General features: G+C 35.7%; 8 protein-coding genes and 3 long non-coding RNA genes across 22 annotated transcripts; 7 read left to right on the top strand and 4 right to left on the bottom strand.

Moving 5' to 3' along the window:
- Positions 1-5,732: 5,732 nt before the first annotated feature.
- LOC131024799 (AT-hook motif nuclear-localized protein 13-like) lies at positions 5,733-15,198 on the bottom strand. The gene is made up of 5 exons (XM_057954336.1): positions 14,508-15,198; positions 14,376-14,428; positions 12,906-13,037; positions 6,474-6,635; positions 5,733-6,402 (listed from the first exon to the last, which is right to left on the bottom strand). Exons 1-5 carry the CDS (start codon positions 14,977-14,979, stop codon positions 6,130-6,132), a joined length of 1,092 nt encoding a protein of 363 aa, XP_057810319.1. The 5' UTR covers positions 14,980-15,198; the 3' UTR covers positions 5,733-6,129.
- A 23,852-nt stretch (positions 15,199-39,050) lies between these two features.
- LOC131024790 (uncharacterized) lies at positions 39,051-40,051 on the top strand. The gene is made up of 3 exons (XM_057954329.1): positions 39,051-39,419; positions 39,526-39,795; positions 39,896-40,051. The coding sequence occupies exons 1-3, from the start codon at positions 39,273-39,275 to the stop codon at positions 39,914-39,916; spliced, it is 438 nt and encodes a 145-aa protein (XP_057810312.1). The 5' UTR covers positions 39,051-39,272; the 3' UTR covers positions 39,917-40,051.
- A 629-nt stretch (positions 40,052-40,680) lies between these two features.
- LOC131024783 (uncharacterized) lies at positions 40,681-44,343 on the top strand. Its single transcript, XM_057954322.1, has 8 exons — positions 40,681-40,809; positions 40,905-40,989; positions 41,645-41,780; positions 41,861-42,027; positions 42,196-42,319; positions 42,422-42,589; positions 42,727-42,792; positions 43,978-44,343. The coding sequence occupies exons 1-8, from the start codon at positions 40,734-40,736 to the stop codon at positions 44,134-44,136; spliced, it is 981 nt and encodes a 326-aa protein (XP_057810305.1). The 5' UTR covers positions 40,681-40,733; the 3' UTR covers positions 44,137-44,343.
- A 1,885-nt stretch (positions 44,344-46,228) lies between these two features.
- LOC131024777 (uncharacterized) lies at positions 46,229-48,106 on the top strand. Its single transcript, XR_009101987.1, has 3 exons — positions 46,229-46,574; positions 46,672-46,775; positions 47,435-48,106. It is a non-coding gene; the product is annotated as an uncharacterized LOC131024777 (long non-coding RNA).
- Positions 48,107-51,077: 2,971 nt separating this feature from the next.
- LOC131024763 (uncharacterized) lies at positions 51,078-57,129 on the top strand. Of its 2 annotated transcripts, XR_009101986.1 has the most exons (8): positions 51,078-51,642; positions 52,477-52,609; positions 53,731-53,813; positions 53,895-53,973; positions 54,046-54,155; positions 55,162-55,226; positions 56,490-56,701; positions 56,819-57,129. XR_009101986.1 is itself a non-coding variant. In XM_057954309.1 (7 exons), exons 1-7 carry the CDS (start codon positions 51,541-51,543, stop codon positions 56,581-56,583), a joined length of 666 nt encoding a protein of 221 aa, XP_057810292.1. In that variant the 5' UTR covers positions 51,362-51,540; the 3' UTR covers positions 56,584-57,129. The 2 variants fall into 2 exon arrangements, 1 of the variants encoding a protein (XP_057810292.1); XM_057954309.1 differs by having other exon boundaries at positions 51,362-51,642; positions 56,490-57,129.
- Positions 57,130-57,944: 815 nt separating this feature from the next.
- Positions 57,945-60,296, bottom strand: LOC131024747 (transcription factor MAMYB). 2 transcript variants are annotated; one of them, XM_057954295.1, is made up of 2 exons: positions 59,295-60,296; positions 57,945-58,193 (listed from the first exon to the last, which is right to left on the bottom strand). In XM_057954295.1, exon 1 carries the CDS (start codon positions 60,207-60,209, stop codon positions 59,295-59,297), a length of 915 nt encoding a protein of 304 aa, XP_057810278.1. In that variant the 5' UTR covers positions 60,210-60,296; the 3' UTR covers positions 57,945-58,193. The 2 variants fall into 2 exon arrangements, with proteins under 2 accessions (XP_057810278.1, XP_057810271.1); XM_057954288.1 differs by having other exon boundaries at positions 57,945-58,198; positions 59,295-60,295.
- A 3,009-nt stretch (positions 60,297-63,305) lies between these two features.
- On the bottom strand, positions 63,306-64,244 carry LOC131024740 (uncharacterized). The gene is made up of 2 exons (XR_009101985.1): positions 63,647-64,244; positions 63,306-63,566 (listed from the first exon to the last, which is right to left on the bottom strand). It is a non-coding gene; the product is annotated as an uncharacterized LOC131024740 (long non-coding RNA).
- A 2,105-nt stretch (positions 64,245-66,349) lies between these two features.
- On the top strand, positions 66,350-77,755 carry LOC131024720 (uncharacterized). Of its 4 annotated transcripts, XR_009101984.1 has the most exons (11): positions 66,350-66,691; positions 68,091-68,218; positions 68,325-68,396; positions 68,509-68,648; positions 68,737-68,851; positions 68,926-69,006; positions 71,415-71,552; positions 73,608-73,695; positions 75,605-75,706; positions 77,158-77,457; positions 77,660-77,755. XR_009101984.1 is itself a non-coding variant. In XM_057954272.1 (10 exons), the coding sequence occupies exons 1-10, from the start codon at positions 66,469-66,471 to the stop codon at positions 77,160-77,162; spliced, it is 1,092 nt and encodes a 363-aa protein (XP_057810255.1). In that variant the 5' UTR covers positions 66,354-66,468; the 3' UTR covers positions 77,163-77,755. The 4 variants fall into 4 exon arrangements, 3 of the variants coding, with proteins under 3 accessions (XP_057810255.1, XP_057810249.1, XP_057810244.1); XM_057954272.1 differs by having other exon boundaries at positions 66,354-66,691; positions 77,158-77,755; XM_057954261.1 differs by lacking the exons at positions 77,158-77,457; positions 77,660-77,755 and adding an exon at positions 76,403-76,509 and having other exon boundaries at positions 66,375-66,691; positions 75,605-75,740.
- Positions 77,756-78,270: 515 nt separating this feature from the next.
- Positions 78,271-80,733, top strand: LOC131024699 (transmembrane ascorbate ferrireductase 2-like). Of its 2 annotated transcripts, none has more exons than XM_057954244.1 (4): positions 78,271-78,607; positions 79,167-79,215; positions 80,099-80,298; positions 80,376-80,733. In XM_057954244.1, exons 1-4 carry the CDS (start codon positions 78,425-78,427, stop codon positions 80,637-80,639), a joined length of 696 nt encoding a protein of 231 aa, XP_057810227.1. In that variant the 5' UTR covers positions 78,271-78,424; the 3' UTR covers positions 80,640-80,733. The 2 variants fall into 2 exon arrangements, with proteins under 2 accessions (XP_057810227.1, XP_057810220.1); XM_057954237.1 differs by having other exon boundaries at positions 78,299-78,607; positions 80,081-80,298.
- LOC131024713 (uncharacterized) lies at positions 80,539-82,609 on the bottom strand. The gene is made up of 3 exons (XR_009101983.1): positions 82,504-82,609; positions 80,741-80,804; positions 80,539-80,676 (listed from the first exon to the last, which is right to left on the bottom strand). It is a non-coding gene; the product is annotated as an uncharacterized LOC131024713 (long non-coding RNA).
- A 12,303-nt stretch (positions 82,610-94,912) lies between these two features.
- LOC131024673 (trihelix transcription factor GTL1-like) lies at positions 94,913-100,565 on the top strand. Of its 6 annotated transcripts, none has more exons than XM_057954224.1 (4): positions 94,913-95,858; positions 98,019-98,797; positions 98,900-99,318; positions 99,883-100,565. In XM_057954224.1, the coding sequence occupies exons 1-4, from the start codon at positions 95,506-95,508 to the stop codon at positions 99,892-99,894; spliced, it is 1,563 nt and encodes a 520-aa protein (XP_057810207.1). In that variant the 5' UTR covers positions 94,913-95,505; the 3' UTR covers positions 99,895-100,565. The 6 variants fall into 6 exon arrangements, with proteins under 6 accessions (XP_057810207.1, XP_057810186.1, XP_057810204.1 ...); XM_057954203.1 differs by having other exon boundaries at positions 99,879-100,565; XM_057954221.1 differs by having other exon boundaries at positions 98,891-99,318.
- Positions 100,566-111,416: the final 10,851 nt, after the last annotated feature.

Raw genomic sequence — 111,416 nt, 5'->3', positions numbered from 1 at the left:
TCATAAAATATATTCAATTTGTTATTTTCGTCTGTTCTCATAAAATGTATTCAATTTATTTTTGATAATTTTTTCACTCACAATAAATTGGGACCCTTACTCCACTCACAACACATTCAACTACTTTATTAAAACTCGTGCCATTTACAAATGGTTACTTTTTATAAGGACGGAGAGAGTAGTATTTTTGGGATATAATTCTTCTTTTAGTATATTTGAGTAGTATTTTTGGGATATAATTCTTCTTTTAGTATATTTGATGATTAACCTAAACAGATTAAACTACTATTGGTTAAAGTCACAATGAAATCAAAATTTGAGCTATAACTTAATAATAATGATATCTCTAAGTTCAAATGTGGCTTGGATATTCTACATCCGAAAATGCATGGAGAAAAATAATGGAGATGGAGGTGTCAAGATAGAGCGTAATGTCAAATAAGTAGCAGGGAGTTGCAAGAGTTAATTAATAGTACAAACAAGAAACGGAGTTAAATAAGTTTAAGTCAAAAAATTATGTGCACATGCATGTGTATCTGTCCAAGTTAAATCTAATTAGAATTGATTGATTTTTAATTATAGTAGTATTAATTTTAAATTAGAGTTTTATTTAAAATTTAAATATGACGAATGGATCGTGCATTCGATGTGGATATCTCATTGAAAAATTGTGGCATATCGTAAAATTCTTTTACCACAGTTTACGTTGGCTGAAATATCTTTCCATGGAAGGCAATCTTCTTGTATTAAATTTTTCTAATTAATTCAAGTATCATATTTACCAAAGAAATATTAATGTTAACTACTTTTACACTGACACTGTTGCTATTAAAATGCTTCTAAAGTAAAATAATTGCTGCAAAACTAGATAGACTTTTTCCCTTTTTATATTTTCCCATTTGACTCATTTATCTGACTTGTAACTTTAAAAAATAAGAAACAGTATACTCGCATGGCAATTTTGAAAAAGGAAACACAATATTTGACCACTAATTGAGAAAATATAAATTCTGATTTTTCTTATGTTTTAGTACTATTTTGCTCTTAATTAGGGCAGATCAGATTCGGGTCGGATTCGGGTTTACGCGCGGGTTAAACACAAATGACACTATTATGTCGTTAGTGTCATTAGTATCATATACTCAGTGTTACACGAATGATACTTATGACCATATTATGTCATTAGTGTCATACGAATGAACTTATGACCATATTAGTGCAATTAGTGTCATATACTCGTGTGTTGATATTATTTACATAGGTACAGTTATATAACCATTTTGAACACTTCCCCGTAGGGTTTAGATTATCCATTTAGGGTTTAGATTGTTCATTTAGGGTTTCGATTCTCCATTTAGTGTGCTTCACGAATGATACTTATGACTATGTTAGTGTCATTAGTGTCATATAGTCTCTTATGTAGTGTTGCACGAATGGTACTTATGGCTATATTGGTGCTATTAGTGTCATATACTTAGTTTTTTTTTTTTCGGTTGACACATATGACACTAATAGTGTCATATGTGCCTAACCCGCGCGCAAACCCGAATTCGATTCCCCCTAATTAAGGGCAAAACAGTCTTTACACGTAATAAATGATCAAATTTTATGTTTTTTCAATTAATAACCAAATATTATATTTTCTTTTTTAAAATAGTTATTTCAAAAACGTTCTAAAAAATAAGTTCTGTGTAGATTCGTAACAACAAAATACTCATTTGAGGCTCTAAAAAAAGTACTCATTTACGTAACATTTAATTTCAAGGAGAGGTGACACAAATAATCTGATTGCATCGGCATGTTTCAACAAATGAATCGACATGTCAATATTTGAGACTTTGAGTCAACAAAGAAACTCCACATTATTTAGCGTTGAAATATTGAGACGTCAAACCTTTTTGCTGCAAACCTTTTGCCTCAACATGTTGACCCAAAAAGTCCAAAGATTTTATGCTGTCCCGTAATGGCAAACACTTTTATTGCTGGTCTATATGTCGATACGAAAAAGTATTTATGCCAAATCTTAAACTTTAGGATCCATACTAAAGAGGTTATTATTATTATTATTATAGATGTTTCAAAATGCACTATAAAAATAGGACTGATAATTTTGGACACAATACGAAAGCATGATACAAAATTAATAGGTTAGTGTCAAGTTTTATCAGGTTCGTGTCGACCTGATAAAGATGCAATAATTTTATGTCGGATTCGTGTCGGGTTCGTGTAACCCGTTAAAATAAATATTATTATTTTTATTAAATAATTATTTTAATACTTATTTTAAAGTTAGGAGTTTTGATCATTTGAATTTTTTTTTTCTACTCTCATCCTTTGTTCTGCCGCTAAGCAAGACAAATTTCATACCCTTCCTTTATTTATTTTAATTCTTATTGTTATCGTATTTTTATTGGGCCATTTTTAATCAAGGTTTTACTGAATTGTGTCGTTTTCGTGTCGTGTCAACACGATTCATATAGTGTTGCTATCGTTTTCGTGTCGTGCTCGTATTTGTGTAGATCGTGTTGTGTTTGTATAAGACAATTTCTTAACAGGTCGTGTTCGTATTTAACCTTATCGTATTGTGTTGTTATCGTGACTACCTGATCGACACACACTATTTGTCAGCCCTATTTTAAAACATCATACTATATGTTTCTTGAAATTAAGCAATCAAATAATCATAAATTAATTATTCTAAAATTCTCATTTTCAAAATACAAGTATGTTGAGGGCTAAGGTCTAGCCCAAAGACCAAATTGCCAAGATCCAAGTCCAAATTCATAGTCGGTTGTTGAGGTCGGGCGGGCAGTGGCGGCAGCGCGTGTGGGCTTTGCAACCCATCACTTATGCACACAATTTTATTACATGTACGGATGTAATAATTTATATATTGGATTAATTAGTCTACATTAATCAATGTGAGATAAGCATTAATATATCTCTTTAATGTTTATCATTTTTCCACAACTCCATATTTCAAACACTGAACTTTAATTAACTATTTATCACTCACCGGATATCGGTTTTGAGTAAATAAATATACTACGATCATCTACTTGAAACGCAGATCGATTTTGTACCATTTAATTTTGCTAAATTAAATATTTTTGGTACTCGAAAATTGATCAAACATTGGTCAACTCATAACTAATTTCCTACCCACATTAATATAATAAAGGGTTAAGTACCAATTTGCCCCCTATCGATGGCGTCCCTATCGCATTTAGCACCCTATAGTCAGGGTAAGTGCTGCTTACTACCCCAACGTGACAAAATCGAAGCAATTTCCCCCCTATCGATAGGGGTCCCCCTCGCGTTTAGCCCCCTAAAGTCAGGGGGGAGAGCTGCCTCCATCGAAATTGCTTCGATTTTGCCACGTTGGGTTAGTAAGCAGCACTTACCCTGACTATAGGGTGCTAAACGCGATAGGGACGCCATCGATAGGGGGCAATCTGATACTTAACCCTATAATAAATCTTATTAAAAACTTCAAAATTTGAATAATCAAAATAAATACATCATCCACCCTCGTACGTGACCATGAAAAGGATAATTTTAGAATAACTAGTTATGTTTCGGTAGGAGCTTAAAACATTTTATGATTGAAAATGTATCCCAAAACGTAGCTAAAATTAGTGATCTATCTGATAGCGAATTTCATGAAATTATAAATGAGGACAAATCATTTATAAATGCACATTTTACATACATCTCTATATGAATTATTAAAACAAGCATCCACAATAACATATTTGAAAGAATTCAATGCCCTCAATTACTATATACAATCATTGTTTATTTATTACGAATGTCACAAATCCATAATTAAAATTTACTTAAAAGCTATGTAATACACTTAAAATCAAAATTTGAAATTAGGAATTCAATAAATATATAATATTTGAATGCAAGAGCTTCATTGTAGGAGGATAAAGGCTACATTTAAGGGCATGTAGACAATTGGCCATCGCCACATTACTCTCTTCCGAGAAGCACTCTCAATCACAAATATAGTTCCCTCATATAATCCAACACATGGTGAAAAAATGTCTCGTTGCCATTGTCAACCAACCTTTAACTAAATAAACCATATACACAGATTGGTTTTACTTTCTCTCTTGTTAATAACTACTTTATCATATTTGCATTGGGAAATTGCTATCATTATAGTTAACTATGAGCTTGATCAATTGCTTGAGGAAGACAAACTCAGAAGAAGAAGAAGGAGATGCCAACATGAGGTCCAATTTTAGGATTCATTTTAGGAGAGGGGAGAGGAGTTGGTCCGGCAATTTGGCGCCCAAACCAAATTTTCAAAGATTAAGAAGTCGATCTAATCGTGATTTTTCAAAGAAAATACCACCACTGATGCACCGGATCCACAATGTAGAGTCCTCTTATGACTCGGTGCCTCAAGCCCCGAGACTTTTGAGGAGCGGCGGCATGAGAAGAGATTGGAGCTTCGAGGATCTTCGACGAGCAATTGAAGGATAATCTACACAACACAATGGTTTGATTCATGTAACTACCCCAAAATTGAGGGACTCACTACAAAATCTCATTCATACTTCTTCATATTCCAACTCTTAAGGATTTCAATCCAAGCATTTATTGAAATATATATATAAGCAATTTTCTCATGTTTATTTTCCATTGTGTGTGTAAAATATACGCACATGTGTATTGTTGGATGAGATTCATCTCATTTCCTTTTCTTTTCGTTAATAGGTGGATTTGAATAGGTCTACATAGATGATTATTTATTCATGAAAAATAGGTATTTCAGCTTGATAGATAATATCATGTTGATGAGCAACTTTGTGTTGTCAAATTTAATGATTGTAATGCATGCTTTAGTATAGCACGTTCTATTGCTCGTGCATCCCCAAAGTACGAAAGCTAACGCAATAATTTTTTCAAGGGTTAATTGCAAATCAAGTTTATATTCAATTTTAATTACAACATAGCCACTTTAAATAAGGGTAAGAGATTTCATGCAAAATTCATAAAAGTAAGAGTTTTTTTAGCCAATTGTTGAAATAAAAAATACCCTTTCAACAAATCAAAATTAACATGGAGAACCATGCAGAGTATGTGGTGGATCGGCCCATCGCGTTGCATTTAGGGTTTGTTCGCTAGCATAGTAATGGTTCTCCATTTAAGTTGTGCGTCATCCACGATGCATATTCAATTAATATGATGAAATTTTTGCCTCTTTTAAAATTCGAAACCATATTTGAACGGCTACTCATGCACAAGCGACTTATTCATAAATTTATATTGACTTATTTGTAAATTTATACTAACTTATTCGCAATTTTCATTTACGTTAAATTTGAATAAATTAATATTAATCATAAGATTTAACATTCCAAATATATATATATATATAGAGAGAGAGAGAGAGAGAAAGAGGGAGGTTCAAATGAGAACCTAGATTTAAAATGAAAACGAAGAATCATCCTCAATTCTTAGATTATGAATATCAACGGTGGATGCATTATTTTGATGGATAGATACACCATCTGAGTTCGAATCCTGGAGAGAGCGATTTTCTTTTTTTTTTTTCATTTTTTTCCGAATGCAGTTAATTATACAACGAATGCAGTAATTTTACACGGTAGTGCAGTGTTCTCAGATCTCATTTTAAATTGCGATTTTTACTATAACCATCCCCTATATATATAGGGGATGTCGTGCGTGTGTGTTCAAATCCAAAAAATGAACACTGATGCAACATTCAATAAATGCATTCACAATAGTACCACAGTACATCTGAATACATGTGCAACTAGACCCACAGCTACACCAACTAGACCCACACACCATATGCTATTCTAGGACATTTAGACACGAGTGCGCAAGAATGCCTTCTTGGAACTTCATTTCCGTATATGTTTTCACACATCATACTTAAATGAAGCTAATACAAGTGGTCAGATGTGACAACCAGCAATTTTAATAATAAAATGGAAACATGAGGATCAAACTCAACTAAGAAAACTAATATATGAACCTAATATCTACTACGATATATTAATAGCAACATACCGTCCTAATACTGCTGTTAGCATTGGCAACCAACCTCTAATGAGACCACATGCAAATATTGTGGGAGAGGTGAAGCTAATTGGGAAGCACTTTCATGGAGTTTGGCCAACCGACGGAATTATACATAGGCATCGTCTGACCTGGTTGACCGGCATTGCCGTAAGGCCCGGAGCCATGATTTAGAGGACTATCATCATTCTCCTCGCCCGTCTCACTCGAGCCACCTGGGGAAGGACTGGCCCCGGCCCCTGTCTCTGGAGCATCAAAATTAAACATATACGAAGGTGGCGTAGAAGATGCCCTGATCTTCGACTTTTTCCCCTCTGGAATGAAGCTGCCTACGACAACCTGGTACACACAACGTGTTAGTCCTTAACAAGCAGAGATATAATAATTTACAGGGAGGGAGAGAGATGGACCTGTACTGGCGATGCTGCTTTGAGCATTCCGGAAACTCCTCCACCCAATACCCTACCATCTGATCCAGCCAAGGATATGCTCAGACCACCAGTTCGACTGCAGTTACCAATGCTCTCTGATAGAAGGAATGAACCTGACAATGAGATTATTTCAAATCGGCCCTGTAAATCAGTCGAGGCACCATTAGAATATAGCGTAATAGACCATTTTAAACATATTATTGAAAAGATTCGGGTGACTGGTTAATGTTAAAGGTATTGTGAGGTTTCTCCTCACAACAATCAACGTATTAACTTAAGATAAGCTTCTCTAAATTTAGATGTTCGGCAAAACCAATAGAGCAAGAACATTGAGAACTCCACAAGTCTCCTGCAATGTTCGAAGGGTGTAAAGGATATTCGTGGATATGTCTCAAGCAGACAAATACTCATTTCTCATAAACTATAATGTCTAAAAACAAGGGAAGAAGGCATTTATATAAGCCTATAAAACTCCATTCCATTATCTTAGCAGTTGAGGAAAAATGTTACGATAACTGAAAACAAGGATTTTTTCCATCAAGGTAAATCATTGAAATACTTCGATTATAATTTTCGGAAAGATTCCATGATTTGAAATCTACAACTGTCTCACTGTTCATATATTCGCAAATTTGAGAATGTTTTTTGGTTAAGAAACAAAATTTTATTATTAAGTGAAGAATATATCTAGGGCTAGGGGACAGAACGTCCTCCCTTTTATTTCATCTTATTTGAGCTACCAAATATGCAACCAGATTCAAATAAATATACTGAGATTTCAAGTTAAATGAAGGTTCAATTGCATATAATAACACCATATTTTCTCACTTTCTTGTTTACAACACAACTTTTAAACATAGGCACAAAAAACATGACCTCTACAATTTGTGGCTTACAACATCGATTGAAATTAGCAAAATTAAAGTTGACGTAGCTGTCAAAAAAGTAGACATGGACTAGCCGGCCAACCACCTTAAACGATGTCAATTTCAATTTCTGCAACTTTTCCACGTGTACGGCTAGTCCACATGTACTTTTATGGCAGTCACATCAGCTTTAATTTAATGTCATGGTTTTGGTGGCAAGAATTGGATATTGTCATTTTAGAACAATCTTACTGCAATCTGTACAACTCACAGAAAGTTGCAGAGATATGAGGAGAAGCGTAATATGGCTAAAGAACTAGGAAGTATCAGATCATAAGTTCATGAAATCTGCAATTTTTAAACCATAACAAAATCTAATTGATAGGGAGTAGCAGAAGCAGAAGAGAGACCTGCCCTCAGAATCTTAGTTGAGTGTATATATAGAGCATAATAAATGCCAGTGATCAACTCTCAAGATAAAAATACAGAAAATGACTTTTGTTGGTGAAATTGACCGCAAAATTTGAAAGATCAAAGGGTTTTAATTATTTGTTTAATTATCGTTATTAGAAAATTGTTTCAGGATATGATTTTTTGGGACAGGTTCCCCTGCTCGTATTTTTCTTTTTCCTTAGTTTCATACCTTTCAATATTTTTCAATAAACCGTTTGGTTTTGTTTATCGTTAGTCTCAAAATCCCTTCTCTTTACCATACTATCTTTGAACAATTACAAGTTGTACATAAGCTGAGCCAAATATGAACAGGCTCGAGCTCAAAATTTCAACTTTAAATTGAGCTCAAGCTCAACAGTTGGAAATTAAACTCGAGCTCGGTTAGAGCTCGATTCAATAATTGTTAGTGTAGCTCGAGACCGAGCCCGAGCTCAACTCGTCTTTGGCTTTCCAATTTTTTGGCTAATGTTATTCGAGCTCATGTTCCGCTCGACATCTAATTAGTGAACCTGTTATTTCAGCATGAGCTCGTGCTCATTCAAAAACCTAATTTACATACAACCCACAAAATAAGAACACAAGTTAAACAACAATGAATAAACTTAACATGAAGAGCATCCACAAAAAAAAGCCATAAGTTACACAACAAACATAAAATGAAGAATATCCACAAAACAAAACACACAAGTTTGGAGTTACAGAACAAACATAAAATGAAGAGCATGAAGCATTGGCAACTGATCTCGAAAAAATACCAAAAAATATTCAAATTAGGGGAAAAAACACAAACAAATATATAATATATTACAGAATAGACAAATTCGGGATACCAATCCTCTTTATGAAACTCTTAAGGCAAGTTAAATTCTTCAATGTCCTTAGTGTGATTCTTTAAGAAAAACACATACACAATATTAGATATAACAATAGATTAACGATTACAAAAATATATACTAAGATCAATAATAATAATCTTTATCTTTTCCTTGATCACATAACCAGCTTGCAACACAATGCTCTACACAAAATAGCATTTGCAGTGTGTCCACTGGTAGAGAGGCTCGATATGGTTCAATAAATCTACCAACAACACAAAAAGTCAACTGTGAAGCTACAGTGGTTTTTGTAAGTGAAAGCACGTCACAAGTCCTCCTTGACGATATCTTAAACTTTTGTCTATTCAACTTTCACCACATTTGAGTCATTGGGTTTTCATTTTGACTTTTTCTTCAGGATACACATCAAGTTTCAACTTATCAACAGTTTGGAGGTAACCATCACAATTACTTGGATTAATTAATTATGTCAAACCAATATCATTTTCAGCACTGCTAACCTTTACAACAATATGTATCCAGATCAAATTTCAACTCATCAACAATTTGGAGGTAACCATCATTATTACTTGGATTCAATAATTATGTCGAACCAATATCATTTTCAGCTCTGCTAACCTTTACAACAGTATGAGTATTTCAATATTCCTCATCATAAAGATTATTTAAGGTCTTCAGGTATGAAAAAATGCTAGCACAAAGTATTTCATCTTATTTTTACAATGTAAAGTAGTTGATATTGAAATCAACAAGTTACAACAACTCCAATAGTTATCAAACTTGTTTTTCAATTTTTTGATCGTTTCTCTCATGAAAATGTCACAAGCACCTTCAACATTTTACCTCCAATTTCAACAAATTGAGGTAAGAAAAGGTTTGATGTCATATATTCCACCATTAAAGTTTGAGAATATCAATAAAAAATGAAACACATATGTGTGTGTGTGTATATATATATATATTATTGCAATTGAAAATAAAATATTTAAATTGATATTTTCGAAATCTTTGAGAATTACAAAAAATGCAAATTTTCTCTCATTCCTCTTCAAGTAGGCAAAGATGTATATGAAGTACCCCTTTGATTATGTGAAAAATAGTTTTAAACTCCAAAACAGCTGACAACATAAAATATGTTGCATTCTACTTTGTGCACCCATCCAAAACAAGCTTCTTTGAAGATAATTGCAATTGTTTTGCAATTTCAACGAATGTTTTGACACGTCTTTAAAGTTGTTACATACATCACACTTTCACGCATCTTAACAGTATTATCTTGAATACCATATTACTTGTTTTGCACAAAAAGGTCAAGAATATGCACACAGACAATATCTCAAATGAAAGATATTTTCACCAAAAAGATAATAATCCACTGAATAATAGATTCTCTTTTAATACGCAAACAACCACATCATTATTTGAAGCATAATAAACAGTGATTGTCCAAATCTTCTTATCAATAGCCCACTCAACCAAACACTTTTGCAACATGTCTAGAATCGCAAGCCACTAGTGATAATGCTTCAAATAATGATGTGATTGTTTGAGTATTAAAAAATAGTCTTTTTATTCTAAGGATCATTACCTCTCGGTGGAAACATCTTTCATGTAAGATGTTGTGCGCTTATCCTCAACCTTTTAGTGTAAGACATGTTATCTGATATTCAAAATAATATTGTTAAGGTGTGGATGAAAATGTGAAGTATGTAACAACTTCAAATGCGCGTGTCAAAACAATCACTGAAATTGCAAAGCAATTGCAATTATCTTCAAATAAGCTTGTTTTGGATTGTTGCACAAGATGAAATGCAACATATTTTACATTATCAGATGTTTTGGAGTTTAAAGTCATCTTTCCACAATATCAACAAAAGAATACTTTATATACTTTTTTGCGTACCGAACAGAAACGGGGGAAAGTCCGCATTGTTTGCAACTTTCTCACAGATTTCAAGAAATTATAGGTATTTAAATATTGGATTTTCAATTGTAATTCACACACACACACACACATATATATATATATATATATATATATTATTTCATTACTTTCCATTTCAATTAATATTCTTAAACTTTAATGCCTAACTGAATATCTGACATCCAACCTTTTCTTGCCTCATCTTGTTGAAATTAAGTAGAAATTGGAAGCTAATATTTGAAATTTAGGTGACACTTGCATTAAAGAAGTGATAAAAATGATGAGGAAAAAAAAGTTTGACAAATATTGGGATTCTTGCAATTTGTTGATTTCAATTGCAGCAACTTTAGATCATAGAAATAACATGAAATACATTGCACATTGTGCTAGCAATATTTTTTTTTCTAGCGCTGAAGGAGTTGCATTCAAATTCAAAATTCACAAGACCTTAGATAATCTTTACGTTAAGTACATTGAGGAATATAGCGCTACTCATATTGTTGGAAATGTTAGTAGAGATAAAAATGATGTTAGTGTTGGTGCTAGTGATATGACAAAATTAATGATGGTTACCTCCAAACTATTGATGAGTGGATACATATTTTGGAAGAAAAAGTCAAAGAAATAGAAAGAGCCCGGTCACTGTGATGTCATTATATGGAGGAAATTGAATAATATTGTCAAGGATGTTTTGTGACGTGCTTTCAATTCCAATAACCACCGTAGCTTTAGAGTCAGCTTTTAGTGATGGTGGTAGAGTTATTGAACCACATCCAGAGTCTCTACCAGTGGACACAATGTAAATGCTAGTTTGTGCTGGGAATTGGTTGTGAGCTAGTTTATGATGAAGGAAAAAAGTAAGTATTATTATTGATGTTAATATATTCTTTTATGTCCATTCATATATTGTTATATATAATATTTTGTTCTGTGTTTCTTAGGATGAGACTAAGGACATAAAGTAAATTGGTTAAGTTATTTATACTGATTTACCTAATCTATTACTCCCTCCGTCCCACTAGACTTGGCACTTTTGAGTTGGGCACGGAGATTAAGAATAAAGGGAGGAGAGTGTAAAGTTGGTAGGGTCCACTTATTTTATGTGAGTAGAGAAAGTAGTGACCACATGCTATTTTAGGAAAGTGCCAATTCTAGTGGGACAAACAAAAAAGGCAAGTGTGCCAAGTCTAGTGGGACGGAGGGAGTATATATTTGTTTATGTTTTTTCCTCAAATTTTAATATTTTTTGGTATTTTGTTGGATGAGTGTTGTAAGAGCTTCAAGATCAAGTGTTGATGCTTCATGCCTTTTATTTTAAGTTTGTTGTGTAACTTCAAACTTGTATGTTTTATTTTTTGTGGGTGCTCTTCATTTTAAGTTTGTTGACTGTTGTGTACTTGTGTTAATTCAAACTTGTGACTTTTTGTTGGTTGTAAGTTAAATGCAGTTTTCTAACGACCATGAGCTCGTGCTAAATAATAGGTTTCACTTAATTAACTGTCGAGCCACACACGAGCCGAGCTCAAATAACAGGTTCCACATTTTTACCACAAGTAAAGCTCAAGCTCGAATATCAGTTGCCAAATAATTGCCTAGCCAAACACGAGTCGAGCTCGGGCTCAAGCTAAACCAATAATTACCGAATCTAGCTCAAGCACAATTTAAAGCTCGAATTCGAGCTGGAGCCCACTAATATTTTCATGAGCCGAACTTGAGCTAGCTGGTATTTGGCTCGGCTCAGCTAGGTGCACAGCCATAATCCTAATGATACTTTATAAAACAAAAAACAGGTAATAAAGCGAACCACATGGACTGCAGAGACATTTCACACATGCTTTCTAGCTCACCAAACTACAGGCACAGACGTATATATACAACACATACAAGCATACATTTCAAAACATGGAGATACCTGATTCCACCAGTTCTAATGTAAAAACAAGGAGATCGTGAAACGTGTCTTCGTGTAAGGAAATTGATATTTGATGCTCTCCTTGAGCATATGTTTTCTGTATTCTTCTTTAAGCAATAATAGTAGTTCATATGACTGCAGATGCTCTATTGAAAATTGATTGAAGAATGATTAATCTTTAAAACTTCACCAAACCAGTAATGGGAATAATAGGGATCATTAACCCATTTGGGCAACCCGGTTAGATTAGGAAGAGCATACAAAAAAGATTATCCCTTACCTAATTTTAGACATTTAAACCAAATTCAAAATGATTATAGAATTTTACGTATCTAACACATAGTTGGATGTTTCATCATCAGATAGAGGCATATCCATGCATCATTAAAAAATTCAGCCATGCATAATATATAACCACACCTCATACGTCACACCTCCACCAGACATGGCTGGCTGTCGAAGTGTGACATTGCAGATGGCACCATTAGCTGATAGAATGCAAACAGTTCGAGGCCCTTGCTGAGAGAATGCCAAGATTTTTGAAGCAATATCCTGCGAAAGATGAAAAACACTTATCAAAATTATTAATGTGATATTTTAAACAAAAGTAGTTAATCCTAGATCTGAGAGTTAAAATGTAAATAAAAGGTCATCTATCCTGGCAATTCATATATATATATATATATATATATATATATATATATATCAAAAACCCTTGAAATTTTCTAGCACAGAGGCTGATAGCAGTGCACCAAGCGTGCCTTTGAAGGTATACACTCAGCGCAAGAAGATGGCATCGGGTGCACCCTAGTGCAGCATAGAACTGCTTAAATTTGGGGACTAGGAAGTGAGCATTGCAACAGCATAGAACTTGATAAATAGGTGCAGCACCATTGCTGCAAACATACTGACTTAAATCAAGGACTGCATCATTAAAAAGGATAAGGCCCGAGGCGCCGACCGCCGAAGTCATATATTGATGATCAGGATTTACTAACTCTCCATAATTAATCATCTACTTCACTTAAATAAACAAGTAGAAAAACACATTTTCATTAAAAAGAAGTTAACTGGCTTCGTACAGTTTCGTTACAGGCAAGCACTAGCTTGCAATTAACATTTATATCACGATATAAAAAAATTATGTTACAAGTTCAAGAAATAATATACCAACAACTCTTTCACAACTCAGAACAAATCCAAGTTTACAAGGTAGCAAACTCCTCTAACTAAAAGATCCTTATTTTGCTTTTTATACTTAACTCCAGTGATAGACAGAATAATCGGATATCCTCAAACACAAATTAAGGAGATGGGGAGTATTACCAGCTTCTCACTCCACTCGGCATTTACTTTGTGTGATAGATTAGATTGATAAAACATAAGACTGAGTATTTGAAGGATTAGATGATCAAACAATTTCCAAATTAATGAATCCATCAATCAAAATGATGTATTAGCATATAGTATTATTTTTGTCTATCTTTCATGTCACCCAAAGTAAACACCAACTCAGAGTCAGTCATACACGAAGGGATTATAATTGCTCAACCTCATTCAATCCTAATCTAGCTCTCATTACTAAATGACATTACAAAACTTCCACAATCACAAATTTCAAGCATAGTTTTGATTCAGTAATTCCTTTAGGGGCGTTTACTTTTCATGATTGATAAGAACATGCATTTTTATACTCTTTACTATGATTTCTATTAATTAAGCAAAATTAGCCCAAATGATAGAAATTACCAAGAGCCTTGGCATATCTCAAAGTTCCAATCCATTCTAGTAAACAACGGATTAACCTATACTATTTATATCTATCTAGTCAAGTCCTCAATAGTAAACGCCCTCTTAATATAACACACAAAGATGCATAATCAAGTTTACCTCTCCTGCATTCACCGTAATTACATGAGGCGTAAAACCAACTCCAGGAACTCCTGCTTACAAAACGAGGAACTTGACAATGACTGCACACATAAATAAGCATAGAAGTGATAAATAAGATGAAAACAAAACCTAGAGCATCCAACTGTCTCTTCACCGTGCCCGGAGGTCTGCCGCGGTTTCGCTTGGCCGACATTTCAGAGGGCGGTGTTCCGCCACCGCCGGAATCATTGTGGGCCATGAGAGTGGGGATCTGGGAGACGGGGGCCGGCGACAGGCCCAGCCCAATGCTGTTATCGGGGGAGTACTTTCGTGGGCGGCCCCTTTTCTTCCTGGCCCCTGAAGGAGACCCATCGGGCTGAAGATGATCCAGCGGCTTCGGGGCGCCGCCGGCCATGGAATTGAACGGGAAGCCAGGGTTTTGCTGGTGCGTGTGAGTGGTGGTGGTGGGGTTGACGGCATTGTTGCTGTTGGGGAGTAGGTAGGAGTTGCTGGGCAGGTGGCGTTGCGGCTGAGTGTGTAGGGCGGCGGGATGCGACGGTTGAGGGTGGTGGTGGAGGTGGCTCAGGTGGGGTGGTGGCGCAGAGGAATCTTGTGAATCCATTGGATGCTGCAGTGAATCTTTAACTAAGTGTGTCCGAGGATCGGTCACAAACTGGGGGAATCAGTGAAAAAAGCCAAAATAGGGTTTAAAATTAGGGTTTAATGTTTTGTAACAATAGCCAAACATCCCCTTAGAGTTCTTACTTTACTTCTTACCATATGACTCATTTGGCAGGAATCAGGATTGATTAGGCCATCTCCAACTAACAAACTCAAACTCAACTTCATATTTAGTATCTGTCATATTAATTATTAGTAGTAATTTTACTCCAATCCACAAAAGTATATTTTTTATATATTCCTTCACAAATTAACTTTTACTATATTTTTACAATTACACCTATGTATTTTTCAAAGTTGCACATTAGACAATAATAACTTTATAATAATTACTATTGTTATACAAAATAAAATATTTTTAGATTATAATACGAGTATTAATAAATAAACAAAATTTACTAAATTAATCGTTTATTAAATAAAAGAAAAGTATAGGATTTGAAAAAAAATTACATAATAATATATTACAAAAACTTATCCTTAGATAAAAATCTATACTATATTAAAAAAGGAGTTCTCAATTTCAAATTGATTTGAGTGACAATTTTGTAAATTAAAGAGAATTCAAGGTTACAAATTAGATAAAAAAAATATGGAGAAAAACGTGTTACCAAAAAAAAAACTGCTTCTAACTTCACGTTCAATTTTTGAAATAGTATTTATTAGCAAATTCGATATGTATATATGCAATATCTTATTTGTTAATGAACGAAATTGTCCAATATAGTTAATAAATGCAAATTTATCAAATGATGAATTGGTTGAGCTAGAATTATGGACCTATTACAAATAAGATGTTGAATAAATGCTTAATAATTTGAAATCGAAATTATTCCTATATTTTTTTTTAAAACTTATTTTGTTAATTTGTAGTTTTTAATGGAATGTTAGTAATTATTGATTTATTTTCCCAATAAAATAAAATTTTGATTATTCATACGAAATGACTAAGGCATAAATTTTGGATGGTAATGGGTTTACCATATTTTATTCCCTAGGTTTTCTATTTTTCTATTACCTTAGTAAAAGTATTACGTAATTAATATAATTTAAATAATTTTATATGTCAATTATACGTGTAAATCTATACTATATTAAAAAGTCAAAATTTCAATTTGAAATCAATTTCAAATTGATTTCAAAATTAAGTGACAAGTTTGTAGTTATAATAAAATTGAAGGTTTATTTGTAAACTATATTTTTTCTTTATATTTTCTTTTTTTGATCTTCTTATTTCTTTTATCTCTTTCTAAAATTGTGAAACTCGGCTAATTATAAAATATTTAATATGCATATCAAAATAAAATTCACGATAAGAGCTTTAATTTGATAAATTTTATATAAATATTTGATTTAAAATGTAAAAGTTATATTCATTTAAATATTAAAATAAACAAAATTCTCTGTAATTTTTTTGAATGAATCTATTTTTTAATTTATTTTTATTTTTATGTCTTTTCGTAATATCAATTTTTATTATTATGAATTCTTATTTATTTTATTTTTTTCAATATTAAAATCAAATATATTCAGTTAAAATTATTTTATATTTATATTTATAAATATAATACTTAAGTTGGTATTAATTAATATAAATTATAAAAATATAAAATCATTTCCCGTGCATTGCACGGGGTGCAAATGCTAGTTTAAATTAAGTGAAAGTAGATTGCCATCAAGATTTGAAATTTGTATATTCCTCCCACAAATGATCAATTAATACATTCTGAAGTTCCAAATGAGCATTTTTATTCCTTATTCTGTCATATCAAGACATGAACTCTTGAAATTGAGCAATTTCATCCATCACCATTTCGACCTCCATCTGTGATGTTTCTACCATAACTTCAATTGGAGCACTAAGATCGCGTTCATCATCAACTATTATGTTATGTAGACAGTAGAATTATGCATGTAGTCATTATACCATGTAGCACTTCTTTTTTTAAATAACTTATCGGTTCTGCTACAATTGCAAAACGTGACTGAAGAACTCCAAATGCACGTTCGACATGCTTCTAGTCATATAAATGATAAGGGGGAATAGTGGAGTTGTAAGAGATATTGGTGTTGTGTGGTCATTTCACCGCAGAGATAAGAGGGAATAGTGGAATAGTAAGACTGGAATTATCAGCGACCTCTATACCCTTTGGTCGACCTGCCACGTCGGTAACTAAAAAAAAATGGGATTGAATCTACCCATATCGACCGACCACGGTCTCATGGCCACCAAATTGAGATCTGCGGTCTCCTTGGTTTTTTAGATTAGATTTTGATGATGTGTCACTATTTTATTGGTTGGATAATTTTAATTTAGATATTAACATAAATTTTAATATCTAATATATATATTAAATTTTATAATTTTAATTTCTTTATAAATAGATGTAATGACCCGACTTTTAATTGAGGATTAAATTCTTCTAATGACTGGTTTAAGGATTTATTATGGTAATTAGGGTTCAGCATCCATTAATGAAATATAGACTTATATGAATTTGATGATTTATATATGTGATGATTTAGTTTTATTTTCAATGGATGATGCACTCAAAATATATTTTGAGTCCATTAATTTATTATCGGGGATATAACACTGAAGTGTTAAATATGAATCTTTTATCGATTGTTTACTTGAGCCCATGAGTTATTTAATTTATGTTAGTGGCAAGCCCAAATGGATTTTATACTTCAAATAAGAATTAGTCTTGTATGTGTCAATGTATTTAAATGAGTTTGAAACCATATGATTAATGTATTAATCTCTTAGATATTTTGATGATTAAGATGGAACCATACTAAGCATACGTACTGAAGAAATTCCACAGTCATACTAAGCATGCTGAAGAATTTCCACAATCATGCTAAGCATGCTGAAGAAATTCCACAGTCATGCTAAGCATGCTGAAGAAAGTCCATGTTCATACTTATCAAGCTGAAGAAGTCCACGATCCTCATCCATCCAAGCCACCCCATTTTTCTTTTATAACCTACACCATTTTTCAGCCAATTCCCACCTCTCACATTCATCTACCATCTCTCTGGCAGCCATTTTCGAACAGGAGATTGTAAGGTAATAACCACAAGGATCGAATTTTCTGTATCTTTCAATTCTCTTCACAATTGGCTTCTAATCTATGCCATATATAAAATCTGCAGAGACTAATACCATACACCTATTCAAGGTATTCCCCTTTTTATTCAATATCAGAGAACCACCAAGTGAATGATCCAAAAGAAAAGTTTACACGTATTAACATATGAACTGTAATTTCATAGAGTTTAATTTGCAAGAAAAGATATTTAGATGTTAAGCAATCGTGTATATGATATTTACAGTTTTTGATATGTACTAAGAAAAACCCTATGCTATGTGTGAAGTGATTTGAGGCTTGAACCCCTGCTGTGTGTGTGAGTCGAGGTCAGGGGACGGCAGCCGCGGTGGCTGTCGGCGGTCGACGGGAGGCGGCGGAGCCACGTGGTGGTTTCCGTTCTGCCATAGAGAGGAAAAGATGAGAGGGGTTTTCAGATTTTTAATTTAGAAAAGGGAAAGGATGAGGGAAGAAAAAAAAAAGAAAAGGAGAGAAAGGAAATTAGGGTTACCTGTTTTCAGACGGCGGACAGCGGCGGAGCCATGGTGGCTCGTCGTCGGCGGCGGCGGCGGTAACGTGACAGCCGTGACGTCGCCGTTGCTCCGATTCAGCCAAATCGAAAGAGAGAGAGAGGAGTTTTCAGTTTTAATTTAAAAGGGGAAGAAAATGAGGAAAGTAGAGAGGGAGTTAGGTTTTACCTGCTTCACGGCGGCGGCACCGCGGTGGTTGCTTCGCCGGAGGCCGAGAGAGGGCGACGGAGGCAGCAGCGGCGGCGCACCGCTTTGACGGCGGCGTGCGTCCTGTTTCCAGCAGATAGAGAGTAGAGGAGAGAGGACGAGAGTTTAGGGAGAAGAGAGTGCCGAGAGAGAGAGGGAGAGCCGCGCCGCTCGCCGGCGGCGACGGCGCCGATGAACGGCAGCGGCGGCGGACAATTCGTCCGAGAGAGAGAGAGTGTTGGGGAAAGAGGCTATGTGTGTGTGCTGAATGTGTTTTAGTGTGTGTTTTATTTAGGTTAAGAGAGGATGGGCTTTGGGCCCTTATTTAATTTAACTGTTGGGCCGAGACTTGGGCCGATTTTAATAAGTGTGTGGGCCCTTATTTAATTAACAGATGGGCTTCGATTTAAATGTTTGGGCTCGGCCCTTTACAAATAAAATCTGATGGGCTTCTTTTAATTAAAGGATTTGGGCCTATTTTAATTTAATTGTTTGGGCCTTATTCAAAGAAAAACATGATAGACTTAATTTATCTAATTAATTTGGGCTTATATCTATTTAAATTATTTGAGCTCTTAATTATTAATTTAAATTGAGCTTGATTAATTTAATTATATATTGACCTTTAAATTAATTATTTAAATGGAGTTCTTTATTTCAAGTATTTATAAATGGATTATAAAATAAAATATTTTGAGTTAAACTCTCATTTAAATTAATTCTTTTCAAATGACTTATTAATATGGATTATTTGAAAATGATTAAATGATTTTAAAAATAAGAAAGCATGATCTATGATGATATAATTTATCTATGTGATATTATAGGATTTGTTTTTAAATGACGGAATATTTGACTTGATGACATAAATAGAACGAGTTATGATTAATGCGCATGTTGATGTTCGAATAAATAGTTTCGAACCTAAATGATAGTTATGTGATAATGTTTTGAGTTTAAGGTTTTGACGAGATAAGATTAATATGGATGTTAGAACCCTAAAATCATTAAAGGAGATAGTTTAGTTTAGAGACCTATCTTCCTTTCTTACACGACTTTCTTCTCGAACTTATCGACTCTTCGTCAATAAAGGTCCAGACGGGAAGTGAAAGCTAAAGAAGGAGGTAACTCTACGCCCCTAGTGGGAACGGAATGAGGTGGGCTTTCTTAAAACACGTATATAGAGATCCCCTGGATACAGGCCTCTTATACGAAATGAAATGAATGACATGATATAACTGTGATATTTCAAATGATGAATGATTCTTATGAAATGAAATGTTTATGGAAATGATTAATTGATGAATGGTTCTTATGAAAGGAAAGGTAAATGTTTATGAAATGATTGTCTGCCAAAAATGTTTATGTTTTATGTATGTATCCTATCTGTGTTGGTTCGCCAACTATAAAGGAAATCGAATTCGGACCCTACGCTAGACGAAGGTTTGCTAGTAAGGGTTAACGTGTACACTCATGGAGACTGTGTGTCGCTTGCGACCGGTCTTGGCGTCCGTGGAAGGAGGCCTCCTTCCCTGCGTGTAAAAGGAACAGATATGGAACATATAGACTGAAAATGGGATGCGCATCCAACTTTATGAAATGAAAGAAAATGTTTAGTAAGCACAGGTCCTTCAAGTAAAACCCTGTGTGTTACTGTTGGCAGTACAATAAATGATATAAAATGTTATATTTCCGGCATATGTTCACTGAGTATTTTTACTCAGCCCTGCATGTTGTTTTCCCTAATGTGCAGGTTGAGCGGGTGATGGAATGGAGTGGAGTTGAGCGGATGTACCTTTTGACATAGAACAATAATGTAACCTTGAGTATACATCTTCATATGTATAACTCACACGTATTTCCGCTGCAAGATACTCTGATTATGCTAATGTTTTATTTTAAGTATGATACTCTTTTGTTGGGTAATCCACTTCGACGGGCCTTCCCGAACAAACGTCTTGTATTTGCCCAAGTGATCAGTTATGATCCTAGTGTTATATAATAAATGCCTCTTTTCATAAAATGTTTGATTGTTGAGGAAATGCCCCTTTCTTTCCCCGCTTCTTAATCCCCTTCCCGAGTCATAACCCCGGTTAAACCATCCTTAGGGATTGCGGGCTGTGACAGAGTGGTATCAGAGCAGTTCGTTTGCTCTGGCCCAAAAATTTTCCTTCAAAAGCCAAGTCTAGATCGAGTCATTTGACTTAAATGAATCTTATGACACCGCTCAACGCTCCATTGCATCACGCTCAATCAGGAAAAAGGTAACTGTGGTTTCAATCTTTTAATAAATGTTATGATTTTAAACTGTTACAAGAACATGATTGTGAAAGATATGCTATGAATGAATGTTGAATGATTTACGTTGGTATGACAGATTTGATGCGTACTATGATACGATTCGAGGAATGAATGATAATGAACACGTTTTCAAGGAATGTAGATTGTTATAAGTTTTATGATCACATTTGCAAAAGAACATAGATTGATGGATTTATAGGGTATCCCTATAACCTAGATGCTTGAGAATGACGAAACAGAAAATGAATGAACATCACGAATGTTTTGGTTTCCTTCGGGAGACTGTAGTTTCTTTGAAACTCAAAGATAGACTGAAAGGATACGTACCACGTTGAAAGTAAGTCAACGAAAGGTGACATGAGACAACTTCAAGATGGACGTTACACCACGAAGGTTTTAAGCATAGTCTCTACGTTCGAAAGTTCACACATGACAGAATATCAAATTGACTTCGTTTCATGATGAGTTGTAGAAAGAATATGGTTTGATTGTTACATTACTATGTTGTAATATGTCTATTTATGTAAGAATGTTGAATGTTCAGAATATGAGTCTAGAATAAATGATCCTAAGTTTGAGCTATTAGCTTACTGTTACGAACTTAAGTTTTGTTATGTAAGTATGATGAGAATTTAGAAGACCATAATTACCAAGTCCGGGATGTTGTTTCCCGTGTAACTGGGAAGTGATTATGTTGGACCTGGCCAGTCCACATGATCCAAATCTCAGTAGACGTCTTTTGGGTTTATAAACCCCTGTATTTCAACTTCAGTTTAAAAATCAGATGGGTTCTCACTCTAGGTCATTTTGTTCGACCTGGTAGTTACTCCTTTCTACCCTCTGGTTATTTATTTGAGTCTCTTGAACAAATTTTCTGCAACACTTTATTCTGATATCATTTGAGATTTGAGTTTTTACAACTTTTGAGTTGCCCTAGTAGATTCTTTTGAGGTATACGACTAAGAAGTGTTAGTATATTGACTTAGTAAGTCACCCAAACTATAGCTTGGTTAACTGTCCATCAGTTTGTGTCTAAAATTAGTTGACATTAGTTCTTCTCCTATGATTATTATCAACCATACATTTTGTTAGCAATTTATAGTACAAACCGTAAGGTTTGAGAATAAGGACTTGAGTTATTTTGTCTATGCTGATTTCACGATGGAATCATGGAAAAGTGTTACGCATGTGATATGAGAAAAGGAATGTATTGATGATCGTTTTTCTTTGAAAAATAGAATGTCTGGTAGATGAGAAGCTAGAAACGAGATGGGGACAAAAATGAACCATTACGAAAGATGGATGAACTTTTTCTCGAGTAAAGCTTGTTATAGCTATGAAACCAAGAATCCAGTTGAGGATAAACTCTAGATTAAGACGATGAAGAGAACCTTTGATTTTTTTTGTACCGCACAAAAAAAAAACGACTTCAGGTGTTGCGTTCCAGTTGACTAGATCTACAGATTTTGGTGGGAGGCCAAAAGAAAAGCAATGACTCAAGAATGTTAGCAAACTTGTCTTAGTAAGACTATAAGACGGACACATATTACATATATATATATTTTTTTTTATCTGCGATAGGAGGAGAGAAACGAAAAATGTTCAATCTAAAGCAAAACAGGATATCTATGACCTAGTATGACCACATTTGTTGTGGCATGTCCGTTATACCCCACAATAGGTGGACATCAATGAAAAGATCCCGAAGAAGTTTCGCCCTGGCCTAAAGTATGAGATAAGAATGGCACTCGCCAACCACGATGAGTTTACGTACTTTGAATTGCTCAGCAAAACTCTAGACGCTAAGGTAGTTATGCCCGGGGATCACCCGTCACAAATACAAACTGAACAAAGCGATCAAGACATGAAAAACTTTTCACCCATAGAAGGAACGACGATAGTGGCACGTAGTTATATGAACCTGTAATTGAATGTAGGATCACTTAAGGTGGTAGCGAATAACTTGATGTTATACCAATATGGAACGTAGATGTAACCCTAAGAATGGACTGGTTAGCTGAGAACTATATGCTATGATTTATGCAATGAATGGGAAATTTCCTTCAAACCTCCAGGAATAGACGCTTTAAGTTTTCACGAGATTAGTATAAGGAGCGGATACCAGTTATTTCATACATACAAGCCATAAAGGTGATAAATAAGAAACATTACCAAGCTTTCCTTGTATACCTAAACGGAGGAGCTAGAACCGAAAGGACAGTTGAGGACATAGAAGTTATACGTGAGTTCCATTATGATTATCCAGAAAACTTACCAAGACTGCCACCCAACAGACAAGTAGAATTTACCATCGACCTAGTACCAAGATCGACATGTGTATCAAAAGCATCGAACAAGATGACTCCAAAGGAATCGGAGAACCTAAAGATCCAGTTGCAGAAACTACTAGACCTAAGTTAGATCATGTCTAGTGCATTCCCACCGGGAGCGCATATTTTGTATGTTATGAAGAAATATGGCACTTTGAAAAGGCGTACAGACAATAGAGCGATGAACAAACTAATACTCATGAATGAATATCCTTTACCGAGGGTAGATGAATTGTTCGACCAACTCAAGGATGCAAGTGTGTTTTTCCAAGATCGATTTTAGGATCGAGTATCATTAGCTAAAAGTCATACAAGAAAGTATACTCAAGACAAATTTTAGAATGGGTTATGACCACTACAAGTTTGTAGGTGTGCCATTCAGGCTAACAAATGCCCAGATATATTTATGGGCATCATTGATAGAGTATTCTACCTTCACCTGGATAAGTTCGTCTTAGTGACTCCAAGAATGAAGATGAACATAAGGAACATTTAGGGACCATGTACACAAGTACTATTGGGTGAACGAATTTATGCCAAATCAGTAGGTGTGAGTTTTGCTCAAGGAAGTGGCATTTTCTGGAACATATTGAATGATTTGAGTTTATATTTATTAAATATTGCACGTATAATTTACTTAGATTAATTTGAACACCAAGGTTCAAATTTGATGAAGGCCGTGAGTCATAAGGCCAAAGACGAGCGATGCTCGATTTTAATTGAGATATTTTGAGCATGCCAATGTGTTTAGAATAATTAAAAATATTTGTATTTAAATTTTTGGAATTTATTTCCATTAAATACAAATTTTCTAACTATTCGATGATTTATTAAGTTGAGATATGTGGAGTATGTGAAGTCATGTAAGTGAACTAGCAGTGCATATGAGTTAATGCTATGTTAGTAAGACTATATGAATTATTTGAGTATTTATAAGATGAGCATGATTAGTAAGTTATTGAGCTTTTTGAATTGCATGAGAAATGCATATAAAATGGCTAAGTATGAGAAATTAGCATGGATTAGATTTATTAGTTTAAATGAGGTAAATAAATTAGAGAAGCATGATAATTAATTATAGTTGGAATTTAGTATTTAATTACAAAGTCCGAGATTTAATCGAGAACTATGAGCATGATAAATGGTTAAGATATAATTTATTATTTTGAGTTTGATATCGATTATGTGTCTAAATGGAGTGAGTGTGAGAGTTATGATTAACGCACATAAATGTTGGTATCTGACACTCGAACAATTGGTGTCGAGTATAAATGATAGTTTACTGATAAAGAGTTTTGATGATTTTGAATTGTAGTGCTAGAGATTCTAAAACCTGATAAGGAATTTGTAGTAGCTGATGAGACAAAGAGGATGGGTTGAACCCGTAAAGGATTATGATTTTGGTATTAACCATCGCATGGATAAGACCAATGTAGTAGATGATGCAGTGAGCCTGAAGGTCTCGTCTAAGATAAGATAAGATGATGATAGAAGTGATTAAACCACCCAGCTTGAGAAAAATTGTGGTAGAAGCACGAAGGAAGGATGAGAAGTTACGAGTAAGAATAAGGATAAGAAGTTTCAAGAATTACCACGAGGAATCAAATAATGCTATCTTCTTTGAAGGGAAGATATGCATATCCATAACAATGAACTTAAGAATAAGATAAAGCCACGGCACCCTTATACTATCACCAGGAAGTACTAAGATGTATTAAGATCTAGAAAAAAAAAAAAAAAAAAAATTCTAGTTAGGAGGAATAAAACGAGATGTAACCTCATTTGTTGAAATATGTCTTGCGTGCTAGCAAGTGAAGGTTTTACAACATATCATATTGTTACTTTGAGTCTTCGAGCTCATAAAGTCAAGCTTAATGTCGTGTTTGGGACAAACCGAGCCCTTAACGAACCAATGAATTTCGTTGTCGAGATGGATTTTTCGAATCCATCAGACTTAAGCAAAGGTTGTCACGAAAGGGGGCAGTGAATGCCCACATGACTCGAGATTCCATCGATGAATGAATAAAAGTTTATAACGGCGTTTTAGGCTGACTGCCTACATGCTCGAAATGGTTGGTCTCCTTACAAACTGTTTAAGTTGCCTTAAGAATGCTTTAGAGATATTAGTCATTATAGTTCCGCTTAAACGACATAGAAATTACTAATAAGGTATGTTGAAGACGACCGAGCTAAACCGGGGTGAAAGCTGAGAACATGTTTTTGCCACTCTTTGTGAGGCATATAATACCAGTTATCAATCGACTATCGATAGGTTGGCAAATGAGGCGTTATACCTTAGGAAATATAGATCACCACTTTGTTGGGATGAAATGGCTAGACGATTGAAATCATCCGTCAAAATTTGATAGTGAATAAAAGAGGGCCATGATTGACAGAGTCATATGTTGACAAATGACGAATTGACCTATGATGTGAAAGTGGAGAGATAATTTCCATAAAAGTTTCTCCATCAAGAGAAATCATTGGATTCAATGTGAAGGGTAAACTTAAACCCCGTTTTATAGGCTCATACGAGATTGTAGAAAGGATAGGCCCAATAACTTACTGGTTGGTGTTAGTGCTAAGCTTTGAGAATATGCGTAATGTATCCCATGTGCCGCGAATAAGGAAGTATGTTTACGATTCAAAGCATATGATCCATGAGAACAACATTGTTATTAGTCAATATTTGAGTTACGAAGGAAGATCCGAATCTATCTTAGATCGGGAAGTTCAGGTACTAAGGACTAAGTCGATACCGATAGTAAGGGACCTATGAATATATCATGGTCAAAAAAATAGACTACGGTCTAACAGGAAAGTGAAGTACTCAGAGTTATTTTCTGAGGTACAAATTTCGGGACGAAATTTCTTTTAAGGGGGATAGTATGTAATGACCCGACTTTTAATTGAGGATTAAATTCTTCTAATGACTGGTTTAAGGATTTATTATGGTAATTAGGGTTCAGCATCCATTAATGAAATATAGACTTATATGAATTTGATGATTTATATATGTGATGATTTAGTTTTATTTTCAATGGATGATGCACTCAAAATATATTTTGAGTCCATTAATTTATTATCGGGGATATAACACTGAAGTGTTAAATATGAATCTTTTATCGATTGTTTACTTGAGCCCATGAGTTATTTAATTTATGTTAGTGGCAAGCCCAAATGGATTTTATACTTCAAATAAGAATTAGTCTTGTATGTGTCAATGTATTTAAATGAGTTTGAAACCATATGATTAATGTATTAATCTCTTAGATATTTTGATGATTAAGATGGAACCATACTAAGCATACGTACTGAAGAAATTCCACAGTCATACTAAGCATGCTGAAGAATTTCCACAATCATGCTAAGCATGCTGAAGAAATTCCACAGTCATGCTAAGCATGCTGAAGAAAGTCCATGTTCATACTTATCAAGCTGAAGAAGTCCACGATCCTCATCCATCCAAGCCACCCCATTTTTCTTTTATAACCTACACCATTTTTCAGCCAATTCCCACCTCTCACATTCATCTACCATCTCTCTGGCAGCCATTTTCGAACAGGAGATTGTAAGGTAATAACCACAAGGATCGAATTTTCTGTATCTTTCAATTCTCTTCACAATTGGCTTCTAATCTATGCCATATATAAAATCTGCAGAGACTAATACCATACACCTATTCAAGGTATTCCCCTTTTTATTCAATATCAGAGAACCACCAAGTGAATGATCCAAAAGAAAAGTTTACACGTATTAACATATGAACTGTAATTTCATAGAGTTTAATTTGCAAGAAAAGATATTTAGATGTTAAGCAATCGTGTATATGATATTTACAGTTTTTGATATGTACTAAGAAAAACCCTATGCTATGTGTGAAGTGATTTGAGGCTTGAACCCCTGCTGTGTGTGTGAGTCGAGGTCAGGGGACGGCAGCCGCGGTGGCTGTCGGCGGTCGACGGGAGGCGGCGGAGCCACGTGGTGGTTTCCGTTCTGCCATAGAGAGGAAAAGATGAGAGGGGTTTTCAGATTTTTAATTTAGAAAAGGGAAAGGATGAGGGAAGAAAAAAAAAAGAAAAGGAGAGAAAGGAAATTAGGGTTACCTGTTTTCAGACGGCGGACAGCGGCGGAGCCATGGTGGCTCGTCGTCGGCGGCGGCGGCGGTAACGTGACAGCCGTGACGTCGCCGTTGCTCCGATTCAGCCAAATCGAAAGAGAGAGAGAGGAGTTTTCAGTTTTAATTTAAAAGGGGAAGAAAATAAGGAAAGTAGAGAGGGAGTTAGGTTTTACCTGCTTCACGGCGGCGGCACCGCGGTGGTTGCTTCGCCGGAGGCCGAGAGAGGGCGACGGAGGCAGCAGCGGCGGCGCACCGCTTTGACGGCGGCGTGCGTCCTGTTTCCAGCAGATAGAGAGTAGAGGAGAGAGGACGAGAGTTTAGGGAGAAGAGAGTGCCGAGAGAGAGAGGGAGAGCCGCGCCGCTCGCCGGCGGCGACGGCGCCGATGAACGGCAGCGGCGGCGGACAATTCGTCCGAGAGAGAGAGAGTGTTGGGGAAGGAGGCTATGTGTGTGTGCTGAATGTGTTTTAGTGTGTGTTTTATTTAGGTTAAGAGAGGATGGGCTTTGGGCCCTTATTTAATTTAACTGTTGGGCCGAGACTTGGGCCGATTTTAATAAGTGTGTGGGCCCTTATTTAATTAACAGATGGGCTTCGATTTAAATGTTTGGGCTCGGCCCTTTACAAATAAAATCTGATGGGCTTCTTTTAATTAAAGGATTTGGGCCTATTTTAATTTAATTGTTTGGGCCTTATTCAAAGAAAAACATGATAGACTTAATTTATCTAATTAATTTGGGCTTATATCTATTTAAATTATTTGAGCTCTTAATTATTAATTTAAATTGAGCTTGATTAATTTAATTATATATTGACCTTTAAATTAATTATTTAAATGGAGTTCTTTATTTCAAGTATTTATAAATGGATTATAAAATAAAATATTTTGAGTTAAACTCTCATTTAAATTAATTCTTTTCAAATGACTTATTAATATGGATTATTTGAAAATGATTAAATGATTTTAAAAATAAGAAAGCATGATCTATGATGATATAATTTATCTATGTGATATTATAGGATTTGTTTTTAAATGACGGAATATTTGACTTGATGACATAAATAGAACGAGTTATGATTAATGCGCATGTTGATGTTCGAATAAATAGTTTCGAACCTAAATGATAGTTATGTGATAATGTTTTGAGTTTAAGGTTTTGACGAGATAAGATTAATATGGATGTTAGAACCCTAAAATCATTAAAGGAGATAGTTTAGTTTAGAGACCTATCTTCCTTTCTTACACGACTTTCTTCTCGAACTTATCGACTCTTCGTCAATAAAGGTCCAGACGGGAAGTGAAAGCTAAAGAAGGAGGTAACTCTACGCCCCTAGTGGGAACGGAATGAGGTGGGCTTTCTTAAAACACGTATATAGAGATCCCCTGGATACAGGCCTCTTATACGAAATGAAATGAATGACATGATATAACTGTGATATTTCAAATGATGAATGATTCTTATGAAATGAAATGTTTATGGAAATGATTAATTGATGAATGGTTCTTATGAAAGGAAAGGTAAATGTTTATGAAATGATTGTCTGCCAAAAATGTTTATGTTTTATGTATGTATCCTATCTGTGTTGGTTCGCCAACTATAAAGGAAATCGAATTCGGACCCTACGCTAGACGAAGGTTTGCTAGTAAGGGTTAACGTGTACACTCATGGAGACTGTGTGTCGCTTGCGACCGGTCTTGGCGTCCGTGGAAGGAGGCCTCCTTCCCGGCGTGTAAAAGGAACAGATATGGAACATATAGACTGAAAATGGGATGCGCATCCAACTTTATGAAATGAAAGAAAATGTTTAGTAAGCACAGGTCCTTCAAGTAAAACCCTGTGTGTTACTGTTGGCAGTACAATAAATGATATAAAATGTTATTATTCCGGCATATGTTCACTGAGTATTTTTACTCAGCCCTGCATGTTGTTTTCCCTAATGTGCAGGTTGAGCGGGTGATGGAATGGAGTGGAGTTGAGCGGATGTACCTTTTGACATAGAACAATAATGTAACATTGAGTATACATCTTCATATGTATAACTCACACGTATTTCCGCTGCAAGATACTCTGATTATGCTAATGTTTTATTTTAAGTATGATACTCTTTTGTTGGGTAATCCACTTCGACGGGCCTTCCCGAACAAACGTCTTGTATTTGCCCAAGTGATCAGTTATGATCCTAGTGTTATATAATAAATGCCTCTTTTCGTAAAATGTTTGATTGTTGAGGAAATGCCCCTTTCTTTCCCCGCTTCTTAATCCCCTTCCCGAGTCATAACCCCGGTTAAACCATCCTTAGGGATTGCGGGCTGTGACAATAGACCTCATTTGTTATATTCATACACACTAAAAAATTTTCACTTTTCGCAATGGATCCTAGAATTTTTTTTGAGGATTCTCAAAATTTCTCAAATTCCCAAGATTATTATCCTAATCTTGATAATATTGATAGCCAAGTTTTTGGATCTGGTTCAAACCCTCAATTTCCATATGATCTCACTCATGAAAATTCCACTCAAGAAAATGTCCACCCCACAAACACCTCCAGCAGTCTGAAAGGTTGGAATGATCAAGAAGATTTGGCGCTCATGTATGCTTGGTGTACTTGTAGCTCAAATTCAATTGTTGGCACTAATCAAAATAAGGTCAATTTGTGGAAACGCATTCGGACAATGTATGAAGAATCTCGAGTTGACAACTCGCGATTAATGGGAGAGAAAAGAACCATATAGTCATTGAGAAATCGTTACAAGAGGTTGAATGCGAATGTAACCAAGTGGGTGGGTGCATATGTAGAAGCATATGCTAGAAAAAGTAGCGGCATGTCTGATGCAGATGTTGAGAAGGAAGCGCAAATTTTTTATGGAACAACTAAATTTACGCACCATGAGGTTTTTGAAAAAGTCATGCGTCATCATTCGAATTGGGAGCTGAAGTTGGGCACTGAGCGTACGCGTGCCCGTGCAGTTGATGATGAAGATGATGTTGAAGAAGATCGTGGCACTTCAAAAAAATCAAGAACCACCGAGGAAGATGAGAATCCGAACAACTCAACCTCTGAAACTCCTGTAAGTGAAACTTCAACAATCTGTCGTCCTGCTGGTAGAGATAAAGCAAAAGCAAAAAGAAAAGGAAAAGCCAAAATGTCACAACAGTCGATTATTTATGAGGATTTTACTGCATAACTTCAAGCGCTGAGGATCGTGCGTGAGAAGGAAACCGATGCAATTAACAGAATGGGAGATATTAAGATGCAATCCACTTTGATGATGTCAAAATGGAATATGCTTAACACATTGCTGGGTAAAAGCAACTTATCTCCTCAAGAAGAGTCTATGAAAAATCGACTTATGGCAGAATTATTTCCATAATTCTGTTTACATTTATGTTTATTTTAGTTTTCGTGAATCTGTTGTGTGATGTCATTCCATGTAATTTCATCTTCAGTACGTTAAATTTATATATTTTCAGTTTCAGTTTATGTATTTTGAATCTAAGTGATGTGATTTTAAATAGTTGTCACTACAAATGCTTTATTGTCATTGGATGCCACTAGCTTATTTCCACTAGATATTCAACATTATTGACTGGCAATAGTTTCAATTATTTATGACCGACAAAAGTTTCAATTATTTCTGTTGCACATTAGTTATGTCACGTGAATGCCATTGGATTCCACTGAATTATTAATTGGTATAGGACAAATGATAATGGGATATGACATAAAGAAGGAATTATTGTGGTTGGACACCAGCTACTCCACGTGAATGACCTTGGATTCCAATAACTACTCCACTAGCAATTTCTATATATCTGTGGTAACAAGTAATTGAACACATCACAACCAAAGCTTTCCCACATATCCAGTTGCTTGATCTATTCGTTAGTATTTAGCCACCAAAATCTAACATGGCATCTAATGAAAACTTTGATGATTCCAGTCCTAGCTTTGATCCTTTCAATTTCACCGAATTTGATGAAATGCATGAAAACCATGTATTACAAAATTGACGCATGGACTCCATAATCGATGACGTGGTTTTTCAGATTCCAGCTCTATCTTTACAACCTACAAACAACACTGATAGAGCACCACGACGATTTATTGAACGTCGCCGTGAGCAAGGCCATGAAGGTGTGTTCGAGCAATACTTTTCAGACGATCCAATCTACACTCCTGAAGTTTTCTGAACAAGGTTTCGCATGCGAAAGCGATTATTCGAAAGAATAATGAACAAACTCGTTGCCACAGACAGATTTTTCCAACAAAAACGTGATGCGACTGGTCATTTAGGTATGTCTTCGATTCAAAAATGTACTGCAGCGATGAGAGTATTGGCATTTGGAATAGGAGCAGACTTGCACGATGAATACATTAGAATGAGCGCACAAACTATAAGAAAATCAGTTGAAAAATTCGTGCAAGGTGTAGTTCACAACTTTGGTGGTGAGTACCTCAGAAGGCCAACCGAAGAAGATCTTGCTTATCTATTGTATGTTGGTGCTCAACGCGGTTTTCCTGATATGCTTGATAGTATTGATTGCATGCATTGGGAATGGAAAATTTTCCCTACTGCATGGGCTGGCCAATATACAGGAAGAAGAGGTAAGACAACAATCATCTTAGAAGCAGTCGCATCTCAAGACTTATGGATCTGGCGTGCATTTTTTGGAACTCCAGGTTCAAGAAATGATATCAACGTGCTTCACCAATCGCTTGTTTTCTTAGATATATTAAAAGGTCGAGCACCAAATGGCCATGAAAAATATATGGGATATTATCTCACTGATGGTATATATCCTTCATGGGCAGCATTTGTCAAATCTGTTAATGGTCCACAAACTCGAAAACATCAACTGTTTGCTCAACATCAAGAGGCTGCTCGAAAAGATGTTGAGCGAGCATTTGGAGTTTTACAAGCTCATTTCAATTTTATCAAACGACCATGTCTCATGTGGAATCGTGATATGATGAGAAAAGTAATGCTTGCTTGCATTATTATGCACAATATGATAGTGGAAGACGAGCGGCATACTTACTTAAATTACTATGATCCAACAGAATTTATGGAAGTTAGAAGGTTTAATAGCCAAAGTGGAGATGTTGAAGCTAATGATGTAGTGACCCGCTCTTTTATATATTTTAAATCCAGTAAAACGTGTTTATTTTTTTTTTTCATCAGTGGATGAAAACGGTTATTATCCTGATATGAATTCAGCTTATGATCCTGAATTTATATTGTTAAAGCAGTCAATGATATTATTTCAGAGTTATAACTGACCTAGCAAAGTCACGTTATTTATTTAAGCGAGATGGAATTAGATTTTTATTTTTTTTACTCAGGTCGTGAATTATTTCAGACTCAAGAAGTTAATTAAATCTGCGGATTTAATTTAGATATCAGAACAACGAACGAATTAAATCTACGGATTTAATTTAGATTCATTTTATAACTTATCGATTTTAGCGAGATATCACATGTCGAAATCGAGATTTATTTAAATAAACAGTACCAAGCAGATACGAGCACGCGATCCATTTTACAATTACAGAATCACCGAGACATAGAAAATACATCATTAATCCTACACTACATTATTATTATTTTTTTTATCTTCCACTACTTTGCTCCCCACTACTTTGCCCACCACTATATTTTGCCCACCACTATACTTTGCCAATCCTCTATTAATCATCATCTCCACCATCCTGCAATTATCGAAGAAAGACTTCATTTACTACTGCCAACTTCAAAGGAGGTAAGCTTTGGCTTAAACTTCTCCATCTTCTTCCATGATTTAACCTGCAATTACTGAAACAACAATACCAATTTTCAGTTCCAATTCATTCAACTCAGCAACAACAGTCAACCAACAATTATACTTCAAGGTATTAATTCTATACCAAATATTCATCCAGTTCGCATATCATCCAATAAGCTTGATTAATTAGAAAGAGCAGACTGTATAGATGTATATTTGCATAATGGACTTAGCAAAGTCACACACTTATGTAATCTAGAATGAGCTTGAGTTAGTACAGAAAGAACAGCATAATCGGTAGTCACCTAGAACAACCAACAACCTATAAGCTTCCACACAATTCAATTGCATTGAGAATTTGCATAATCAGTAGCAAAACCACAGCATTTCATAACAAGAGTATTGAATAACCAAGATTTCATGAGCTATGAGAATAGCAGCAAATCGAAGAGCATAATATATGATCGAAAATAGAATATCATAGGATTGTAGAACTTAGCTTCGAATGGGAAGGGGGCGACTGCCCTGTTTAGTCGAGCTCAAGGAAGACGACGGCGAGCTGCCTTGTCGGAATCTGAGTTACAGCAGCAGCCGACCTGAACCATGGCCGAGAAGGGGCTCGAGCGCAGCAGCAGCGGACGCTCGGCAACGGCGTTCTGCCCTTTCTGAAACTTAGGGCTCGACGACGGAGAGAGATTTTGAGGGCAAGGGAAATGAACGGCGCCGCTCCCAGGCGTCGATATCTCGCCGGAATTTCAGAGCCGCGGAGGCGCAACTGATTTTATGGGAGCAAGAGGCGGCGAGATTTCTGGACGGAAGTGGCCGAGTGGTCTTTGCCGGGGAAGAAGAAGCCGAGTGACGACCAGCGACCGTTCGCCGTTCTTCCATGGGCGGCGGCGATTTTGATTTTGGGCGAAGAAGGGTTAGGGCTTGACCAAGTTGGCTGATATGGTGAAGTGAAGAGGAAGCGAGGCGAGGGGAGAAGGTACGTCTCGCCGTCGACCTCGCCGGGCTCCGGAGCCGCGGCGGCGGACTCCTTGGCTGAGAACGAGAGAGAGAAGAGAGGGAGGGAGCCGATTTTGAGAAGTATAGAGAGAGAGATCAATTTTGAGAGTATAGAGAGAGAGATCGAGTTTGAGGGGGATGAGAGTTGGGCTCCTCCCTTGGGCTTTAATTAATTCATTGGTCCTTTATTATTTATTTAAATTGGGCTTTTCCTTATTTTATTTTAACTGGGCCTTGTTGTATTTATTTTCATGTGGGCCTTTTTGTTATACTTCTTCTTGGGCCGATTTTAAGGTAATTGAATGGGCCGACTGTTGGGGAAGTTTGGGCCTTTGTTATATTATTTCAGTTGGGCCTTATTTATTTTACTCAGATGGACCTCTATTACATAATTTCATTGGGCCGAATTTATTTAAATTGAAGCCCATCTATTTTATTTAATTGGGCTGTTATATTCTTCGTTGGGCCTCGTTTGATTTATTTAATTGAGCTCAGCTAATCAAATTATTTATTTATTGGGCCAAGATTTATTTAATTACTTGAGCCGATGAATTATTTCAATTAGGCCTCTCATGTTAATTATTCAAGCCCACTTTTACTTAATTAATTATTAGGCTGCCTTATGTTGAGCCTTTTAATTATTTAATCTTATAACATTACTTATTCCTATTTATTAAGCCGATTAATTATGAGGTTATAAAGCGAATAAGCTGAAGTATTTATTTATTTTCTATTGACTACGAGAAGCGGGGTTTATTTAATTGACGGATTAGAACACCCCGAAGAGAACGGATTAATTTTTGTTAATTATCCGGCTTCATGAGACGAGACTTAGCTTTTGTTTAAATCCGATAGCCTGGATTAACAATAGAAATTCCCTGATTATTATCTCAGAATAATAGTTCATGCATACGAGATTCATGCATAGTTAAATTACGCATTCTCATTTAATTGAGAATTTTCCCTCGATTTAAAGTCTTACGTTATTTTCTCGGATTAAAGGTCGAGCGCAAGAATAAGAACTCGTCAAGGAGTCACTAATCTGTAGCAAAGCTTTGCTATCAGGTGGGTTACTTTCATATATATCAAATGAGTTTAATGTTATGTTTGAACAGTTATTTCATTGCAAAATCTTTGAACTGAAAATTATTTCAAATGTTGTCTTGCCATAAATGTTTCAATGTTTGGTATGATATCTATCTGATGTGGCTTTGCCAGTTATTATGCAATCGAATTCGGGTCCTGAGCAGTTGATAGCTATCCTGCCAGGGCTAGTGTACACCAGTGACCGTGAGTCATCTAGCGGGTTGGCCGGTCAAGTGTCCGTGAGAGGTGGCCACCTCTCCGGCACACAGTTCCAGATATGATAGATTACAAGAGAACTTAGTCTGCAGACGAACTTTAAGAATCACAAATGAATTTAGTAAGCTTGGGCCTTTTTAGCGAAAAACTCCCTTGCTGTACTGTTTATGATGGCATGACAATTTACAACTTTACGAAGCATGTTATATTTCATAGTAGGCATATGTGCCCACTGAGTACTTTTGTACTCAGCCCTGCATATATTTCTAAATGTGCAGGTTGAGCAGCTGCCGATGGTGATGAAGTGACGAACGGGACTCTTTTGTCTTATTATGTATTAATGAACTCTAGGGTTACATGTCTTCATACATGTAATCAGAACCTTATTCCGCTGCGTACTCAGAATTTTTATGTTATTTTGGATAAGTCGGAGTTATCCGAACTTACTAGTTATTTAAGCCTATACGACTAAAACTCCGTTATATTATAAATATCCCTGTTGTTAACAATGATACTGCGATCCTTTCTTGTTTGAATATTCCCCTTTCTACCCCGCTTCTAATCTCCCTCCATTAGTCACGGTTTCCCCGGCTTAATTATCCTTAATTAGGTCCGGTCGTGACAAATGATGATCCTAATTTTGAATTTTCCACGGAACGGATTGCAAGTCTAGCAAGCTATATGAGGAACAGGATACAACTTCGTAACAGGGAAGCTCACAATGCTCTTAAAAATGACTTGATCGAACATATTTGGCAAAAGTTTGGCGATGATAATTAAATGCTTAGTATGTACTCCCTCCGTCCCTGAAATAAGTTCATCTTTTTCCTTTTTGGGACGTCCCCCAAATAAGTTCTTCTTTCTTTCTTTCCATTTTTGGACAACTACCCCACCACTAATAATACTTTATTTATTCTTACTTTTCACTTTTTCACCACTCTCAATACTAATTATAACACCTTTTCACCTTTTCACAACTCTCAATACTAATTATAACATATTTTTCTCCACTATCAATACACTTTACCATTTTTTCTTAAAACTCGTGCCGTCCCCAAAGAGGAACCTATTTTGGGGACGGAGGGAGTATTATTTTTTTCTATTTCGAGTTTGCATTGTTGTAATTTATATTTTTAGTTTGTCGTAATTTAAATTTTTATTAGTTTGTTTTTTTTTCCTTTTAATTTTTTTGTAATATTTTAATTTATATTTAATATTATTAAAATTATTACGATTAAAAATAATAATAAAATAATTATATATAATGTTGTGGTTGGGTGATTGGGTGGTTGGGGTGGTCATTGATAAATCAACAAAAATAGAGGTGGTTGGATTAGGATAAATATAGTGATGTGGAAGAGAGAGAAATTAATTAAAGAGTAAAATTTTGAAGTAGCCAAAATGAAGCATAAAACACAATTTATGGTCACACATTGAAAAAATACAAAATTTGGCCATTTTTATTGATTTGGACGTTTTTACCCTTAATGAGGCGGACCGGGTAGGATCAGGCACGCGGGTCGCGTGCCGGGTCGGGTTAGGCACTTATGGCACTATTAGTGCCATAAGTGTCAAGATTTTACTTTGGTTTTATTTTGGATTATGGCACTAATAGTGCCATAAGTGCCATACGTGCAGCACAAATACGGAAACAACAACATCATTTAAACCCTAAATGGAACATCTAAACCCCCAAATGGATAATCTAAACACTAAATGGAATATCTAAACCCTATGGGGAAGTGTGCACTTATGGCACTAATAGTGCCATAAGTGCCATACGTGCACCACAGATCAGATCAGATCAGATCTGTCGATGGCTGAAATCGAAGGAGGCGGAGATCAGATCTGCCGATGGAGGAGACAGCGCAACGATCAGATCATATCCACCGTCGCCGCCTCATCAGATCAGATCCAAAAAATCATCCCAGACACGCCCAAAAAAATTAGAAAAAATCAGAAACTCGAAATTCCCCCAATTGAAACGATGTCGTCGAACAACGAGAGCCCATCGTCGCCCACGGCGGCAGCCACCGTCGACACTATACTTTTGCTTGGCGACCAGAGCCCCAGCAATCGCTCCAGCTTCCTCGGCCTCCGTGGCGCAGCTCGCTTTCTCCACCGCGCTAGCAGCCACAGCCGCTCTATATGAGAGCCCTCCGTCTGCGTCTGCGAAACTACGCTGGAACAAATCGAGGAGCGCCAGAGCGATTGGGCCAAATCGAAGAACTGCAGTGCGATGGGTAGAAAGGGCAAATTAGGCATTCCACCTAATTAATGGCTAAATTTTGATGTTTTTAGATTTAGGGCTAAATTTTGATTTTGTATGCTCAATAGGGCCATTCGGCCCTATTATTTCTTAATTAAATATTGAAGATGGTTGATATGGTTTCATCCATATCTCATAACATCTATCAATTCTATAAAGCAATACATGTTGAAGGCCCCATATTCTTTCTCTCTCCTACATGGCACACTCACAGGGTTTTATTTTGTACTATTTGAAAGACTTTTTTCTCACAATTTTTGAAAGCCAAATGCGGTTCTTTTCCTCACAAGGTATGAGTTCGACCCTTGACTCTTACAAATTAGCGGTTCTTCCTCACAAATTCTATTCAGACTTGGTGTCGATTTCTCTATTATTCAGCCGTTTCTTTTCTCAGATTTCTCTCACAATATCAAGCAATCAACCGTTTCTTTTCTCAAGTTTCTCTGTTATTCAATCAATCTTTCACAAATTAGGGATGTGCTTCATCCATGGCTGCAAACGCATCTTCCCCACAACTACAGATTATCCATGGCTGCAAACGAGGCAGATTCAGTCTCTCTTTCTCTCTTTCAATTTCGATTGCCCAAATTTGGGAGGTGCTTCATCCATGGCTGAACCCCACACTACAGATCCATGATTCAAGGTAAGTAATTGGAAGTGATAGATTTGGAAAGGCAAATCAGCGGACTTCATTCTTGCCATATAGCTCTACACCTTCATTTTTTATATAATTTTTTTACAGCCTATTCCTCTACAAGTGGGCTTTAGAAATTGCAGAGAGAGGGAAAAGTTGCAGGTCATTCTTCGTCCTTGGAGCAATAATAGGTAGTTCTTTGAACTTTGAGGTTCTGAGATTTGTTCTAAGATTGTAGTTGCCGTGCCTACGAAGCCCAGCCAATATCTTAGATGTGATCGCTCGATGCTGTCGCTCCCGCAACTTTGTTCTCTTTTTCTGTGCTCTGTTATATTCCCTCTGCTCTTCTCTACTCTGTCCACTCTATTCTGTCTCTGCTCTGTTATATTCCCAATGCTCTTCTCTACTCTGTCAGCTATCTACTCTTTCTGCTCTGCTCTCTTATCTCTGCTCTTCTCTGCTCTGTCCGCTCTCCTCTATCTCTGCTCTGGTCTCTTCTCTATGCTTTTCTATACTCTGTCCGCTATAACCTCTTTATGCTCTGCTCTCTTATCTCTGCTCTCCTCTACTATATCCGCTATCTTCTCTCTCTGCTCTGCTATGCTCTTTCCTCTTTGATATCAATATGTTTTGTTTTTTATTCTTTTTTAATAAACTTTATATTTCAGCAGATATTTATCTGTTTTGTTCTCAACGAAGGAAATGACGACAAGGAATGGAATCATTCAAATCAACTCCATCGATAAAAAAACTTGGAATAAAAGGGTCGTCGTTAGAATATTGCGGCTTTGGGTTCAAAAGGATTTAACAGGCCGAGAAGGCTTGGAGATGATTTTAATCGATGAATGGGTAATGCTTTAAATTTGAGTTTAGTTGAGATAATCTAGATTTTATATAAACTAATTACTATATGCAAGCATTAGATTACCTTTTGAAAAATTTATCTGTCATGTAGGGCAATCAAATTCAAGCATCTGTCTCTTTTGGAAATAAAAGGAAGTTTATGCCTCTTTTGAGAGAGGGAGATATAAATATGATCCAAAATTTCCAAGTAATGGACAACAAACCCAATTTTCAGATGGCCAAGGTCGACCACTTGTATATGCTTGGCTTTGGCCTTGCCACCCAAATTGAGCAACCAGATGAAGCTTCGAAATTCTGGAAAATGGATTTAATTTTATTCCCTTTACAGATATTCCTACACACGATCCCACTTTCTTTTTGGGTTAGTATAATTTGCTAAACCTAATATCATGAAAGTCATATTACAATTTATGTGTATTGTAATCTATATTTTGACGTTGAAAAATATATTCATGGTGCAGATGTTCTTGGGGAGGTTATGACCCACACTATTAACATAGATTGGGTCGAAATGAGAACTGGCAAGGCATCCAAGTGTGACATAACATTAGCCGATGCAGAGTATGATTGTCTTTATTAATTTATATTTACTATCTCTGTTATAAACTTGTCTTTAAAACTTATATAGTCTGTTATTTTTGAAAGCCTTATTGGATTGGATCTGTGCTTAAAGATAAGATTTTTTGGGCATTTCATATTGATATCTATGCATGAAAAACAATCCTTTATTTGGAGTATACATTTTAGCTTTTTATTTCTAAAATTTGGGATCATACTCAGCCTAATTTGATGTGGATTAAGATAAAGAGATAATGGTGAATGATGTAAGCATGCCTTGCTAAAAGAATGTTCTATCTGCTCTGCTCTCTCGCCATCTGCTCTCTCGCTCTCTCTTCTCTCTACTCTGTCCACTCTCTTCTATCTCTGCTCTGTTCTCTTCTCTCTACTCTGCTCTATTCTGTCCGCCATTTTCTCTTTCTCCTCTGTTCTCTGACTCTTCCTTTGGCGAACTCCATGTGTTTGCCTTTCTTGGGATTTCTCTGGTCCCGCCTTTTGGGGATTTCTCTGACTCCGCTTTTTGAGGATTTCGCTGACTCCTCTGGCAAGGATTTCGCTGATTCCTCTGGCGAGGATTTCGCTGACTCCTCTGGCGAGGACTTCGCTGATTCCTCTGGCGAGGACTTTATATTTCTGCTCTATTTTTGTGTTGATGTTTAATTCTCCTGATGTCTTCGTAACAACGGCACGCAAGTAACCTGTGTCTTATGGGGATCACTTGTCGAGGAATTGAAAACATTTATGGAGAACAAATCAGCAGAAGACAAAGAGCCTGTAATGGTGGCATTGCAATTTGCAAAGATATCCACATTCAGAGGTTTAATTATTATGACTAAACATAAACATTCATACATATAAAACTTACCTATATCCAAACTCCATTGTCGAATTTACTAATTCAATTTTGTGTAGGCCAAATCAAGGTTTCCTCGATGAAGAATGCGAGCAAATTTTTTATCTGTCCAGATATAAAAGAAGTGAAAGATTTTATACTAAGGTTTGTATTTATATGCATAGCTAAAAGAATGGTCTACAATTTTGTCCTGTTTTTATCATGGCACATCTAAAATTTTTGGTGATTCCTGTTCACTAACACTAATAGAAATCCATTATGCACATGATAGTAAATAAAATAATTCATATAGCATATGAACTGCATAAAGATGAAATTAGCTATTTGCCAAAGTAAGTAAGAAAGTATTAATTGCAACTTAAATGACCATGAAGTGTTTTGTCAATATTATGTAATAGGTCAATGATTTTTCTCTCTCTCTCTCTCTCTTTTTTTTTTTTTTTTTTTTCTGTTCTTACCATTGGTTTCTGTTTATTAAGATGTTTTAGCTATTTCACGAGTTAGATATAGTGTTTGATAATTCAATTACTGTTAACAGTTTATATTCCCAACTTTAATATATAATTAATTATTATTAGTGTTTGCTTAATATTGGCTCGGCCCTTAGTTTGTTGTTTGTGCACTCAAGGGTTCTTGGTTCTTTTTTCTCTTTCTCTTTTTAATAAAATTTAATTTAATAAGTGTTTGCTTAATATTGTCTGCTTAAATGAGAATTTTGATTCATACATCTATACTTTTGTACAAATTTTGCATTTTACGTTGTTCCAATATATAATGAAATTTTTTGCATTACATTAAGGCGTGGTGTTAGTAGATCTTCTAGCTGTAATGATACCATTACCGATATATCTATCGGTCAACAAGCACTGAATAGGAATGAATGGTTGGATGCTGCTCATGCAAGAAGGTTATGCGACTTGATAAAATCAGAAGAGGTAATATTTTTTTTATGAGCTATTTTAGTGTGTAATTTCCTAACACATATTTCTTTTATTTGTGCTCTTAAAATCTATAGTGTGGAACATTTAACTGCAAAGGGACAATATTGGACTTTCACCCGCAAGAGTCGTGGTATTATGAAGCATGTGGAAATGATAGATGCTTGAAAGGGATTGCCAAAGGAAGCACTATCGGAGATCATTGCAAAAAGTGCAAACGTCCAATTGGGTCAATTATTATAAGGTATTTTAAGTCAAACTTAAAATATGTTTCTATAAATACATTGAGGGAAATCAATGTTGGGAGAATCATAATATTTTGTTATGGTGTATGTAGAAATCTAATGACTTGTGAACATTTATTTGGATCGCTTTTTTCAAGGATGTATTTTAAATTTTGTATCATCATTAGGTACTTGATGAAGGTACTTGTAGGCGATGAAATTGATCAGACGTATTTCACGATTTTTGAGGATTATGCCCTATATCTTTTGAAAAGGACTGCTACCCAAGTCATGGAGGAAATGGTGCAACAGGTTATTTATCAATGAATTGTATAATTTATTTCACAATGACATAGGATTGTTTTCGATATTATATAAAAATCTATAAATTATAATTACTCCTTTTGTTGTCAGACCGGTGATAGGAATGGAACACCTGAAATGTTGTCCACCATGCTAGTGAGAGAGTGCCTCTTTAAAGTTGAGGTTGGTTTAAGATTCGGTGAACGTGTCTATACGGTGAAAAATGTAACAGGAGATGCTCGTGTCATTGCTCAATTTCCCTCTGGTGTAAATGTTGGTGTAAGTGGAATTCATTGTAATTTAAAAACTTTCACAATTTGATAAATAAAAAAATCATAATGTTTTTCATGATTTAATTTAAATTGTGTTTTATTTGTTTATACTAATCTATTGAAATTTATGTTGCATTGCAAAAGTTGCAGGAAGTTGCTTCCAAGTATAAAGATGGTAGCAATATTATTGAGGACGAACCAGAAGAAGAGGTAAAATGGACTTATATTAAAGAGGCGTATATTTTTTTATATTGATTATTCAATTTATTTATTTATTTACGACTAATATAATATTAATATGAGTAAAATTTTGGAATAGCCAAAATGGATCATAAAACACAAATTATGGCCACTCATTGAAAAAACATAAATTTTGGCCATTTTTATAGCTTTGGGATGTTTTTGCCCTTAATTGGGCGGACTGGGAACCAGGGGGCTTAGCCCACTGGCCACCGGATCCTCACTTAAGTGAAGTGACCCGGGTTCGATCCCTCTTGGGAGCGAATTGGAGATTGGAGATATAAGGTGGATTTGGTGAATGGAGAGATAAGGTGGTTCTTGGAGTGGATGGGGAACTAATTTATAACATCTAACATGACTTTGTCCGACCAAAAAAAAAAAAATTGGGCGGACTGGGTAGGGTCAGGAGCGCGGGTCGCGTGCCGGGTAGGATCAGGCACGCGGGTCAGGTTAGGCACTTATGGCACTATTAGTGCCATAAGTGCCAACGAAATTTTTTTTTTACTCCCCCTGCCCTGTCTACCCCCCCAGACCCCCGACCCCACCCAACCCCAAGCCAAAAAAAAAAAAAAACTCCCCCTAGATAAAAATAAATTAAATTTTACTTTTGTTATTTTATTTTATGGCACTATTAGTGCCATAAGTGCCAACGAAAATTCAAAATAAAATAAAGTAAAATGGTCTTTTTAGCACTTATGACACTATTAGTGCCATAAGTGCCAAACATACAGAACAAATATAGAAACAACAGCATCATCTAAAGCCTAAATGGAACATTTAAACCCTAAATGGATAATCTAAACCCTAAATGGAATATCTAAACCCTAGGGGAAGTGTTTAAAAAGTTCCTTTTGGCTTGGAGGTGGGTGGGGTCGGGGGTCTGGGGGGGTAGACAGGGCAGGGGGAGTAAAAAAAAAATTTCGTTGGCACTTATGGCACTAATAGTGCCATAAGTGCCTAACCCGACCCGCGTGCCTGATCCTACCCGGCACGCGACCCGCGCTCCTGACCCTACCCAGTCCGCCCAATTAGGGGTATATTAGGCATATTGCCTAATTAATGGCCATAATTTGTGTTTTTTCAATTAGTGGCCAAATATTGTATTTGCATGTTCAATGTGGCCATTTGACACCATTGTTTCTATTAATATTGCAGATTTCTGTTGAAATGAATGAAGAGACATGTTCGAATTCAACGACCACCTCAGTCACTCCCAAGAAACGTAATCGGCTGAAATTGTCCCCTACGGATATAGATGGTGGTGATATACAATTTTCAGCGACAAAGAGGCCAAAGAAATCGAATGTCAATTAATCTGAATTTGTAGTGCTATTGTTGAATTTTGGTTGATTTTAAACAAATATGGATTATATGTTTTTTTTGGATCCAATCTGCTATCTTCGAATTTGTTTGTTTTTAAGTTAAATATTTGTTTCATAAATATTAAGTTAAGCACCTCCTAGTGTCTACATGTAACAATTTACACCTTCCTCCCCCTTAAAGCATTCACCAACGCACAAAGATCAGATCACAATCCATTTAATATATGGTTTTTTTCGTTTTTGGAGAATGTTGTGCTCATCTTCATCTTTTATTTTATTATTCAATTCATCATTTAATATATGGATTTTTTTAGGGGATTTAATATGAAATCCTCGTCAGAGGAGTCAGCGAAATCCTCGCCAGAGGAATCAGCGAAATCCTCGCCAGAGGAATCAGCGAAGTCCTCGCCAGAGGAGTCAGCGAAATCCTCGCCAGAGGAATCAGCGAAGTCCTCGCCAGAGGAGTCAGCGAAGTCCTCGCCAGAGGAATCAGCGAAATCCTCGCCAGAGGAGTCAGCGAAATCCTCGCCAGAGGAGTCAGCGAAGTCCTCGCCAGAGGAGTCAGCGAAGTCCTCGCCAGAGGAGTCAGCGAAATCCTCGCCAGAGGAGTCAGCGAAGTCCTCGCCAGAGGAGTCAGCGAAATCCTCGCCAGAGGAATCAGCGAAGTCCTCGCCAGAGGAGTAAGCGAAATCCTCGCCAGAGGAGTCAGCGAAATCCTCAAAAAGCGGAGTCAGAGAAATCCCCAAAAGGCGGGACCAGAGAAATCCCAAGAAAGGCAAACACAGGGGGTTCGCCAAAGGAAGAGTCAGAGAAATTACGGCAACACCAGTCAACGAATGCAAAGATGTCATAAGGAAACCATCAACCATATCAAAATCAGATAAATCCAATCAGACGAGTCAGCGAAATCATCAGAGGAGGAGTTAGCAAAAATTCTAAAGAAAAATTTCAGCACTTTGATTAAAAGGATAAACACGCCATTTCACAAGAAGGAAATCTAACTTGGAATTACAATTCCAAAGTCAAGGGGAAAATGCTTATCTTTGCTTTCTTACAATATTAGAACTCTTATGTCTTCATGATTTGCAGGGATTAAGGAAAACAGCACAGCACTAACTTTAACAATACTTCGCTGGTTGAACACGAAGAATACCCGGTTCAACCAGACTAGGGGGAGTAGCTGATGAGGAGTAATATATGCGGAACAGAGGAATGACTTTGCCAAGGGAATCACGGGGAGCAGCGAGATAGCTTTCATCAGAGGAATCACACTCGCTAGAGGAATCATACTCGCCAGAGGAATCACACTCGTCAGAGGAATCATACTCTTCAGAGGAATCATACTTGCCAGAGGAATAATACTTAATCAGAGGAAAGGTCCTTGCCAGAGGGAAGGCTTGCACCAGAGGAATCGTCCACCTCACCAGTGAATCTACCTTTTTGCCCCTGACCACGCGGAGTGCATGTTCTTAGATAGGAGTTTACTATTTTGCCCCCGTCCATGCGAGGAGCGTGTTGGGGGAGCGAAATTACTTTCTTATCCTTAGCTTGTATTCCTCTATAAATACCCGTGCATGCACTCGTGCATGGCCACGTAAATCCGGTGTCGTTTACTGCTTTTATCTACCGTATTATTTCCCGTTTCACCACTCTCTAACTGAAAATTCTTTTTGTAGTTTATAAGCTCAATTATCCAAACACTTTGATAATTTATAAGCTTTTTTTTAGGGAAGATAATTTATACACTTAAATTAATTAACAATCAATTTATTAACTATTTGGTGCTAAAAGAAAGAAGCATTTGCACATTCGAGTTTTCCAAGTCTACTCATAATTCACTACCTTTTTCCTATATGGGTTCCGTTTTTTTAGGGAAATAAAATTTGTAATATTAATTTATGTTGAGATCGTTAATCATATTTCTTTTTTGAAAAGGGCTTGAGGGACTTATTTTTCATGACCTTAATTTTTAAATGTTTTTTTAATGATTAATTAATAACATGAAATACGAAAAAAATATTAACGGTGGCTCATTTGTTTTACACAATACACATTTGTTGCGAGGGAGTTAGGTATATCAAGTTTCAGCGGATATTCAAGGATTATTTGTTTCCCCCATTCATAGCCACTCAGATATGGAATCCCTTTATCTTCAAATCCGCACCAGTTTCCATAATCTTCACATAGGCAATTTCTCAAACAGTAGGCGCAAAATCAGTCTTTGTCTTTGAATTTCGATGACACAAATTAGGGATGTGCGTCATCCATGGCTGCAAACCCTTCTTCTCAACAACTACAGATTCATCCATGGCTGCAAAAGAAGGCAGATTCAGTATATCTCTCTTTCAATCTCGAGGGCCCTAATTTGGGAGGTGCTTCATCCATGGTTGCAAACGTTTCTTCCCCATCGCTGTAGATCCATGAATCAGGGTAAGTAATTGGTAGTGATCGATTTGGAAAGGTGCGGATTTCATCCGTCCCATATTGCTCTACACCTTGAGTTTTATATAAATTTTTGAATTTGCAGACAATTACTACCACAGACACCTCCCGTACCCAATTAATTTACAGACGCGGACACCGGCGCCGACGATTGAAGGATCTGCTCTTTCTCTGTTTCGTATTATCTAGGTAATCACGCATGTGCTCGGTTTTGCTCCATTTTTCTGATTTCAATACTCTGTTTTGTAGTGGGCATTTGGAAAATATGTGGAGTTTTCCTTTCATTTGGATGCTTCTCTATTATATAAAGCAATCAAGGACTTAACCGCACTTGAACGCACTTGAACCGCAATCAAAGTGGTTTCCCGTCCGAAATAATAACAATAAATATTTATCATGCACTAGGCTGAACTATTCATGCTTGAACTATTCTATCTGTGTTTGAACTATTCATGTTTGTGTTTGTGTTCCTATTTCTATCATGCAAGGTTATTGGATTCTGTGTTATTGGATTCTGTTTGTATATGTAATCATTCATGTTTGTGTTTGAACTATTATATTCGATGTTGAAAATCTGAATATCTTATGGGCCATGACCAGTTTGAAGATACTTAGTTTATGTTTGCAGGTGAGAATAGTAATAAATGCAGTCAACTTTTAGTTTATCATTGACAATATCATTACATAAATAACAGTTCAGATACATTTTTTCAACATTGAAAATTTTCTTCATCATCATCATCATCTTTATATTTGATCTGGACTTATATTTTATAAAGTAAAGTGAATCCCCATATTATCACTAATTCATCGATTATTTTTTCTTACAATTGGTTTCTGTTCATTAGAATGGCCGACATCCACGCAACAATGAAAGAACTGCACAAGGCCTCCAAACATAGATTCTTTAACCGCAAATGGAACGGCCGAATGGGAATATTAGAGAATCTTGATCGTATCTGTTTTTATGGCTTAGGACCATGGAATACGGACGACAGGTTAGTGATATTGAGGCTGCACTTAAAGTTGTTGATTCCGTTCCGCAAGATCTTTACTACACTGTCACCGAGATATATAATCAAATGATCGTTAAAAGACCGGGGGCGCATTGACAAAATTAATTTTGAGCATTTCAAGATCGCCTTGGAGGACAAATTTAGAGCTCTATATCTGGGTGTCCAAGTTATCGACGAAAACTACGAACCAATTGAGATAAGTGATTCGGAGGAGGATCCATCCGAAGATGAGGCGGAATTGATGGACGAGTGTGAAGATTAGTTAGTTTTTATGAAATATTACAATTCCTGTTCGTGTGTTTTATTTAAATAAGTGCAGTATGGTTTCATGCATAGTTAATTTAATAAAACTTAAGAATTTGCAGTTCAAATTCGAGTTTCTGAAGTTCTTCTGAAAATCCAATGGTTGTTAATATCGAAATGAATTAAACAGCAAGTATGTAATAAAACAAATCTGTGAGACTATGATTTATAGTCGAACATTGAGCTGATCGTAGTGAAACACCTCTGAGATTGAGAAACGTTGCTGCTGATCTTGAGAAAAAAATATTCTTTATAATATAGGAAAAATATACTTGCCATTCGGAAATGCAGCTGTGATTAGCGTGTGATGCGTATGGATTTTTTTAACAAAATAGAATAAATATATAAGCAGGTTATTAGACAAAATTGAATAATATCTAAGCAAGTTTTGTTTGATTCCATTGGTTGAACTTTGTGTTTTGTTTGTTGGGTCTTCAATTTTATAATATGATTGACATTTTAAAAAGAATTACAAAAAATAAGAGTTTAAGAATATAATTTTCACTTGACGTTTTCAACCACAAAAATTTATTTTCGAAACTCTGAAAAAAACTTTACCAGGGGAATCAAATAAGAATATGAAATAAAGGATTGTGGGAGTCCCCGTGATTCCTCATAATTAAATATTCAACAATTTTTCAACTTGATGAGGAGTAATATATGCGGAACAGAGAAATGACTTTACCAGGGGAATCACGGGGAGCAGCGAGATAGCTTTCATCAGAGGAATCATACTCGCCAGATGAATCACACTCGCCAGAGGAATCATACTCGTCAGAGGAATCACACTCGCCAGAGGAATCACACTCGCCAGAGGAATCACACTCGTCAGAGGAATCATACTTGCCAGAGGAATAATACTTAGTTAGAGGAAAGGTCCTTGCCAGATGGAAGGCTTGCGCCAGAGGAATCGTCCACCTCACCAGTGAATCTACCTTTTTGCCCCTGACCACGCAGAGTGCTTGTTCTTAGATAGGAGTTTACTATTTTGCCCCCGTCCATGCGAGGAGCGTGTTCGGGGAGCGAAACTTGTGTGCTGACTATTTTCAAACTTAACCATAACAAGTTCTGTTTGTTTTATAATTATATTTCTAAAAAACAATCCATTTAACTTTATATTTGATCCCAACAATGAAATCACTATATGTATCACGTGAATCAATTACTTGAATTATTATACAATAAATGTCCCATTCTACAACAAAAATATATATGTCCCATTCTACAACAAAAATATGGAATTCTAACCCTACTAAAGAGTAAAGACTAGATTGTGATTAGCGTGTGAATAATTTATGGGATTTACTAATCTAATTTTGTGATTAGCGTGTGAATAATTTATGGGATTTACTAATCTAATTTTGTAAAATGAGACTTGCCATTTGGAAACGCAGCTGTGATTTCCAGCCGCCAATAACAGGGAGTGCATATTAGGAGTGCATATAGCATATAAATTAGGAATCAAGTGCCTAATTTTATATACAATAAAGCAAATTAGGAAAAAACCATGAAAAGATGCTTGCAAGGGATTTTTTTTTCCAGCTGCCAATAACCTCCTTGATCAAAAAGTTAAAAACAATTAATTGAATCTAACTAAGTGGCAAGAAAAAACGTGAGGTGCTTGAAAATAAAATGAATCCAAAAAAGTATGTTCCAAAAGTCAACTAATCATAACAAGCTAATGTTCCAAAATTTACTCCTGTTGATTATCATAACAAGTAGGAAAAGAATACGGAATTAACATCCGTTGAGTTATAGCTAATGTTCCAAAATTTACTCCTGTTGATTATCTTAACTTTTAAAAAGCTAATAATCAGCCTCCAATTTGGCTACTGCCCATAATACATTTTTTTCAACTATAAATAATGGCTTGAACATTCTACCTTTTATCTCCAATCAAATTACATACATTCGGATCAATATTAATTTCTATTTCATCTTCGTTCATCAAATTATGAATTTTGAGGTATGTACTTCATTGTGTAGTGAATATCTCTCTGTGCTAAATGTTTTATCAATTGCAACTCGAATTTCATCTCATCATGATAGTACTAAGTTATATTTATCTTTTTATTCTTTGTGTATACTTTAAATATAATAAATTGTGTGAATGGATACTTGTGAAGTTAATATATATTTATAAATTTCTGACTGTAGATGGATTCACCTACTAACAACCTATAAATTAAAGAATTGTCATTTAAGCTTTATTAGAATCTCAACTTTATAACTTTCTCATTTTATTTCTTTGTCTTTTATGCTTATTTTTTTCTTTTTAATTTTCCCACCTCAAGCGTGTATTGTCTTTTTTTATATTTATGTATTTTTTATTCATAAATCTTAGAAGGATTAAAATACTTATATGTTCTTAAATAAAGACTCGACACATGATATTAAATTCAATAAATATACTGTACAGTTACTTTCAAACTTAATATCTTGCTTTTTGTTAAGTATTGGAAATTCTTAAATTATTTGTTAACTAATCCAAGTAGTTGTCGAACCTTTGATTTATTTTAATTATATAATATGGATATCATTATTTTTTATGAGCTATAGTAAAAATCTAAATGAATGGGATATTAAATAGTGAAGATTACAATTTTATATTTGAAAAATAATCACAATTAGAGTTTTAACTTAATAATCACAATTTCACATCCATACAAATATTATAATTAAATTATTAATATAGATATATGATTTTTATAAAATTTAATTACTTCATCTTCAAGCAAAAGCTTATGAAGGTTACTGTAGATTCAGGTTTGAAGTGAGGAATTGACAATTACTGTTGTATTACTTGCTTTTGAAGATCTAGCCAATTGCCTGTTTAATGAATTGTTGTGTTGAGTACCGTTAACTTTACTTTTCGTAACTAAGTTATTGCCTAATGTTGTACGATTTAGCTTCCTTATATGTCGTATATAACACTAATAATTGTTTAAATATTAATTCTAAAATAGAACAAAGATATAAAAAAAATAAGTCACACAAAAACTTCTACAGATAATAGCAAATTAAAATAATAATATATATATCGTCAATATAACTAACATTAAAACTTATTATAAACTATGCTATAAAATAATGACCCGTCGAATTTTGACGGGTTATACACTAGTTTTATCTTATTCAAATACACATTACTATCTTTCATAAAATGGTTGCTCGTCAATCTAGCTACTCAACGGTGGAAGATGTATCTCAAGTGCACATGGAAATTTCTCAAGATCCAATGGTTGGGGTGTATCACATTCTATCTCCTACTTTATCACTTTATTACCTTTTATTTCCTACATACTTAAAACACTCATCTACAACTCTTTAAATTCCGTGCTCAAAAGAAACGCACCACTTTGCGCGAGAGGAAGGGAGTAACTTTTTTCTACAATTAATACACTCAATAATTTTTTTCTTAAAATTATATACTAAACATTTTTTTTGTTTCGAATTTAACGGGAATTGGGAAGTTGGATAATTCCTTTGAAATTTACTGGTGGCTGTCTGATCAAAAGGCCTCTCCAAAATTCTCCCCAGTTCGAAGGCCAAGGCCAAATCGAATAATACCACCAACTCCTGATTGTAGCATCTGTCTGATTTGTAGCATTGAGGTACAACAATTGATTGCAGTAATGGCGGATCTCATCGAAGAAGATGAAAAAATGGTTGACATCACTCTGCGAACCATCGGCCCTTCACCTCGCTCCCGCCTCACCCTCCCCTCTACGCTCAAAGTATCTACTTCTATCTTTTCTCCCTACTATGTTTATTTTCGATGCTCTATTTTCTCTCCTCCGCTTCTGCTTTCCATAATTTGGACTTTTACCGTTTTAAGTTAATTTCTTCCCTATCAACGTCTTCTATTTTTTCAGTGAAAACCTGCTCTACTTTTTTTGGGGGGGAACATGGACAGTAGCGTGGCACTTCAGATTAAATATTTTTTCATTAGATTTTGTTTTTGCTAATATCCTTTGTTGGAGGGCAAGGGGTAAACGGGATGATAGAATTTGAAAAACCTATTAGAGATGAGAAACTTTATGACCCTTGTCGTTGCCTATAATTCTTCAACTGGTAACATACAAATGATTACTATGGACTACGACAAAAAGATGCCTAGCAATGGCAATGAACTTATGCACTGCACTGCAGTATAATTCTCAAGGTATCAGTTTGCTCTTCATCATTAATCAACACAAAATGAGGTATTGAAAATACTTGATGTTATTGATAATTTTGCTTCTTAAAATGCTAGAAAATCTAAATTCTTTCAATTATTTATTTGATCATTGTTTTTGGTTTATTGCACTTAATAGATTAAAATTATGTAGCCACACAAGCGTGGAAGGCGATTATGCGCCATCTCTAGTTGATGACAACACAAATATCAAAGCTTTATTTCTTAAGGAGCCATTTTTTTCATTTTCGCCTAGGGCCTCCGAAATGTCAGGCCCCGTCTTGCCCCTGCCCCCACCCCCCACCCCTCACTTGCATATTTTAGTTACGGAACAGAAAATATCATATAACTTATGAGAGATATTATTTTATATTTTATTTTTGCTGACAAATAGGTTAAAGAGTTGAGGAAACTGATTTCTGGAACTACTCACTTGCCCCTGGAGAATATGACACTTGTTTTCCGCGGAAATGTGTTGCATGATAGTACAAATGGTGAAGACTCATTGGTCCAACTCCACGAGCGAGGTACATGAACTGTCTTTCAATCTAGTTGTTTCTGAACTGGCTCATGTGTTTCCTCCAGTGATGATCAGAAGCATGGTTGTTTTGTATTGCATGTATGGTACTACATTATTCTTAAATTTATAAGGCTTTATGAAAAATTTGAAAATTTCTAGATTTTATTGTACCAGAAAACAATTCATAGATGTTGTTCTTTGTTTTATTATATTTCAGTGTAAATATGCAAGGATACTTGTACATTGTTTTATAGCCCATGATATTTTCTTCTAGATTCTTAACTAATACTCAACATAATTAAATTTTAAAATGTGAATTTTACTCAATTTAACATTGTATGGAAATAAGTTATGCTAACATTATAATAGTATTTATTTAAAAACTTTCTAATGCAAAAAAGAATATAGCTTGTGCAGAGCCTATCCATAATAATTGTTTAATGTCATCCAGTTGATAATACTAAATAAAAACTAATCAAAATTATTTGGCATTTTGTCTATGTTAGTTCTAGTGAAACGGCTAGATTTATTCTAAACCTTAATGTGATAGTTGAGGAATGTCTGCGTATTATTTGGCATTATGGTATTATATTCTGCTCTAAATGGTTAGATTATATCGCATGAAGCATGAATTTTACTTGCACAATCAATTCCACCATAAAATTCAATTATTATTTTGGGTGCTGAGAAGTAAATGTAGTTTGGGAATGGTGTGGATAATGGAAATATGTATTGTGAACTGTTGGGAAATAATTATGCGATCCATGTAACTGGAAAAAATGTCCAGATCAAACTCATACCAATTTGCCGAAGACTTCTTATTATTTAATCATGTTTATTTAATGTATGTATGCATGCATGCATGCATGTATAATATGCTGTTTTTCTGGTCTTGACAAGGATGTAAATATATAACAAAAGGAAAACTGGAGAAGGGTTGTGGAAAGATGAAAATTTCTCATCTCCAGAATTTTTATCAAGAAGCCTAGGGAAACTTACCAATTGTATCAAATGGTTGTTGGTAGCTGTAGTTTTATCTAGATTTTCTTGTTTATGAGGATATGCAAAATTCATGTCCTTGTAATAATCTTTCTCTATCTAACAAGTGTCAAAATATATTATTTCTAGAAACTGTGACTGTTGCTATCAAACCAAAGCCACCTGCTAAGCATATCCAAGACAGTTTTGACGAGGATGATGGAGAAGATCTAGTCAGTTTCAAGTGAATTCTGAAATCTCTATTTTCTTTGTAACTCTTCCAGGATTCTGATTTTTATCCTTTATTTATATAGAAATTTCAGCTTCCAGAATCAACCAGCAGGTGGAAGAGGAGACTGTTTTTCACATTACGTGACAAATTCAAGCTTCCTGGTGAGGCTTAGTTTCACCATTCATTTTTATAAAAGTACAGGAACGTTATAAGTGGTCTTGTTGCTGTTGTAGATATGCTGTTGATGGCAATTTTCTCCCTCAGAACGAAGACGTGGGCAGCCATTTTAATATGGTTCATCCTGGCACCTGTTGCACATAGATTGGGTATTGGACCTTTATATGTGAGTCCTACTGTTCTTTTGGATCCTGCATTTGTTGCTGTCCTGGCTGCCTCATTCTGCAAAGGGTTTATAAAGTCTTATCCAATTTGACAATAGATTGCTCATGCTCTTTGCGGAATAGGTGCAGTAAATCTTGCTCACAATTCCAAATTTTTAGTTGATTATGCTTCTAAGGGCTCGTTTGGTTTTCAGTAAAGGATTATGTAGGGTAATTTGTAACCAGGATAATGAGCGTGGAAAATGACAAATTATTAATACTGAGTTGATATTTGCTATCATGGCTAAATACAGAATAACCTGGTTTAAGTTAATCCTAGGGGGAAGGTAGTATTATTAATCCTAAGAAATCTAGATTAATAATACTGGGTCGTGGGATTAAACCGGGTCATCCGCATTATTACTAAATAATACCAAACACTAGATTGATCTGTACTAAATTAGCTAATACAGTGTATTAGCCAATATCAAACACGCCCTAAGTGTACGTAATAAAGATATTGAAATCGTAAAGTGTGTTTTGACCAAATAATGACTGTTAGCCACATTATTAGAAATACCGGAGAGATAGAAAAACCTTGCTTCAAACATCTTATCTGGGCCTTTTTTCATGCATTCCCTCGCCTTTGATTTTTGATGGCAAAGCATGCCATAATGAAGATTATTGAATGTCATATTTGTAAATGGCTGCGTGGAGCTTTCCTTAGAAGTTAAAACTTTACTTCGCAAGCTGGATATATATATATATATTTTTTCTCAATTATTAAAGATTTGTGGTTCTCTATTGCCAAGTAGGACTAGCCTTTGTTAGAACATTGGCATATACCACTCGTGATAATATGACAAGGCATTAACTGCAATTTTTTACAGAAGTGAAATTTTAGAAAGGCTTGAAATAAACCATTGTCTATAGGCAAGACAACAATAGACAAGAGCTTACCTTTTTATATGTTGATTTAATTTTTTTAACCTCCTTGAGGATCTCAACATATTTTACCATTATTGCCAGATACTTGCAACCGGCTTTTTTATCATATTCTACAATCTTGGGCATCGACAACCTGGTGATGTAAGGTACGTGCTTGAGCCAGGAAATTTCTTAAGTTGCAAAGCTACTATTCCTTTTGATTCCCAATTGCGGTAACAGTATTCATAATTTTTTTTGTAATCAATGGAAATGTGCTGCAAAGTGTTTTGTAGGAGGTTGCCTATTTAAGGGTAAAAATAATAAGGGAAAATATTAGATATTGTCCCAACGTTAAGAGTATCCATAAAAATGTTCCAATGTTTCAATAGTATATCATTTTGATACCTAATGTTTTAACATTGTCCCAAACCCCATTTTCCGGTATTAGAACATCTACATGTCACACACCGGAGGCTAATGACTAATGTGGGATTTGTCTACTTGCCACCTTGCTCCACTTGCTTAAAACAACATTGTTTATTCGATATCAATTTTTTTATGAAGTTCTACCTCAACAAAATGGGACGACGTTGTTCTGTTTCTTCAAGAATAAAACGGAATCAAATTCACATGTGTAAATGGTCTCATCCCCTTTTCAATCTGGACAGTGTCCTATGACAGATCATTCCTGATGCTGCTACTTAATTAATTGATTAAGTTATTTAGAATTAGGATAAAAGGATTGACCAGGCTTTTGTTTCTGGAGCCCTAGTTCAATTTCTTATTTGGCTACTAGAGTTTGAGTCATTTAGGGGAAAAATTATCCTAGTTGAGAGGGGGATGACCATGATTTGGGGGTAGAAATTGGCGTCTGTCCCAATTGTTTTCTTGAAGAAACAGAACGATGTCGCATTTTGTTGAGGTGGAATTTTACAACTTTTTTGTGGGTGTGAATAAAACATTGTCGTTTTAAGTGAGATGGCATATGGACAAATCCATACCAGCCTTCATTGTGACTCGTAGATTAGATACCAAAAACTGCGGTTTGGGACATTTTCAGACATTATTTAAACATTAGGTTCCAAAATGCTGCCTTTCAAATGTTGGCACATGTTTGTGAATATGCTTAACATTACGACAATTTTTGAAATGGTTTGAATTTTTATTGATGCTATAATTCCAGTCTCTTTTACAGCAGTTCACAATATTTGGACATGTGAAAAAAGTTCTCTCTGAAAAATGGAAGAAGGTTTTTTATTATAATGCTAATATTCACTTCATATGTAATCCTGACCATATATTTTCCCTCCCTTATGACAAGACATCTCTAAAATGGAAATTGATTTAAGTTGTTGTGAAACGGTCATGCGCTTATTGCAAATCAATGGTTCTTTTGCTGCTTCATCAACCTTGCTGCTGCTTTTATGCAGTGCATATTCAATATTCAATGAAGATTTCAGAGAACTTCCTGGAACTCTCAATGCGGATCGCCTTGACAGGGACATTCGACTTGGGCAGTTTTGAGGGCATCACAAGCCCAATTTTATCAGTCTCCTTACATGATTTTATGCAGCAAACAGTTGCAAAAATCCTCAACCCGTCCCCACATTGAAGTTCCTGTCAAATGTTTGTGGGATTTGGTGTAAGTTAAAGCTACGCCATTTGCTTGTTAATGTTATGAAAGTTGCAGCAGGATTACTTGTATTACATAAATTGTAGCCTTGTAGGTTGTATAATATCTGCATTTTTCCATGTGCAGGAGATTGATGGATATTTCATTACAATGGCTCCCTCTTGTAAGTACGATAGTTTGCATATAATCAGTTTGGACGATTCTCTTTCGTAAATCAGTAAATGTTTTTTGAGGGAACGTGCATCAACAACTTAACCCTCGTGTTTTTTTTTTTTTGGGGTGTGTGTGTTGTTTGACGGTGGACTTGAATCTAAAATATTTGACCTCAGACATTAACTACTTGTCATTAGACCAACACACAGTCGTCGTGTTTTTACGTTATGTGCATATTACACTCATCTAAATTATGTTGATTCATATGTATGCTCTTCGTTTAAGCGTGACTTCTTGGAACTAATTTTTTTTCGGGTTTATACTTTTTGTGTGATTAAATGAACCTTCTGTCGGTCAAATCTGGTGAGTAGACTATTTGATGATAGTAGTGTAGGTATGTCAATCGAGCCAACCTATCGTATTTCACGCCAATTTTATCGAGTTGTCAAATTATTTGAATATGAACTAATTGTGTTGAAAAATATTAAGGTTAGAAATTTTTAATTTTGAACTTTAGAAGCTTGGGTTTTGAGCTAGCACATTGGGCTAGTCAAATTCAAAAATTTATTAAAAAAAGTTAACTAATACTCCCTCCGTCCCGCGAAGCATGACAGACTTTTCATTTTGGGTTGTCCCACGAAGCATGACACGTTTCCTTTTTTGTCAATAATTATTACATTCTCTCTCCTACTTTATCACCTTTATTATATTCTCTCACCTCCTTTATCACTTTTATTACCTTCTCTCTTCTACTTTATCAATTTTATACTTTATTAATTACACACTTAAAACACTAATCTACAATTCCTTAATTCCCGTGCCGAACTCAAACGTGTCATGCTTCGCGGGACGGAGGGAGTATATTTTCTTTGACAATGTTATATTTCTAACAAACAAATATACTTATAAATGAGTGATATTTCAATATCGATAAACATAACAATTCTTAGATATATAAAAATGCATATATTTTTATTAAATGGTTATCATTTTTTACATCTAAACATTCTATATTAACATGGCCTTTTTGCCATTTTGGGTTGTTACGTTATAAATGGACTATTTCATAAAAGAAAATTCCTCTATCTCAGAAATGGTATAAGAAACCAGATAAAATCATTAAATTACTTTGAGAAGGTCTTGAAGCTGATTACCACAATTCATACTTGTCATGTGATAAGAAACGAACCAGACGCTTTTGGCGTTTGATAATGTGTAACATTTCTAACTCTGCTCATCTCTACATCTCCAACATTCTTACCAATGCTGACTAAATGTATGTTCTTCATCCAACAAAAAGGGCACCGAGGCGAGTAGCAGCTTTACGACAAACTGTCGTCATTGAGGTCTGGCCTAGATATAAGATCGCAATAAAAGTTCCATAAGTCCTCACAGTAAAAAATGAAACACACAACAAATCCAAAATGCAGAATCAACGAATCCTACAAAATGAAAAACAGATTTCATGTTTGAAAGCTCGTACAAATTCAAATTCCTGTAAGAGCACAAATGTTGCAGAATGCCACAGATTAGAAGTTTCACATATGATTCATATTGTTTTTCGAATCCAAACTTTAATCTTCATCCTACAGCATTGCCAGAAATAATCAAGTGCAAGCTACTTTGTATACTTTAAAAGCCCCAATTGTCTTTCAACCCTAGAGAATTAGCTAACACACTAGTGCAGACTAGAACCAAGAAGCATCTTATGGTTCAAGATAGAGAAGAGAGATCTATGGCAAAATGAAACAAGTTCTCACAAATAGTTCACTTCTGAAAGAATAACTTTATAACATCCACACCTATGCCACTAAAACAATCAAACTGAACAAAATGCGAAGGACAACATTTTAGAATATGAGAGTTACCTTGTACTTCATTAGGACAACATTCAACATTTTCTTTGTTGGCTATGCCAACAGGGTTTAAAGTTTCAATCCCGGTCATGATTTCAAGTTCTTTTTATATCGGTTATGACTCATGAGTGTTCCTACTGTTTCATCCACTATAGCATTTTTGCTAAAATTAATGAATCAAACAACTCTATTCAACACAATGGAATCCAAAAAATCAAAGTTTATAAGAAAGCAAATTCAGAAATTTTCAAATACATCGAAACACCTCTGAGTTTGTTACATCAAGGTTTATGTTTTAGAATTTAGTGGATAGATAAGCTGGATATGATACAGTTAATTAATATCCTATATTTACTTTGATTCATTAAGGAGCAAGTGAAGGACAAATCAAATCGCCCACTCTAAACTCTGTAGGGGTGTTTACTTTTCATGATTGAGATATGAATCAAGCAAAATTAGCTCAAATGATATAAATTATCAAGGGCCTAAGATATCTCAAAGTGGCAATCAATTTTAGTAAACAATAGATTAGCCTATACTATTTGTATCTATTTAGGTTTAATTCTCAAAATAGAATAGTAGAATTGGTTTACCTAAGAAAGCTGGGCAGAGGCGGAAGCCTTGGAACTTCGAAAATCCTTCTTGAGCTCGGCCATTCTGGCAACACACGCCGCCTTGGTTTTCCCAGGAACAGAAGCCGCAACCTTCTCCCACCGCATCGCAACCTCCTTGGGAAACGCCTTCAACGCATTCAGCAACGCCACATCCTCCGCCGCAGTCCATCCACTCCCACTCTCCTTCCTCCCTTCCTCATCAACATGCCTCTTCTCCCTATCCTTGAGAAACTTGCTGTACGAATCCTGATCGCCGCCCTTCTTATCTCCAACGTGTTTCGCCTTGGCGATCACAGTCTCCACCTTGTGCTTCCCCTTGAACCCCTCAGCTATGGCTTCCCACCGCCCCGGCTTCCCCACCGGATGCTTCCCCATCAGCTTCTTCAGCATCTCGTCATCAGCCTCGCCCCACTCCTCCGATTTCGCCTCAACCGACGCCTCGATCGGTCTGGCAGATCGCTGCTTGGTTAAATCAACACGAGATGCATCGATCGGATTCGAATTGCCCTCCCCCTCCGCGTCTTCGATTGCTTTCCTGACCGATTTCGTCGATTTTCTGCTAGGTTTTTCAATTGTTTCAAGTGGAGCGTCGGGGATCTCCTGGAGCGGCGGGCCGAGGCCTACGCGGATGTCGCCGGCGGTGAGAGACGGGGGCGCGAAGGGGCCGACGAGAAGGGAAAGGGAAAGCCATAAGAGAAGTGATTGGAGGGGTTCGAAATTGAAGTAAATGAGGGCGAGGCAGAAGAGGAGGAGGGAGAGGGAAAGGGAAATGAAAAGGGTGGGCTTGTGGAGAGAGGAGAGAGAGAAGGAAGAAGGGTGAAGGGAGTCATCGGGCAGATTTTTGGATTGAAACAGGAACCTAGGCTTGCTCTCGTATTCATCTAAGAACTCCATGGATTTGGAGCAATCAAGCCAGGTTCCGCCGGGAAGAGAGTATTGTTCACTGTATTTTGTAGTCTTCAGCACATATTTTAAAATTATTTCCATAAGATTTATATCAATGCAAATAATTCATACATTAGTGGCTCATTAGTTAATTTTTTTAATTATAAGACAGTTATAATGGAAGTACGGAAGAAGTACAAAATAAAAAATTAAATTATAATTTAAATTTGCAATGTGAAAAAAATAATACAAATTCATGCATCAATAAAATACACATATAGAAAATACTAGTCAAATTTAGTACTCTAATTAGTATTTTCCTTAACTTACCTTTTTCATTTCTATAAATAATACTATCTTCGTCACACTTTAATAGCCTCGTGTTTCAGTTTGAAATATTCCATTAAATAGACTTGTTTTTTATTTTGAGTGAAAAAAATTATATTTAATTGATATTAACCACATCATATTCCTCATAAAAAATAAATTTCTTAATTTTTGTGTCAAAAGAATTTAACTTATTAGAGTGAAACGGAAAGAGTAACTTATAAACAACAATAAATTTAATTACGTGTTTTTAGTTTCATCATATTTTGTCATGCCCAAAATTAATGAATATAATGGGAATTGGGAACACCATATCCTTTCTTTATTTATTTATTTATTTTCGAATGTGTATGACACCAGCTTGTTGCATCTTTTTTAAAATATTATCCAATTCATCTTATTCCAAATCATATCGATCCTCTCTCCGTCCATGAAAAATAATCATAAAAGAGGAGGATCCAAGATTTAATAAAAATATTTAAATATATTATAAGTAGAGAAAATACATCACTTACCTATTAGTGTTAATAAAAATAACTGATTGTATTATGAATGAAAAAGTGATTCACCGTGTGATAAAAAAATGTCCAAAAATTAAAAGTGATTAATTTTTGTGGACGCTCAAAATAATATTTTTTTTTGAGTAAAAATTTAAAATGTCCACTTCCTTTTCTTTTTTTGTAAAAATGTTATCTCTTATTATACAAAACATTCTATGCCCTATTCTTTAAATACCTTTTGATTTGATGGGTTTGTTTGGTTTTCTGTGAAAGTCTTACACATTTGACCAATTTGACAGCTATCAATCATAAAAGTCAACGATTTGACAGCTATCAGTCAAGAGTCATATGACCGGTGGGTGGCTAGATCATGTGTCCGCCCGGGCGGACACATCATTTTATCGGCCGGACACATGATCTGCCACTCACCGGTCATATGTACTCTTGACTGATAGCTGTCAAATCGTTGACTTTTATGACTGATAGCTGTCAAATCGGTCAAATGTATAAGACTTTCACAAAAAACCAAGCACACCCATCAACATCAAAGGGTAAAATAGGTACTTCACATAATTAGAGCATAAAATGCTTTTATGATAACTTAAGGCATTTTTACAAAAAAACTTGAGGAAGTGGGCATTTTTACCTATTAACACTTTTTTTTTTGTGAACAAAAGAAGTATTTCTTATTACTATATTTTTTTGTATTGCCCCAATATACACACACGTAACTAGATATATTAGTATGTACTATGTAAAGTTTTAAACTTTAAAACACATTAGTACAATTTTTTTGCAATGAAATAACTATTATTCTTACAATATTTTAACTATTTAAGAAATGTGAATTTAAATCTCAGTTGTATTTTATATAAATATGATAAAATAGTTCTAAAATATTTTAAAATTTTAAAACTATAAAATATAGAGTGTTAATAATGCGAAATATATATTAATAATAGTGAAAATCAATAGTTGTCCACCAAAATTGCGAAGTTTAATATAAATTCAATATAAGAATTTAATTACGCCATTGGTCTCACAAAAACATGAACATTTGTAAGTGCACATGTTTTAAGAAATGTTAGATAAAAGTGTATTGTGAGTGAAAAATGGGATCCACTTTATCTAAAATATATATAAAAAGTAAAATGATTGTGGTATGATAGTGTACAAAAATAAAAATATTAATGTTTTTGTGAAAACGACCCAAAATGATAAAAAAAAAACATCATATTTTTGTGAGATAGATGAAGTATTTAAAATAAATTTTATAAACATCCTTTTTTAAAGTTAATTTAATATGTTTTCAAGGCGAAATACATAATTTAATATAACTAAGAATATGAAGAATGAAGAAAGTGTCATTTAGGATTGAAGATGAATGTGATGCCCTGAATATGTTTTATTAATAGGAGAATTTATTTATTATAAATTTTAGGGTTAATAGTTGTAATGACCCGACTTTTAATTGAGGATTTAAAATCTTCTAATGACTGATTAAAGATTTATTTTGATAATTAGGGTTCAGCATCCATTAATAAAATACGAACTTATATGAATTTGATGATTTATATACGTGATGATTTATTTTTATTTTTATTTTCAATGGATGATGCACTCAAAATATATTTTGAGTCCATTAATCTATTACCGAGGATTTAACATTGAAGTGTTAAATATAGATCTTTTAATTGATTGTTAAAGTGAGCCCATGAGTTATTTAATTTATGTTAGAGGCAAGCCCAAATGGATTTTATACTTCAAATAAGAATTAGTCTTGTATGTGTCAATGTATTTAAATGAGTTTGAAACCATATGATTAATGTATTAATCTCTTAGACATTTTGATGAGTAAGATGGAACCATACTAAGCATACTGAAGAAATTCCACATTCATACTAAGCATGCTGAAGAATTTCCACAATCATGCTAAGCATGCTGAAGAAATTCCACAGTCATGCTAAGCATGCTGAAGAAGTCCACGATTCTCATCCATCCAAGCCACCCCATTTTTCTTTTATAACCTACACCATTTTTCACCCATTCCCACCTCTGCAGCAAGTTTCACCCCAACAAATTACAAGGTAATAGAGCAAGATAATTCATCCCATTCAATTCTTCTTCACAACAATTCTAACTTATGTGATATACCAAATCTGCAGAGACAAGCAACATTCACCACCAATCCAAGGTTTTCCCTATTTCACTTTTACAGGGAATCACCAATTCATACACGCCTGTTTAATGTTTCACAACAAGTTTACATATGTACATATGAACTGAAATTTCTACACTGAGTGTTTTATTGCAAGAAAAGAATTTCAGATTTTATAAGCATTACAGTACATGATATTTATAATTTCATATTTACAGTGTATGACTTTGCAGTATATGTTTTTGCACAAAAACCCTATGCTAAGTGTTTGAATGAAATCTGGGGTGAGCCCCTGTTTTGTGTGAGATCCGAGGGAGACGGCAGCCGCGGTGGCTGCCGGTGGTCGACGGACGGCGGCGGAGCCACAGGGTGGTTTCCGTTCTGCCATAGAGGAAAAGAGGAGAGGGGTTTTCAGATTTTTAATTTAGAAAAGGGGAAAATGGTAGAAGATAGGGTTTTACCTGGGTTGTCGGCGGCTGCGGCTGCGGCTTCGCCGGAAATCGGAGGGAGGAAGGGCGGCGGCCATGGCTGTCCTGTGGTCGCCGGATTCGAGGGAGTCGGTGATTCAGGGCTTCGGCGGTGGCTGGCTTCATTAACAGCTGCTGCTACTGCTGCCGGAGTCGAGAGAAGGGAGATGGCTGACCGGTGCTGTCCTCGCCGGGGAAGAAGACGACGCGGCGGCGCGGCTTACGCCGTGTCTGCGTGCGTGTGTGTGTGAGTCAGTGAGAACTGAGAGAGAGGGAGAGAACCGAGAGGAAGAGGAGAGATGCCGAGGGAGAGCAGAGCGCCGCTCGTCGGCGGCGATGGCGCCATTGAACGGCGGCGGCGGCGGAGAGAGCGCAGAGGCGCCGAGAGTGGGAGAAGAGAGAGAGACGAGAATGAAGGGGGAGGGGCGCAGCTTAGGTAGAAGAAGGGGGAAGAAAAGAAGAAGGGTTTGGGTTAGGGTGTTTGAGGTTGGGCCGGGTTTTGGGCCGGGTTTTGGGCCGTTTTTAATAAGTAGTTGGGCTTGTTTTTATAGGGCCATGTTCTATTTATTTATAATGGGCTTATTTCATTTAAAAGTTTTGGGCATTTGTTAATTTTTAAATGTTTGGGCCTTGATTAAAAAAAAATATATATATATGATAGACTTAATTTATCTAATTAATTTGGGCTTATATCTATTTAAATTATTTGAGCTCTTAATTATTAATTTAAATTGAGCTTGATTAATTTAATTATATATTGACCTTTAAATTAATTATTTAAATGGAGTTCTTTATTTCAAGTATTTATAAATGGATTTTAAAGTAAAATATTTTGAGTTAAACTCTTATTTAAATTAATTCTTTTCAAATGACTTATTAATATGGATTATTTGAAAATGATTAAATGATTTTAAATATGAGAAAGCATGATCTATGATGATATAATTTATCTATGTGATATTATAGGATTTGTTTTTAAGATGACAGAATATTTGACTTGATGACATAAATAGAACGAGTTATGATTAATGCGCATGTTGATGTTCGAATAAATAGTTCGAACCTAAATGTTAGTTATGTGATAAATGTTTTGAGTTTAAGGTTTTTGAACGAGACGAAACAAGATTAATATGGATGCTAGAACCCTAAAATCATTAAAGGAGATAGTTTAGTTTAGAGACCTATCTTCCTTTCTTACACGACTTTCTTCTCGAACTTATCGACTCTTCGTCAATAAAGGTCCAGACGGGAAGTGAAAGCTAAAGAAGGAGGTAACTCTACGCCCCTAGTGGGAACGGAATGAGGTAGGCATTACTTTTACTATACGTATATAGAGATCCCCTGCGTGTCGTAGGCCTCTTATACGAATGAATGCATGAGATGATTTAACTGTTAATTTCAGTTTTATATATCAATCAAATGAGTTTAATGTTACATTTGAGCAAGTTATTTCGTTACAAAATATTTGAGTTAAAGTTATTTCAAGTATTGTCTTGCCATAAAATGTTTAAATTTTAGTATGATATCTATCTGCTTTGGCTTTGCCAATGATGCAATCGAATTCGAGTCCTGAGCAGTTGATAGCTATCCTGCCAGGGCTAGTGTACACCAGTGACCGTGAGTCATCTAGCGGGTTGGCCGGTCAAGTGACCGTGAGAGGTGGCCACCTCTCCGGCACACAATTCCAGATATGATAGATTACAAGAGAACTTAGACTGATCAGTCGAACTTTAAGAATCACAAATGAATTTAGTAAGCTTGGGCCTTTTTAGCGAAAAACTCCCTTGCTGTACTGTTTATGATGGCATGACAATTTACAGTTTTGAAGCATGTATTTTTATACCTAGGCATACGTGCCCACTGAGTGCTTTTGTACTCAGCCCTGCATATGTTTTCTAAATGTGCAGATTGAGCTGATGTGATGATGGTGCTGCAATGAGCGGAGTCTCCAGGGTTGTTAATAAATAGTTAACCTGTCTAGAATATGTCTTCATACATATGTCTAGCTACTTTCCGCTGCAAGATGTTGTTGATGTTATAGTATATTATGTCATACTTTGAGTCTTAAGAGAATGGTTTCATATGATGTATAACTTGATTAATGATATTAATTAAGTTTTATGTTGTCTTTCATAGACTGTTCAAAAGAGTATTAATGAGTAAATACGATGATTTTTCTTAAGTTAAGTAAGATTTACGGTTTCAAATGATGCCCCTTTCTTTCCCCGCTTCTAAATCCCCTTCCCGAGTCATAACCCCGGTTAAGCCATCCTTAGGGATTGCGGGCTGTGACAATAGTATTTTACGTCCCGAACTTTCAGCATTTTCTATAAAATGTCCCGAACTTTCATTTTCTCCTAAAAAGTCTCGAACTTTCATCTTTTTTCATAAAATGTCCCGCTATATAAAATTCGGTGATGGAAAGATGACAAAAAATCCCGAACTTTTAATATTTTCCACCAGCAGTGGTTTCTAATATGGTTTTTCAACAATGAAGATTTTCAAAATATTTCAACCGCGCGAGATAAGTTATCTTTTGTCACCAAATTTTGTATAGCGAGATATTTTATAAAAAAAAGTTGAAAGTTCGAGACTTTTTATGAGAAAATTAAAGTTCGAAATATTTTATGAAAAATGCTAGAAGTTCAGGACATAAAACCCTGTTAACCCTAAATTTAATTAATTTTAGTGATTGTCGGACATAATAGTGTAGAGTAGTGACTAGTGTCTAGTGATATCAAAGAGTGCATCTGAGCTGCTAAAGCTGTTTGAAGTTGGCGCCCTTATGAGGGAATTTCTTCATTCTCCCAATCACCATGAAGAAAAAAAGGCCTAAACCCTCCTCCTACCGCACTCTGTTTCCGCCGGAGCCATCCTTAAATTCTCTGCCCTCATCCAAGGCCGACTTTTCCCGGTTGATCGCCGTCGTTTCCATCGCCGCCGCGGTGGCGCTTGCCTGCAATTTCATTACCGCTTCCCTTAATCAGCCGCCTAAGCCCTTCTGCGATACTACTGATGACCTCAATGATCCCCTCTCTGGTAAGTGGTAACGGTTCCATTCATTCAGTATTGAATACTATATTTTAGTCTATTTTAGGTCTACGACGTCCGATTCTTTGTGCGATGTTCATTTTTATGATTAAGTAGTAAATAATGTGTACATTCACTGCTGTTTGTTCCCCGATTGTGGTGAACACTAGGCTTTCTCTTCCTTGATACAATCTCGATCCTGGTATTTGCAGGCTATGTATAATTCTTCTCTCGTTACAAATGATTCTGAATGTGAACTGAACTGGTAAAAATGAAATGAATTTTTGAAAGTATTGGTGATCTTATTGTAAGCTTTATCTCTAATTTCAAACAGAAATGCCAAGTTTGGCCCTTTTTGTACAATTAAATTGACATGTGTTCTTCATCTAAAGGATAGATATTATAGATAGCAAATTTTCACATAGAAGTTTGTACACTAAGGGGGCGGTTAGTTTCCATGATTGATAAGCTACACGATTGAGTATTTTTATGCTCATTATTAGGATTTCTTCAATCCTACCCTTTCAATGGGACATGAATCAAGCAAAATTAGCTAAAATGATAGAAATTATCAAGGGCCTTGAGATATCCCAAAGTTCTAATCCATCTTAGTAAACAACGAGTTAGCCTATACTATTTTTATCTATATAGGCTAATCCTCAAAAGTCAACGCTTCTAAGAGGTCAGTGTTAGTAACCTTTGAAACTAAATTTAATATCAATTGTTAGTAAATTCGAAACTGCAATATAGGAAATGCCATATAATTTATTGAAGCTCGAACTTCCAGTCAATGATACAGTATTTTGGAGGTTATTTTGATTGGTCCCTTATAACTTTAGCATCCCGAAAAGAAAAAGGAGAAAACTTGTACTGTAGTTTACCCAATAAATTAATACACTCAAATTTAAGGTTCTCCCACCATAATCAAGAAGCAAATTATGAGGTTTGAGGATTCTCCAACTGTACTAAGAACTCCGTGTATAATGTAGACTATAATTAAATATCCAACTCTAGGGATGGTATAATGGAAAAAAACTTGAGTTACTAACATGGTGATGGTATACTCTTTTGAAGAGGTCTAGAGAGTTATGATATTCAAGTTATACTAGTTGTTCACCTTCATATTTATAGCACTGGCACATTAGCCTAGTTACCTTGTGCATGAAATTTACGAAGGCAAAATGGCTTTGAAAGCCAAGAGGCCGAAATAGGTTTCTTGTGATGCACATATTTCTGAGTTCTGACTAACCTTTTATCACCACTGTGAGGAGAATTAGCAAATGTCCTTTTGTGAATCTCCTCTGTTTTAGACAACTAGTAAATCATCCTTGCTTTGCCTGTTAGCCATGGGCCATATTTCTGCAATGTCTTTGGTTTCCTGGCTCTTCTTAGTTGTTGTTTCCTTCAGAATACTGCCAACCATGTCCCACAAATGGAGTATGTTATGATGGCAAGTTGACTTGTGATCAAGGCTTTAGAAAGCAGGGAAATCTATGTGTTGAAGATGGGGATATTAGTAGAGCTGCTAAAAAACTTGTACGTGACAGTCCTTTTCTTTTTTCTGTTTAGATCACCTATAGGCTGCAGTGCCTTCTTTTAAGCTAGTACAATTTAACACTGGTTGGAACTGATGGTATTGCAGTCACAATGGGTAGAAGATCGTGTATGTGGAGCTTATGCTCAACTTTTGTGCAGTGGAACTGGAAAGTGTTGGGTTTGTCTCACTTGAATCTTTACACTTCATCAACTGATTTAAGAAAATTTCCCCTTCAAGGAAAAAATATGTATGCTATTTGCATACTACTTTTCTAATTCTTCTCTTATAGATTGAGGTGGATGAGCTGTTGGATAACTTGGATAGAATGAGTGATAATCGTAACCTGGATAAGGCCATATACATGCCTACAAAACAAAAAGCTATGGAGACTATCCGTAGTGCTCTGGAGACAAGAAGAGACAATCAAGGGTACACTACTCTCGAATATCACATTGGTTTCATTAATAATTTAACTTCCTCAATCTTCTAGTTTGATTTTCTGATGTGATGCTTTAAGTGTTGAAGAACTCAAGTGCCCAGAGTTGCTTGTTGACAATTATAAACCACTCAGTTGTGTCGTGCGCCAGTGGATTATCAAGCATGCATTACTTTTGGTCCCGGCTTGTGCATTGGTATTTTCCTATGCATCTATAAAAAATTCTTAAATAAATATGTTAAAGCTTGTTGACTTTGTTTTAGTTTACAGATTGTTGGATGCATACTAATTGCTTGTAGGGCATATCAGAGACATCTCTTGTCTGTTAGAGCTGAGCAACTTTACCATGAGGTATTATACTGTTATGGATGGACTCCGTTCCTCATATCACTACTTATTTCATTTCTGTAGATACCTTTTATTTCCTTAGAGTGTGTTCTCTTTGATTGGTAAATTTATCATGGGAAAATGAGAGATAACAAAAATTCTCCCTTTAAACATCCACTTTCTTTTCCCTCATTGTCTACAAAATAGAATTTCACCATTTATCATTCCTTCTTTTCACTTCAAGGAGGGGTAATATTATCACACAAAAAATGGAGGGATGATAGTATCCCTTCTTGGAGTGAAAAGAAGGAATGAGAAATGGTGAAATTCTCTCTTGTAGACAATGAGGGAAAAGAAAGAAGAGATTTAAATGGATAATATTTTGTTAACCCTCCTTTTCTCATGATACATTTATCAATCAAAGAGAACACACCCTTAATGATTTAGTTATTCAGGGTTAAGTTATTTAGGATTAGAATAATGGGATGAACAAGAATTTTTGTTTCCAGAGCCTAGTTCCTTTCTTATTTAAGTGGTAGAGTTGAGTCATTTAGGATGATCAGAGAAGTTATTTTAGTTGAGTCAGTCGATGGCAGGAACTGATCTATGCTTGGCGCAGGTCATCCTGAAAGTTTCGATGTTATTTCCTGATCTTTAGTTTTGTTCCTTCCAATATAATTGTTGGATTGAATTTTCTTCCATATCAAAATACCATTCATGCTATCAATTGGTAATTTGCTTTTAATTCTCTTTCATATCAAAATGCTGTTCTTTCTCTATCAATTGGTCCGACCTGCCGGATAGGAATGAGAATGGAGAAGACAACAAAGAAGGGTGCGTTCACTCAATTTCCTCAAAACCTCATTGCTTGTTGGCAAAATTCAATCTCATAGAGGAGTTGCTAATTCAATTGCTTCTCTAGGAAGGACTGCTGCCTCACGAACATCAGCATAATAACTTCTCTTGTTCCTGCTAGCCAGATATTACCAAATAGCCACAACGACGCCTTCACCTATATCACTGGCACTGCTGCCAGCTTCTCTAGTCGATGCAGAGCCGGTTCCTCCTGATGCAGTGGCTCTTACTCCTTTAGTCGCTGCTGCATTTGCTCCTCTCCCTACAAAGGCCCATGCTCCTTCAAGGGTTAATCTTAGTTTTACCCATCCATCAATTATAAAAGATGCTCATGGATACTCTAGAGCCAGATGTTGGTTCATATGAGCCCAGGTGTATACCGTATAAAATAGGATCTATTTTCAGCCCTTAGACCGTGAAGATCTGAGCCCCAGGTGTATACCGTATAAAATAGGATTACAGCCCTTAGACCATGAAGATCTACGGTGATTTCATCACTTTGATTAATAAATTCATGGTTCAGTGTTCGAATCTCACAAGTGACGAAAATGAAATATTTTTGAATTCCTATATTTTTTTTATAGCGAATTCGTAATGTTTAATAGCAAATTCATAGTGTATCATTGGGACTTGGACTCATTTGAACCACTCCCTTGCTTGCTGGCCAGTTTGTCTATCATTTGATGCATCTGTCCTTGTTCTCAATTTGCTGGTACTGGAATGGTGGTGCAACATTGTGTCTACTTGAAGTCATGACTTCGAACATCTTGTGAAGTCAAGATGCGGCAGATTTGGGACACCTTTTGATGTCAGCTCACAGCCTCGGGGACAAGGCTGTTTTGAACAGCGAAGGAATTGCTACAGATGGATTCCATTCCCAAAATATCTACTTATTTGATTTCCGCAGTTATTTTTTATTTCCTTAATTGATTAAGTTATTTAGGGTTAGGATAAAGGGATGGACAGGGCTTTTGTTTCTGGAGTCTAGTTCCTTTGTTATTTATGTAGGTGAGTCTAGTCATTTAGGATCATCGGAAAAGTTATTTTAGTTGAGTCCGCATATTTCTGTTTAGGCAGTTCCTGATTGGTACGTGGCACTTATTATGCCAGTTCAGCAATGCTTACAGGTTGTTATGCTTTGATGGACATGCAATGGTTCGGAAGTTTTTTTTAATAGGTTTTGACGACATTGATTTTGGGAGTGTGAAAGTGGGAGTTGAAAGACTGGTTAGATTGCAAAAGAGAACAAAGAGAAATAAAATAATGCATATTGGTCCCCGTGATTGAGAAGATAATGTACTTTTTCAACAGAACTATCAGTGTAGGAATTTAAAGATTTACTGTATATAAACAAAGGAGTACAAAAGGATTGGAGTTATTTTTGAACGTGTTTTCTATGTATAAACAAATGATATCTTGCTTTACAAGATGTAAATGTGATTATTGTATTGGCTTAAGATAGGTTTCTGATTTTATTTATCATTCTCTCCTATTTGAGTTAAACTATCTGATCCTCTGGCTGTTTTATTTTAACGTGATCAAGGATGTACCATTCATTGACCTGGTTACTATTTTAGGTTTGTGACATACTTGAAGAAAAACCGTTAGTCTCCAAGAATGGTAGTGGTGAAGGTGAACCCTGGGTGGTCGCATCCTCTTTGAGAGACCATCTTCTCTTGCCCAAGGAGAGAAAGGATCCGTTTCTATGGAGAAAGGTATTTATATCTTTTAGCAACTTTCAAGCACCACATGTTTGTTCTTGTTAGGTATAGGTTTCAAGTAATATTTGCAATATGATTATACAACTTATTTTACCATATTTAAATTATCTTGTCAAAACAATTTCTCCTTTTAATTTATATCCAAGCATGTGTTTGCTCAAAATCATAGCAGACTAAGGCCCATTTACTTTGGTGGGCGAGAATGGATTAACAAAAATCATCCAATTATATCAAGTGTTCACTTTTCTTGATATTAAAATGGATGATAGCCCTATGGCCCTTTATTGATTTGATTCGGTGGTTCAATGGAGCAAACCTATCTCTCCTAAAGAGGTGGGATATGATTTAACCAGCACTTACCTCTTTAATGCATCCAATTATGCATAGGATGCATTAATTGATTATTGTATCCAACATTATATACCTTAAAACTATGTCTATCCATCAAGTTATAAATTTTCAAAGTAAAAAAGCCCTAAAAGTATGTCTGACATTCAGCCTAAAAGCATTCTCAGTCCATATAGTGCAGACTTTTGTTGTTATCATGCCATACTTTGTGGGTGATATTTGAAGTCTTTGTTATAACTATATGCAGAAATTAATTATTAACTTCAGAAATGCAGATGAAGCACAATGCCTTTAACTGCAAACAATTGTATCAAAATTTCTCATCATCCTTGGTGTGGATTTTTATTCTATCTTCTTCCTACATTTTGGGATAGGGGAATTTGTATCTTTCAAAAGGGTAATCCAATAGAATAAAGTGAAACGTTTAGGAAAATAATTTTTTGTTTATATAAGGAAAATAACTTTTTGGAAAATATCACATCTAAATCCAAGTGTTGCAGGGCATATGAAAATTGTCTACCCTTTTGTTAGCCTTGTATATACCTTTTGCTGCATAATTTATCGGTTTATAAGAAGCAGTTCCATGTAAGGTGGCTAGTGGTTCACTATTTTATTTCAGTTAGGGTGAGCAATTGGTTTATTCGCTCGGGTTTGGCTGAAATTTCTTCCGAACCAAATAAACCGAAATTCTATTAGAATTGACAGAACGAAACAAACCTACATATTTCAGCTTTGGTCTGTTTGGTTTCAAAGCATATATTGTATTTATTCTTGCATCAGTCAACACAGTATCGTTTACCTCTAAATAGAGACAATTATATACTTATGAAGAGAATAAGAAAAAGGTTTAATAGATGATTTAAGTATCAAAACAACTTAGCTATTCTAACACCAACAAATATATAGCACATAAAACTTCGTTTACTCTGTTAGAAATATATCATTTTTTCATTTTCGAACTGAAACCAAATTTTCAAATAAACCAAAGTGAATTAACCGAATTATGTTCAATTTGGTTTTTAGTTTATGTGGTTTTCTGCTCAGCCCTAATTTCAGTTATCCGGAATTTTGTTTTTCGCTTGTGTGACATACTAACAGCTTCATTAGGTTTTGTCGAGTTCATATTTTAATTCTGCTTTTATCTTATGTACTTATTCTCATGTTACAATGCACACTTGCTAGACTTCTGCGGGGCCTTTTGTTTCAGTTACTACTGTTCTTTATGCTGTGTGTTTGTACTGAAAGCAGCATTTTGTAGATTTTCTGTACTTGTTTTGTATAGAATTTGCAAATAATCTTTGCCAAAGTTTTTGCTGCCTCTGTCCCAGATTTTTAATTCCTATTACCTAAAGGAAGATTGCATTTCATAAAGTGGAATTATTCGGAAAAAACTACTATCTCTTCTAAAACTGTGAATCACTTACTTTCAGCACGGTTTGCAAGACATGATGTAAATGCACAGAATCTATAGGCTTCTGGCTCTTCTGAAAACTGAAAACCGGAATATTTGGACATGGAGAGAGTATGGCTTTGTTCATAACGCATTCCACCTTGATGATTGTTTCCGTTCTATATTCTGATGATTATTCTGTTTTGTTGTCACCTTATCCATTAGGTTCTGCATACACAAAGGGGCATGAAATATTTATTTGTTAACAATGACATTATTTTATTTCTCTGTGGTTTTCTGTTCTTCTGTAGGTTGAGGAGTTGGTTCAAGAAGATTCTCGTGTAGATCAGTACCCGAAGTTAGTAAAGGGTGAATCTAAGGTTGTATGGGAGTGGCAAGGTATGAATGCCATTTTTGATTGTGCACACAACTAGTACTCTAGTATGACATTGAGAACGGTTTCATGCGGTCTCTGTAATCAGCATATCTGAAGAATTATGCACTTCATAGCAGTATGTGTCACGGAATATATTATCCATGTCCAAAGGAAACTTTGATTATATGTTAGAGCTATCAAATTAGTTGCTTATATGTTATGATCTTGAGCGTTGTGGATAGATCCAGACTCGGATTATAAAGCACAAGCAGTTCATGCATTAAATTGGATGTTTTTTTTTCACATATTTCTTATCTGACCATGGCCTAATTGGGATGTAGAACTTCATATGTGCATGGTTGGATTAGGGTTTGAGTCGGAAAAATGTTTGATTTGGTTGGATTTAGGAAAACAAGCGCTCTGCCATTGAGTTTTACCCTATTTATGCCTATACACTTCTAGAGACTATTAGCATTTATTGATATGTGACATAACTTACATATGTTGGTGAAAGATCTGGTATTAAATTAAGAGAAATAATGATTTCTATTCTTCACTGCTTTCATAAGTATTGGCTATTCTTCTTAAAAAAAGGTACTGGCTATTCTTATACTACTTCCATAAGAATTGGGTATTCTGTACTACTTTCATAAGAATTGACCTCCTGAAGCAGAGGAGACAACCAAAAAAGAACCTGAAATTCCATAACAAAAAATCAGAGTGAAGGTCTTGCACCTTCTCATTTTCAATAGTGGGATTATTTTATATTGACTATATATTTTTTTCCCATTTATTACTCTGTGCACATACATCACGTTTCGTTTTTCAAATAGGTAGAGGAAGTATGTCTTAATATATGAGAACTTAAGTCTGGTCAAATAAGAAATTACTTAAGATGTCAAGAGTAACTGAAGTCACAACCTATTTTGTAATGCTTCACAAGTCTGCCCTAATTCAGGCAGCTGATTCTTCTATTAGATTTTTTCTGTTTGGCCTAGTTTTCTCAACCAAGAAATACATTGATATGTCGAATACTATATCATTTATTCCTGCTTCTTCTGAAAATGGAGCTTAAGTCAGTCATAGAACAAAAAACTATTAACTTTTTCAGGCTCAAACATTGGCTATCCATTCAGTTTCCTTGACTCTACGTCCTTTTATGCCTGGACTTTATAATGGGTAATTTAGCTGTGGCTTTTCGTCATTTCCTTCTCATTTATGTATTTTTCTTAGTCCTTATCCCCATGGATGGCTTCTTTCTTAAGTACATGGGTTCGAAGAATATAGAAAGACTGCCTTTCCAGTTTTTGCAAGCTTCAAATTTAAAGAACTCAAATAGCTGGATCTGACTGCCTTATTTGAATATCATCCGCTCTATTCTTCATTCTTGTTTTTCGTTTTTAATGTATTCTACTGTTTCTATAGTCCTGCAATATGTTTAAGTTATTTTACCTCTACCAGTGTTTAAATTAAGCTGTAAGAAGGGTATCTGAGAACCTCTCATAGTTTGACATGTCTTCTTCTTTTTTGTATTTCACTTGGCTTGCTTCCAAGTAATGACAGTTAAGTCGAACAAGGTCAAAGGGCGGCTCTTGAAATATTTGCAAGCTTTCAAATATTTAAATCTGAGTATTCCTTAGGATTTTAACAGTAAGAGTTCAAATAAGGATGTATTTTAAAATAAGGGATAGTGGATACTCGTCATTTTGTCATCAGATTATCAGTATATTGTGCAGTCTTTGTCACAACTTTGTTGATTTTATATTGAGCACTTCAAGCTGGAAATGATTCTTTATTTTTGCATCTGGCGTGGTTATTTGAATGTAAGCACAACATGAAGGTTAAAAATCTTTGCAATTTTTTTACTCTTGCAATTTTGCGTCCATTGTTTATCTGACTTTGGAGAGTGCATCTCTGTCTCTCTCTCTCTAGTTGAAGGCTCTGTAGGCTCTTCAGGAAAGAGAAAAAAGAATGCCGGAAGTGCCAAGGAATCCATGAATTCATCTGCTAATGTTCTTCGCAGGATGCATGCTGGTAACCCTTCATACTCTTCTTGATTTGATTGCTTGTATGTAAACCTCAGGAGATTTTATATTATTATAGTTTTAGTACTTTTGTTGTTTGTCATCAACATGATGATTGGCGAAGTTCCACCAACATGTTTCCACAAGTCACTTCATGTTGTATGTGTGTAGTCTAGATATGTCTGCCTTAGAGCTTGGAACACATTATGTCCGAAATATTAGTTTTCTCGTGTTAAATTAAGATAACTGGCAGGGTGTTTGGTTGAAAATTGTAGCAAGACGACAGTTCATAGGTGGGTGAAAATCGGGCTGATCAAAGCTCACACTAGCGCAATCAAGCCCGATCTTACCCCCAGATCGGAGGGAGGGAAGACTGCATATGAGTCGAAGCACGCCTCAGAGGGGGGAGGGTAGTGTCAGAATCGAAGAGATCTTGAAGGGGGGAAGGGTAGCATCAGAATCGGAAATTACCTAGTAGGTAAAGTCTTACCTCCGGCCTCAGAATCGAAAACTATCGAGGAGGTAAGCAATTCGGCCTATGAATTGGGTATTACCTCGAACTCGCCACCACCACTTGATCCACGGCTACTTAGATAACGGTGCTTAGGGCTATTCGGCACGACAAACAAAGGCCATCGTCGTTTCATCACCGCAGCAGTAGGGCGGTGAAAGATAAGAGGGAGGAGAAAAGGGGTGCAAATCCTAGAATAAGGGAATGGGTTCCGATTTGAAGGGCAACAGAGAAGAGGGAGGAGCAGCGGCGCAAACCCTAGAAACTCTGAACTTTCGATTTGAAGGGCAACAAAGAAGACGGAGGAGTGAGGTCATGTGGCGCAAACCCTAGAAAATTAGGTGTTGGGTTAATGAATGTTTTAATTAGGGTGGGCCGATGACTTAGTTTTAATTAGGGTGGGATTAGTTAAGCACTTGTATTGCAAACCCCTAATTATTTCTAAATTTAGAACTAGGACACTTGTCATGGGACAGCTCAAAAAGGAAACTAAGACACTTGTTATGGGACGGAAGGAGTACAATTCTCTCTATAGCTTATAAGCTCAATTATCCAGACACTTTAGCAACTTATAAGTTCTTGAGGCATTACATCTTATAAGCTCTTGAAACATCTTATAAGTTGTTTGGAGTCTATAAGCTCTCTAAAATAAGCTTAGCCAACACCTCCCTAGATCACTGCTAACACTTTGGTGAACTCTAGACCTGCAGCCTCTGTAAAGAATTCCTAAATCGTCAAGATCTTGTATAGAGCTTCTCTGAGTGCCTCGCCATGAAAGTCATTGATCAAGGGTCACGCCCATCTTCTGTGAACAAATATTGCCATTCAGTGTTTTTAGCTTCTGTTTATGTTGCGAGTTTGATTATTGTGCAAGATTGCAGTCTATTGGGTATTCCTTCAAAACTCGCATATAGTTAACTATTGTTTTACCCTATTTACTTCGTTTGCAGCATGATGGGCAAAGATATTGCTGTTAAGATTTCTTCAAGATGGCTTGGAGCTCCCTTGAGCGTGAATGCTATTCTTGAGTATATGATTTCTGTAGTTGGGATAAAGCCGTTGTGCAATTGTATTTGTCACCTACTAGTCAAGCTGGTTTCTGTCGCACTTGGCCTGCATTCTTTTAGTGCTCTCTTCTTGTATGAAGTTTATTTCCTCTCACATTTGGAACTCTTCTTTGTAACTCAAAATGTTTGTACAATGTTGATCTCACATGTCCGGATGTTTGTTTTTCTAGTATTTATAGTATAGTACTCTCTCCGTCCCAAACGAAATGTCCTGTTTTCTTTTTGGACTGTCCCAAACGAAATGTCCTATTTCCTTTTTTGGCAATACACTCTCTCTATACTTAATATTTAAATAATTTCCACCAATCCACTTTATCTACTTTATACACATTTCTTAATCTCCGTGCCGAAAAGAAATAGGACATTTCGTTTGGGACGAATGGAGTATTTTGTAATTTTTGTAAGAAAAGATGAACGTTAATATTGATTCTCAGATATTGTGCGAGAGCCTCATTTTATAATATTGATGCACTTATACTTTTAGATTTTAGTGCTTTCATTCAATTGGTGCTAGTTGTGAATTCGATTTGGTTGTAAATTTGTGGATACATTTTAATTTTTTTTATGTGAATGGTAAAATGATAAGTGTGGTCAATTTTTAAATTTTCTATCCTAGTGACTAATTTTTTAACTTATTACTCCAAAATGGTTATTTTCAAAATCCACTCAAAATAAAATGTATGGTCGAAATTTGAAACTTTATATTATCATAAGAAAGTAATCTACAAGATTCCACCTTGATTTTCTATTTGTTCGATTTTAAAAAATTCAAACCAAAACAAACTGAATATTCAATTGAACGACCAGAAAAAAAATAACCAAAAAAAATCAAGTGACAAACTAAAAAAATCAAACCAGACCAAAAATCGAAAAAAATAAAATTCTATTTTAATATTTTGATTATTCAATTTCGAATATTGTACTTATCCCTAATTGACCCACAGCCACAGGAATATATATGATGACGGTTTTTCCCGACTCTTTGTTAACTGTTATCATCAATATTCCCACAAAAGGAAATTACAAAACCTCTTTCTTCACACATCAAATTTTATAGGAACAAGAAAAATACACGGAAGACTCCAAAAACTTCTTGTTCTCGTAGCCAACACACAAACACTAACTTAATTATATATATGTGTATGAATATATGCATATATGTGATATATATATATGCAGCATGGCCACGAACCGATATTCCAGCCACCAAGCTGCGGCGGCCATGTTGGCTCATTTGGTGGCGGCGGCGCTCATCACTTTGGTACTGGTTTGGCTGCTTCATTTCCGCGGTGGCCTTGCCTTCAAATCAGATAATAAAGCCAAGATTTTCAATGTGAGTTTATATAGTATATAATTACCAACGTTAAACACTACAAATTGTTTCATATATATTTGAGGAATTTAATTAGTGGTAATTGCGCTTAACTAAATAAATTTTTACCAAATATTCCTGATTTTGCAAATGAAATCATATTTTTGCCATCAAATACAAGAACATTTAATTATTCTGATTTTTCATAGTATTGTCAGTTTCTAACAAAATAATGATATAGAGACTAGTTGAAGTAACAAGTTAATATCATCGTGAGTAGTTGCAGTGGCATAGACGTTCAATTATATTATTTAATACATTGGTTGTACTTTAGACCATGTAAACATTTCAATTGTCCACCTCACCATTAATTTGAAAATAATTATCAAACGTGTGAAAAATTATAACAATTAAATATTCATATATATTTGAAGGTATAGTTTTTATTTAATATGCAAAATCAGAATTTGATGATATGTGGTATATTATTTTTGGGGCAATAATTTGAATTAGTGTTAAGTTTGCATGTGGATTTGTATGATTTAAATTGCTAATGTACATCATGTATATGTGATTGCAGCTGCACCCACTGCTAATGATTATTGGTTTCGTCTTGTTCTCCGGAGAAGGTATATTAAACCTATCATTTCTTTATAAATAACAACCCTCCACATTTAATTATTAATTTTGATTCGGGAGAGTTTATTTTGCAATGATTGATATATAACACGATTTAAGTATTATTATTATTATTATTAGGATATCTCTAATCTCATTCTTTTAATAATAAACGAGTCAAATGAAATTAGTTTAAATGATAGAAATTATTAAATATATATTTTTCCAAAAATTTCAATCTGTGCTAATAAATAGGTATTTAATTAATCTTAAAATTTTTATTTATCAATACTAATTCTAAAAAATAAACGCCCATTAGTATACAAGATTTATCTAACATAAACTACATGAAAGGGAATTAGAAACTAAAATTGCTCTTACCTTTTGAGAAAATTAAAACTGCATAGCAATAATATATTACGCTTTTCGCTCTCTAATTCACGTGAATTAGCCTTAATCCACATTTAAGAAGCTTTGTGGTTATGAATTATAGGAGTATGTAATAAGAATAAATTCATGAATAAAAATATGTCGTGGTTGTGACGGTAGGTTGTTATGCATTATAGTATAAAACAAGGATGAATTCACAATTGAAAAATGTCGTACAATATAGGCAAACTAAGGTCAGTACATAACTACCTAAGAAGCATTTTGGCAAATTGTAAGCAAAATAAGGTGAGTTGACGACTAAGATGTTTTGTGACTGACTAATTAAGCTCCCAGTGATGATAAAATTAGCAATTTATTTATTTATTTATGGGAGTAACAATTTAGTTCTTTTATGTAACATAAATTAGTCGCAAGGGAAGCAGAAATTTAGCTTTTGAGAAAATAAAAAGTGAATAACAATATATCTATGGTTTTGGTTCGTTATAGTAATATTTGTATGTATAGCGATGATGGCGTACAAGACAGTTCCGGCAAATAGAAAGAGGCAGAAAGTGTTTCATCTGGTTGTGCACCTCATCGCCCTCCTTGCTGGAATTTTGGGTGTCTACGCTGTTTTCGACTACCATAAACAATCCAAAATTATCCACCTCTACACCTTACATTCTTGGCTAGGCATCACCACCATCTCCCTTTTCGCTTTCCAGGTATAAATTCTAATTTTTTGCATTTTCGGCTTTTACCAAATTTCTAATTCTACCGAAATTTGAAAAATGAAAATCAGTGGGTGGTGTCCTTGTTGACATTCTGGTATCCGGGCGCGCAAGAATCGGCAAAGGGCCGGCTGTCGCGGTGGCACGTTGTGGTGGGCGTGCCCATATTCGCGATGATGATTTTAAGCGCCGAGACTGGCGTGGTCGAGAAATTCATTTTCTTAGGCCTCAGGAGAAATCAAGAAGCGCTGATTCTGAATTTGATAGGCCTCTTCATCTTCATCTTCGCTTTATCCGTCGCTCTCACCCTTGCCCTCCCAAGATATAACTCTTAGCATAGCATTGCTGAGATATAGTAACTTCGACTTTCATCTGTTATCGTGTTTCATTAATTATTTATCCGCTAATTACATATACAAGCAAACAAAATGTGTACCTTGCTTTCTTGTTGCTGGCCTAGGATTATGCGTCTACTTCACCACTCACCGTTATGTTTTCCTCTAACAACAAAGAACACTCCTAATATTATCCACTTAAAAATTGGAGGGATATTATCTGTAGGGATGTCAATGCAGCCCGAAATCCGTGGGCCGACCCGAATAACCCGACAAAATTAGAGGGTTAGGGTTGAAAAATCGCAACCCGAAAAAACCTCCACCCCGATTAGCCCGCACCCGACTAACCCGGAACCCGATAAGGCTAGCCCGAAAACCCGATAGGCTGGCCCGGTGGGCTGACGGAATTGTGACTGATGCATCCAGTTACAACTTCTGCTATGTTTAGATCTATTGTATTTGCTTAAATATATATATGTAGCCTCATTAAAAAAAAGTGAAATTAATTAATTAGAATATATATATGTGTGTGTGTGTGTGTGCAATTTCATAAAAAAAAGTGAAATTAATTACGGATTTTTTGTAGAAATTGATTATTAGTATCTCATTAGTTAGAAATTAATTATTAGTATCTCATTTTAAAGTGATACCAATTTTTTTTTTCTGTCAATGAGACGTGCATGGCAAATCCACTAATTATTCAGTAATAATCCAGATTGATTCTAGTGCATTGATACATGTTAAATTTTACTATCTCATTTTAATATAATTTTGATCATGTAATCTTGAATATCTTATATTTTTGCATTTCATGCTTTGCTATATAATTTATATCTTTAATATCTATGTATATTTTATACATTATATATTAGATCATTTGGAATAATAAAATACAAATGATAATTTTATTTTTACGCCTTTAACCTGATTAGCCCGATGGGCTAGCCCGAAACCCGAAAGTTTAGGGTTAGGGTTGAAGATTTACAACCCGAAAAAATCTCCAACCCGATTAGCCCGCACCCGACTAACCCGGAATCCGATAGGGCTAGCCCGAAAACCCGGTGGGCTGGCCCGATTGACATCCCTAATTATCTGTCCTTCAAGTAAAAATAAGGAAGAAAAAATGATGAATTTTTTTTTGTGTTAAATGTTGGAAAAGAAATGAGATATTTAAAAACATAAATTTTTATTATTCTTCATTTTCCAATGATAAATTTATCCATCAAAAAATAAACGGACCCTAAAATTTATCATGGAAAAAGAGTAAATAAAATTTTACTCTTTAAATCCTTCATTTCTTTTCCATCATTTCTTATAAAATAAAATTTGATCTTATTCATTCCTCCTTTTCACTACAAATGAGGGATAATATTAGCAAACCAAAAATAAAGGGATAATAATATGGCCTTCTTTGCAATAAAAAGTAGGAATGAGTAAGGATCAAATTCTAGTTTATAGGAAATGAGGTAAAAAAAGAAAGAAAGAAAGGATTTAAAGGATGAGATTTTGTTCATCTCTCATTTTTCCATGATAAATTTACAATCAAAGATAACGTATAATATAATGGAGGAATAATATAATGAGGTATAAACTTAAACTTAAAGTGTGAACCGTATTTATTATATCTTATTTGGTTTGAAGGATAATATATTTATCCATTTCTTATAAGGTGGTATCAAATTATACCAACCCCCTCTTAAGTATAAAATTATACATTTCTCAATGAATAAGGGGCTGCTCGAAAAATTATACAGCTTGCCCAAATTTTTTTATACATCAAAACAAATGAAATATAAGGTGGTAAATGTAGCTTGTCCCTCTCTCTTATACCTGAAAGCAAACAGAGCGAGTGTACAAGAAATACCGGCATGCAAGTTCATACAAAATTAAGCACACCAATACACATGCAAGTTCATAGATCGGTTATCCTCGATCTTAGGGATGCAAGTTCATGGATCACTTATCCTCGATCTTACACCAAAAGAGAGCTCCAAGTGTTGTTCAAAATGGCAAGTAGGGTTGTCCTACAATAGACATGATTGAGTGAGGTTCTTGGTTTGAGAGAGGGAAGAAGATGGAATGAAACCTTACCTTGATATGAGCCGCGTGCATTGCAGCCTCTGAAGGCGTAGGAGGTGCATCAGAAGCCGTCGGCGGCGGATAAGGAAGCGGCGAAGCTACTGACTGAAAGAGAAGGGGATACAGTTATTGGAATGAAGAAGAAGAAGAAGAAGAAGAAGAAGAAGATTGGGGGTTTTGTTGGAATAAATGTGAGGAAGAAGAAGAAAATTGGGTATGAAGAAGAAATTCCATTAGCAGAGGCCTGAATTTTGGTGGAATAAATGTGAGGTTTTTGGTGGAATAAATACGAAGAAAAAATTCGGTTAGCAGAGGCTTGAAATTTGGGAATTAGCGAAGACTTGAATTTTCTTTTTCTTATTAACACACACCCCATTTATATGTTCGATTTTAAATTTGATTTACTCCTATGTGAGAAGGGTGGCTCTCCAAAGAACCCTAAAAGATTCTATGTTGTGGATGATCAGAAAAGTTGTGTTGAGATTGAGTTGATGTGTAAAAATTAAAAGAATGGAGATAAGAGGAAATCTTTACCAACGAAAGGAATGACCATAAATCTTACTTTCAAGTTGACTAGTTAACCTTTAGCTTAATTAATTCACAATTAAGAAAAAATCTGAACTCAGCCAATTAGGCTCTGACAATGAAATACAACTTAATTGATAAGATATTTTTCTCTTATCTTAAGGATTTGAGTGACCACAAAAATAAACAGAAAATTATTATTAATCCTCTTTTTCAAAGAATATAAAACAAAACAAAACAAAAAGCAAATGATATCCTACTGTTTATTAATTCAGCCCTAACTCTGAATATTTTTTGAAAATATAATCTAAGGCCCAAATATAGAATAATTTCTTAATGCTTTTGAGTAAAGTCCATCACTTTAAATTTCATATAAAAAAATATAATCTTTGGAGATGTGTTTGCTTTTTATCTAATGAGATATAAATTTATCAATTCAAGTGAAATCCACATTTTTTATATCTTATTTGATTTAAATGATAATATATTTATTCATTGCTCATAATATATTTATTCATTGCTCATAATATAATTTAAAATTATATTACTTTTTCCAAGGAAGAAAGTGTTGCACAAAAATTTATATTATCTACCTAAATTTTTTATTATGTCAAAGTAAACAAAGCATTTATACCTCAAATGAAACATACCCTGAGTGTAGAAATAAATTTGCAGAGTCACGTATTAATTGTATTTAATTTAATATACAAAGTCTTTATATAATCTCTAGCCTAGTGTTCACTATTTCATTATGTTTTGTTTGTAATTTCATACATTATTGAGCTGCGGTTTGTGTTGATGAGTGAGAGAGATAGAGAGCGATTTCTTGAATGATTTGGAGAGCTCCAACTGCGTTCAAGATTAAGGTGTTCAGTTGGAGAGCTCTTAGGAGGAGGCTTCCAACCTGCGCCAATCTGATAAAAAAGAATGTGCCTTTGGGAGTTGTTGAGACGACATGCAATGCTTGTTTTCACCCTTCCGAAAACGAAGATCACGCCTTACTTCAATGCCCGAAAGCGGAGGCAGTGTGGGATAGAATTCAGAATTGGCTTGGATGTCAGTCGGCGCGCCATCACGACATCACGGTGCACTTCAATTCTTTTTCTTTTCTTGGGAAAGGGAAGAAGATCCGAAATCTTCTAAAAGCTCTTTGGATGTGCACTTGCTGGTTGATTTGGAAGCAAAGAAATTCTAGCCGTTTCGAAGGTAAGGTTCAGTCTGTTGATTGCATTGTGTCGGAGGTTAAAGCTCGCAGCTGGACTTGGTTTTGCGTTTTTAAGATTGCTGGGAATGTCTGTAGCTTTGAAGAATGGTGTTCTTCGGGTTTACTCGCCAAACTCATGTAGCTTCTTTCTTTTGGCATCTCTGGTGCCCTAATGAAATCTTTTTCTTACCAAAAAAAAAAAAGATATTGAGGAGTAGAGAAACGTAGAGTGTGAAGATGGTGAGGGAGGGAGATGACTACTATAAAGAATAAAATGGAGTTATAAACAGAATTACTCATTATCGTAATTACTTTTGCAATACACACACGATGTATTAGTTGATTTCTTGAAGAATACATATTTTGTACTCCCTCAGTCCGCCAAGATTATGTCACAATTACTATATCGGGCGTACGTCAAGATTATGTCACTTTTCTTTTAAGGCAATGGTCCCGACATTCTCTTTAATATTTTATCCTTACTAACACTCTTTATTTACCAAAAAAATCCACCCAAAATTCAATCTCAACCACACATCTCATAAAGTGGTGGGTCCCTTTCTCCACTACATCAAAATCATCACCAATTTTATTAAATCCCAGACCTTTCCCATTTTAGGACAGAGAAGAAACAAGTGGTTTGCTGTCTCCTTACTTGCTACACACGAAATGCAGTAGCTCTCCTCGATCGCAAGCGGGATATTCCTCTTCAACAGCTCGTCACAAGTTGGTAGCCTGTTTTTGATCAGCCTCCAAGCAGTTACCTTTGGCTTATGTGGCGCTGGAGCCTTCCACACCTTTGTGGAAACTTTCTTGACATTGGGCGACATCGAGGTTTCGGTCCTAATCTCCGTCAGTATGGAATATGCCGACTTTGTAGAGAAAACCCCGTCCCTGGTCGCCTAAAATAAAAATACCTCTTAAAATATAAAATAGCTAAGAACTATTTTTAATCTTTAAATCATCAAGATCTATATTGATTCATCACCTTGTTTTAATTTCTATGAAAGGTTATTTGGTCATATCTATTTTAAATAGCTTAATAAACTTTGACATTATAAAATATACTACTCCCTCCGTCCCAAACGAAATGTCATGTTTTTCTTTTTGGGCTGTCCCAAACGAAATGTCATGTTTCCTTTTTTGGCAATACACTATCTCTCTATACTTAATATTTAAATAATTTCCACCAACCCACTTTATCTACTTTATACACATTTCTTAATCTCCGTGCCGAAAAGAAATGAGACATTTCGTTTGGGACGGAGGGAGTAATATTTAAGCATTTATAAATTGTCAAAAAAATTTGGATAATTGAGTTTATAAGCTAAAGAGGGAATTGTAAGTTAGATAGAAAATTCAAATCTGATGGAAAAAATAAAAAATAAATTGATGAGTATACAGTCGGAATAACAACTGTTATAGAATTATTTTATAAAATAATTATTATTTATAAAATTACGAAAAGATAAACTTGAATTAAAATTTTATTTTTTTGAAGAATCTTATAAATTATTAAAAAATTATTATATAGTATTAAATACTCCCTCCGTCTCACGAATCTTGATGCATATTCCTTTTTGGGTCGTCCCACGAATCTTGATGCATTTCTAAATATAGTAACAACTAGCTAAAAAATAAAAGTTCTTAATTATACTTAATTATCACGTTTCTACTTTATTACATACACACTTCTACTTTATCACTTTTCTACTTTATTATCTACACACTTAAAACACTAATCTACAACTCCTTAATTTTCGTGCCGAAAATAAATGCATCAAGATTCGTGGGACGGAGGAAGTACTTTTCAAATGTTTATATTTTAAATAATTTATAAATTATTTTAAAAAAATTATATGCCCAACTAAACCCGCAAAATTGAGGGTATTACATAATGCAATGGAAGTGAAATCCCATGGCATGGTATTATTATTCTTTTTATAACAATAACAATTGTATGATTATTAATATTTATTGGTGGTATTGTATTGTATTTGTATGATTATTAATTAAAAGAGGGCATAATGAGGGAAGCGTGTAAAGGTAGGAAAGAAGGCATGTGCAGCGATGAGAGGGAGAGATGGGTGGCGGTTGGGTTTAATTACATATGTATCCGTGAGAAACGCCACACGCACGTTCCACCACCTCACATGCTCGCCGCGCCCCACTTCACAGCTGTACCAGTATCTTCTTGTCTGCTCCTCCTTTTCATTTTTCATTTACTCCTATATACATTTTATTTCATTTTTTAAACAAAACTACCATTTTCAGTTTATCAAAAACCAGTTGAATTACTTATATTCGAATATCATACACTATCCAACATTTTTCATTTTTCTATTTCGAAATGTTGATGTAGCTTATTCACATATGACTAATATACTTCACAAATTTCAATTTTAATCAATGCATTTATTTGTCAGTTAATATATCAACTTTTTAATTTTAGAAATTTGACCCAAATTAAATTTTTTGATTCATATTCAATTCTAAATCAACATCGAAATTTTAGGCGAAGAGCGACAACTATTAAAGTTGGATATTGAATATGAAGTAGTCAAACCTGAAAAACCCTATTGCTAGCAAGTAATGCAAAAAAGATATATGAAGAAAAACAACAGTATTTTAATGGATATAAACTGCGCGCAGCATTATAATTATGGGTTGAAATATTAAATAATAAAATTTCGAGATTTACGTAGGATTAAATGTGATTGGAATAACATTTCAGATCAAATTCTAAAAAGTTCAAAATTTTTGTATTAGTTGATCAAAACATTCACTACAAAAAAAGCGCTGATTACCGACGGCTAAATGCCGTCGGTACCGCCGGTAAATAGTGTTACCGGCGGCGATAACGGCGGCAATCTCCCGCCGCTAAACGGTTCGTCGGCAACGACAATAACGGCGGCGAACATCCGCCGTCAGCAGTTAACGGCGGCGCTGCCGCCGGAATTGTCGCCGTTAAACGGCGGAGCCTAGCCGGAGAAATAGCCGCTAGTTACCGAGGGCTATTAATGCCGTCGTCGCCATTAATTAAATAATGCGTATTTTAACATTAACGGCGGCGACGCCGCCGTTACATACCGGCGGCGAGTTTGCCGTCGGTAACTGGCCGGTAATTTCGAAATTTCGGGTCGCCTGCAATGCCGCCGCCTTGCCGCCGTTATCTACCGACGGCAAAATCGCCGCCGGTAGTTTTCGCCGGTAAATACGCGCTTTTTTGTAGTGATTAATATTAGTTGAAAATCAAAATTTGGATATACTTCATGTATTTACAGGTAATTAATATTCTAATTAATATCCGTAACTAGTTTTCGAGCGCTGCTGATTTAAAACAAAATCAGAGTATTATTTTAAAACTAAAACTACTCCCATTTTGTCGAAAATATCCCAAATCATAGAAAATGTCTATTAAAATTATGAACTTTCAAAGATTTGTAAATAATTTTCAAAGTTTATATTCTTGTTCGATTAAAATATTAACGTGACTCGTTGTATCCTACTAATGGAATTCAAATTAATATTTATAACGAAAAAATCGTCACTAGTTATCACACAATATGTAATTATTTTTTGCTGATTTTCCGTTACAAGTTTGTCCTTTTTTTTTACTAATTTTTTTTCTAGACCCGCCTATTCGAATTGTAACGCAACAATACCAACAATGTTTCAAAATGTGCATATAATGGAGGATAAATTAAATTTTCGTGAGTTAATATTCAAACACACACGAAATCAATACTAGTAATGAGTATTCGAAAATGTTTATGGTGTTAATATTCAAACACACCTGCATCGCCATTTTTATAGAGTTACAATTTACGTACACGCTCACACTCGCAAACATTAAGCAACTCAAACTCCAAATGTAATGGTTGGAGGGATTTGGAGAGAGAGGAGATTTCAAACATTTTACTTGTTGACATTTTTTTCCCACTTTTTTTATCAATCTTCACTTGAATAGTTTCATTAGGAAGGTAGAGTTCCAACGGTTAAAAAATTATAAAAATCTAGTCCTCGAATAGTGTTTTTTTTTTTCAAATGACAGTCCTCCAATAGTTAGTTTAGCAGTTACTATCTTTTTAATGTATACTTTCCTAGCTAGATACTTGGGAAAGAAAGAGTTTTACACTGCAAATAGCCTCTCCTTTTTTCCCCCACGAAATGTGTGATAACATATCTAATTAGTACGTACGCTGGTGCGATGCACGACCAACATCTAAACATAATTTAAATATAAGTAAATGCAAACATGAATCTAAAAAAACTGAAATTATCCACAACGTAAAATATATGTGTGTGTTGGCTAGTGATAGAATAATTATATTTACACGTACTCTATAAATTATTTATTTATCGAAAATCGAATAAATGAAACAAAATTTACAATCTTCACAACACAAATTAAAGATTCAAGAGCCGAATTTCATTAAATTCTTTATTATGAAAACTCGAAGAAAAAAAAACGTCACTTAAAAAAACGAGTACTCTAATGCCAAGCAAGAGAAACTAGCAAACTGGTGGAGAATGATGTACGAGTGTTATGAATTATTCCCTCCGTCCACGAAATGTTGTCCTAAGGGAGGGAGGTACGAGTTTTAAGAAAATTTGTATTGTTTATTTAGTTAATGGAGAAAGGGGCCCACAAATGAAGAAAAGCGGAAAAAAACTTAATTAAGTTAGTGAGTGGAGAATAAGGCCCACATGTTAGTGAGTGCAGAAATGGACCCACAAATTTACTAAAAACATATTATGACAACTTTTTGTGTACGGACCAAAATGACAAATTAGGACAACATTTCATGGCTAGTTGAATAATTGATGTGACAGAATCAACGAGAAAATAAAATGACGTATCTAATGGCACATCACAATCACTATTCAAAATTATGCAAAATCACATTATTTGGCTACCCATGTCAATAGTAAATTTGGTCGAAATTTCGATTGATAGCAAAATCTACTTAAATCAATAGTCGATATTTACCGCACTCTTTTTAATGTTTGTATACAAAATCATAATATGATGAAAGTTCAATAATTATCACGTTACCTTTTAAAGTTTTTACGCTATTTTTGAAAGTTTGTATGCAAAATTAGAATTCGATGAAAGTTCAGCAATTACCAAACTTTACGCTATAATTTGATGAAAATTATAGGCAAATAACCCTTTTAGTTATTAGGCTTTTTAATTCTTTATGCATTTTGCTTTAGTTTGTATGAGATTTCTTTATGTACTTTGCAATTGGATTTTGATAAATAAAACGCGTGCTAGGGTTTATTTTTCCTTCTTTTGTGTTCTTACAATATTAATTTAATAGAGAATCAAACGATCGAATTTCACTCTTACACACACACACACACACACATATATATACATATATATATATATATATATATATATATATATATTCTTAACATTTTATTAATTTTAATCGACGAACTAGATGCTTCCTTGTATCACAAATAACACGAGTAAGCATGGGTAATGCAAAGTCCATCAAAACTAGAGTTTCTCAATCAAAAGATGAACCATTTCCCACCAACCACCGGGAATAGGTTGGTGCCACCATTCTATCCGTCGTCTGGTTATCTTTTTGAAAAATATTGAATCAAACTCCGTATGAGTATCTATATACTACTCCCTCCGTTTCATACAAATGTCTCAGTTTTTATAATGGAATGTCACATTACAAATGTCTCATTTCTTTTTTGGCAAATAATTAAGGGACTAATTAAATTATGAATGTATTGATTTTTTTTTAAAAAAAGAAAACAAAAAGTCTAAGAAAACCCTTGAGAGCACAAGAGAGCAAACTAAGGGTTGGACCTCATTAAAACCCGCTAAGGAAAAACCCGAGAGGAAAAAATCCTTAGCGGGAAAAAGAGTACCAGTCTAAAGTAAGAAACAATAGGAAATAAAAGAGCAACATCCATCCGAGCTCCGGACTAACCATCGCCCACAAGATGTTCCCCGAGGAAATGTCCCAGTACAAAGAACACCAACACACATGCGGAGCTCCGACCTGACCATCGCCCCGATATGCGCCAATATTCCATGTACCCAAAGAGAAAATCTTAACAATCCAAGAAAGAAAAAAACGAAGGGCAGCACACAGCCAAGAATCGCACCACAATCTAGCTGAATTATAATGCTAAGAACAGCAATAAAGGAAAACTCCAACAGCCCAGCTCATCAATGACAAAAACAGCAAGGCTCCATAAATCTCAATGCCGATAAGCTCAGTAAGACACGCGCTCATCGCAGAGCAACCAACGAAGTCCGTCCATCCCAACCCCAGCCTCGAGCTCACCCGAGAGCTGAAAAAAAGGGACTAATTAAATTAATTAACTAATGGGCCACCCACCTTACTCTTTCTCTATACATACTTTTTACAAGAGTAGTTGTTTGGACAAAATTTGTCCGGACAAAAAAAAGTTAAATATTTTTAAAAATTAATTTATTTAAAAATTTCGTTCAAATTTCAAAAGAATTTAGTTACTTTTATTGTTTTCTCCATATTATAGTTTTTTTTATAATTTTTTAATTATTATTTTTTTTGTAGTTTTTGTACTTTAAAAATTTTAAAAAAATTAAAAAGATTATTGAAAAATTACAAAAAACTACAATGTGGATAAAACAATGAAACTAACTAAATTATTTTTTATTTTGAACCAAAAATTTTAAATAAATTTAATTTTTAAAGTATTTAACTTGTACGGACATATTTGTCCAAATAGCATTATTGTTTTACAAACCTCTATTTGTTTCTCTCTCCACCAACTCACTATATCTACTACTTACACGCTCTTTAATCTCTGTGTCAAAAATTAATGAGACATTTGCAATAGAACGGAGGGAGTATATATTAAAAATGAGTTTTTAATTAATGGTAACTTTTTCACACCAAATTTTTATCTCTTCTCCCTCTCTCTTTTTTCTTTATTATTTTCTAAAAATCGTCAACTTTGATTTATGAAAAAATATTCAAGATGGATGTTAAATTAAAAATAATGATATGATCTTTAATTTGATGTAAAAATTATTAAACATGCATTTTTTTTTAAAAAAAAAGTCATGATCTTTTAAAATATTAATTTTTTTCCCTTTCTCATTTATCTCTAATGTTGAACAACATACTCTTATTTTCATATTGTTTCCGTTTGCTGGGAAAATAAGTATATATATATATATATATATATATATTCAATATTTTTTAAATTTACATATATTTAAGTTATAATGGTTTTTTAATGTAATTAAAGAGAAAAATATTATATTGATTCATTAGAGAAATTTTTAATTTCAAAAATAATTTTTTAAGTAATTTTGTATTAATACTAATATAATTAATTAAATATCTAAAAATAAGAATTTCAAAAATTATATAAATTTATTTAATTCTAGTTATCTTTGTGCATGAGTTATTTTTTTTATTTGTATAAATATATTTGCGGTTATCATTTTATTTATATATTTTTTGTATTCTTTCTTATTGTTTAAATAGTTTTGGGCTATTTAATTATGGACTTTTAATAATAATATAGTTTAGTCTTTTATGAGTCCAAAATTATTAATTAAATGTGGACTATTAATTTTGTTATATTGATGGTTTAGTCTTATTTGCTCAAAATGAAATTGACTTAAATTATTTGCTTTACAATATATAAATTTAATGATTACTTCCTCCGTCCCACTTCAAATGTCTCAAAACATTAGGACAATCCTATTTGAGACATTTGAAGTGGGACGGATGAAGTATTATTATTTTACGATTCTCATTAAATTTAATATTGCACTCTTTGAGTTGATAATATTGTTACTATACACTATTTTAAATCATCTACCAATATTTAAATTAATAAAAATTATTAAGAGTAAAATTTTGGAATAGCCAAAATGAATCATAAAACACAAATTATGGCCACTCATTGAAAAAATATAAATTTTGGCCATTTTTATAGCTTTGGGACGTTTTTGCCCTTAATTGGGCGGACTGGGTAGGGTCAGGAGCGCGGGTCGCGTGCCGGGTATGATCAGGCACGCGGGTCGGGTTAGGCACTTATGGCACTATTAGTGCCATAAGTGCCAACAAAAATTTTTTTTTACTCCCCCTGCCCTGTCTACCCCCCAGACCCCCGACCCCACCCACCCCACCCACCCCCAAGCCAAAAAATTTTACTTTATTATTTTATTTTATGGCACTTATGGCACTATTAGTGCCATAAGTGCCAACGAAAATCCAAAATAAAATAAAGTAAAATGGTCTTTTTATCACTTATGGCACTAATAGTGCCATAAGTGCCAAACATGCAGAACAAATATAGAAACAACAGCATCATCTGAACCCTAAATGGATAATCTAAACCCTAAATGGAACATCTAAACCCTAAATGGAATATCTAAACCCTAGGGGAAGTGTTTAAAAAGTTCATTTTGGCTTGAGGGTGGGGGGGTAGGGTCGGGGGTCAGGGGGTAGGCAGGGTAGTGGGAGTAAAAAAAAAAAATTATTGGCTTGGGGTGGGTGGTGGGGGGGTGGGTGGGTGGGGTCGGGGGTCTGGGGGGGTAGACAAGGCAGGGGAAGTAAAAAAAAAAAAAAATTGGCTTGGGGGTGGGTGGTGGGTGGGGTCGGGGGTCTGCGGGGGTAGACAAGGCAGGAGAAGTAAAAAAAAAAAAATTGGCTTGGGGGTGGGTGGTGGGGGGGGTGGGTGGGGTCGGGGGTCTGGGGGGGTAGACAAGGCAGGGGAAGTAAAAAAAAAAAAATTTGGCTTGGGGGGAGGGGTGCGTGGGGGGGTGGGTGGGGTCGGGGGTCTGGGGTCTGGGGGGGGTAGACAAGGCAGGGGAAGTAAAAAAAAAAAAAATTTGGCTTGGGGGTGGGTGGTGGGGGGGGTGCGTGGGTGGGTGGGGGGTGGCTGGGGTCGGGGGTCTGGGGGGTAGACAAGCAGGGGAAGTAAAAAAAAAAAAAAATTGGCTTGGGGTGGGTGGTGGGGGTGGGGGGTGGGTGGGGGGTGGGGTCGGGGGTCTGGGGGGTAGACAAGGCATGGGTTAATCCCTAAATCTGGATCCGGGTCAAAGGAAGTTGTTGGATCTATTGGGTTAAATGATAGATTATGTAGAGCACATAAAAGATAGCCAAATATTGATATTTTAAATTTTGTGGACAAAATTTAAGTTTCAATCACCAATAGGGCCATCCGGCCCTATTGTTTCAAATTATTAATCTAATTATCAATATTAATTGCAATTAATTTAATTCATAAATAATACTCCCTCCGTCCCGGCCAAGACGCTACATTTGCCTTTCGGCACGGGATTTAAGGAGTTGTAGATTAATGTTTTAAGTGTGTAATAATAAAGTGATAAAGTAGGAGAGAGAAAGTGATAAAGTAAGAATGAGAAGGTAATAAAGTGATAAAGTATGATAGAGAAAGTGATAAAGTAAGAAAGAGAAGATAATAAAGTGATAAAGTAGGAGAGAGAATGTAATAAAGAAATACTTAATTAGTGTTAATTAAGTGTTTAAAATTCCTTATTTTTGCCAAATATAGAAATGTAGCATCTTCGTTGGGACGGCCCAAAAAGGAATATATAGCATCTTGGGCGGGACAGAGGGAGTAATATTTTGACATTTTTATATAACTTAAAATTTTAAAAATAATAAAATATATCGTGATTCGTGCATCACACTGGAGGGCGTATTAGTTAAAGTGAAATAAAAGTTTTGATCAACAGAGTAAATCAATAATAGCATAAAGTGTTTCGCCACATTATTATTGTATATACAATAATTTATCTCTTATGTTATTGTATACGTCCTGATTAATGTTTGCATAGTATTCATATAGAATTCAAATACCATCTCCAAAAAGATATATGGACCATGCCTTTCTATTTAAAGTTGTTATACGCATGCAAAATTAAGCCTACTTAGTTAACTTTATTTCTCTTAAGAAGGTTCCAAATTGAATTCCATTAATAATTTAGTCTACAATTAATGGACACAATTTTTCAAAATTCTCTAAGCACGAGAAATAAATTAAAATTTTCAAAATGTTATACTTGTCCAGTAAGTGACTGACAGGATAACCACTTTCGAATGGAGTGCCAAAATTTAAATTTTTGGGCTTTTAATTAAGTTAAAGTATCATTAGCAAGCTAGGTAATCTGATTCAAGTGGTTATCATTTTAAAAGAAACTCTTAAGCAAATGACCAAAACAAGAAAGACAAATTCTATACAAGTAATTGGTTATCAAAACCTTGCAAATATTCAAATAAGAAAGGTAATTAAAATGCCTAAAAGAAACATTTGAGCTAAAAGAATGAAAAAGGCAAGAAATTGAATATGTTTAAAAATGTTTTAATTATGAGAAAACAATAACTCAAAGCATCATTTATTTTCCTTTATTGCTACAATTTTAATATATCGGGAGATGGTAAGAGCAATTATTAGCTGCAAAGTGAAGCAGCTGACAACGTAGCATTTGTTTGCTCTCTTCTCTCTCTCTCTCTCAATCATCGTCACCTTCATAAATCCTTAGCCTTTTATTCTGTCAAAACTCTCTCTCTCTCTCTCTCTCTCTCTCTCTCTCTCTCTCTCTTTCTGTGTCATACTCACACAGAAACACGCAGTTTTACAGTTAATAGTGATGATTATGGCATTCATCCTATGTTACTTTTTCTCTTTTCAGGCAACTGTGTCTTCAATCTTGCTTCCAAATCTTATCAAATACAATTAGAATTTATTCCAAAACAACTTATGAATCATTTCCTTTCAAATATTTCCATTTCACAATCTCCAAATTCAAGAAAAAGCAGCATTCATCGTCATCCAATTTTTCCCCATCACGATTACAATAAAAAGCTCATATTTATAAAAACGAGAATTAGATTAGCTAATTCTGTAGATATACATAGATATTATGTATATTTTGTATACTTGTGCATTGAATTCTTTGTGCTCTCGATCTCCACACATATTGACGATGAAGATTTGTTAAGGATTTATCTTTAAAAAAATAAAAAATTCGCGGTAGGAGTAGTGAAACCAGATATGCAACATCAGCATCAACAGCAGCAATCGGGAGGCGGCGGAGGGCCTCAATCCCTGGGCGGATACGGCGGCGGCGCGGCGGCGGAGGTGGTGGTGAGTGATGAGGATCAGAAATTGGGAGATCTGGGAATTGCGGAAGCAGCTTCACCGATTAGCAGCCGGCCGCCAGCTCCGGCGGCCATTAGGAATGCTAATTTTGAAGAAATGATTCAAGCGACGGCGGAGGCCGGCGGCTCCTCCAGCAACCGGTGGCCGCGGCAGGAGACGTTGGCTCTTTTGCAGATTAGGTCTGAAATGGATACTGCGTTTCGTGATGCCACGCTTAAGGGTCCTCTGTGGGAGCAAGTTTCCAGGTATAATTAATTCAATCATACTTGCAAATATTACTATCTTTTCTCTTAATTGTTTTTACCAAACCAAAAAAGTTACCATTTTCTATTAATATAGTACTTACTAAGTACATTCAAATTTTAATTTTTACTCCAATAGATTCAATTCGAATTAGAATTTGGCTAGAATTGATATGTTCTACAAAACTAATTAGTTTTTGACTTTCACAATAGGATTAAGTGTGGACTGAATTGTAATTGTTACAGAATTTCAAACAATTAAACCCAAAGAATAATGTTAATTAAATTCAGAGTTTGGGTGTATTTATTGGTAATTAACTTTTTTTTACCCTTCATGTTACAAGGCAAAATTCAGTCTCTGTCTCCTACAATTTGAATCGTTGAACGAGGTTCCTTAGTTCGAATACTTCTGTGTTGTTTCAATCAAAATATTTGTTTTTTTAGGCCAAAATATTTGAAATTGATAATGGTGTATTTTTTTATTACTCGAAATAATTGATTCCAGTTAATTGGTGTCATAATTGTGAAATAAGTGCCACAGCAGACCCAATTTCATTGAAACATGGTTGAATACTGTTTAAATTAATTGCCAGGTAAGAGAGAGAGTTTGAGAAACAGCAGTTCCCAACAAATTTCTCTTTTATTTTTTCTTTTATTTTTTTCTCTTTTCTGAAAGGAAATTCTCAACAAATTTTCAAAAATGCAAATGCGGAATTTAGTTTTTTCTTTTTTCTTTTCTGTAAAATCGGAATTTAGTTTTGTTTAGCAGGAATTGCTTCTTTTTTTCAATTGCGATGATGCGCTCCTGTCTCTTTCTCTCTCTCTCTATAAAATTTGGTGCACATGGGCTTGTGTCAATGTGTTGGCATCACGAGTCACGAGACGGTTATCATTTAAAATTCCATCTTTTGCTGAAATCCATAGTGTTTGTGACCCCATATGGATCCGGTGTGCATGAATTTGTAGCCAATCAAAACCCACTTTCTTAATTTTTTCTCTTTTATACATATCTCCTTATGGGGAGTAATTTCTACCTATACTATTTACTACTCCATCCGTCTCACAAAAACATGAACGTTTTTTCATTTTGGGGTGTCTCGCAAAAACATGAACCTTTCCATTTTAGTACATCATGGCCCACCACTACTTTTCCTTAATTAATTCATTACCCTCACAACACCTTCTAAAGTGGAACCTATTTTCCACTAATTTTAACTCTCAACTAACATTTCTTAAAACCCGTGCATTTCTCTTTGTTCATATTTTTGTGAGACGGAGGGAGTATTTCCTCCGTTTTTCTTGATAATAATTCATTATTATTCGTTACAATTATTAAAAATAATAAAAAATAATGAAACCCATGATTTTTTTTATAAAAGAAGGTGATTTTCGTTTGTGAAAAGACTATTATCAAGACAAAGAACATGAACTATTTTAATTACTTCATTTTTGAAACCTCCATTATTCTGATTGCCGTTTCTTTATGAAAAGAATCCATTATCATACATATACACACCCTTTTGCTTTCCTGCGCCACTTTATTGGCCACATCCATTTGTCACTTTTATTTAAATTTTTCACTTGGTTCGATCCACAACTACAATGGCGGACACAAGTGGGAGAGGGGAGGGGTTTGCGCTTCTATCAAACTTTTTTTTTTCTTATAATTGTTTATTGTTAAATTTATAGAAATTATTGAGAGTTATCTTTAATCTTTATTGAACCAACACCGTTAGATCATATTGTTGGAGGTTGGAAGTTGGAGGATGAGGATGGGCTAAAATTATAGGGAGAGGAAGAAATATATGGCTGCCCAAGATGGGTTTGAGAGAGAACATGTTTTTAATATACTTATCAAATATTTATGAATTTTCGTCCTATTATTGCTATGTTCTTGAAATACTATTAATTTTTAATATTTCATAATCGTATGCATAAATATATGAAATCTATGATACTATGAGATGAGTGAGATCTAGTTAATCCTAACCTCTACATATATTTAATGGTAAGAAACTATAAAAATAATGAAACACCTACTACTATTTTATTTCATTTTCCATTCACCGATGGTATAATAATTTGGGAATATCATTATTTATTTATTTATTTTGAGGCGGGGAATCTCACTATGTTGGTACAAATAATGTTTTGATTGGGCAGGAAACTAGGCGAGCTGGGATACAAAAGAAGCGCCAAAAAATGCAAGGAGAAATTCGAAAACGTCCACAAATATTACAAACGAACAAAAGAAGGCCGCGGCGGCCGCCAAGACGGCAAGAGCTACAAGTTCTTCTCCCAGCTCGAGGCTCTCCATCACAACACCGCCGCCGCTCTCCTCCCCACCCCATCGCCGCCTATTGCCGCCACCTCCGTCTCTCTGCCGATTCCAGCCGCCGTCTCACTGCCTCCTCCAGACCCCGCCGCCGCCGCCGCGTTATTCGGCATTAGCTTCTCATCCGACAGCTCCTCCTCCGACAGCGAAGACGATGACGACGAGATGGAAGAAACCGAATTAACGAATCAGCGGAAGAGAAAGAGAAGCGATCAGGGCGGCGAGAGCGACGAGAGAATGATGGACTTCTTCGAGGGTTTGCTGAAGCAAGTGATGCAGAAGCAGGAAGCCATGCAGCAGAGGTTTCTAGAAGCCATCGAGAAGAGGGAGCAAGACAGAATGATCAGAGAGGAAGCGTGGAAGAGGCAAGACATGGCGAGGATCGCCAAGGAGCACGAGATCGCGGCGCAGGAGCGCGCCGTCTCCGCCTCCAGAGACGCCGCGATTGTCGATTTCCTCGAGAAGATCACCGGCCAGACCATACAGCTCCCCGCTGCCGCCCCGGCCCCGGCCCCACGGCCCGAGCCGCCACAACCACCGTTACCTCCAACTGCACCCGAGATGGCGGCGCCGCTTCAGACGGGGACGGACACAGAAAAAAATGTTGGTAGGGGCTTCATTTAGGATTATTCCTTTAATTCTAAATTACATAAGCCACAAAATTTATTGATTGCAATTTTGAGAAATTTGAGAGTAGAAGATATTGCAGGCGGGAGCGCCTCGGAGAGCAGCTCGTCGCGATGGCCGAAAGCTGAGGTGTTGGCGCTGATAAAGCTGAGGAGTAGCATGGAGCCGAGATATCAAGAGGCCGGGCCCAAGGGCCCGCTTTGGGAGGAGATATCTGCTGGGATGCAGCGCATAGGGTACAGTAGGAGTGCAAAGAGATGCAAGGAGAAGTGGGAGAATATCAACAAGTACTTCAAGAAAGTGAAAGAGAGCAACAAGAAGCGGCCCCAAGATGCCAAGACCTGCCCTTACTTCAATGAGTTGGATGAGTTGTACCGGAAAAAGATACTTAGCGGCGGCGCCCATGTCGGTGCTTCGTCGGAACAACATGATGAGATGCCGCAGAGAGGAGCCTTTCCTTCCAACCCTTTTGCCGACACTAATATTGGAGGAGAAAAGCAGGTATGTTAATTATCATCGTTTGCATTCCAAAGGATTTATACACGAATCTAGACATCACATAATCTAGGAATCAAGCTTTAGAACAATGTTTATTTTATGATACAACTTATTTGTACATGGAAGATTTATTTTTTTACGATAATCGTAAATATCATGCAAAGATAATGATCCAAATTGAATCTTAGTTAACTCAGGAGAAAAAGTATTTATTTAATTTTTCACCTACGCACACATGTAAATATACGTTCAAATGAGCTAGAACATTTATATTGTGAGAACTGCATGCATTAATTTATATATTCAGTACGAATTTGGTGATTTTTGCTGAGTACGCAAAGTTAATTTACTGACACAACGCGTACATTTTACTACACTGAATGTATAAATTAGTGCAGTTCTCACAATAAGATATGCTCAAACAAATCGATCATAATATTGGGTAGTTATCTATATGTTTTCATTTTGTTATTAATTTATGGTTTTTAACATACAATATGCATATACATGGTAGGTTGTTAAAATTAAATAATTAGTGCTGATGCTTAAATTTTGTATTGAAGCCAGAAGACATGCTAGATAAGGGACATCGACAAGATACAACTGGAAACTACTGCAACAGCAGCCTCCGCTGCTCAAACAGTGATCACGATCTCGATGAAGACAACTACGAAGAGGTTGATGAGAACGAGGAGGAGTACGATGATAAGGACATGAAAATGGTTTACGAACTACAGTTTCAGAGACAAAATGTGGGCTCCTCCAACCCTACTGCTCGACCTTCAGCACCATCCTCCTTCGTTGCCATGGTTCAGTAATCTTCCATACAATATATACAAAAGTTGAGGCTCCCATACAGAAGCAACACCACAGATTCAACCCTTTTTTTCTTTTCTTTACTATATTCTCATTTTATCCTTTTGCATATCTCTTTTTTTTTCATTCAAATTTATTAAGTTTTTCTCAGCCTCAACACTTCTGGACAAATGGTCTGTGTTGTGTTGAGGATATATAGGTTGCAATAATTTAGTGATTTATTCATTTGATTGGCATATAATTAAGGAACGGTTTCAAGGCGCAAGGATTCATTCATGAGGAGCGCTGCATGTGTATTGTTCTTTTCTTCTTCTTCATTATTTCTTTTTCTATTCCCTTTTTGGTCCCTTGGAAGATCTATATTGATCATTGTATTTACAATTACATAAACCAAAATTGTTACATTGTGAATATATTTTTCTATTGTGGACAAATATTTATTTGAGTCGCACTCCGAGACATACATGAATGTACGGTGTATTAATTCAACTTGATTTAAGTGTGATCAATAGAAATTAATAAATTCTAATTTGAATATGATTGAGCTTCTTTGGATTTAAAATCACAACAAAAGGTTAGTCTTTTATCGTACCGACAGACAAAGAACATTACAAATTCTCACGTCGATGACAATTTACACACGGAACAATGATCTGGTAAAGTTATCAACAGATTGGATACGACATCAGGTAATTTTTGTAGGGAAAATGTCGCTCAGAACTTCCCCGATAGTTTTCCAACAGACTTTTCCATCGCTAGTATCGACAGTGCAAATTATATTTTTTGATAATCGTCGTCGGTAATTCATTTGTAATTGTGATTTTCTTTTTGTAATTTTATACATTTCAGGTTAAGACAACCTATTCATCAATTAATACATTCTATTTTCAATAATCCAATTACAGTTATACAACCAAAACTCAATTCATAATTCATTAAAAAAAATTCCTTATAATTCAATATCCATAATACTTAATATTCAAATATCATAATAATGTATATCAAAGAAACGAGGAATTGGAATGCCTTGAAGGTGAGTCTAGATCCCCTGAGCTGTGATGGGACATCATCTGTTGTGTAACGAGTGAGTACTCCGTATGAGGAAAGTTCTCAAAACATTCAAATAAATGACTTAAGTATTAGAGTAATGGATGGTTATCTATCTTGATAGTATGTACGAAGTTTGATGGTTAGACAATCGTTTTCACTTAGAAAACTTTTTTATGAAATCTTGTTCAAGCAATACATTTAAGCATTTTTGTAAAGATGCCTGATTAATTTATTCAATTGATATGCTTGTGAGAAGGTCATATAACAAATACTATAACATATATGGAAAGCAAGAGAGAAGATTATTTTAATATTGTTTGGAGAAACGTATCTGTTGTTGAATCAATAGAGAGAACAACTATTTATTAAGTGACTAAATTTTAATCTTAAACCAAATAAGATTCCATCAGGACAAAAAAAATAATTGTATACGAACTGCCCAAAAATAATTGAACGAGTTCAACCCCCATCGTGAAATCCGCCCCTGATCATATGTACTTGATTTTCCTATATTTTGAAAATGGTTTATCTATGATAATGTAATTCTAAATTTTAAAAATTTGAATAAGCAAAGTAAGTATTGGAAACTTCTTACTAACGAAACACACATTCAAATGAAAAAACTTCATTTGTCAAACTAATTAAAGAACTTTGTAACTTTGAATCAATCGCAATTGAAACGCAAAATTAGTTTTTCCTAGGTGCAGGTTTTCATCCAGCCAAAAATAGGAGCCATTTTTAAATGTAATCTTTTATTGTCATCTCGTGATTAGTAGTGTTATTGCATGATTTTGAGTATATTTAGGGCATAGTCATGTTGGGATAAGCTAGATAGATAAAACTCAAGATATGTATCATAGATAAAGTGAGATTAGTATTGTATCTTAGTATTTGGTAGATAAGATATAAAATATAGATATTATGAATTAGTTATTTGGTAGCTTAGATTAAAATCCACATTAAATAAATAAATTATTATTCTAACCTTATCTAAATAAATAAATTCAAAAAAGGAAAAAAAGGTCACATTTTATGTTGCAACGTGTCCACCCCAAAAATTCTCTTTGAACACGTGCCCCACCCCCACCCGCCACCCCACAAACCTCCATTGTTTTTTTCGTTTTGAATCAAGCCCCCGTCCTCAACCCCCGACCACCGAAACTTCATTTTCTTTATTGTTTCACCTGAACACTACCCACGGTCGACTTCCTCCATCTCTGTTGAACACGCCGTCGTGCCCCCTTTATCCCAAATCGAAACCTACCTATCCAGGCCGCAGTGTCGCCCCCGAAAGAACCACTACCTGGCCGAAGAATTTGTCCTTGGTGCACCAAATCAACGGCCATGATATCGTCGACGAAGAGCTTTACCTGTTGGACATATGTGGAGTGTTGGCCCAATTTCATTAACCCCCCCCCCCAAGCCCAAGCCCAAGCCCAAGCCCAAGCCCATCCCCTTTATACCCTAAGTCCAAATCAGCCCCCCCATTTCATCACTCCCGTGCGCCGCTGAAATCTCTCTCCCATCTGCGCCCTTCCAATTCCCTCCGCCGCCCGACTCCTCGGTTCTCCTTCCGTCTTCAATTCTCCACCCCCTTCCCGATGCCTCCCACCCTTTTTAAGTCTGGCCCTAATTCTTCACAGCAATGAGAAGGTCTTCAGGCAATTTCTTGAGAAGGCTCTGCTACTCCTTCTAAGATTTCTCTCCTGTGTGTGAACGAGGCCTTCCTTGTTGCTGTGAGAGTTATCACCGGATTCCTGCCCACCGGATTCCTGATTGGTGATACTCTGGTTGATTGTGTTGTCATCGGAATTCCTGCCCTTAGGATTCCTGCTGTTGGTGACTGACCATCTGAGATCTGAGCGCCGATCTGCTCTCACCATTCCTTTGTGCTGTGATCATTAACGCTGCCGGAAGAAGCTCTGCCTACCGTGGGAAAATCTGAGCCAAAGTGTCCCGAGGACACATTTTCCCACTTCAATCATTTCTGCACTTTCCTGCTCTTCTGTCTCATTTTGCTTTTCTTCACTTTGTATCAGTTTACTTGTTGGTTTATTGGTGTTCTACAGGTACAGGTACAAGAGGAGTGAAGACGAAGAAGAAGAAGGAACGTGAAGCGGATTCTGGCACTAGAGTGTCGAGTGAGAAGGACCGGAGGTTCGGGAAACAAGAGGAGTAATCCCGGCAAGGCGAAGATACCCAACAGTGGTATCAGAGCCACGGGGACCTTGCCGGGGCTCCCCCCGAACACATCCCTCTCACCCCGCCGCCCTTTGGCTGCGCCGATTCGCTCCCGACGAGCAAGGTTTTGGTAAGACCGACTCTTCCCCTACCTGGGAAGTCGGCTCTGGTAAATTGGCTGAATCACTAAGACTCCTAGATTCTAGGATTGGTGTTGCCTGCTGTTTTTTGTTCTTTTACCTGTTTTTGTCTGGTATCTTGAGATCCTATTACCCTTTTTGCTTCCGCGTGTTGTCTTGTCATCTCGATATACCCCTGGCATTTCAAAGCCAAGTGAGATTCTCCCTTGCATTTGGTCCAGTTCGTCTGGATTCTCCTTTAAAGGAGTCTCCTCGTGCGAGTACCCTGGAAATCAAGGGAGAAAGGGGGCTATCTAGGTAGGCTGTATGTGATTTGATTCCTTACTGTTTCCGCTGTTGTTTTGCTCTCTCTGGTGTTTCTGCTTTGTTCTGTAAAATCTCTCTTGGATTGAGAGTTTTACCGTTTTCTGGACTCAGATAGTCCTCTTGGAACTCCTTGGAGGGATCAGTGTGAAACCTTGCTCCACAGATCAATCTGTGCTGAGATCTGGGCTCTTCCCTGCTCCTGAACTCCAGAAGTTTCCTTCCTTGAGGTCCTAGTGACCTTTTGTTGTGGTGTTATTTGCTCTGTGGTCTGACTGACCTGTTACTCTGTGATTGTTGTGGTTTTCTGTGAAAAATTGTGTTTGCTTAAGTGCTGCATCTGCATTCACCATGAACAACTTGCATATGGTGCCATTCAATGGCCGGGATGATTTTCAAGATTGGAAAACCAAAATAGAGTGCATTTTAGTCAAGGAAAAGGTTAATAAAGCTCTGTTGTCTAAAATTGACAAATCTGTGACTGATGAGAAACTGCATGATATGAATGATAATGCTAGGGCCACTATCTTGTTAAATCTGAGCAGTTCTGTGGTTAGGAAAGTGTCTCATCATTTATGTGCTAAAGATTTATGGGATGATTTGAACTCTATTTACTCCACTTCATCTGAAGAATCTGCATGGACCTTACAAAATCAATTTATGAATTTTCAAATGGATCCTTCAAAGGATGTTGATTCAAACCTTGATGATTTTCACAAACTGTTGCATGATTTGAAAATTGCTGGTGATGACAATATTGAGAAGTATGCCCCTCAGATTTTGTTAAGTTCTATTCCTGAGTTTTTTTCTGAAGTAAAATCAGCTTTAAAATATGGTGGGTCTAAGGTCTCTTGTGAAATGATTATCAATGGTCTTAAGACCAAAGAAAGTGAACTTAAACTGCAAAAACCCAAGTCTCTTCAGGGTGAGGTTATGTATGTGAATAAGGATAATCAGAGAAACCCTCACCATCATTTTTCTAAGGGCCAGAAGTCTGATCATCATAAAATTGCTGCATCAACTGAACAGAGGGAAGACAATAGGTTTGATCATAATCAAAATCAAAATAGAAATCAAAATCCTGATCAGAAACCTAGGAAAGTGTGTTGGAATTGTGGAAAACCAGGGCATTTCATAAATAGGTGCAGGTTGCCTAAAAAGAATAAGAACTTTGTTCCTAATGAGCCTAAACAGCATGCAAACAATGTTTTTGAAGAAGATGGTGTCTATATGGTACATGACTATGATTTTCAGTTTATAAATTACTCAAATGCTGTGTCTAAATCTGTAAGTTCAAATGAGTGGCTGATTGACTCTGGTTGTACTTTTCATGTGACCCCATTTGAGCATATGTTTCAAAACCTTCAGTTGGTCAAGTCTGGGCATGTTTCTTTGGCTGATGGTCAGAGTTGTGATATCTTGGGTAAAGGTGATGTCTGTCTAAAATTTGAAAATGGGAGTCTCCTTACTTTGAATGATGTTAGATTTGTACCAAACTTGAAATTCAGCCTGCTTTCAGTGTCCAAAATTGCTGATAAAATGCTAAATGGTTCTGTGAACTACTTGAGATTCCAATTTGAAAAAGACTCTATGCTTTAATTTACTGCTCCAAGAAAGGGAGATTTGTATGCTGTAAGTGCTGAGTCAGTTCCTTTACCTGTTGCTAATGTGGTCCATGAGGACAAATCTGCACTCTGGCATGCTAGATTAGGGCACATGAGTAACAAAGGCATGGAAATATTGAAAAAATCTGGTGTGTTTGGCAATGATAAGATCTCTGAAATTCCTTTCTGTGAACCATGTGTGATGGGAAAACACCATAAGTCTGCTTTTCCAGCTTCTGTTCCTTATCCTAGGAAGCATGTTAGCACTGAGATACTTGAATATCTACATGCTGATGTTTGGGGACCTGCTAAAGTGCCCACTCATGGTGGAAACATGTATTTCTTATCTGTCATTGATGATTTTTCAAGAAAAACTTGGGTCTTTTTAATGAAAAACAAGTCTGATGTGTTTGAAAAATTGTCAACGTGGGCTACACAGATTCAAAATCAAACTGGAAAAAGGATTAAATGCATTAGGACAGATAATGGTCTTGAATTCTGTAATCATGCTATGGATAACTGGTGCATTGAGTCTGGTATCATGAGGCATAAGTCTGTCCCTTACACTCCACAGCAAAATGGAGTGGTTGAAAGGATGAATAGAACTCTCCTTGAGAGAGTTAGGAGCATGCTTGTTGCATCTGGTTTGTCTAAACATTTTTGGGGGGAGGCCCTCATGACTGCTGTGTATTTGATCAACAGATCTCCTTCTGTTCCCTTACTTGGCAAACTACCAGAATCTGTGTTTTATGATAAACCTGTTTGTTTGAAACATTTGAGAGTGTTTGGGTGTGCTGCCTATGTTCACCAAAATGTTGGGAAACTAGAACCTAGGGCTAAGAAATGCATATTCCTTGGTTATCCTGAAGGGGTAAAAGGCTATAGGTTGTGGGATAGGTCAGTTCCTGGATTCAAAACTTGTGTGAGCAGAGATGTGTCCTTCAATGAGTTTAACTTCCCTTGTTTATCTGAACCCTCACACTCTGCTACTCCAAGTGAGGTGGAGAAAATGCATGTCTATGACTTCAACAGGTATGAGTTTATGTTCACCCCACCCATGGATCCTCCTGAGGTGGATCCTCTGCCTTATGATCCTCCTACCATGACTGAGCATGCTGAAACTAACCCCACTCCTAACCCGGAACTCAACATTGATCCCACCAACTCAGCACCTCCTGATAATACTCCTTTGAATGACTATCAACTTGCTAGGGACAGAGAAAGGAGGAACATCAGACCTCCTGCTCGGTTTGATGATTATAACTTGTCTATGTATGCATTCAATGTGTTCAACAATGTGGATTACTCTGAACCCTGCACTTATTCTGATGCTGTTAATTCTGCTGATTCTGATAAGTGGCTGACTGCTATGAATTCTGAAATGAAGTCTCTGCATGATAATGAAACTTGGATTTTAGTCAAGAAACCTGAGGACTGTTCTGTTGTTGAGTGTAAATGGTTGTTTAAAGTCAAACATGAAACTAATAACATTAGATACAAGGCTAGACTTGTAGCTAAAGGTTTCACTCAAAAAGAAGGCATTGACTATAATGAAATATTTGCTCCTGTTGTTAAGTTCACCACTGTGCGCATTATGCTTGCTTTATGTGCTCATTTTAACTGGGAACTGAAGCAAATGGATGTTACTACTGCCTTCCTTCATGGTGATCTTGAAAATGACATTTATATGAAACAGCCTGAGGGATTTGTGAGTGATGAGTTTCCTGATCATGTGTGTTTGCTGAAAAAGTCCCTTTATGGTCTTAAACAGTCTCCAAGACAATGGAATCTCAAATTTGACAAATGCATGCAGAACTTGAACTTTTCTAGGAGTCCATTTGATCATTGCTTGTATTACTCAAATTCTGAACCTCCTGTGTTCCTGTTATTATATGTGGATGACATGCTTTTACTTGGCCCTTGTCTGCAAACCATTGAAAATGTGCAGAAAAAGTTGTGTGAAAATTTTGACATGAAAAATCTTGGTGATACCAAGAAAATTTTGGGCATGAGCATTGAAAGAGATAGGGAGAAATCCACCTTGCTGTTGCATCAAAGTGATTATGTGAAACAAGTTCTTTTGAAATTCAATATGGAAAATTGCAGATCTGTAACTGTGCCTCTTGGTTCTCATTTTGAACTTAGTAAAAAGCAATGTCCTAAAACTGACCTTGAACTTGAAGAAATGAGAAACATTCCATATGCTAATGCTATAGGCTCTGTCATGTACTTGATGATTAGTACTAGGCCAGATATTGCGTATGTTGTTTCTTGTTTAAGTAGATATATGGCAAATCCTGGTGCTTCTCATTGGGAAGCTTTGAAATGGTTGCTCAGATACTTGAAGTCTACTATGCATTATGGTCTGAATTTTGCTAAGGCTCAAGATGGCATTAAATGTGTTGGATATGTTGATTCTAACTATGCAAATGATATAGATAGTAGGAAGTCATCTACTTCTTATGTATTCACTTTGTGTAATGCTTGCATTAGTTGGAAATCTCAATTGCAAAACGTTGTTGCCTTGTCTACTACTGAATCTGAGTATATTGCTGCAACTGAGGCTGTGAAAGAAGCTCTTTGGCTTGATGGTTTGCTGTCTGAAATTAGATACATTGATGATAAACCCATTGTTTTCTCTGATAGTCAATCTGCCATTCAACTATGCAAAAACCCTGTGTTCCATGATAGAACTAAGCATATTGCTGTTAAATATCACTTCATTAGGGATGTAGTTGAAAAAGGAGATGTTTTGCTTGATAAGATTCCCTCTGAATTCAATCCAGCAGATATGGGCACCAAGTGCCTTCCAGTTGCAAAGCTGGAATCTTGCTTGGAAACTTTGAATATTGGTCCTGGTTAACTTTTCTTTTGTGTCTTTGTGTGACAAGTTCAGCCTCTGTGGCTGCTTGTCTCTTCTTTGTCTGTGTTACTTCTTTTTCTGCATGATGTTTGTTGTCCTTGAGCTGCATGCTGTGTTCTGGTCTGTGTACCTACTGCTGTCCAGTGTGAGTTTTTTTTTTTTATGTCTCCTTGTCCTGTGTGTGTGACTGCCTTGTTATGCTTTGTTTTTCTTTGTTGTCTGCTCTGGTCTGTTTGTCCCTTCTGTGTGTGTATTGTGTGATGTTGCTTGAGTGCATGTGTGTGTGTGTCTGTTGTGTCTTCAATGATAACCCTTTGGGTTTGAGAAATGGTGATTTCCCTTGGGTTGGTCTCTGTTGTTGAGATTGAGTTAAATATGCATAATATTTTTCTCACCCTCTATTGTCTTGTCTTTGTGATAGGATGATTGTAAAAATGGCTGTGATGATAAAGCTCGAATCAAAGGCTGGCTCTTCCCTGGTGACTTAATGATCATTGTGCCAAAGGTGGAATGTGGAGTGTTGGCCCAATTTCATTAACCCCCCCCAAGCCCAAGCCCATCCCCTTTATACCCTAAGTCCAAATCAGCCCCCCCATTTCATCACTCCCGTGCGCCGCTGAAATCTCTCTCCCATCTGCGCCCTTCCAATTCCCTCCGCCGCCCGACTCCTCGGTTCTCCTTCCGTCTTCAATTCTCCACCCCCTTCCCGATGCCTCCCACCCTTTTTAAGTCTGGCCCTAATTCTTCACAGCAATGAGAAGGTCTTCAGGCAATTTCTTGAGAAGGCTCTGCTACTCCTTCTAAGATTTCTCTCCTGTGTGTGAACGAGGCCTTCCTTGTTGCTGTGAGAGTTATCACCGGATTCCTGCCCACCGGATTCCTGATTGGTGATACTCTGGTTGATTGTGTTGTCATCGGAATTCCTGCCCTTAGGATTCCTGCTGTTGGTGACTGACCATCTGAGATCTGAGCGCCGATCTGCTCTCACCATTCCTTTGTGCTGTGATCATTAACGCTGCCGGAAGAAGCTCTGCCTACCGTGGGAAAATCTGAGCCAAAGTGTCCCGAGGACACATTTTCCCACTTCAATCATTTCTGCACTTTCCTGCTCTTCTGTCTCATTTTGCTTTTCTTCACTTTGTATCAGTTTACTTGTTGGTTTATTGGTGTTCTACAGGTACAGGTACAAGAGGAGTGAAGACGAAGAAGAAGAAGAAGAAGGAACGTGAAGCGGATTCTGGCACTAGAGTGTCGAGTGAGAAGGACCGGAGGTTCGGGAAACAAGAGGAGTAATCCCGGCAAGGCGAAGATACCCAACAACATACATCCGCACAATCTTCAATTTTTTGGCGAGGGCAATGATCTACGATGGAGATTCGTCCATGAAATAGGGACAATTTCGACAGTAGGTTATGTGTTCTTCAGAGAGATGTGAACCAAAATGAAGGCTAAGGTCTCGATTTTAGGTTTCATTCAAAGGGTATTATCGCCTGGCCATTTTGCAAATGTACTGTTGGCGGCATATCTGTGGGTCTTCAGCCGAGAGCTTTTGTGAAGGTGAACAATATTTTTAGAACGGGCTTGTATAAACTTGTGCCTGCTGAATACAAATCTTTGATACCAAACACAAGGTATAAGGTAGATATGTTGTCTATCATGCCCATCTAATGTACCAAACAACCCCTTATAGTGCAAATCTAGTTATTGATAATCGCTTCATAATGCATAATGGTAAGTGTGTATTAGCGTGTGTGTAAATCTAAGTGTGTGCATGTATTGATTATCAACTTTTGTGATTGCGTGGGATATTATGTACTCTCTTCGTCCCCCAAATAACTTCATATATTTTCTTTTTGGGCCGTCCCCTCAAATAACTTCCTATTTATTTTGGGACACTATCCCTACCACTATTATTACCCCATTTATTTTTATTTTTAATCTTTTCACGACTTCCTATACTACTTATAACATATATTTACTACTTTCAATATTAATTATAACACTTTTTCACTACTTCCAATACATTCAACAACTTTGTCTTAAAATTTGTGTTCCTCCCTCTTAGGAAGTTATTTGGGGGACGGATGGTGTATGCATTATTTTTGGGTTGCAAATTAACAGAGCTACTCGCAAGCTATTCGAGACTCGGCTCGAAAGCTCGTTCGGAGCTCGATTCGATAGTAAACGAGCTGAGTTCGAGCCCGATTTCGAGCTCGAGCCTGACTGCACTTGGCTTATTGAGCTCGCGAATATATATGTTCATATTCGATTGCTCCACAAACATGTTTGTGAGCCTGTTCACGAACCTTCAATCAAGTTAGTGCACGAGACTCAAACAAAGAGTAACATATTAATTAATACTCCCTCCGTCCACGATATCGTTTTCACTTTTGATATTTTGGTCCGTCCACGATATCATTTCCACTTCCATTTATAGCAGTAGGGTACACAAATTAACTTCCACTCACAACAATCTCAAACTCCACTCATAACAATATAACTATTATCAACTACTATCATTCTCTTTCTTAAAACCTGTGCCGTCCATAAAGTGAAAACGATATCGTGGACGGAGGGAGTAAGTTTGTCCTAAATTTATAATGAGTTCGAGCTCGAACATCATGTATACAAACATCTAACGAACCAAGCTCGAGCTCAAGCTCGAATTCGACATTACCGAGTATCACACGAGTCGAGTTCGAGCTCGATAAGTGTGTGACGAGCCAAGCTCGATCAACAAGATAGAAGCTCGATTAATTGAGCTCAAGCCGAGCGCGAACACCTGAATATTTATACGAGCAGAGTGTAAGCCTGCTAGTATACGGTTCAACTTGACTCATGATTTACAGCCCTAGTAAATCCCTTTTTATTTGCAAAAGTTGAAAAAATGGTGATTTAATTTTCCACACTTCAGAAGTTACGTTAAAATTGCAATTTCGAAATAGTTTGTAATTTTATTTTCCAATAACCATTTTTATTATTGATTTATAATCTATAAATTGACAATTAAATTTAATTGGTGGGCGTATATTGATTTTCATGTTATTGTTAGCTAAAAATTAATTAGGGGGGATGTGTAATTATTAATTATACGTACATATATAATTTATAATCGTGTGTTAATATTAATTAAAAGGTGTTTTA

Source organism: Salvia miltiorrhiza, chromosome 1, assembly GCF_028751815.1.
Source record: "Salvia miltiorrhiza cultivar Shanhuang (shh) chromosome 1, IMPLAD_Smil_shh, whole genome shotgun sequence".
Classification (NCBI taxonomy): domain Eukaryota; kingdom Viridiplantae; phylum Streptophyta; class Magnoliopsida; order Lamiales; family Lamiaceae; genus Salvia; species Salvia miltiorrhiza.
Note: the sequence above shows the minus strand (reverse complement) of the source record. Positions and strands in the feature narration are given on the sequence as shown.

Bases quoted from the DNA above. Each gene is read 5' to 3' on its own strand.
- LOC131024799 (XM_057954336.1), bottom strand. From the start codon at position 14,979: ATGGATTCACAAGATTCCTCTGCGCCACCACCCCACCTGAGCCACCTC. The intron at 13,038-14,375 runs GTAAACTTGATT...CATCTTTCGCAG, and splicing joins TTACGGTGAATGCAGGAGAG to GATATTGCTTCAAAAATCTT. The intron at 6,636-12,905 runs GTGTGGTTATAT...ACTGATTTACAG, and splicing joins GTGGAGGTGTGACGTATGAG to GGCCGATTTGAAATAATCTC.
- LOC131024790 (XM_057954329.1), top strand. From the start codon at position 39,273: ATGACGACAAGGAATGGAATCATTCAAATCAACTCCATCGATAAAAAA. The intron at 39,420-39,525 runs GTAATGCTTTAA...TCTGTCATGTAG, and splicing joins TGATTTTAATCGATGAATGG to GGCAATCAAATTCAAGCATC. The intron at 39,796-39,895 runs GTTAGTATAATT...TTCATGGTGCAG, and splicing joins CGATCCCACTTTCTTTTTGG to ATGTTCTTGGGGAGGTTATG.
- LOC131024783 (XM_057954322.1), top strand. From the start codon at position 40,734: ATGGAGAACAAATCAGCAGAAGACAAAGAGCCTGTAATGGTGGCATTG. The intron at 42,028-42,195 runs GTATTTTAAGTC...TATCATCATTAG, and splicing joins ATTGGGTCAATTATTATAAG to GTACTTGATGAAGGTACTTG. The intron at 42,793-43,977 runs GTAAAATGGACT...TTAATATTGCAG, and splicing joins AGGACGAACCAGAAGAAGAG to ATTTCTGTTGAAATGAATGA.
- LOC131024763 (XM_057954309.1), top strand. From the start codon at position 51,541: ATGGCGGATCTCATCGAAGAAGATGAAAAAATGGTTGACATCACTCTG. The intron at 51,643-52,476 runs GTATCTACTTCT...GCTGACAAATAG, and splicing joins CCCTCCCCTCTACGCTCAAA to GTTAAAGAGTTGAGGAAACT. The intron at 53,974-54,045 runs GTGAGGCTTAGT...TTGCTGTTGTAG, and splicing joins TGACAAATTCAAGCTTCCTG to ATATGCTGTTGATGGCAATT.
- LOC131024747 (XM_057954295.1), bottom strand. From the start codon at position 60,209: ATGGAGTTCTTAGATGAATACGAGAGCAAGCCTAGGTTCCTGTTTCAA.
- LOC131024720 (XM_057954261.1), top strand. From the start codon at position 66,469: ATGAAGAAAAAAAGGCCTAAACCCTCCTCCTACCGCACTCTGTTTCCG. The intron at 68,219-68,324 runs GTACGTGACAGT...ATGGTATTGCAG, and splicing joins GTAGAGCTGCTAAAAAACTT to TCACAATGGGTAGAAGATCG. The intron at 69,007-71,414 runs GTATTATACTGT...TTACTATTTTAG, and splicing joins CTGAGCAACTTTACCATGAG to GTTTGTGACATACTTGAAGA.
- LOC131024699 (XM_057954237.1), top strand. From the start codon at position 78,425: ATGCATATATGTGATATATATATATGCAGCATGGCCACGAACCGATAT. The intron at 78,608-79,166 runs GTGAGTTTATAT...ATGTGATTGCAG, and splicing joins ATAAAGCCAAGATTTTCAAT to CTGCACCCACTGCTAATGAT. The intron at 80,299-80,375 runs GTATAAATTCTA...AATGAAAATCAG, and splicing joins TCTCCCTTTTCGCTTTCCAG to TGGGTGGTGTCCTTGTTGAC.
- LOC131024673 (XM_057954186.1), top strand. From the start codon at position 95,506: ATGCAACATCAGCATCAACAGCAGCAATCGGGAGGCGGCGGAGGGCCT. The intron at 95,859-98,018 runs GTATAATTAATT...TTGATTGGGCAG, and splicing joins CTGTGGGAGCAAGTTTCCAG to GAAACTAGGCGAGCTGGGAT. The intron at 98,798-98,887 runs GTAGGGGCTTCA...ATTTGAGAGTAG, and splicing joins GGACACAGAAAAAAATGTTG to AAGATATTGCAGGCGGGAGC.